Here is a 144,179-nt window from a genome sequence, read left to right as displayed (position 1 = left end):
TCGTCGGTTATTAGAACTATATCATCTGCAAATCGTAGGTGGTTCAGCCTTTAGCCATCGACATTTAAATCTCTGTTTTCCCATTCTAACATCTGGAATGCATGCTGCATTATGGCATTGAATAGTTTTGGTGACATGTTGCCTCCTTGTCTAACTCCCCTGTTTAGTTTTATTTGTTGAGTTTGGGTATGGAGGTTTATTGCTGTTGTGGCATTTGCATATATATGTTGAATAATGTTGGAATATCGGTAGTTGATTCTACAATCTCTCAAAGCTCTTAACTGTATTGACTGTGAGAGTCCATATATGGTAGGGGTGCATTTACAGGGTACAAGTTTCCTCTCCATGTGATTTTCTGACGTGCCCGAGTAACACGCAAAATCCCCGCTTGGGCTCCTCTACCATAGAGCTCAATTCCAAAATTTGATCAGAATGGATACACGTAGATAAAAATCGGGGTTAGGGCATAGTTTTAGCGCAGCACACTGTATTATATACATTTTATTGTATGCTCTAGATTTTTTTAAATTGCCGATTTGCTTTCATCGTATTTAGCTCTTTTTATGACATATTCGGTATTTAACCAGTCTTCAAAGCTTTAACATTCGATGTACAAATATAAAATATGCGAGCAAAAGATTAAAATATCGGCTTTATGTAGGTATTATAAAAAAAGTCCTAATGATTAAAAAGGTAGGTTTAAAAATCTTTTAATTAATTTTGGAAGTAATAATCATGCCACCGTGTAGTAAATAATGAAGCTTTTTAATTAATTTTAGAGGAGACGTTCGGACTCTCTTTTTAACTAGATTTGTAAAGATTACACTGCTTAAAAAAATTCACGACTCAGAAAGTATGTAAGATGAAAATTTCGCATATTCTAGTTATTTAGGTTAGTCTCTCTTTTTCTTCACCTCATATATGAATCGTCTATTTCACTTCTATTACTTGAAATATTGATATGGTGTTAACTTCATGTTGCTGATCTTTAGCTACGACGTTTTTGCTTTTACCTTGTAGAGATCCAAAAAATTTAATTTCTTTTAAAAATTCCACTTGGTTCAGGAGAAAATAATCTTTAGCTGCTTCATTCACAACGTAACAGTAGACATTTGTTTAAGTCACTTAATACCTACATACGCATGTTCCGCGCTTAACTATTCATTTGGTGTTGTTAACACTTAGTGTGTTAAGCGAAAATTACGAACATAACTCATAAAGGCACAAAACACCATCTTCGAAGTGCAGTAGAAAGAACGACATTACCGCGGGATTTAGGAGGAAGAGGATTTATGGATATGGGTGGGCAATTAGATAAACAGATTGCCAATTTAAGAACTTATTTTCAGATGCAGGCTGAGGCATCTATCCTACATCGTGGTATTTGCCCAGTAGATGACACAACACCGATCAAACTGAGGTAACCAGAGATGCGCATAAATCACCTTAAAAGAGGCTAAAAAATGCGCACCTGGATGGGTAAATCTCGGCATGGGCGGAATCCCAATGAGGTGAGCCAAGACAATACAGCGTCAAACTGTTGGTTGATATCAGGAAATATGTTCCCTGAAACGGAAGGTTCATTACTGACCGTTCAGGATCAGGTTATTCCAACCAAAAGTTGTTTAAAATATATCGTCAAAGATCCTCAAGTCCAAAATGACAAATGACGATATGGATGTCAAGCCGAAAAAACCATGTAACATCTTGCTGGGGGCTGCCAGGCATTTACTGCAACTGAGTATAAGGAACGACATGACTTAGTAGGAAAGATCATTTATTAAGAGATAGCCATTAAACTGGGAGTTCTAAAAACAAACCATCTCCTATACTATCAACACGTTCCGCACAGAGGCGGATACACTTGGATATCCTACGGATATCGTATTTAAAAATTTTCCTAAAATTTTTTGCAATACACCATTTTAAAGTAAAGAAAATAAGCTTTTTTATTCCACAATGTAAATACCTAAATCTACAAGAAAAAAGTCAGAATAAAAAATTTAAAAAATAATCATTAAAAATATCAAAAATCATTAAAAGTATTTAACCTTGAAAAAGCATAACTTGCTTAAAAAGAGCCTTATAACCTTATACGGTAGACCATTTTAAAGGTAATTGACTTCTCTTCCTACCAAATTTACCATTGCATATACCTAGAAATGCGTAGGAAATAGTTACAGAACAATGTTTGCGAAATAATGGGGAAAATTGCACAGAAATGCTTTGAGCGGCGAAATTTGAAATATCCTATTTCGGAAACTATAAATCTTAGAGAATTTTACCAAACTTCATTTTAAAGAGAAAGGATGGAAGTTATTTTTCGCTAAACAATGCCTATACCTTTATCCCTATGGAAAAAAGTTATGGGGCAAAAAACAAAATTGCTTTTTTCGTGTTTTTTTCTTGCTTTTCTTTTGCATATATTTTTGTAAAAAAAAACTATTTTTGACGTTAAAATATAATATTTAGATTATAAATTTAACCCGAAACAATTTTCCTGTAGACGTATTTGTACTAAAAGTGCATAGAACTCACCCTAATTCACCCTGTGCCTAGGGATTAATTCACCCCTTTCTCAAAAATGCACCCATTTAAATGGTAGCACTCCGCGTTTTTTTCTAATTTAGAGGTTTATTGACCATATGAGACAATAAAATCCCGTTCACGTTGTAGTTCCTTTTTGCTCTCTTATTTTGCTACATAATCCTTGCCTATACAGTTAAGTACTGGAAATAATATATTTTATTGTCATTATTAGTGGGTATAGTCCAGAAAGTCACTGCACATCCGCTAGGAAAAATATTCCGATTCGGATTTTTTGCACAATCTTATTCAAAAAGGACCCCTTTTAACAAATTTGTAGGTCCAAAAGTGGGTCAAAATTTTTTTAAACGTTTTTTTGTTTTTTTCCTAAAATAATTTTTTTTGCATCGAGCAAAGTTTTTTTAGGATTTTTGGACCATTTCAAACAGAAAAGGTCTTAAGTGACTTTTCTCTAAAGTTGATAGTTTTTGACATATAAGCGAATAAAAATTTAAAAATTGCGAAATCAGCCATTTTTAACCCTCAGAAACTATGTGAAAAACTGAAAATTTCGATGTTGCCAAGGTAAGAAGATATTCTTTAAACATCGATTGATGAAATCCCGAAGAGTTTTTTGCAATACATTATCGAAAACCCCTTTGTTTTTTAATTGCCAATCAAGCGGGCGCTTGATTGGCAACCGATGCATAATATGTAACATGAAATATATGTGCGGAAAAATATTTCGATTCAATTTTTTTTCACCATCTTGCTTGAAAATATTCTCTTAACAAATTTGTATGTTGCCAGGATCAAAAAGTCAAAAATTTTTTTAAACGTTTGTTTTTTGTTTTTTCCTAAAACTACTTCTTGTGCATCGGACAATTTTTTGTAGGTTTTTTGGATCATTCCAAATTGAAAATATCTTAAGTGACTTTTCTGTAAATGTGATAGTTTTCGAGATGTAAGCGATTGAAAATTAAAAATTGCAAAATCGGCCATTTTTAACCCTCAAAAACTATGTAAAACACCGAAAATTTCAACGATACCAAGGTACTTAGATATTCTACGAATATCGATTGATGAAATCCTGAAGAGCTTTTTGCAATACAATATCGAAAAACCCATTGTTTTTTAATTGCTAGTCAAGCGGTCGCTACACTATTTTCAACCGTTGCATGTACCTATATTTAAGTAATATGCGTAAATATATATGTGCGGAAAAATATTCTGATTCAACTTTTTTTTCACCATATTGCTTAAAAAGGTTCCCTATTTGCATGTTGCCAGGGTCACAAATGTGTCAAAAAAATTTTAAACAATTTTTTTAAACTTAAAATGTTCTCCGCTTACATACACATGCAACGCTTGAAAATAGTGTCGCTTCCGCTTGATTAGCAATTAAAAAACAAAGGGGTTTTCGATATTGTATTGCAAAAAGCTCTTCCGGATTTCATCAATCGATATTCTTAGAATATTTACGTACCTAGGTATCATTGAAATTTTTGATGTTTTACATAGTTTTTGGGGGTTAAAAATGGCCGATTTTGCAATTTTTAAAATTTCAATCGCTTATATCTCGAAAATTATCACATTTACAGAAAAGTCACTTAAGGTCTTTTCTATTTGGAATAATGCAAAACCCTAAAAAAATTTGTCTGATGCAAAAAATTAGTTTTAGGAAAAAACACAAAACAAAAAACAAACGTTTAAAACATTTTTTGATTTTTGACCCTGGCAACATACAAATTTGTTAAGAGGGGATATTTTCAATCAAAATGGTGAAAAAAAATTGAATCGAAATATTTTTCCGCACATATATTTACGCATGTTACATAATATACATGCAACGGTTGCCAATCAAGCGCCCGCTTGATTGGCAATTAAAAAACAAATGGGTTTTCGATATTGTATTGCAAAAAGCTCTTCGGGATTTCATCAATCGATGTTCAAAGAATATCTTCTTACCTTGGCAACTTCGAAACTTTCAGTTTTTTTCACACAGTTTCTGAGGGTTAAAAATGGCCGATTTCGCAATTTTTAAATTTTTAATCGCTTATACGGCAAAAACTATCAACTTTAGAGAAAAGTCACTAAAGACCTCTTCTGTTTGAAATGATCCAAAAATCCTAAAAAAACTTTGTTCGATGCAAAAAAAATCATTTTAGGAAAAAAACAAAAAAAAAAACGTTTAAAAAAATTTTGACCCACTTTTGGACCTGGCAACATGCAAATTTGTTAAAATGGGTCCTTTTTGAGAAAGATTGTGCAAAAAATCCGAATCGGAATATTTTTCCTAGCGGATGCGCAGTGGCTTTCTGGACTAGGAGTGATTCTTAGAGTAACGACATATTTATTTTTCCCAAATATATTGCCAAATTCTGTTTCGGATTAAGCGGATTTTTGGACTACCGAAGTTCCGATTAGCGGGACTCTACTGTGCAATAAAGATATTCCTTGTTAAGGTTGTTGCATATATTTTTATAGTAGGTACATCCAGTAATATATTATTTGTAAATAATTTATTTAGAACCTTATACTGCTTTGTAAAAGGTTATGCAAAAAATAAATATCTCACATTAATATTTCATATGATTTAGCTTTATTGATGTTGACACGGTAATCATAAAAAATGAATAAGACGTCGACACCCGTTACGTAACAAATTACATTAAATCACAGCTTGCGATGGCACAAATCGACCGCGCCATCCACACTATAAATCACGAATCTCAAACTCGAAGAAACAACTTAAGTGCGAATATGATTGATTTAGCTGCACACAGTTCAGGATTTCATGTCATCCCGCGGTCTCGTCTTCTCCATGGTCAAGCATTTCGTTTGATGTTATTCATTTTTCATGGAGGTTGTGCGCCACGGCTACGGCTACGTTTCGGCCGTTTGCGCTTTCGGTTCTTCCAAGTACCTACGATTTATCAACTTCTTGACCCCAATGCCGGATAATCGCTCTAACCGGATTGAGATCGCTTGACGATATATTTTTATTTGAACTCCGGTGGTTAATGTAACTCGGTGTTTGTTTATACTTCCACCTCGGTCACGTATTTTTCAAAAGGTCGAGAGTTATTCGTTCAAATAAAATATATTTCACGTGAATCAAAATAATTGCATAGCTGACTTGATTTTTTCTGTGTTATTGGAAACAAATATTTAAAGAAACTATACAAAGCCATCAAAAAATCCTAGTTAAATAAGGTTTTGAAATAATAAGACCCGTACTGAAAAACTACTCATCAAACGTGAAGTACGACAGGGTTGTGTTTTGTCACCCTGAAAAAATCTTTGGGAATACTTTGGACGACAGACAAGAGGGAGTAATACTAGTTGGGGAACTAATCAAAAATATCAGATACGCAGACGATACAGACATTTACAAGAAAGCAGAAAGCCGCTTGCAGAAAATTTACAAGATCTCCACACATTAGTAAATCTAGTAAATGAAGCAATAATTGATCAAAAAGGCGTTAACATTAACATTTAAAAGGCAAAGTAGATAGCAGTGTAAAAATTAATATAGATCAAGGTCTACTTTCTGTTGATGGAGAGAAGATAGAACCTGTAAACCATTTTAAATACCTTGGCAGCTAGTTAATAATATATTATGCAACGAGCGTTTAATGATGGTCATTATAAAGCGAGTATGAGGGATAGGAAACGAGCCGCCTAGCGGCGAGTTTCGTATAGAGTACGAGCTTCATAATGATAATTAAACGCAAGTAGTATACACGATTTTTTCTATGATAATTGACAACAAAAAATATATTCAAATTTATTAATTTTGTAACTCAAACAAATTTTGACAAAGTAGTTTGTCACTTTGTTTACATATTGAGAAATGCCAAAGCGTATGTATTTGACTCGGCATTGGTCACTGCACGTGCGCGACCTTTATCGCAAATGTCTTATCGCGATTCTATTGGTTAAAAATCTGTATCGTAATGAAAATCTGTATAATAATGAATTTCATTATGATACAGGTAGTGAAATCGTAATAATTGATATAAACTCACGTGCATAGAAATCGGCCCACTTAAAAATTTGGCCATTTTTGATGTCTCATATTTCCTAAACCTGTTAGCCGATTTAAGTAATTTTTTAAACATGTTATAGCCTGATTCTTTATCAACACCACTGTAATAATATTGTTGCTAAACAAATAAACTTTCATTGTATACCGGGTGTACCAATCAAACTGTGTTTTTTTCTCAAAGTTCGCATCATCCTGTGGAATATTCTAGCATTTATAAAATACTGAAATTAAAACCCAACTATAGCCTCAGGTTTTCCTAACATTTTGTTTTTTGATTCATTCGTTTATGTTGGATAATAAAAAAGTTAGGTACTTTAACAACTAGGCATGTTCTTCATCAATACACGGTGTTTTTAAATAAGTGCGACAAACTTTAAGAGGTAATTCTGCATGACAAAATAATGACAGTTTAATTTATAAACGTATGTCCGCAAATGTTTCGTTTCCGAAATACGGGATGTTGAATTTTTTCTTACAAACCGACGATTTATTTATTACTTTAAAACCAGTTGAGATATGCAAATGAAATTTGGTAGGTTTTCTTCTTCTCTTCTTCTTCAGGTGCCGTCCTCGTTCCGAAGTTTGGCTATCATCAAGGCTATGCGTATTTATGATACCGTAGATCTAAATAATTGGCAGCTGCTGTACTTGTACCAATCTCTTAAATTCTTCAACCATGAATGTTTTCTTCTGCCAATGGATCTTTTACCTATTATTTTTCCCTGAATAATTAATTGTAGTAGCTGGTACTTTTGTCCCCTCATTATATGTCCCAAGTATTGCAGTTTGCGCTTTTTAATAGTAAGCGCAAGTTATTTTTCTTTCTGCATCCTTCGCAACACTTCCATGTTTGTCACTCTATCTGTCCACGATATTCTCAGTATCCTGCGGTACATCCACATCTCGAATGCTTCTATTTTCCTTGTATCGATCTTTTTCAGTGTCCAAGCTTCCATTCCATAGAAAAGAACTGACAGCACGTAACATCTCATCAGGCGAATTTTAAGATTTAAACTTAGCTCTCTTCCGCATAAAACTGTTTTCATTTTGGTAAAAGTAGCTCTAGCTTTTTCTATTCTGATCTTGATTTCTTCAGAGTTGTCGTTGTTTTCATTAATCACAGTTCCCAGGTAATTATATTTTCTAACACGCTCAATTCTTTGATCATGTACGGTTATGTCAGAAAAATTTTGTGGAGATTTCGACACCATCATTATTTTTGTTTTTTTGATGTTAAGTGATAAACCGAACTTTTCGCTGCACTCTACTATTCTGTTTATCAGTGTTTGGAGATCTTCCGGGGTTTCTGCTATTAATACTGTGTCATCAGCGTATCTCAAATTGTTTATTAAAGTGCCATTTATTTTAACTCCTATATCTTGGTCAGCAAGGGCTCTGTTTATAATATCTTCTGAATATAAGTTAAACAAGGTTGGTGAAAGTATGCATCCCTGCCTTACGCCCTTTTTTGATCTCGAGTTCCTCGGTTGTTTCCCGTTCTACTCTAATATTCGCCTTCTGGTTATAGTAAATATTGAAAATAATTCTGAAGTCCCTTTTATCCAAGTTTTTCTCTACCAACAGTCTCATCAGGTGTTGGTGGCGAACTTTATCGAACGCCTTGTTGTAGTCAATAAAGCACATATATATATATATATATATATATATATATATATATATATATATATATATATATATATATATATATATCCTGGTTAACATCCAGGCATCTCTGGTAGGTTTTAAGAGATGGTTATTCCGGATTCTTTGACATAAAATTAAGAATTTTATATTCAACATTAGCGTGCATACGGGTAATATGATTGGTCATATTACACGTATGCGCGCTCATGGTAAATATTAAATTCTTAAATGTATGTCAAAAAATGTGCAATAACTACGTTTTAAAACCCACCTTTCATTGGAATATCTCAATCCGTTTTAAAGCAATAAAATAAATCATCAGTTTGTAAGAAAAAATTCAACATCCGTACCCGTATCTCGGAAACGAAACAATTGCAGACATACGTTTATAAAGCCAACTGTAATTATTTTTTCATGCAGAATTATCCCTTAAATTTTGTCGCACTTATTTAGAAACACCGTGTATTGATGAAGAACATGTCTAGTTGTTAAAGTACCAAACTTTTATATTATCCAACATAACCGAATGAATAAAAAACAAAATGTTAAAAACCTGAGGCTATACTTGGATTTTAATTTAAGTATTTTATAAATGCTAAAATATTCCACAGGGTGGTGCGAACTTTGAGAAAAAAAAATTTGATTGGTACACCCGGTATACAATTAAAATTTACCTATTTAACAATAATATTATTACAGTGGTATTGTTAAAGAATCAGGCTATAACATGTTTAAAAAATCACTTAAATCGGCCAACAGGTTTAGGAAATACAAGACATCAAATATAACCAAATTTTTAAGTGGGCCGATTTCTATGCACGTAAGTTTATTATAGTATGAGAATAGAAAAATGTAAATTATTACTCGGATGAAGAGATAATAACCAGGATCGCAACATCAAGTAAGGCTTTTATGACCTGGACACCAATTTTATGTAACACGCAGCTGTCGATGAATTTTCGCAAGAAGGTCCTAAAATATTATGTGATTAGTCAAACCTAAAGCAAGTTACTTAAATATCTGGAAAGCTAAGGACAGACTTTTTACATAAATTGATAATATTTTAGACAAGGCGAAAACGGCGGGTTCGAAGGGAAAAATATTCCCATTAGATTTTTTTTGCATAATCACATTCGTGAGACATTCCAGAATAAGGTTCAAGAAGTCGCCCATGTGAAAAGTGGGCCAATTTTTTTTTAACAATTTTTTTTAATCAAATTGCAAGAATAAATATTTTTGGCCTGAACAATTTTTTCTTTAATTTTTTGGACCATTCTGGACAAAAAAGGTCTCTTATAATTTTTCTCTAAAGTTGATCGTTTTCGACTTATAAGCAATTTAAAATTGAAAAAAACGAAAAACGGCGATTTTCAAGGCTTAATAACTCGGTTAAAAGTTATTAATATGAAAGTCAGTATATGACTAAATCAAAGTTTAAGGCCCCCCCTATAAGATCCTGAAGAAATTTTTGTCATTATTTTATTACTAAGCTGTTATTTTTAAGTAATACTAATAAGCGCCATGCGTGTGCAGGGCTGTAAATGCTGAGTGCGAGAGAGAAGCCATTCCAGCAGTCCAATTGTGCATCTTACTCGCACTCACATTTACAGCAGTGTCAATACGATCTAACCACTCATTGTTATTAATTAAAAATAACAGCTTAGTAGTAAATTAATGACACAGATTTCTTCAGGATCATGTAGCGGCGACTTTAAACTTTGATTTAGTCACTTTCTGACTTTCAAAATAATAATTTTTGACCGAGTTATTAAGTCTTAAAAATGTCCATTTTCGCGTTTTTTTCAAATTTTAACTTGCTTATGACTCAAAAAACATCAACTTTAGAGAAAAATTATAAGAGACCTTTTTTGTCCAGAATGATCCAAAAAATCTAAAAAAATTAGTCCCGGCCAAAAATATTGATTTTTGCAATTTGCATAAAAAAATGTTTAAAAAAAAAATTGGCCTTCTTTTCTCGTGGGCGACTTCTTGAAACTTATTCTAGGATGTCTCACGAATGTGATTATGCAAAAATATCTCATGGGAATATTTTTCCCAACGAACCCGCCGTTTCCGCCTTGTCTATTTTACGAAATATAATATCTTTTGTAATTCTGTATGCAAAAAGAAGATACGCATAATTATTTCTTTCGAAAACATAAATATTATTCCAATATCAGTCTGAATTTTTGGTGGGGTTCTTTTATACTTTTTTTGTTCCCTTCCAACGGTTGTTGATGGTTGTTGTTCTATTTAATGTGGATGATTTCTACCAATTATTTCTACTACATACTCTTAAAAATCTTCATATTTCTTGTTGTTGACCATAGAAGACTGACTTCAATTTTTTGTAAATGTTTCCTAATGCCCTTTTTGTCTTTTCTAATAATTCAATGTTTTTGGTTCTTACTAACTTGCGTTTATTTTAAGCTATTATTGTTTTTAATGTTATTTTCATTGACATTGTCCTTTAATATCCTTGGTGAACCAGATTTTGACTTCGTTGTGATATTTCTATTTCGAGTTTTAGTTTTGAATTCTTCGTCAGCTGCTTCTAGTATGTCTCATTTTAGCATTGCTCACTGTTTTAAAACTATGTAGAAAATTCAAGAAAATTTTAAGCGTTGTTCACACTTAGTAGTAAAATTATTTTCCATTCCTCACAGTAACAACCCTGTATCTAAAGATTCTGCAAAAGAGCCTTCATATTAAAACTTTATTAACAAGTTTGATCCCTTAGTAAGTGCGTGCTGGTCTTCGGTGTGTAGTTTTTCACTTATATCACGTAGCATAAAACTTTTGAATTGTTTGTTCGCTTGTTAAGCGCAATTATTTTGGATGCCATTACTAGATTTACTTAAGGTCGATCAATATCTGTGTGGAAGATAAGTTTCATAGTTGTTTTGTGATGTTTGCTAAGCGTGGAAAAGACGGATACGGATACAAAAGTCAATATCCTGTTATCTTTTATGAGGCTATGTTATGTTAAAAAGGCAATATCCTAAGTGTCTACTATATACTAGTTCATGTTGTTTTATTAGTATGCTTTGAAATGTAAATAACTTCAATAATTGTCATTAGATTGTCTAGTTTATAAATTCTTAAAATACATTTTAAATTCAAGATCCTGAACTTTATTTAACTTCTGCTGCGCACAATAGTATTATAAAATACTAATAATACTAATAGGTTATGGGCCGCTCCAGTTAGAAGAATATTTTGCAGCAAGAAAAAACTTAAAGATTTGTTTTTTGTACGATGGCTGAAAATGATCATTCGGGACTTGGAAGTGTTGAAAAACTCAGAGGCAGAGAAAATTACAGTACCTGGAAATTCCAAATGACTGCTCTCCTGAAGTATGATGGTTTATGGTATTGTGTTCAGCCAGAGATTCAGCCAGCTGGTAATAATACTAATGATGGTAATAATGTTGTTATTTTAGACAATCCAACAAAAAAGCGTCACGAGGAGAAAGCACTTTCAAAAATAATACTTTCTCTGGATAAGAGTACATATCCTCATGTAATGCAATGCAAAACAGCTATAGAGACATGGCTTGCACTTGAAAAAGGATTTGAGGATAAAGGTCTTCATCGTCGACTTCGTTTACTACGAAATTTATGTTCAGTTAAACTATCCAATTTTAGTACAATGGAAGATTATGTAAACGAAGCGATTGACTTATCTCAGCAACTATCTTCTATTGGAAAACCGATGGATGATGAATTTTTGGGTGCAGTCATGCTGCAGGGTCTCACAGAAGCATATGACCCAATGGTAATGGCTCTGGAAAATTCAAATGTTGACATTACAGCTGATTTTGTGAAAACTAAACTTTTGCAGGACAAAAAATGGCAAAAAGGTAAATGTGAAGAAGACAATGCACTCTCGGCGCAGAGATTTAAAAAAGTACCACATTGTTGGGGTTGCGGTTCTAAAGGACATTACAAAAATCAATGTACTAAGAAGAAAATGGACAAATCGCCAGAAAGAAGTAAATTTCAAAGCAAAAGTAACAAAAAAGGTGGTACAACATGTTTTGCTGCATTTGGTATCAACATGAAAGAAGATGTATGGTACGTTGACAGCGGTGCATCTTCACACATAACCGGAAAATACGAAATTTTAACAGATATTACCAACAAAAATTCTGGTCAAGAGATTGTGGTGGCAAACGACTCCAGGCTTACAGTAAAAGGAACTGGTAATGCTACAGTTACACTAAGAGAAAGTCGAGAAGAAAAATTGATACAAAACGTTAGGTATGTACCAAACCTATCGGTAAATCTCTTATCAGTGAACGCCTTAGTAAGCAATGGTTGGTCTGTTATATTTGACATCAACGGATGCAGACTTTTTCACAATCAAAAGATAGCAGTGAAGAAGAGACCTGAAGCCACAGCAACAAATCTCGATGGATTGTATAAACTTAATACAATGGCTAAGGAAAAAGTTAACATTGCTAAACCTCAAAATTCACAGATGTTATGGCATAAAAGATTGGGTCATTTAAAGCATTTTAGCATGGATCTATTAAAAAATGGTATGGCAACTGGTATACACTATGAAAAACAAGAAACACCTGAGCTTTGTGAAAGCTGTATTAAGGCAAAGCATGCCAGAAAACCATTTCCTAAAAATCCAAACAAAGAAGTTGCTAAAAATAAACTCGATTTGGTTCATTCAGATCTAGCTGGACCTATGGAGGTTCCATCATATACTGGTTCAAAATATTTGTTTACCCTTATCGATGACCATAGAAGAAAAGCATTTTGTTATTTTTTGAAGTCAAAGGACGAAGTTCCTGAGAAGTTTCAAGAATTTTGTGCAGAAGTCGAAACTAAAACTGAAAGAAAAATTAAAGTTTTAAGAAGCGCCAATGGTGGTGAGTACTGCAATGCTCGTATGAACAAGTTTTTAAAAAGCAAAGGCATCAAACATGAACTTACTGTGCCATATTGTCCTGAACAGAATGGTGTTGCCGAAAGGTTCAACCGCACTATTTTCGAAAAAGTACGTTCGATGCTGTTCGAGGTAAATGCTGAAAAACAAATGTGGGCGGAAGCTGCTAACACAGCAGTATATTTATTAAACAGATCACCAACCAAGAAACTGAAAGGTAAAACTCCAGAAGAAAAATGGTCTGGAAACAAAGTTGACCTTACAATTATACGTATCTTTGGATGTTATGCATATGCTCATGTTCCAAAAATAAAGCGGAAGAAACTCGACCAGAAAAGTAAAGAAAAAATCTTTGTTGGGTATTCAGAAACATCTGCCGGATACAGACTGCTAGATCCTGTTACACACAAAATTGAAATTGCACGAGATGTTGTATTTTTGGAAGAAAAAATGAATGACAAACCGTTTGAAGAAAGAAACATGTCATTTCCTCTTGAGCAGACTGACATTGAAGTTGCAATGGTTCCAAAGTTTTCTGAAGTTGAAACAGATGGACCTGCTGATCCTGAAACTGTTACAGTCCAAGAAAACAATCAAGTTTCAATTCGTCCAAGTACTAGTAAGAGTGTGAATGAGAATGATTGTGGCGAGAATGAAGCGAATGATTGTTTGGAAGTAAGTAATGTAGAGAGTTTCAATGATTTTGAGAAAGATATGACTGAAAGTGTGCATGAAACTATAAACGAAAATGATGTAAATACTAGAAAGTACGTTTCAGAGCAAAAGGTAGATGATACATGTAGTTCGCGATATCCGAAAAGAGATAGACGAATGCCAAAAATGTATGATGATTTTGCAGTTGATAATGAGAGAGTTAGTTATGCAATGCCTTGCCTTCCTATTGATGATTTAGAACCCACAACTGTTTCAGAAGCGTTATCAGGTTCGAGAAGTTTTGAATGGATTAAAGCTATCGAAAAAGAGATGAATGCGTTCAAAATTAACAACACTTGGGAACTAGTAGATAAGCCTTCTAACAAAAACATTGTAAAAAACAAATGGGTTTTTAAAATAAAAAGGGATCAGAATGGTGACATTTTAGCTTATAAAGCTCGTTTAGTAGCCAAAGGCTTTACTCAAAAACATGGCATAGATTATAACGAGACTTTTTCACCTGTTATTCGTTACAGTAATTTAAGGTTTTTACTTGCATTGACTGCTGAACTAAATCTAGAAGCAGATCACATGGATGTAGAAACAGCTTTCTTAAATGGTAACATTGATCAAGAAATTTATATGTCTCAACCTGAAGGTTTTGAAGTGCCCGGTTTTGAAAACAAAGTTTGCAAATTAAATAAAGCAATATATGGGTTAAAACAATCTTCTAGGCTTTGGTATGAAAAGGCAACACAAGTTCTTCAAAAATTAGGTTACAAACAATCTAAAATTGAACCTTGTATTTTTGTAAAAATTTCTGATAAAATGCTAGTTATCATAGCATTATATGTTGATAATTTTTTCATTTTTTACAATGATGTGAGTGAGGTAAAATTTCTAAAATCAGAATTAAAAATACATTTTCGTATGAAGGACTTAGGGCCAATTTCATATTGTTTGGGAATGAAAGTTGAACTAAATAGAAAGCAAAACGAGTTGAAACTTAGTCAAGATCAGTATGTTGTGAAATTGCTTGAAAATTTTCAAATGACTGATTGTAAGACTGTTAGTACACCCCTTGAACAAAATCAAAAACTTTCGTTTGAGGGAGAATATCATGAAGTACCTTTTCAGCAGTTAAAGATATTTTAACAAAAGCTTTAGGTACTCAAAAGCACAAGTTTATATATAATAAACTTAGTTTAAAAGTATAGGTGACCTTAGGTATTGAGGGAGAATGTTAAAAAGGCAATATCCTAAGTGTCTACTATATACTAGTTCATGTTGTTTTATTAGTATGCTTTGAAATGTAAATAACTTCAATAATTGTCATTAGATTGTCTAGTTTATAAATTCTTAAAATACATTTTAAATTCAAGATCCTGAACTTTATTTAACTTCTGCTGCGCACAGTAGTATTATAAAATACTAATAATACTAATATGTTAATGATGGCCGAAAAGGAATATAGTAAAGCCACTACCAGTTTATCTAAATATTAATAAAAAGAGCACTTTTAATAGAAATTTTTAAGAAAAATAAAGTATAATTACAATTGCACTATGAGTTAAATGTTAAAAAAGACTTTTTGTATAAAGGTATTATTATGCAAAAATTATTAAACTGATCCTAATGAAATTTAGATTATAGTTCTTGGGCTCACCATTAAAAAAATATTATATCCCTCATGAGTTTTTTTTTATTTAGTTATAGACCTGGATCCCGCGTACCAAAAAAAGTTGATTAATAGCAAGCTGAAAATTTGTTAATAGCTTAACAGTGTCTAGTCGGACAAACTTTGATGTATGGGAACACTGGAACAGGGAAAGTTTTAATTGTGGAACAGGTGAAAAATTTGGAACGTCAGACTACGAAAACGTTCCATGTATTTTGTCGAACAGAACTTCCAATTGATTTGTTACCATTTCATTAAACTCTCATGCAAAAATCAGACTGGTGTTTATCATCAACTGGGCATTTTAATGAGTTGAACACGAAGAACATGTCAAATGACAGGAACCGTGTTAATTAGTAATAGCAGTCTGATTTTTGCATGATAGTTTAATGAAAGGGTAACAAATTAATTGGATGTTCTGTCCGACAAAATACATGGGACGTTTTCGTAATCTGACGTTCCAAATTTTTAAATTGTTCCACAATTAAAAATTCCCCTGTTCCAGTGTTCCCGTAAATCAAAGTTTGTCCCACTAGACACCGTTAAGCTATTAACAAATTTTCAGCTTGTTATTACTAAACTTTTTTTTGGTACGCCGGATCCAGGCCTATTATTCATGTTGACTCAGACAACTTTTCTATTTTGGAAAAGTTTTCGGGAGAGAGAATGACACGTCTTTTCACGTGTGTACAAATGGTGACCATTGTTTCTTATTGTATGCTAATCTGCTTGCTTCTGCTATTGTTTTCCCTTCCTTTGAACGATTTTAGTGAATGCTGTATCTCAATCTTCTCTAGGTATTCCTCTATTTATTTTTTTTAATCCTAGCTTCCCATATTTTCTTCACCGGTATGTTGTCTTTCGTTCTTTTCATGTGTCCCCACAAACTTAGTTGTTTTTCTTGAATATACTTAAGTTCTGATTTCGACTTAAGGTCTGTCTTTATATCCGTGTTTCTTATTCTGTCGCTCATTGTCACTCCTCTAACTTTTCGTAGATACTTCAAATCTAAGGCTTGTATCTTACTCTTTAGTTTTCTAGTTAATATCCATGATTCACAACCGTATGTAAGTACTGATCTATAAAAATAGTTTTGAACCCAGTTAGTTTGGTTTTGCTTGTAATTTCTTGTTTGAAGTTTTTTTATGGCATGGAATATTTTTGATGTTTTACTAATTTCCTCTTCCATATCTTTGACCTGCCTTCCACTATTTTCAATTGTAACGCCCAAGTATAGGAAAAGGTTTATTTGTTCTATTTCCTCTCCATTAATTTGCATATTTTTACGAGTAGTTCTTGGGATATTACCATAGTCTTCATTTTATATGTATTATTATGCTCTGTATTTTCTCCTTGTTAGGAGATTGACATGCATCTTATTAATTAGATTAATTAATTAATTATTTTAATTGCTACTCATGAAACAAAACCAAAATTTAATAAAATTTTTTAATAAGAAACACATTCTCAGGGCTAATTGATTGTATGTACAGTGGAACCCCGTTAACTCGGATTAATCGGGACCGCGGCCGATCCGGGTTATCGAAAATCCGGGTTAGCCGGAGAAAATGGTAAAAATTAATAAAATATGGTATGCTTACAGATAAACTCCGTTATAATTGTCACACAGACACTGGTAAACCACATTCGAATTCCACACAAAACCACACAAACAAAGCGTCGTCAAGAGTCTCATTCTTAGCTTTATTAGCATTGCACCGATTGTCCAAACTGTCTTTTGTTATCATTTTGAAAAAAAAAATTCTTCGATTTTAGTTCTATTTTTCTTCCAATCCGATACTGTAGATATACCGACACCATATAATGCTGCAAGATTCATCTTTATCAATTCTACTTAATGCTTCTAGTTTCTTTTCTATTGTCACTACAACATTTTTACGTTTTGTTGCCCTTATAGACAAAAAACACAAAATCTGAATAGATTTACGAACGATTACAGATCTGAAGCGAACAATACGACTTTACTACACACAATACCGTCTCTGATGTTATGTTATTTAATAACAGTGATGACTAAGACCATTGTTAAAAAAATAATTTTAATAGTCTTTTCTAAACAATGCTAAGACAGTTTCAAATAAATAAAGGATACTACAGGTGCCTGTTGTTTTCGATAACACGACAATGAATGTGGTGTGCCATGAGTCATTTTTACTATGGTATATGTAGTTCAAATTACACAGCTACCCATTATCTCTCAAATATTATATTACCTAAATACATTTTTATTGTTGAAATGTTTGTCTGATAAAAATCGGTCCGGGTTAGCGGGAGTTCCGGGTTATCGGGGGCCGACTTATCGGGGTTCCACTGTATTACCTTTATTTTGTGGCTTCTAGTATTTCTCGTTGCTTGCTGTATCCAGGACAAAACAGGGAAAATAATTATACTCAAAAACTCGTATAAATTTTATAACTACTATTTATTTTTATACTATACCATAAATATAAAGAATTCGAATTTATGCTAAACTTTATTCTGTTGTAAAATTTCTTATCTAATCATAAAAAAAACTTTAATTCTATTATCTCTTTTGTGAACCTAATTCATTCAAATGAATCGGTAGACTGTTCTTATTAATATTATAAAATAAAAACAAATTTTAATTTCCACTTTTTAAATAGATTATTTATATCTTCTATGAATTTATGAATGAATATTTATGTTGTAATACTATTAAGTTTACGTGGCTTTCAATAAAAACAAATATGGTATGTGATACAAAACAACTCTCTCTTTTCACAAATAATCTGACTAACCTTTGCCGACGTCCTCATTTCTTCTGCTGGATGGTGTTGTCCTTAGTTCTCCCACAACGTGCTCCTCGGATTCTGCAAACTGTTTCAATCTGTTTCAAAAAAACAGTACTCGTTCGAATTCTCTCCTCAAATTAAAATCTCTGACTCGATAAAAACAATATCAATCTTTAGAATCCAAAGATTTTTTCTCACAGCTAGGTATCCTGGTGCAAAGTTTATATAATACTGCTACTCGTTACTGACAGAAACTGGAATCTTTTCGGACACAAGGAGTGTGTCCTTATCGACTTGACATCGTTTTCGTCTCACACGAATCTGCTTCCCCGGTCACCAAGTTAACACACTTTGCACAAATACACTACTTTTAAACTGGACTGACTGCTTTCTATGGTAATTACACAATGCCTTCCTTTTTCTCTCATCAATTTGAAACTCACCACCCTATTCTCACTCCATCGGTCTCCTAGCCAATTACAAGCATTCTCCACACATCATATCCCTACTTTCTTTTCTTAAGAACACATAGTATTGTATACAAAATTTCTTTCTTGTCAATTTCTAGGAGATAATAAAATTATTTTTATTTTCAATTTAAAAAACCCTCTATCCTAAACTAAACAAAAATGTTTACTATCGTTTCTTTCTGGGTAACCATTTAGACAGCACTGTCTATTGCTCAATCAACCGCGGTATACATTAACTTTCTAAACAACCGCTGTAGTCCGTTCTATAGAAATTTATAAAATGTTCGTAGAAACTTTACCACTAAAATTTTACTCTTCCGCGAAACACTTCTTACGGCTAAATTATTTTATTTACAAAATTTGACCATATACAGGGTCATGAAAATCTACGGTCTCGTGGTCTTTGACATAAAATTATTTTAAAATTCTCCCCATAAAAATTATTTAACAGTATTTATCTTCATACCATGTTTATACGACGCGTTATTCCACGTCTGCAGGTTAATTTGCAGGTCTTCTTCTTTTTCTGAAATCACAATTACGTGATCTGCAAATGCACATTCCGAAATGGTTACACTTTGGAGATTTCTGTACCCTTACTCTTTCATGACTTCGTTCATAAAAATATTGAAGAGGGTTGTGCTCATGACAACTCCCTCCTTGCCTTAGTCCTTCAATTGTTTCGAATTCTGTTGATTTCATGATTTTATGTATTATGTAGTTCCTATTTCTCTTATAAAGACTTTTGATGATTTCAACTAGTTTTCGTTAACACCTCAAGGTATCAAGCTGTCCGACACAGTATCTCGTTTAACCCTGTCGAATGCCTTTTCCAAACCATATAATATGCTTTGCTGTTAGACGGTAACGTTCACACAATTGAGGGAGTTAGAAGTAAAAGGGTTTAAGTGCACTTTTTTAAAATTTTACTTTAAGTACAGATTCGCATACTTAAATGGTATTAGAACTGGGTGGTAAAACGATTTAAGCATACTTCACCCTAAACTCGCCGTCTATCGCCATTACATTTAGTTCACTGAAAACAATTGCAGTTTGTTTTGGTAGTACAGAGGTTTAACCGTTCGCTTGAACCGTTTTACCACAAAACTATTTTTAGTATTCTGTAAAAAAATAGTAATAAACGAGTTTAAGTGCGCTTGAACCATTTTACGACAAAACTATTTTAAGTATTCTGTAATGTGTACACACATGTTAATACAGGATTAATTTCAAGTAAATAAATATTAGATTTGTGACCAATTTTGAAGACTAATTAAGTATTATGCAACGTGCCAGTTATACTTACACTGTGGATAACAGCTGGGACAAAAATGATTAAAACATGTAGTTAAAATCTGCACTTAAACCGTTTTACCAGTAACATTTATCAACACCATGTACCCATTCAAGTACATTTTTTTAATACAGTAGAGCGTCGATTATCCGAACTAATTGGGGGACAGTGGTGTTCGGAAAATCGACTTTTTCGGATAATCGAACTGTATTGATATAGCAATATTATTTATCCATATTTGAATGAAAGCCTTATTTACATATTTTTAGTGACCAATAGGATAGAAATTAAACAAAAAAGTGCTGTATTTGCAACGAAATTAAGATTTTTAAGCATTAAAAAATTTCATAGAAAGGGCAATACGCTTTCGTTTAGGCATTTTCAATCGAGTTTTTACACAAGTGGGAGTTCGGATAAGCGGTCGTTCGGTTGATCAACGTTCGGATAATCGACGTTCTACTGTAATTGAAAAAAAGGAAGGATGTAGTAAAAGTATTTATATACCCTTATATTTTTATCATTTTATAGTACATTGTACACTGGACATATTTTAGTTTATAGAATATAGAATATAGAATAGAATATACAGAATATTAATGACTCCTAGAATTTGAAGCTGATTATCTCAGAACTATCAAAACTGCACTTAAACCCTTTTATGTCTGGCCCCCTCAATTATTTGTTTTACCGTGAAAATATGATCTTGTATTCCACGTTCCTCTGTGCATTATTTAAAGCTTCTCTGTGCATTATTTAAAGTAGTTTCTGTAATGTTTCTGAGTACCTATGTCAGAAACTATTCTGAATATTTTCTGTAACGTTTCTTTTGTTCCAGTATTGTTTCATAGACTTTGAGTGAAGAGCAAAATAGTGTAATTCCTCGATAGTTTTTACAATCTTTGGGGCCACCTTTCTTATATATCGGCAATATTACTCCTATCTCCCAGATAGGGATGGGAAAAAACCTACCGGTTTAAACCTAAAACTGGTTTTTTACTTTGCAATAATCGGTTTTTATCGGTTGTTTTTTTGTCCCGGTTATAACCGGTTTTTTATTTTTAAAGTAAAAACCGGTTATTAGGTTTTTACGGTGATTAGGATTACGTTAGGTATTATTTTGGATCCCAATCATAATTATTATTCTCGAGTAATTATTCCAAACAAAACCATAATTCAAATTTTATTTTATTTTATAAAATACAGAAGCAAACTGAAAGTGCAATCTCACATCAGCCAGAAACAATTATTAAGTTTTATTATAATATTTCTTTGAAAAGGTATTTGTAATCATAATATTTACATAAGAAGTGATCTGGTTGAATTAGACGCAAACATCATCTATTTTCCACACTTAACTCTTGACATTGAAAGTGGGCGAATGACTTTTTCTGATTACCAAAAATATTGCTCTGACTATGAACATCGAATTACTGATTACGAATACGAATCTCCAAGAATTTCGCTACGTTTTCAAAACGATACACTCAAACAGGAAGTATTAAGTGAGTTAAAATGTACCTATTCTACAAATATACAAACGTGTTAAAAGTAATACATGTCCTTTCGATAGTACTAATTTTGATCATATTGATATCGAGTCGGATGGAGTATCGCAAACTAAATTGTATTGTAAATGTAACTTTGTAACCTATTGGATTAAAAAAACCGAAAAGCGGTTTTTCCAAAAACCGTTTTTTTGCCGGTTATAACCGCCAGGTTAAACCGTAAGCAAAAAAAAAACGGTATAACCGAAAACCGGTGTTTTGTCAAAAACCGCCATCCCTACTCCCAGACCTTCGGTATTGTTTCTTGTTCGCAAGCTTCATTGAATGACCCTTCATCGAATCTTTAAATATGACCCAATTGAAAACAAATCTCACCTAGACTAGATTTACTTGTAGTCATCAGTAAACAAAGAAGTCGGGAACTAAAATTCTCCACAGTACTTAATGAAATAATTATACACTTTGTTTATAATAAAAATATCAAGAATAACAATCACGCATTTGCATTTTACTTTACTACTCCGAATAAAATTAACAATTTACATTACGGTTTAATATTAAAGTAAAATATTTTTGTAGAGGAATTTAATCGAAATATTTTATTTAGCTTAACTGTCCGTGGATTGCAATTTAATAGTAAATTGTTTGTTATAATAATTACTACGTTCCATAATTCAACAACATTGCGCTTCCACCACATTTGGTTACGCAAACGGCATTTTAATGTTGACACAATTTAATATCGATTTAATGACATCCATTGAATAAACAGACACATCCCGACATATTCACTACGAGTAGGTACATAATATATTTCACGCATATACAGAGTTGGGATAAAGTATGGAACCAAGCAAATATCTTTGAAACGAAAAGAAGAATATTTATGAAACTTTGCATGCAAGTACAGTGAGGCAAAACACATCTGATGCCATATTTTTCGTTACTACTCCACTTCTGGTTTCACCGGAAATACCCTTAACTTATTTACTTTAAATGGGATACTCTGTATATTTTTGCAGATTTTAAAAGAACTTGTTATTTTTAATTCATGCATACCAAGTTTGGAAGAAAAAACTATTAAAACAAGAAATAAATCTCTTTACAGTTAAAAAATAGGTTAATTTATTTACGTTAGACCAATGATATTAAAAATAAAAAAAAATAATTTCAAATGTTGAAAATGTTTGCTGTTCACCTCCTGACAACGTGCAAGCCTATAAATAAATTCGTTAGTCACTTTTTGCAAGATTTCTCCACGTATTAGTTCACATTCATCAATTAATATTCTTTGTCTCAAATCCTGCAAGCATGTTGGTCGCCTAACGTAAACACGTAATTTTAGATAACCTAAAGAAAAAAATCTAACGGGTTGAGGTCCGGAGAACGAGCGGGCCACTCTATGAATCCTCTACGTCTAATCCATGGATTTGGAAAATTCACTTCCAATAAATGAAAATTCACCATAACCTATTATCATTAATATTTTAATACGATCTTTTCCACTTAAATGAACCATTTTTAATACAACTTATTTCTGTCAATTAGTTCAGTAACAGTTTTACCTACTATACTAAATTCAAATAAGTCATGCAGTGCATGTAAACAACAATTTTAGTCTACAGTATAGATGGTACTCGTTTATTTCCTATTACGTTGTATTAATACAAAAAAATATCTACAGACACTTTTTAACAAATTTTCTTTACCAAATTTGATATGTATGAATTAAAAATAACAAGCAAGTTCTTTTTAAATTAAATAAGTTAAGGGGATTTCCGGTGAAACAGGAAGTGGAATAGTAACAAAAAATATGGCAACAGATGCCTTTTGCGTCACTGTACTTGCATGCAAAGTTTCGTAAATATTGTTCTTTTCGTTTCAAAGATATTTGCTTGGTTCCATACTTTATCCCAACCCAGTACAGTCTAACCTCGATTATCCGTCAGGGCACCGGACCAAGGGTATGACGGATAGTCGAAAAGACGGTTAACAGAAAATTAAACAAAATTAAAAATTGATAGTACAACTCTCAAATTTTATTTACATATAGGCATGTTTTGTTTTACAAGATAAGGTTTACAAACGAATCAATTTGGTTTAAAATATCCTGAAATCTTTGTTTGTTTTACTGATTCTTCACATCTTACTTAATCAGCGTAAGATCATGCAATCTACTTTATTGGCTTCTTCTTGTCAAAAATAGCACTCGATGAATTGTTGCATGTGCGATGCAGCTTCTCTAGCTTCTTTACGCAAATCTCTGTCAGTTCAGTCTTAGTCAGTTGCAATAACATCATCGACATCGCCACCATCAAATTCCGAGTCTGTGTCAGCTTCTGAATCTGTATCGTCCGCCTCTTTTGCTACTTCAATGATTTTATCATCTGTCAGCAATCGATAGCCGTTTGCGTCCTTATCACAAAATAACGATTCGTTTATGTCATCCTTAGGTCAACAAATACAAAACAGTTGATTCAGCCATAACTTCATTTGTTACCGCACTGTACATTTTAGCGAATTTCGTTTGGTTTATCGCAATGCTCAAACAAAATGAATTTATAACCCAATTTTTGCTTATGTAGTCAATACAACTTACTTAAGGATCCTGACGGTTAACAGAGGTGATGGTTAATGGAGAGACGGATAATCGAGGTTCCACTGTATATGTATTGCTACAGCGAGCTAATTCTTTATTATTTTATATGATTTTCAGATCTTAGATAGATAAATGTTACTTGTTTTTTCTATGTAATTTCTCTTCATCGCGAGAATCCATATGATCGACTTTTGAGAATCAACTTTACATTGTCAACAAAGCCACGAGAAACAGTTTTGGTTTTATACAGGGTGTGTGGTAAAGAATGGGCCACAGCTTAACCTTATATTCCTGAGGTTAAATAAAATAGGTCGATTTAAGCTAACTTACCTTAGTACAAAACTTGATAATAAAGTAAATACAGGGTGTCAAAGTTAAGCTGGTATTGTACAATCCACTAAATGATGTTTAACAAACGTTTCTGGCTACTACCAGAGGCGTACGAGGGAGGAACATGAATGGTTGACCCTTCCCAAATTCTACGCCACTGGCGAAATTGCTATTTTAGTGCAATTTTTTTATTCTCCAATACTTTCTATGTAAAAAACATACTCTTCCTTCGTAACGATAAAGCCATTAGTTTTCGAGATATTTGAAGCTAAAAACGAAGGAGCATAATACATTAATCAAAATAAGTGTGCCTTTTTATTTTAACTTCAAATATTTCGAAAACTAATGACTTTATCGTTACGAATGAAGAGTATATTATTTGCATAGAAAGTATTAGAGAATCTAAAAATTATGCTAAAATAGCAGTTTCATCAGTGGCGTAGAATTTAGGAAGGATCAACCATTCACTTTCCCCTGTCGTACGCCTCTGGTAGTAGCCAGAAACGATTATCTAACATAACTTAGTAGGGTGTACAGTCTGTACAGTACCTACACTTTCTGCCAAGTATCATACGGATATGTCAAATTATGTCGAATGTTACGTTAATTGTTACGAGAAGCGCTCCTCGTAACATTCAACGTGTCTGGTTTGTTTATTTGTAGTGCATCTTTATTGTTATTGTAGTACCTATAGATTGTGGCAGGTACTACGTGGCAGATAACTACTTCAGGCAATTAATATTAACCTTTAACTACGCGCGCTCGCGTATTTTGTACGCCAGATATAAGAATTCTACTGCAAATATATTTAAATATTTAATTTTTGACCTTGTTTATCTCTCTAACCTATCAGTGGAATGTGCTTTACATTTGGTTTTAGTTTCGTTATAATCGGCGTTCTGGGAAGATCGTAATTTTCAGTTTATTATAATTTGTTGTTTCCGGTGGTGGACAATATACGCCACGATTATATTAATATAAGTACATATTTCAATTGTTTTTTAGTCATTATGGCACAAAATATATTTTTCTTTATAAACAATACTTTTTCTCCTGTAAAAAATCACATTTCGAAAAAATTTTTATTAGTAATTTTATTTATCATGGAATCCAGTTATTCCATGATTCCAGTTTTAAATCCCAATTAACTTACTGAGAAGGAACTCCAAGTATTCACTGATGCCGAATAAGGTTTATAACAAACAACTAAGTGTATTTAAAAAAAAATAAACTAATGCGCTGTTTTTAAGTGTATTTTCTTGAGGCGTACAAAGTACGCCACGCGTGTAGTTATGTTATAACTTGATGCGCGGGTAGTTAAAGGTTAATAACCTCAAAAGTTACTCTACAGGTGAACCTACGTATTGGCCAGCAGACAGAAGAAAAGTTTCAGCAGTGGGATTATAAACACTCGATACGAATCATATCCGCCATGTTTTACCGTAGGGAGTGATTACGAAACATCTTTCCCTACGTTGTCGATGCGAGTCAACTCGAAGGAACCGCTCTTTTGAACTCCATCTTTTGAACATTCAAAAAATATATTGTTTAAATCTCCCAGTGAGGTGTTATTACACTGACAGGAGCTCTCTAGTATTCTTATTTTAAAAAGATGTGAAGGAAAATCTTGTAATATTTGCAGAGTAAGATTTAATGGCGAAAAGGTCAGACTAGGAATGCTCTGAGGCAGAGTTAGATGAAGGGAATAGTTAGTAGGGACTATTATGAACTTTAGTAATATTTTTATATAACGTCTCCAATCTTTCTCTGGGCATTTAATCTTTAATAATGGCAAAAAATCATAATTATTGTCTCTATTATTGAGGTTAATGAGAGAAATTACTTGACATAAAACGTGCAAATCATTCCATTTGTTCGAAATATTATCTCGTAGTTTCAAAAATACGATGATTGCCGATTATTTTTTGACATTCTACACGAACCGAGTTCGTAATCACTTTTTGGCTTCGATCGCATACGTTTGCCTACGGTTCGTTTTGTCACTTCGCATCGAGTGGTCTTATTCTTCATTTTATGTAGAATATGTAGACATTACTCTGTAAGTTCCTGCCTACAATAAGTTCTCGTTTTATCGTTTTCGTGGTTTTCCCACTGGTCGTCTTCTCATTGGGAAACCGTCCCTCGTCTTCTTTACTATTCTATTTATTGTCACTCGGCTTATATGATCGTTCTATTATACTCTTCTATTTCTTACTTAGTCCTTGCTGTTCTTCAACTTACATCTCCGTTGTATATCTGTGCTTCAAGACCTGTACCATAGTGTATTACCACCGGTTTTCATCTCTGCTGTTTCTTTTCATTCTTTTCGTCGTCTTTGTGTCAGATCGTGTTTCTGCCGTATACAGGGTGTTTTATTGGGAAAGTAACATACGTTATCTGCAGAAAGAGGACACTTAGGCGGTCTCAAAAATACCACACTTAATGGGTCTTACTTCGTTAATAACAAATATACTGGGTGTTTTATCTATTTTGCCATTATAACTTTTTAACCACTCTGTATTTTTATTTTATATTTGGCACGCAAATATTATTTAAGGTGCACAATCAATTAATTTATTTAAAATTGTAAAAAAACCAGGTCGGGCCTAAAAAATATTGGAAAAATGTTCCGACCCAAAAATAACACCCTGTACATTAATATTTTTTTAATAGATTTTGCATTTGAAAAGAGGATGAAAAACTAAATTTAGTGGTATACTTTGAATTTTCGGCAAAATGATTTTGCTGGTCAAATTTTGAATTTGAATTCTGAAATTATGTGAATTGCGAAAGCTCGAAGTAGAAAAAAAATTGAAATACGACTTACAACTTGTTAACCACACTGTATATTTATTTTATATTTAACACCGAATATTTTTTAAGGTGTCCAATCATTTAATTTATTTACAATTATAAAAAATCCAGGGCTGAATAAAAAAAATTTTGGAAAAATGTTCCGACCCAAAAAACACCCTGTGCATAAATTTTTTTTTAAATGGATTTTGCATTTAAAATGAGAATGAGAAACTAAATTTAGTAGTATACTTTGAATTTTCGGCAAAATGATTTTTCGGGTAAAATTTTGAATTGGAATTCTGAAATTATGTGATTTGCGAGAGCTCGAAGTAAAAAAATTAAAATGTGACTGAATTTTAATTAATACCATTATTTAATTTAAATTGGTAAAATGTTTTAGTATATTTTATTATGGCGACAAATAATCCATAAGAAATATTCACCTTAATGAATAAATAATAAATAGTCTATAAAAAAATACATAACTTTAATCAACGAACTATCTTAAAAATTAAGAAAACAGAAAAAGAATGCTGAAAAATAACTTTTGGATATCTAAAATCCAAAGTTTATAACGAGGAAATAAATAGTAGGGACGAACTTCTTGACCGGGTTTATGACACCTTCCAAGAGATGAAGAATAACCCTGACGAGATTAGGAAGTCAGTCAATAATAAAAAAAGGGCAAGACTTTGTCTTCAAAAAGGTGGTGGCATTTTGAACAATTACTACAGTTTTAATAAGTTATTCTTAAGACAAAATTTTCTGTTTTTTTTAAGATTGTTCGTTGATTAAATTTATTTATTTTTTGTGGACTCCTCATTATGTATTCATTATTTAAAGGTGAATATTTGTTATAAATTATTTGTCGCCATAATAAAAAAAAACACTGACATGTTAACATTTTACCAATTTAGATTAAATAATGGTATTAATTGAAGTTAAGTCACATTTTAATTTTTTTTACTTCAAACTCTCGCAAGTCACATAATTTCAGAATTCAAATTCAAAATTTTACCAGAAAAGTCATTTTGCCGACAATTCAAAGTATACCACTAAATTAACTTTTTTATCCTCTTTTTAAATGCAAAATCCATTTTAAAAAAATTTAATGAACAGGGTGTTGTTTTTGGGTCGGAATATTTTTCCAATATTTTCTAGTCTTAACCTGGATTTTTTACAATTTTAAATAAATTAATTAATTGTACTCCTTGAACAATATTTGCGTGTTAAATATAAAATAAATATACAGTGTGGTTAAAAAGTTCTGAACCAAATAAGAAAATAACAAAATGGATAAAACACCCAGTATCTTTGTTATTAATGAAGTAAGACCCATTAAGTATGGTATTTTTGAGACCGCCTAAGTGTCCTCTTTCTAGAGTTAACGTATGTTACTTTCACAATGAAACACCCTGTATGTCATTATTGGTCTGATACATGTTCTATAAATTCTGAAAAAAAATAAAATCTCCTTTTTAAATAATTATAGGACATAAGGACATTCTGTATAGCTAAACTTAAGTCAAATGAGTTAAAAAAATGCATTCTTATTTTTATCTGTAAAACTGCAGCTCTATGATAAGAAATAATGTTCGATATAACACTCAATTTCGACAATGTGCCCCGAAAGCTATAATATCGCTATTCTTCAACCATCCTCTGTGATATTGCCATCCAGCAGCTCTCATCCCTTATGTTAGGTGAATTATGTGTGTCCCCTTTTGTTATGCCTTTCGTTTCCCGGGGAAACACAAAGAACGACGATCGCCTAATTATAGGATGCTGCTTGCAGTTTATTTAAATCTCACTTCTATCGCAAATTTTTATTCTCGTTGCCGGAGAGGCCTTTCATTTAGCCGAAAAGGTCGGGACTTTGTTCTGCCATTATTAACCAGACGATTTAGGACTGACCTCTTTATATATCTTTTGTGTTGGGAATGTACGGTATGGGCGGTTAATATCATTTTCATCAAATCAATTGAAGTGTAAAATACAGAGCTGGTATATACTTTTAGGTTTTATTTGACTACTGCACTACATATATGTTTTATGAGAGTTGATCAATAAAAAGTGTAAAAAAACACAATTTGTTTTATCAAAACTTTTCCAAAATTTTTATTTTTTTATTTTATTTTCCAATTACATACATAGTATTTAATTCAGCTTATCTACAGTAGGAAAAATGAAAGAATACCCAAGAACGAACATATAAAACACGCTGTATTTTCCTTTCACTGTGTCACCAAGAAAATTGTCCAGCGCAAGTACTGTAATAATTATTATTACATGTACTTGCGCTGGGCAATCTTCTTTGTGATACGGTGACAAAAAAATACAGCGAGTTTTATATGTTCGTTCATGGGTATTTTTTCATTTTTCCGACTGTATTTATTTTGGCTTTGTAGGTATATTATATTGTTTTTACTAGGCCCTACTAGTAGTGGGTTCTGCAGTGTACTAATTAGGGCGACTACGAACTCTTCCACGCTACCTACATTTTAATGGGTTCAGTTTTATAGTAGGATTAAAAGCGACTACGAACTGCCCCACGCTACCTATAGCCCAATAAATGACCGTTTTGGAGTGTAATTTCCAGGGGCAACTCCGAATTGCATGAAAATTTGGATTTAGGTTCTACTTACCCTCCAATTCAAAGTTGAATTTGTGCCGTTGGTTGCTTTTACTTGGGGGGTGACATTTACACCTTCTCGCGGGGTGAAAAACGCTTGTTTAAAATAAGGCCGGAAATGGATAAATTGACTTATTTTAAACACCTTTTGTTCTATAAAGTTTTTTACGTAAGTCAATACTTTTCGAGTTATTCGCGATTTAAAATGTTGATTTTTCGACAAAAAAACTACGTTTTCAGACATTTTTTCCCAAATAACTCAAAAAGTAAATATTTTATCGAAAAAAATATTTTTAGCAAAAGTGTAGCCTATAAAAAAACGAAAAAAATGGTGTACCAGTAAAGTCTACAAATTGAGTAGAAGCAAAGTTGTAACTCATGAAAAATACGTTTTTATTCGTCTAATTCCAAATCGAATAATTCAACGAGAAATCACCGAAGAAAGAAGCATTTTTCGGGAAAACCTTATTAACATTTTTAAAGTATCGAAAAAAACCTTATTATTTGTTTTTTTCAAAAGTTTACAGCCTCAAAAATAAACGAGTTACACTGAAAAAAAAGTTGGCCCCTTTTTTTTGGTAAAAAAAATCGTGAAAACCTCCCTCTATTTAGCACCCTTAGGGCCGGTTGTTCGAACGCTAATCAACAATGATCATTATTAAATATTTAATTACTGTGACCAAAACTGTCAATGTCAACTTTGTTTGGGTTGCTGAAAACATAATTAATTACAATTATGAGATTTATTATTAATTATGTTAATAATTATTGTTATATTAATTGATTACAGTCTCAGAATTGTAATTAATTATGTTTTAACAATTGACATTGACAGTAATTAATTATTTGATAATGATCATTGTTGATTAGCGTTCGAACAACCGGCCCTAAATGAAATTAATCGTTTGGCTTTACCATTTATTTTAACTGTATGTGTATTGTTTATATGATCTGTAAGTTTGATTGGTTTGAAGTGCTTATTTTTAAAAACATTTAGTTTTATAATTAAAAAAAAATTTCTAAAAATTTTTTAAAAATTTCATTTTTTTCAAAATAACTTAAAAAATATTAGTGATAAGAAAAATCTTAAGGAGTAAAAAAATGTATGTTTTGCTATTATAAATATGCTAGTTTATTTTGTTTTTCCTTAAGACAAAAATTGGTTAAGATATGGCTGTTCAAAATTTGCATACACAAAATACATCGTGATTAGTGACCCATTCAAGCTTTCTCAATTATAACCCTTTCAAAAATAAACACTTTAAACCGGTGAGACTGACAGATCATATAAAACATAGATAGGTAAGTAAATTGTTGGTAAAGCGGTAGCGATTAATTTCATTTGGGGAGCTAAACACGGCGAGATTTTCATGATTTTTTACAAAAAAAGAGAGGGCCAACTATATTTTGGTCGTAACTCGCTTATTTTTAATGCTAAAACTTTTGTTAACAATTAAATCCAAGCTTTTTATAAACACTTTAAAAAAGTTTAAATGGGTTTTTCCCGAAAAGTGCTTAATTTTTCAGTGATTTCACCTTGAAATATTCGACTTGGAATTAGACGAATAAGAACGTATTTTTCATGAGCTACAACTTTGTTTTTGTTTGATTGATAGACTTTACTGATACACCATTTTTTTGGGTTTTTGATAAGCTACAATTTTGCCAAAAATATTTTTTTCAATAAAATATTTACTTTTTGAGTTATTTGCGAAAAACCGTCTGAAAACGTAGTTTTTTTGTCGAAAAATCAATATTTTCAATGGCAAATAACTCGAAAAGTATTTACTTACTTAAAAAACTTTATTGAACAAAAGTTGCTTAAAATCAGTCAGTTTATCCATTTCCTGTCTTACCTTGAACGTATGTTTTTTCACCCCCGAGAAGGGGTGACTGTCACCCCCCAAGTAAAAGCAACCAACGGTACAATTTCAACTTTGAAGTGGAGGGTAAGTAGAACCTAAATCCAAATTTTCATGTAATTCGAAGTTGCCCCTGAAAATTACACGGTATCGCCGAATTTCCCGTTCATTTACTGGGCTACTAGGTACTTAGATAATATTTTTGTGAACATATATAGTTTTTATTTTATTTTATTGTATTCAAAAAGGAACCCAATTCCCAAAGCATGAGCGAAAATTTTAAATGATTAAATAATGAAACTATAACAATATAATCGAAAAAAATGTATTTATAAACCTACATTAACTTATATGCAATAACAAAAACTACAGTTAAACAATAACAATGCTTAATTCTAATGTCTGATTAGTGATTAAAATAAGTAAGGGTAAGAACAGAACAAGTGGGTTGCGGTGAAGGTGGAGGTGGAGGTCGTGGTCGATATCCATGTAAAACAAACACATTGTAGTGAATAGAAGAGAACAGAGCAGGTAAGTCGCGGTGGAGGTTTAGCGCGATGCCATCCAGGAGGTTTACATCGATGCTTTTGAAAATAAAATGAGTTTGTTTTACATGAATGTCTACTGCGCGGCCTACAAGGATGCTTCCCTGTGATTGGTCCGTTCGAAGCCAAGTGGTATCAACTCAGATAGCGAACCTGCGCTATCTGAGTTGATACCTTTTATATAATCCCTTTTTTGTATTCAGTTTATTTTTGAATTTCTGAAGTAATTAAATTCAGTAAATTTTTGAAATATGAAGGAGGATCTGATTATTTACAGCTGACATTTCATCATTATCATCACTTGACTGACACAACATCGCAAAAGCACAGTCTTTTTGTCATTCAAATTTCATTAAACTAATTCACTTGATAGTGGTTCTAGCTCGACTGACAGCGCAGGTGACCTCCTTGCTATGTGCTGTCGACATCGACCGCGACTTAACTAGTAGCATCCACCGCGACCTACACCTCCACCTCGACCCATTTGTTCTGTTCAATTTTGTGTTAAATGAAATTTGCCACAAAAAATACTAATGTCGGGCAACACTAACTTGGCTGAATTTTGAATTGCCATTTCAAAATCAGAAATTATTTACTTCGGTTTGAAATTTAAATTCAAATCTGTACATATTGTTATTAATGTATCAAAAGTACTTTTGTACGATTGCTGTGATTTATTTGGTAACAAACAAAATACTAGAGGAACATAAAAAACCATTTTTGTAGCCATGTATAGTAAACATCTGACAAAAATATTTAGAACAGTATTGAATAGTTCCATCTACATACAAAGAATCTACATTACACAAAAGTAAAGATTTGTGAAACAACTAAAAATTGCGGAATTATTTTTCGTAGATAATAAAAAGTTTTCACCTGAATTTGTTTTTAAATCTAAGTTCACTAACACTTGTAGAACTTCTTCCTGTGACTTGGGCAATGATGGTGTGGATGTTCGTCTTGCAGCATAGATATTTCTTCGAACGCAAGAAATGTCTTTCGTCGTCAGCGGTAAATTGCTAAAATTTTCCTTCCTCAATTCCTGTGGACAATCTTTAAAGGTCTTTTACATATTGTAGAATTACTAAAAATTTGCCGGTCAAGGTGGATATCTGGAGCATGATTATGCTCCACCGATACTTTTTCAAGAATAACGTAATTTTCACCACCTTCCTTTGTGTACACTTTTTGTTGACACCCTTTTTTGATGCATCGCCATCTAACTTTTCCATCTTTGGAGACATGGGCTGTTGAATATTTATATTCATTAATTATTAATAAAAGTTCTCCCCTTTGCCTAAACATAGTCGTTGGACCCGCCATTTAAAAGTCAAACAATAACAGACAAAACCGGACATTATACCGTAATACTTGCAACTGAAGTGAATAACTGAAAATATTTATATTATTACTTTCAACTGTAATCAAATTTGTCATTAAGACTTAATTCCCAACTTTCTCGGTGATGGGGCAGCAGACACTTGGGATTAATGGGCCCAGGTAGTTCGTGGGGCAGTTAGATAACGCCGCCTTATTAATATCAGGATAAACTAGTTTGGCCTAGGCCAAACTAGTTTATCCTAACGCGTTCAGGACAAACTGGTTTGGCCTAGGTAACAGATACACCATATTCATTGCTATCGGTGTCCTTTATTAAAAAAATAATAAAGCAAGCGGCTGCACTATTATATTTTAGTATACATTATTTATTTTTAACTAATTCTCTCATACAAAAATATTTCTATTCTCTTCTATACTAATGAAACACTCTATACAGGGTGTCCCAAACTAATTTACCCATGCTATATCTCTTAAACGAATAGAGATTTTCGAATGGGAGAAAAAGTGATCTATTCTACTTGTAATACACTTTAATATGGCTAGAAAAAAAATCATCCCCTAAATATTCATCCCTTAGTTACAACCCCTAACTTTAATTTTTTTAATAGCACCCTGTATATTTTTTTTATAGTTTTGGATGTGGTCTTCTATCGTCTATTCAACAGATTTATTAAAAATAAAATCGCTTTTGTAAATAATCAAGAAATCAATTAATTTTTTATTTTTGTTAATTAAGTGCCCCAGACTAATTTATTTAGGCTATATTTATGGACGGGATCGAGTTCGCTCCCAATGGTAAGAATTTTACCTGAACTAAAAAAGGTAGAGTCCGAATTGGCTCCCATAGACAAAATTTATTTTACCTAAACATGTCGAAAATATCACCCAGAGTTGTTACTTCTTTCAAATTTTCTCTTTTTGTTAGAAACAGGTACCTTCCTAGAAATATCTATGGGAAAGGAGGAAGACCTAACCCTTCGGTCCTAATTTAACTTTCGGGTATTAGAGTGTAGAGCGCAAACCGGCCGATTTCAGGTAAGAGCGCAAAACGGTCGAGCGCATACCGGCCGACACCGATAATTTGTGTTAAAATTGCCACATATGCCAATGTTGAACTAAAACAAACTCTAAAAGTATTTGTCTAAAAGTATAATTTTCCTATAAAAAGTCTATATCACTATGTAAATTTCCTAAGAAGTATAAATATTACACGATTTGGCAACAATGTCTAATGTTTCCGCGATTATATGAGAGCCTACCCGCATTCATGCGGGAGCCAATTCGTACCCTTCTAAAATATACCTGAACGAAGCGGAGCGAACTCGACTTCACCCATATTTATTAACAAAATAGAGATTTTTTAAAGGGACAAAAACTGGTCTATTCCATTTGTAATACACTTTAATATAGCGAAGAAAAAATTATCCCCTAAATATTCATCCCTTAGTTACAACCCCTAACTTAAATTTTTTAATAGCACCCTGTACATTTTTGTATAGTTTTGGATGTGGTCTTCTATCGTCTATTTAACCGATTTTTTTTAAATAAAGTGGGTTTGTAAGGTATCAAGGAAATATCAGTTTACTTTTTATTTTCGTTAAATTAATCAAGATAGCTTTAAAAAATAGAATAGAAAAGAAATATGCTTTATTGTCACTGAAATTAGATAAATCGTCAATATTACAAAATAAAAGAATGAAAGTAAAACAAAAACAACTAATTGCAAACTTTAAATAAATTGCAAATTGAACACACTACTCGTACAAATAAAATACAACCTTAGGAACAATAAAACTTAAAGAAACAATAAAAATAAATGCAATAAAAATTACATGAAAAAATAAATCAAAACACCTACTAACTAACTAATATTATTTACATTAAATGTTCGAATTGTAACCCACCTGCTGCAACACACATTTCGAATCGTTCCAGAAGATTTCTGGTACATGTGGCTCGAATCATTTCGGGAGTAATTTGGCGACATGCTTGTCTTATTTTTTCTTTTACTTCCTCTAAATTTTGCGGTTTTGATTGATAAACAATATCTTTTATTTCTACAATATCTACAATATCTCCCCAAAAGAAAGAGTCAAGAGGTGACAAATCACATGAACCTATAATTTGTGGAGAGTTGTTTGCTATCCAGTGGTTATCAAAACGGTTTTGTAAGTGATCGCTAACGATTCTCGCATTATGTGGAGGAGCTCCGTCTTGTTGCCACCACATTTCTTGACGCTCATGAAGAGGAATATCTTCTAGCAAATCGGGTAGAATGTTTTCTAAAAAGTCTAAATATCGAACACCTGTTAGAGTGCCGTTAAAAAAGTAAGGACCTATAACACGGCCATTAAATAAACTGCACCACACATTTATACCCCAAATATTCTGAAATATTGTTTCCATCATCCAATATGGGTTCACGGGAGACCAATAATTGAAATTGTGACGGTTGACAACACCATTATTGTGAAATCTAGCCTCATCACTCCACAATATTTTTGATAAAAAAAATGGATCATCACTGATTTTTAACATCATTTTTGCAACACACTCAAGACGTCTTTGGTCATCACCAGGCTGTAATCCTTGAACTAGGTGCACTTTAAAAGGATGGTACTTAAAAACTTTTAGAATTCTATGCACAGAACTTCTTGAAATGCCACATTCACTGGCGAGGGTTCTAACAGACACCTTGGGATTAAAATTAACATATTCTAGTACATTAATAAGGTTTTGGTTACATCTTACTGTGCGTTCAATTGTAGCTTTTTTATTATTAGGAAAATGTCCCTGTCTAAGTGAGCGTTCCAAATTCTTAAAGGTTTTTTCGCTTGGAATGTTTCGATTTGGAAACCTTTCTTGATATAATTGCCGGTAAATTCTCCTATTTTTTATGGTAGGGGAGCCCAAGCGGGGATTTTTGCAGTTACTCGAGCGCGTCAGATTATCATATGGGGAGAATCCTGGTACCCGACAGATGTACCTCTACCATATATTGGCTCTTAACACAGGGAAGTTCGTTAAGGGGACCCGAAAAAAAAATCTATGCTTAAAAAAACTCGAAATTGTCAGATTAAGATAAGGTAAGTTCTTCTTCTTCAGGTGCCATCTCCGCTACGGAGGTTGGCAATCATCATAGCTATTTTAATTTTTGAGGCAGTAGCTCTAAATAGTTGTTTCGAGCTGCATCCAAACCACTCTCTTAGGTTCTTCAACCATGAAATTCGTCTTCTTCCGATGCTTCTTCTGCCATCTATCTTTCCCTGCATTATGAGTCGTAGGATGCCATACTTCTCGCCCCGCATCACATGTCCGAGATACTGTAGCTTCTTTTCTTTAATTGTAAGTTCAACTTCCTTTTCTTTACCTATTCTTCTCAGTACTTCATTGTTTGTAACTCTATCTACCCAGGAAACCCTCATAATTTTTCTATAGGTCCACATTTCAAAGGCGTTAAGTCGTCTCATTGTCTCTACATTTAACGTCCATGATTCCACTCCATAGTATAGAACACTGTAGACGTAACATTTTGTTAGGCGGTAAGTTAAGTACATGCAAAAGAGTGTATATTTCAAAAATTTTATGATTTGAGCCGGGCCTAAGAAAATGGGTGAAACATAAAATTTCACAAGAAAAAAGCGAATATTTCGCGAAATGAATGACAGATCGAAAAACTAAAAAATATGTACTCAATATTTTTTAAAAATCTATCGAATGATACCAAACACGACTTTCCAGGGTGAGGTGTGGGGGGTAAATTTATTATTTGAAATACGAATCCCGCGGTATTTTGCGAAATGAACATCAGATCGAAAAACTGTAAAATACACTTATTCAATATTTTTGAAAAATCAATCGAATGGTACCAAACACGACCCCCCACGGGGGTGGGGCGAGGGGCTACTTTAAAATCTTAAATAGGAGCCCCCATTTTTTATTGCAGATTTGGATTTCTTACGTAAAAATAAGCAACTTTTATTCGAAACTTTTTTTCAAATTATGGATAGATGGCGTTATAATCCAAAAAAACCATTGTTGGAAATGGAAAATTAAATTAAAAAATGGCAAGCGCCCGCTAAAATGGAAAACTTTACTTAACTTTTTTTGGTTTTAGGACCTACTCTTCACAACCCAATAGGTCCCCATAACGCTCGAGTGACTGCACATTTAGCATACTTTGCTCCCCTACCATTAGGCATTCTCCATAAATCAAAATCATATCAACGCACTCGTCAGGCGAAAATAAATAAGGCACATTGAAATGTTATAGATACACAATTACAACAAATATAATTATTACTGGTCTAATACCAAACGTCAAAAATAATAATTGTTGATTTGACAGATCAAATCATGGCAACCTGAATTAAGGGTAATATACAAGACGTAAAATAACCGAAAAGTTTTTCAAATATTGTGACTTTATTATAAGAGATTTTTTTGTTAATTTTTGAACACTTAATTTTGCACACTGGAAGATAACGTATGCTCCTACAAAGACCAAATTTTGAAAAATAAAAAATAATGTTTAAATATAAAGAGTGTGTACAGTCCCTGCTCAATTTATTAGACTCACCCTAGAAATATCAGTTTTTTTAATTTGAAAGACCTTAAAAGTATGTTCAAAGTCATAAAGAACTGCTGAATGGGTTAAATAATAATTACTTAATAATCGTGCTACATAATTAAGTTAAAAATAGTGAAATTTTTGATTGAATTGTGAAAAATTGACAGATGGAAATATAATGTGCTAAAAATGTGTAACGACTTGACTTTTTTCAACTTTAGTTTTTTAGTTAAATTAGTGATTGGTGATCAATTTTCATAAAATTTGCCATGTTTGTTGCTCTATTTTAATGTTAGTTTTTAATTTGATTAATTTATTTTAAGATATTAATAGAAAGATGTTAATTTCTAAAAGATAAATATCTTTGATTTTAATTTTTTCATATGGGTGATTGTAAAGATCTTTCTCTTGAGCAAATATCTTCTGTTACTTCTCTATTAGAAAATATCGCATGTTGTCAAATAAAATAGCAAAAAAATGTGATGGATCTTTATCGTCAGTTCGAAGGTTGGGTCAAACACATAAAGAAAAAGAACCTGTTACATCGATTTGGAGGAGTCGATATGGCAGAAAGATTTTAGTCACCTCCAGAGGACAATGAATTTTAAATATTCAGTTGTAAAACACAGAAGAGTCACCCATAGCGATATAAGGAATAAATTGGAAGAAGCTGATTGTTTAGTATCGGAGTCCACTGTACGCCGAAATTGGTACAGTATGGGATTAATATGTCATAGACCAGTTAAGGAACCAAAACCATCACCACAGATGTTCCAAAACGCTTAGTTTCGGCCAATTTACATAAATATTATTTGACTAAAGAGTTTTTATGCAAATTGGCCCAAACTAAGCGGTTTTTGAGCATCTATGGTGATAGTTGATTGTTTAGTTGATTCCTGAACTGGCCTATGATGTTTGAATCCCATTTTGTACAGATTTCGGCGTACAGTGGACTCCGATACTGAACACTCTTATTCTTCCAATTTATTCCTTATATCGCTATGGGTGACTCTTCTGTGTTTTACAGCCAAATTCTTTAAAATTCGTTGCCCTCTGGAGGCTACTGAAATCTTTCTGCCATACCAACCCCTCCAAATCGATGTAACAGAATGTTTCTCTTTAGGTTTTTGACTCGACCTGCGAACTGATGATTAAGATACACCACATTTTTTGCTATTTCTCTTTGACATCATGTGATATTTTCTAATAGAGCAGTAACACAAGAGATTTGCTCAACATAAAGATCTTTACAATCACCCATATGAAAAAATATCCAATCGAAGATATTTGTCTTTTAGAAATTAACATATTTCTATTAATATCTTAAAATAAATTAAACAAATTTAAAATTAAACTTAAAATAGAGCAATAGTAACACTCACCACTGAAAATTTTAAGAAAATTTCACAACAATCTAAAATTGAAAAACGTGGAGTCATTGCGCTCTTTTACCCCATTCTATTGTCATCTGTCAATTTTTCACAATTCAATCAAAAAGTTTCACCATTTTTAACGTAATTATGTAGCAAGACTATTAAGTAATTGTTATTGAACCCATTCAGCAGTTCTGTATGACTTTGAACATACTTTTAAGGTGTTTCAAATTAAAAAACTGATATTTCTAGGGTGAGTCTAATAAATTGAGCAGGGACTGTACTTCGTACGCACGTAAGAAGTTATACTACGTAGTTAAAATAGTAAAATTTTCAGTGACAATAAAGCATAATATTTCTTTTCTATTCTATTTTTAAGGCTATCTTGATTAATTTAACAAAAATAAAAAATACACTGATATTTCCTTGATACCTTACAAACCCATTTTATTTTAAAAAAATCGATTTAATAGACGATAGAAGACCACATCCAAAACTATAAAAAAATGTACAGGGTGCTATTAAAAAATTTAAGTTAGGGGTTGTAACCCCTTCGTCATATTAAAGTGTATTACAAATGAAATAGACCAGTTTTTGTCCCTTTAAAAAATCTCTATTTTGTTAAGAAATATAGCCTGGATAATTTAGTCTGGGACACTTAAGTAACGAAAATAAAAAATAAATTGACTTCTTCATTATTTACAAACCGATTTTATTTTTAATAAATCTGTTGAATAGACGATAGAAGACCACATCCAAAACTATAAAAAAATATAGAGGGTGCTATTAAAAAAATTAAAGTTAGGGGTTGTAACTAAGGGATGAATATTTAGGGGATGATTTTCTTCTACGCCGTAAAGTGTATAATAAGTAGAATAGATCACTTTTTGTCCCATTCGAAAATCTATATTCGTTTAAGAGATATAGCGTGGGTAAATTGGTCTGGGACACCCTGTATATGCCGTTGTGTCATATTACTTTAGGATTAAAACATTACATACATGTTTTCTACTGTTTTATTTATAAATTTATAAAAAAAGTATTAGACGGCGCCGTCAGGCGAATAAATTTCACTTTTAGTTAAGTTAAAGTTACTCGACAAATTGACGTTGTTATAAAATTGATCATTCCCCCAATCAGTGGTGCCGCAACTTTCAATAACAATCAACGAAGTCGCCCGTTGAGAGCATTAAATCCAGACAAACAAATTTAACAAATCTCTTCTGATAGCGTTAAATACGGGAATAAATTCACGTCACTCCTATCCAATTATCTTTTGGTGCTCGTTCTCCCCAAAAGATTTATGGATATTCACTTACGTAGCAACGTCCAACGTTAAGAAAACATTGTGCGATGCACTGACAGAATATTTGGATACGAGTCTTTTATATTAAATGATTCCTAGATAAAAGTTTTGTGTGTGAATAAGTAAATAAAGAAGGTGGCGTATTAAATAGACTCAAATAAACAAGATGGCTATTACACTTAAGAAATTTCGAACATATTTATTTCAAACAGGTTATATAATATTAACATAACCTGAAGGACACTGCGCATATCTTATGGAAAATGTAATGTCACTTAAATCGAATAAAATTTACATGAATAGATTCCTCTTGAAATTACAATTATTTCATTTTTATTTAAGTTGTTACACAATTGTATTGATTGCAGTGATATATGATATTATTAGACCAAATTATATTTAATGTGGCACGAATAACTTCCAGGTCAACTATCGTGTTTACTTGTCCACGCGCGAGAACAAGCGTGTTACTAAAGTCACCGATTTATGTTATGTGCGATAACTATAACAAAATATGCAACCATTGTGATATTTTTCATGCTCAATTAATCATCTAGTTGATACCGCATTAGTTTTAGTCCATTCTTTCACGGTTTTTGCTCTAAATTTTAAAGAACCGCTTGGATTGACATGAAATTTGGCATACGTATAGCTTACATGTCCATGAAAAAAAGTGATATTGTACTAATGTGTGCTTTTGCCCTGGGAGTGACTTTCACCCCCTTTTGGGGGTGAAAAACTATATGTCCAAAATAAGTCCGGAAATGGATAAACTGACTAATTTTAAGTAACTTTTGTTCTATAGAGCTTTTTCGCCAAGTCGACACTTTTCGAGTTATTTGCGAGTGAATATGTTCATTTTTCAACAAAATAACCACATTTTTAGACGGTTTTTCGCAAATAACTCAAAAAGTAAGTATTTTGTCGAAAAAAACGTTCTTAGCAAAAATATAGCCTATAAAAAAGTAAACAAAATGGTGTACACGTTAGGTATGTGGATCTCGTAGAACCAGAGTTATAGCCAATGAAAAATAGATTAATATTCACCAAATTTCAAATAGAATATTTCGACGTGAAATATCCAAAAAATTTAGCACTTTTTGGGAAAAACCCATTATAAATTTTTTAAAGTGTTTAAAAAAAGCTTTATTTCTGCTTTTACAACAAGTTTCTAGCATTAAATTTAAGCAAGTTACGCTCAAAATAAAGTTGGTCCCTTTAAGACCACCCCCTAATTAGCAACTTAAATGAAATTAATCGTTAGCGCTCCACAAATTATTTTACTTATGTTGTGTTTATATGATCTGTAAGTTTTATCGATTTAAAGAGCTTATTTTTGAAAAAATTTGGTTTCAAAGTAAAATTTTTAAAAATTTAAATTTTGAAAAATACGCTTTTTTTCAAAATATCTTAAAAATTGTTAGAGATACCAAAAATCTCGAAAAACAACAAAAGTCAGATTTGCTTTTCTGAATATCATGTATTTTTTTGTTTTTCTGTTAGACAAAAATTGATTGAGATTTGGTGTTTCTAAATTTTCATACATTCGTGATCAGTGACTCGTTCAACCCCTTTTAACTACAGCCCTTTCAATAATCAGGACTTTGATCCGATCAAAATTACAGATCATATAAACAATATATACAGGAGTCAAGAAACTTGTGAAGTCGTAACGATTAAGTTCATTTAAGATAGGTACTAATTAGGGAGTGATTTTCTCGATTTTTTTACCAAAACCAAAAGGGTCTAACTTTATTTTGAGTGTAACTTGTTTAATTTTGATGCTAGAATTTTTTTTTATAAAACAAAAATTAAGCTTTTTTTAAACACTTTAAATAAGTTGAAATGAGTTTTTTCCGAAATGTGCTTCATTTTTGGTTATTTCACGTTTGGAAGTATCCCATTTGGAATTTGACGAATATGAACCTACTTTTGATTAGCTATAACTCTGCTTCTACTAAGTGTAGAGACGTGATATATACACCATTTTTTTTAAATAATATTATAGGCTATATTTTTCCTAAAAATGTTTTTTCGACAAAATACTTACTATTTGAGTTATTTGCAAAAAACCGTCTAAAAGCGTGGTTATTTTGTTGAAAAAATGAACATATTCACTGCCATTTGACTTGTTAGCTATGTGTATTCCAAATTTCATGTCAATCCAAGTGGTTCTTTAAAATTTAGAGGTTTTGCAATATTTTACCGTTAAAGAACGGACTATTTATGGAGTACCTTAAATTGTTAATTTTTTTTATTTAGTTTTCTTTATTTCTTATTAACATATTGATTTGTTTAATTAAATTGTTTTCACTCTTTATTTTCAACACACTGATTGTATACTAACTAAAAAATGTATTTCAAATTTTTACCCTAGAAATAGGAAACTGTTGGGTAATAAAGCTATTATTTATTTATTTATTTCATGCCATTACGCCTTTTTTTATTTGAAATTTTTAATAATTAGGCGTAATTTGATACAGTACGTAAATTGTTCAGCTGGACATAGGGAATATACATTGAGATAATTGTGGCAACTGCGCTCTCTCGATGACAAAATGGTTGTTAGCATGAAGGAGCATTAACCTCAAAATTGAAATTCATTTCGGCTGACGATAGATATAATAATACGTAGATTAGGCAATGTACGAAAAATAGCGTAACGCGGAGCAGTTCAGGTCGTTGGTCTATCTATCTCTCTCTCTACCGGCGCTTAGCTTTCTCTCTCTAGCATATGATGGCCGCTGCCGCTGTGTCTGTGTCGTTCCATTACTCCCGTCTCTTGGTAGATACGCTAACACTCGTACGACAGACAAAGAAAGCTAGACCACTGCACTTGATATTGGCGTTACACCTCGATGCATAAGGCTTTTCATCGATTGTCACTTTTGTTTCGAGCTTCTGTCATGTGTCGTCTTATATTAATATATCTACGTCATACGTTATTGGTATATACCAATGATACAAACCAAAGACGTATGACGTAGATATACGATTTACTTCAACAAAAAATTTTCCCCGGAAAATGCGGGTTTTTCAAACAAAATCCTTAATTTTCCACTAAAATTTTAGATAAGTAATTGTTTATCAATAATTAAATAACTTGGTAATATAAAAGCTCTTTTCGTATAGATTATAATTCCAGAAGCCGATGGAATTTGAATGAAGAATTTAGCAACAATTGAATTGTTAATTAAAAATTTACGGTCGCTCTAATAACCACAATAATTAGGATACATAAGAATAACTAGGATTTTTGTATAAAAAGACACAGTACCTATCTAATTTACCTTACAGAATTGAAATTGGACTATTTAAGCGGCCTCAGGAATATTTTAAAACTATAAACAATTTTTTGGCTCAAAAACAAATAGAATATCTCGGGAAATATTAAATTAAGTTAAATCATTAAAACGGTATTGTAAAAAAATTGGCAGGACGCTTCTTCTAAAAAACGTTTAACTGTGATGAGTGTTTCCTGAGATACAACCGGTCAAAGTTGACTGGCATTTACGGCAAATATATAAACAATAGGATCATAATTTTCGAACCATCACCTTTTTATTTCGATCCTCTTTCTCCACACCAATTTTCATATCTTTAAAATACTCATAAAATATATTATTATAAGTAATAAAACCTATTGATATTACGAGTGAAAATTGACAAAAATAGCAAAATTTCAATCAAAATTTGGTTGGAGAAAATGTAATCTCAAAGTTTAAAATCAGTATACGTTAAAAAATGCATTTTCTCGGCTTCCCATGTAGCAATTTTCTTCATTCTTTTTTTGTTCCCAAGTAACTCGAGTAGAGCTATCTAACTGACGCATTAATAAATGTCAAAGTTGCTTTTGTTTTGTTATAATAAATTAATTAATTTATTATAACAAAATTTTTAAATTTGTTTAAATAAAATTTGTTTAAATAATCATACAGCTTTCAAATGAGAACATTTGTGTTTTTAACGTTAAAAGGTACACTTGTAGTAAGTTTATCTAAAAAAAGTGTACAACTGGAAAAATATATAGTTTTCTTCTCTTATAAATAAATTAATCTATTATAACAAAACAAAAGCAAGTTTGACATTTAGTGATGCATTAGTTAGATGGCTCTACTCGAGTTACTTAAGAACAAAAAAAAATGAAGAAAATTGCTCCATGGGAAGCCGAGAAAATGGATTTTTTTAACGTATACCCATTTTGAACTTTGAGATTACATTTGCTCCATCCTAATTTTTTACTCGTAATATCGATCGTTTTTATTATAATAATATATGTTATGAGTATTTTAAAGATATGGAAATTGGTGTGGAGAAAGAGGACAAAATTGAAAATGTGATGGTTCGAAAATTATGATCCTATTGTTTATATCTTTTGCGTAAATGCCGGTCAACTTTGACCGGTTGTATCTCAGGAACCACTCATCACAATTAAACGTTTTTTTTAGAAGAAGAGTCCTGATGTTTTTTTTCCAATACCGTTTTCATGATTTAATTCCATCTTGAGTTATCTTCATACCCAGGTATTTGTATTCATCACAGTGTTTAATTTCTATCCCATCGTTGAATGTAATGGACTGCTTTGTCCCATCAACACACATCGCTTTAATTTTCTTAATGTTGACTTCGAGACCCCATTTGTTATATTCTTCTATTAGCTTCCGCGTCATTGAACTCAAGTCGTCATGATCCTGAGAAATTAGTATTTTATCATCAGCGAAACTTAAAGCGTATAGTGTTGTTTCGTCATTGAGAGGGATTCCCATACCATTACATTCTTTTCCACATCTTGAGTGCTTGTTCCAGATAAATTTTGAAAAGGGTAGGCGAAATGCAGCAACCCTGCTTCAATCCATTCGTGAATGTGTGAATTTGATGGCCTTGGCCGAGCAAATTAGCCAGACTTTTGTTATTTTAAAAACAAACAATTTTTTTTTCAATCGTAGGAATTATTTTTGTATTTCCAACTCTAAATACATAACAAACTAACATATTACAATCATTATCAGTAGTAATTGCACAAGAGCTCTAAAATTATCGAATTTTTCCCAAGTGACACTTTGACAGTTTCAATTTCACGACCCGAAGGGGAGTGAAATTATGTCAAACTGTCACGAGGGCAACAACTCGATAATAATTTTAGAGATCGAGTGCAATTTGCTGCGATTATTTCATGAATAAAACTGTTCAAAACCAAAATTGTATTGTAATTTATTTATGTAAGTACAAGTTAGTACAATTAAACACACAGTTGTTATAAATATTTGACGGTTGAGAGTCGTCACTTTTATAACTTTTAAAACATTAATTGTCATTAATGTCACTGAATGTATTTTTTCGTAGCAACCAAGGGCATCTGACGTAATATACTTGACGACGGGATATTATCAAAAATTATCACTTTAATTTTTATTTCTGTAGCTTTCTATTGGTCAGAATTAATGAAATAATCTGAATAATACACTGTTTTGGTTGTAAATATTTTTTTGCAAATATTTATTTTTTGTATATTTTTATTATATTTTTAATTTCTTTTTTTATTATTTTTTTGTTTTTTTTTTACTACGCTACGACATAAACCCGATTCAACATCTCGGAGGTTTATATCTTCTTAGTTTTTTTTTCTCTTTTTTTTTCTCTTTTTTTTTACTTTTTTTTTCCTTGTTCTTTTGTTTTTTAAATTATAATATACAGCAATTACTTAAATCTACAGGGTTTAAAAAATAACAACAAAACAAACATGCTTGTTTTGTTTTAACAAACATGCTTGCTTTGTTTTAATAAAATTACTTAAAATACAGGGTAAATTTTATTGCTACAATTTATACTTACAATTTTTGATATGTTCGTAAATTGTTTTAATGTATTAATATCTTCAGAAAAAAATCAAATTGTTCAGGTAGACGGGAAGTGGAATTTTTAATATATTAAGATTTTTATAAAATTTGTTAATATTTACTGATTAATGTGAACATTCGAGGAGAATATGTAGTAGATCACCTAGACTGCTTTGATAAGACCATGTTTAATGTTGGTTTGCTGTAGAGTTGACCATGACCATAGTTTGCTGAGAGGCATACTGTTGTATGCTTTTTGTAAGTCTACGAAGACCAGGTGAACTTCTTTATTGATAGCTGTTTTTTCTCAGTAACTTCCGTAATAGAGTACATGTGGTCTACAGTAGACCACAGTAAATTATTACTTCCACAAAATGCTAATCAGTAGTATACAGGGTGTTTCATTAATAATTGTCCATATAGTAACTGGAGAAACCTTAGCACAAAATACGAAGATTTAACCTGAAACACTTAAATAAAATGTTGTTCCTTACTGAGTTACAGGGTGTTTTATCTAAAAATTTAAAAACTATTTTTGCTCAGCATTTTAAAACTATTCGAAGTATCCTATTCATACTTGGCAGAAAGTGCGACTCATAAACACCCTACTAAATTATGATAAACAAACGTTTCTAGCTACTACCAGAGGCGTACGACAGGGTTTGATGAATGGTTGACCTTTCTCAAATTCTACGCCACTGGAGGAATTACTATTTTAGTGCCATTTTTAGATTATACAATACTTTATACGTAAATAATATACAATTCATTGGTAACGATAAAGTCATTCCTTTTCGAGATATTTGAAGTTAAATATGAAACGGCACAGTTATTTTGATTAATTTATGATATGATTCATATGATTAAAATTTAAAAATTATTTGTACCCAGTACTTTAAAGCTATTTGGCGTTCCTTATCATACTTGGCAGACAGTGTTTGTAATGTACACCCTACTAAATTAAGATAAATAAACGTTTATAGCTACTACCAGAGACGTACGACAGGGGATAGTGACTGGTTGACCATTCCCAAATTCTACGCCACTGACGAAATTGCTATTTTAGTGTAATTTTTTGATTTTGCAATACTGTTTATGTAAATAATATACTCTTTATTCGTAACGATAAAATGATTAGTTTTCGAGATACTTGAAATTAAAAATGAAGCGACACAATACACTGATCAAAATAACCGTGTCGTTTCATTTTTAACTTCAAATATCTCGAAAACTAATGACTTTATCGTTACGAATAAAGAGTATATTATTCGCATAGAAAGTATTGAAGAATTCACAAATTGAACTAAAATAGCAATTTCGCCAGTGGCGTAGAATTTGGAAAGGGTCAACCATTCACTTTCCCCCGTCCTACGCCTCTGGTAATAACCATAAGCGTTTGTTTAACATAGTTTAGTAGTTTGTATAGTACCTAAACTGTCTGCCAAGTATGAAAAGGATACGTCCAATAGTTTTAAAATGCTGAGCAAAAATAGTTTTTAAATTTTTAGATAAAACACCCTGTAACTCGGTAAGGAACCACATTTGATTTAAGTGTTTTTGGTTAAATCTTCGTATTTTGTGGTAAGGTTTCTCCAGTTACTATATGGACAATTATTAATGAAACACCCTGTATATGTTGCCGTTAAAACCCGAATTTACTAGGAAAAACTAATTTTAACTATGCGCTTTAGACAATTCTAGTTTTAACTAGTCAAAACTACATTTGATTGCTAAATTCAGTTAAAACTAGAAATCCTGAATAAATTGCATTTAGAGTAGTTTATATTAATTCAAACTAGTTTTTACTGGAATTACTAGGGAATATCAGTTAAAATAGTTGCGATAAGAGACAAAAATACCATTTGGCTTTTTCGGGGTAGGGTTAGTGACGAAGGCGGCCGGTCGTTAACGAACTAGTGTGTGAAACTGTTGATTTTTCTGCATCGTTTTTATTGGTTGTATTACACTACATTGTATTATTGACCATGAGTGATAATGTCGAAGATCAGGTTGAGAGCAGAGATATAAGAACGTGGAAAGAACGTTTTTTGGAAAAGATCTTACAAAAGGAACATAGCGAGAAGAAAGTTACTACAATGTTGTGACCAAAAGCATGTAGAATAAATAATTCGCAGAAAACACTAAAACGATTTAGAATTGTTGAAGTTGGCGAAATAAAAAAGTTGGCTTCTAGAATTGAACCCATCAAATATGATGTACCTGCTGAAGACATTTTTGACATAAATGAAGCAGCCCACGTTGCTATTGGTCATGGAAGCTGGGATAGGTTGAAGACTGAAACCGCCAGAAAATACGCAAATATAAAAATTGATATGTTCAATAATTTTATTTCAATTTATGAAACTTGCCAACGGAACAAGAGTAAAACAAAAAAGGGTCTTGTGTCGAAACCTATATTGCATTCAGAAATTAATAGTCGCTGTTAGGTAGATTTGATCGATATGCACTCAAAAGAGGATCACGGCTACAAGTTTATTATGGTTTATCTAGACCTAGACCATTCAACAAATTTGGTTTGTTGAGACCATTACAAAGTAAGGGGGCGGAAGAAGTTGCTTAGCAATAATTAAGGGATATATTCTTGACTTTTTACATTCATGTATTTTACTTTCCGATAATGGCCGAGAGGTCGGTAATACAGTTATAAATACGATAATTTCATACTGGCCTAAGGCGAAATTAGTTCATGGAAAATCAAGGCACAACCAGAGTCAAGATTCAGTAGAGCGAGCTAACCAAGACATCGAGAAAATGTTAGCAGCCTGAATGCAAGACAATAACACAAAAACGTGGTCAAAGGACTTGCGTTTTTTACGTTTACGATCTTGTCCAGTATTTTACATTTTAGAGATTATTTGCAAACAACCGGGGTAGAAAGTTATTTGCCGAGTTTTAGTTGAATCTAGAAATTACTGAAAAGTTTAGTAAAAACTAGTTTTGACTAAAATATGTTTAGTCTGAACTAGAATTAACTGAAACTATTTGATAGTTCTAGTTTTCACTAGTTAAAACTAGAATTGTCTAAAGCACATAGTTAAAACTAGTTTTTCCTAGTAAATTCGAGTTTTAACTAAAATCGGGTTTTTACGGTAACATACCGATTCATCGCAATGATTAGAAAACCGATCTTACAAAAACACTTTTGTTTTAAATTTGTTGGTTATCCATTTTATTTTTTTTTTAAACCCACTTGATAGATACTTTATATATTTCTCTGTAGTATTATTAAAATTCTCAACGCATTCATCTCCTTTAATACGGAAAAAAGAATTTGTAGATAATGGAAAAAGTTAAGAGCTCGTAAATCTTCAGACTGATTAAGTTGACTATAGAAGTCGCAATACAAGGAGGATCAAATCTACTGGCAAAAAATCTAAGAAACTGTTTCTATTGTGTGACATTAAGATAAAAGAATAAAAGTGATAACAGTGGCGTCCCAAAAAAAAATAAATTGTATAATATTTTATACTAATTCAGAATCAGTTAATCAGTATCTTCGGCATTAAACAGCCTCTGATTTGGTTCACAGTTGGGCATAGGACTCCTCAAGGGATTTTCATTTATTGATATCTTGTGTTAACGCAATCCATTTTGTCGCGTTTCTCTTCTGTCATCTGACCAGTGGATGGAAGTTCAACCTTGGCTGCGATTATCGTTACTTAGGCTCCAATAGTTAGAATATGGGAAGCAGAAGAAACGCCCGAGGATTGGAAAGAGGGCAGAATTATACCAATATTTAAGAAAGGAGAAGTAACAAACTGTAACGACTATAGAGGAATATCTCTACTGAGTACAACATATAAAATTATAACAGCCCTCATCAAACAAAAACACACTCAATTCACAGAGAAAAAAATTGGGGACTACCAGCAAGGATTCAGAGGAGGCAGACCCACTACAGATGCAATCCACATAGTTACACAAACAATCGAAAAATGCCACGAACACAACATACAACTCCACATCCTCTTCGTAGACTTCAGATAAGCCTTTGACTGTATTGGAAGAAACAAATTATTTATTGAAATGAAAAATCAAAATATACCAGCAAAATTAATCAGATTAACAAAAATGACCATGGGTGGATCTCGAGTTAAAGTAACAATAGAAGCAGGTAGCACAAAATCAATTGCAATAGAAACAGGAGTGCAACAAGGCGATTCCCTGTCAACCAGATTATTCAATATGGCAGTAGAAGGAACAGCCAAGGCCAGCAAAATTAAAGGAACTATAGCCCACTAGTGATGAGCAAAACAAGAACAAGACCAAGACCAGGCTAGTCTTGGTCTTGGTCTTGTTCTTGCAAGCTTGGTCTTGGTCTTGGTGTTGCAGCTAAAAGGCAGTCTTGGTCTTGGTCTTGGTCTTGTACTAGCCGGTCTTGTTCTTGGTCTTGGTCTTGCTGCAAGAGTCTTGCTGGTCTTGCTTTTTTGGTAGTAATAATTTGAACCAAACAATTTCGAATAAAATGTACATTGAAATAAATAAAGATGTGAAGAATGAAACTATATTTTTTGCTTTAAAATTTTAACAGAATGTAGAATGTAGTTTCAAACGGATACCAATTTTAACATTGTACATTCACCTAATGACCTAATTATTTCTCTCTATATAAAGAGATTAGAGTATATTTTTATAATGGTAATGCTTATCAGTAGGAAAAACCTGCATTTACAACCCTTGTTGCAATTGCCGGCCTTCGGTTGTGTCACGTTGTGTTTTGCATGCTGTCGATACCTGCCGCCTGCCTTCAGACCACGTCTTGAGTCTGGAATATTGTTTATTGCCCCTGTATTTTAATAAAATATTAAAGAAAAAGAGCTTCTTAAAGGTGCCACAAATGGTCGGGGACCTTCAATTCACGGATTTTACGAAAAGGGATAAACGGTTCATAGTTGTTAACAGAAAATGATCTGCTCCTTTCACTCGAATACTGTAGTATTTATCCTACGAGGGTCAAATTTAAGAACATAAATTAAATTTTTTTAAGAGAACACAAAAATCAAATATTTTTTATTCTATTTAATCATTATTTAATATAATTAACTTTTTTTATAAACTAACTAAAACATACTTTTTAGTAAATACGTACATATTTACCATACCTATTTATAGACCTAATACTATAACATAATAACTAAACCTAATGAGGAGTTCTAAACGCTTATTTCTGTAATCTGTTATCTTGCAGTTCTTTAATTTTATTTAAACTACATTGCTCTCGTAACACGAGTTATTCGCACTTTTTATTTTCACATATTTTTGGATTGAATACCCATTATGACATTTAAAAAGTTGAAAATATTCGGATGTGGGTAGTAAAAACTAGAATTTAAAACACACTGAAATGATGCGCATGCATTTCAAGTGTGGCACATACTATTTGTACTACTGGCCCTTTCTGGGGAAGACCTAGATTCTTCCAAATAATTTTCAACTATGAAATCAGTAAAATTCTTTACACGTTTGTCATCCGGGATTTTCACAAATAATTCAACTTCCAACTTTCGTTGATTGTAAAAAATTAATCCAAAAAATTATTTTAAAATTTCCCAGTATCGGAATTTTTGTCATTATATTCAGAAACTGAACCTAAGCTTTGGATTTTGCGATACGAAGCTTGACAGATTACAATCGACAACCAGTTATTTTTTATTCAGGCAACAATGCTTTCACAGCATTGTGAATCCCTTTTCAAAATCTATTATGATATTTTTTGTATTCATTTTAAATTTAACGACATACATTTTTCCTCGATTATGCGAAAAGAATTGAAATAAGTGTCAGTATATTTATTAGACAAAAAAGCGAAAACTACTGGTACATAAAAACCGTTTTCAATTGCATTTTTTTTTTAAATGGATTACCCTATCTATAATTATTTTTTTTGGTCTTACAAGTAATTTCAATTGTCCTTCAACTGTCGCCGTTTTGAAAACTTGCCTTCTGGACACTTTGAAGGTTGAGAAAATGCAAACCGTTTGACTTAATCAAAACGACTTAAAAATATAACCAAAATATTATGTATTTTAAAAATTCGATATTGTTTAAGGTTTCTTACAATGTCAGTATATATTATTGAACTAAAAAAATAAAGTTAAATAATAAAAACAAATTTTTCTCAAAAAAGTGCAAGAGTCTTGCAGGTTGGTCTTGGTCTTGCGTGGTCTTGCAAGGTTCGGTCTTGGTCTTGGTCTTGTTTTTGCAAGCTTGGTTTTGGTCTTGGTCTTGCAACCAAAAGGCGGTCTTGGTCTTGCTGCAAGACCAAGACCAAGACCGCAAGACCAAGATCAGTCTCGCTCATCACTATAGCCCACTCCTCAACACAAATAGTTGAATATGCAGATGATTTAGTTCTTATGGGAAGAGACAAGGAAAGATTAAAAGAAGCAGTGAAAATCCTGACAAAAGAAGCACGGAAAAGAGGTCTAGAAATTAACGAAGGAAAAACAAAATATCTACTCTGCTCTAGAAGAGAAGATAACAGGACGAGATAAATCAAAATAGAACACTAAACTTTTGAAAGGTTCCAACAATTTAAATATTTGGGAGTAATAGTGAATGGCCAAAACAAAAGAAGTGAAGAACTAACGGAACGAATACTAGCAGGCAACAAAACATACTGGAGATATCATAGGCTTATGAAGGACAAGAACTTATCCAGAAATACAAAACTGAAAATATACAGAGTTGCAATCAGACCAGTAGTTACGTACTCAGCTGAGACAATGTGCCTTACGGAAAAAGATGAAGAAAAATTGAGAATATTCGAAAAGAAAATCCTTAGACGGATTATGGGCCCGATAAGAACGGACAACGGAGAAATGAGAAAAGCACAGAAGGAGAAACATACAGAAACAAGGATATCAAACAAGATTTCAAGCAGCACCTGCTTTCTCCTGAATAAATAATAAAGAAGAAAAAAGAAGTTAAATATCTGTCTTTTTCTTCTTCTTCCTTCTTGTATGTAGGCTTTAAAGCCTGTTTCTTCTTTAATATTAGCCTCCTAAATAATTTAAGTTATCGCACCATCTTTTTCTTGGTCGGCCAATACTTCCTCGTCCATTTGATGACTTATCTCGTGCTATTCGTACTATCCTATCCTCTGCCATTCTACTAATGTGTTCGTTCCTCTCCTGTTTCCGTTTTGTCACCTATCCATTTATGTCTTCTACATTGCATGATCTTATGTTTTCGCTTCTCTCCTTATCCAACAGAATTTTCCCTGATATTCGTCGGAGTATTTTCATCTCTGTTGTTTCTAGTAGCTATCTCGTTTTAGATGTGTCAGGTCTTGTCTCCGCCGTGTATGTCAATATAGGTCTAATTGCTGCTTTATAGATTCTTGCTTTTGTGTCTTGTCTTAGGTGTTTGTTCTTCCAGATTGTGTCATTAAGAGATCTCACCGCTTTATTTGCTTTTAAGCTTTGTTGTCGTACTTCCTCTTCAACATCGGATAATACGATAATAAGAAAAACTATTAAAAATATGGTATGAACTTTATAAATAAAAGGTTCATACAATATTTTTAATAGTTTTTTTTACCCTTAATTTTATTACCCTAAAATCAGTACTTTATCCGAGACACCACTGTTTAATCGAAACTATCACAACTATCCAAGAAACCAAACGATTTGAATGCAACTGTAGTTTCAGCAGTATACTCCCGATACTTCTTTTTATGCAAGGATTTCCAGAGTTTTAGGTAAATCCACGTCTTCTGTTTGAACAAAATAGTGTCGTGGTTTTATATTTTTATCTCATTTTGGTTATACACTTGGAAAACTTTGCGCTTTACTTCCAAGAATTCAATTCTTGGTCGTGATAAAAATAAACGTATATTATAAACTTATTTGCAACTCCAGGTAAAAGGTGAACTTGACGTAAGATTATATTTGCTTTTAAATTATAGATTTACCTTACAAAATGACATTGAAAACTATGATTGTTGTATAATGTATTTGTTAATACTGGACAGCAATTTGGTCTCTTGCATAGTTTAAGCAAGGAATTTATTTGATCTCTGGGCCGTGGGCATATCGGTCTTTGTAATCCAGCAAAATACATTTACAAAAAATTGAGTAAAATAAGAGAGATCTTGTATGGCAATACCGGGATGAGATTTTGCATATACATAATAGTCAACCGATAAGGCTAAGATATTTCGTTCGTTTTGCATTAAATTTCAGCTACCTGGAGATACGTGTACATTTTTTATTTTTCACCGGCAACGCAAATAAATACCACATTATTCTCAAGATAATGAATATCAGAGTTTGTTTTTTTTTCATATATTTTTCCATTAGCTGACTATTAGCGCACGATCTATGGATTGTAAGTTTCCTTATAAACTATCACAAATTGATAAGATAAGTAAGATACGATGAGCCGGTGAACTCACAACTGATAAGAACATGGTACTCATCATTTGCTGCTGTCGTTTCCTGATCTGGGGCCCCAGTCGCTTCTGCTATCTTCCATGCACACCAAAATAGCAACTTTCGATAACTTGTGAATCACACCGATTCGATGGTTGATATTTGTCTAAATTTTTGATTACTTCGCGGACGGTATGATGTGCCTTTTCGCCATTTGCGAAATGCTAGTACTATCTCTTGACGCATACGTGCAATAACGGTTTTTTCGCACCCTGCTCGTACAAATTACAGCTTTGTGTTTTTGAAAGATAATTTAAACATTTAGCCGCAAAAGTGGTGATCATGAACTGCATTTGTTGATAGCCTAACTTGTACAGGGTTGGGCATAATAAGTCAGCTGACGTCCTCGGAAAAAACGCATTGGCTTATATTAACTTTTGTTTTTATTAAAAGAGTTTTACTGCCAGGATTGCGATTACGAAGCTGTATTACACTAAACCAAAATTTTTCTGAATAGACCGGTAGAAGTGGAAACCGTAGCCTCCAAGGCAGCCAGACATTACTCCTATGGATTTCTCAATTTATCGGTTTTTGCGTGAAGATCTCAAACATCAGATAACAATGGAGTTAAATATCATAACTGAAGATTTCGAAATGCTTGCTCGCATTAACAATTCAATAGAAAAACGTTATTTGAAGTGTACTGATATGAATGATGAACACTTTGAACACTTATTGTAAATATATAATTCTGTTTTACGAATTTGTCAGCTGACTTATGCCTCTTCCTGTATAAACCCAAACTGATTATCGGATATGTAGTGATTAATAATAACCAAATTATTTCTTTCTTTAATAGCTCTAGTTTCTGAATGGTATTGTGTTATATTTGAAATTATGAAAGGTAAATAAATGTTAAGCAACAGACGTATCGGTCTGGATCCCTCTTACCAAAAAAAAAGTTTATTAATAGCAACTGAAAATCTGTTAATAGCTTAACGGTGTCTAGTCGGACAAACTTTGATGTATGGGAACACTGGAACAGGGAAGTTTTAATTGTGGAACGCGATTTTAATTATGGAACGTGTCATCCTGATAAGTTATAATGTGCAAACTAGCAGGTTATTTTTAAGTTTATTCAATAGCAAACTTTATATAATACATACAACAAAGTTTGTCCGACAAATATGTTGAGCATTTTAATAAGTCCGACACGTAGAACATATCAAATAACAGGAATTATATTGGTGGTAAATACCAGTCTGATTTTTGCACGAGAGTTTAATGAAAGGGTAACAAATCAATTGGAAGTTCTCGTAGTCTTACATTCGAAACCTGTAACCTGTTCCACAAATAAAACTTCCCCTGTTTCAGTGTTCCCCTACATCAATGTTTGTCCGACTAGACACCGTTAACCTATTAACAAATTTTCAGCTTGCTATTAATAAACTTTTTTTTGATACGCGGGATCCAGGCCTAGTATACATTCAGAAATAAACATCGGAATTTGGTGTGTCTCGTAATTGGTGGTATATCGTGAAACCACGTGAAAACATTTTGCAGTAACTATAAATTACTCATGTGAAATTCTTAATAAGGTATAGATTTCACAGCACACCATGTAATTAAAAAAGTTTCCCAAAGTTTTTATCTGTGGTCAGTACAACTAAATTATATTCCAGAATTGTTGCGTGTGACTGAAAATCATGCAAAATACTTGTGGTTTACTTTGCTATACACGAATATGTCGGTATATCAATATAAATACTTTGACTTGCTTTCTTGAATTCCTGACATTTCTTTAATTTTACCTTATTTAACGAAGTTTTTCTAAATTATGTTATTTTTTCCACTTAATTAACAGATTAAAAAATGTTTGCTCTAAAAAATAATTTAATTTGTGAAATTTTGTTCAAAATATTGTATATTATAGAATAAAATAGAGTATAGAAATATGCTTTATTGTCACTGAAAATTTTACAATTTTATAGACAAAGCTCACATACAGCCAAAAAATAGCAATAACAAATACAATTTTCTAAAATTAGATAAATCGACAATTTAACAAAAAATACAAGTTAATAAAGTAAAGCAAAAACAAAACCAATATATTGCAAAATTAATATAAAATGCAAATGGAACATACAAAAAATAAAATACAAACATAGGAACTAATAAGTTTAAGTTGCTGCATGTGACAGCCAAATATAGATAAATATACTTTAGTTACTTATACATTATGGTAATTTCTTAGTCATTAAGAAACTCTTATACTGAATAATATGGTCGATAGATAGTTTTCGATAGATAAACTTTTGTCAATTTACGGAACTTGGGGAAAGATGTTGCAGATTTAAGTTGTAAAGGGAGATGGTTGTATATATTATAGGCTATTGATTATGTTTAAAATAAGAGAGCTAAAAGGAACTACAACGTTAACGGGATTTTATTGTCTCATATGGTCAATGGACCTCTAAATTTGAAAAAACCGCGGAGTACTACCATTTAAATGGGTGCGTTTTTAAGAAAGGGGTGACTTAGTCCCTAGGCACAGGGTGAAATAGGGTGAGTTCTATGCACTTTTGGTACAAACAGGTCTACCGGAAAATTGTTCCAGGTTAAATTTACTATCGAAATATCACATTTTAAAGTTAAAAGTATTTTTTTTAGAAAAATATATTCAAAAGAAAAGCAAGAAAAAAAACACGAAAGAAGGTAATTTTGTTTTTTGCCTCATAACTTTTTTAGTCCTTCCCCTTTAAAATATAGTTTGATAAAAGTCTCTAGGGTTTATAGTTTCCGAAATAGGAGTTTTCAAAATTTGCCATGCACAGCATTTTTGGGCCATTTTCACAAGTGTTTCGCATTCGAAAATACTTAACATTAATATTGGTTATTAATAAGAAACTTAAACAATAGGAAATAACTTCAACATTTCAAAAACCTTCAAAACAACAAACACGTTGAAATCTATTCTATCTAAAACTAAACCTTACAGTGAACAAGAAAGAACAAAAAATTGGATTTATCAAATACCTTGTGAATGCGAACAATTTTATTTAGGTGAAAGACCATTAAACGTTAGACTAAGTGAACATCAGTCTTATACTAAAAATAGAGAATTTGATAGATCTCCAATATGTCAACACGCATGGGTTATTGAATATAGAATTCAGTGGAGAGATTCAAGTATAGACCTGAAAGAAACAGATAATGAAAAGAGAAAAATCAAAGAAGAGGCTCTATTTATGCTAAATGATACCAATTGTGTCGCAAATTCCTCGGTAGAATGCAGTAGGATGTGGTTACCCATACTGAAAGAGGAAGTCAATAGAAAGAAAATACCACGATTAGTAAGTCAGTAACATATCGAGTTGGTACATATTTTATATTTTAGTATTATGTATGTATATAATATCTATGTAGTATTGATATTATTTATAATTTAAAATAGCATAGGTATATATATTAAAGCCGGAATTTGGTATTAGATTTTAGAGTAAACTAAATGTAAGCCCAAATACTTACGACGCTGACGTCGGGATAGTATCACGAGGTTTTTCCTGGTTTTCCCGCGTGATTTACTATGGAGTCTCTAACGCGAGAATTTTAATGTCACCGTTGCATGTGGTTGTCTTTTTAAAGACAGATCACATGCTATGATTTTTGTGGCGGATATTCTTGAGTTGGCTTGATTTCATGTAATCAAATGAACTATATTTTAGTAAAGTCGCCCCAGGAACGCAACTCATCAATACATTGCAATATCATTATAAAATATTCTACTTTAAAATGTATAATACATGTCTGAATTGCCGATATGAATGAGTCAGATTAAATAAATTATTAGAAGAAATTTTTATTAAGCAACAAGATTTTTGTTTAATTTAGTAATATTTTGTATTTTGACAACGACACCCGACTTTGGCGTCGAAACGTTATTAAAATCATTTTTTTTTTGGTAAAATTGTGGCTTATTTCCCATTGAAAATAGTTGATTATAAAAATGCCACAAGGAAATAGCTTCAGAATAATATAAAATTGGGTCTTAAGTGGCGTATCTGTTATTAGGTTATGAAACATTTTAAATCCAAGCAGTCTCACATATTGCACGGTATCGATTAAGGGTTAAAAATGAATTATTTTCTATACGTTATTTTTCATTCTTCTTATTACAGCTTTTTTAGCTTCCATGCAAACTTCAAGATATAACAGAAGTGCTAATAAAACCACTGAAAACCACTGGAATATTTAAGATTACTTTTATTTAAGTGTAAAGATAAGCTTAACTATCAATATCGTCGTACAGATAAAAAAAAAGACATTAAACCAAAACTAATTCCTGCTCCTCTACTAAAGTAAGTCGTAAAACAGGGCAGTAAAACGCGAATATCATCTAAGAGGATCATCGGCAGACAAGTGTGGCTTATTCACAACTAAAACAGTAAATTACAATGGTTCCTTTAGAGCCTTTTTTGCCAACAGATCTGCTCGTTCAATCCCATGCACCCCTTCACGAACATTCATCATATTATTAGAGGCACTTTACTGTCTTTTGCCAAGATGTTGGGAAGATCTTTGTAGTTCTTCACCAATTCTGATTTAGTGAGTGGGTTCTTTACTGTCAGAGTAGCAGTTTGGCTATCTGTGTAAATGTTGATTATCGTTGCTTTGGAGTCAATACAGGGCACCAAAGCAAAAACTTCAGCCTGGAACACAGCTATACAGGGTGTTTGGTAAAGAATGGGCCATAGCTTAACTTTAGATTCCTCAGGTTAAAATAGGTCGATTGAAGCTAACTTACCTTAGTACAAAAGTTGATAATAACCGAGATACAGGGTGTCAAAGTTAAACTTTTATTTTATTTATTTTTTAATATTTCCTGACACGCAACGGACAACAACACGAAATTTGGTAAGTGGTACTGGTATTGTACACCCTACTAAATTATGTTAAACAATCGTTTCTGGCTACTACCAGACGCGTACGACGGGGGAACGTGAATGGTTGACCCTTCCCAAGTTTTACGGCACTGGTGGAATTGCTATTTTAGTGCAATTTTTTGATTCTCCAATACTTTCTATATAAATAACATACTCTTTATTCGTAACGATAAAGTCATTAGTTTTCGAGATATTTGAAGCTAAAAACGAAGGAGCGTAATACATTAATCAAAATAAGTGTGCTTTTTCATTTTTAACTTTAAATATCTCGAAAACTAATAACTTCATCGTTGCGAATGAAGAGTATATTATTTACGTAGAAAGTATTGGAGAATCTAAAAATTATGCTAAAATAGCAGTTTCATCAGTGGCGTAGAATTTGGGAAGGGTCAACCTTTCACTTTCCTCTGTCGTACGCCCCTGGTAGTAGTCAGAAACGATTATTTAACGTAATTTAGTAGGGTGCACAGTGCCTACACTTTATGCCAATTATGACACGGATATGTCAAATTATTATAAAGTATTCTTTTTTTTATAATTTATTCCATATTTGTGCCCGGTACTATAAAACTATTTGACATATCTTTATGATACTTGACAGAAAGTGTAGGTAATGTACAGATGTACACCCTACTAAATTATGTTAAATAATCATTTCTGGTTAATACCAGAGGTGTACGACAGGGGAAAGTGAATGGTTAACCCTTCCCACATTCTATGCCAATGATGTACCTGCTATTTTAGCGTAATTTTTAGGTTCTCGAAAACTTGTTATGCAAATAATATACTCTTCATTTGTAATGATAAAGTTATTAGTTTTCGAGATATTTGAAGTTAAAAATGAAAAGGCACACTTATTTTGATTAATGCTGATTTGGTTAATGCTCCTTAATTTTTAGCTTCAAATATCTCGAAAACTAATGGCTTTATCGTTACGAATGAAGAGTATGTTATTTACATATAAAGTATCGGAGAACTAAAAAATTGCACCAAATTAGAAATTTCGCCAATGGCGTAGAATTTGGGAAGGGTTAATCATTCACGTTCCTCCGTCGTACATTCACGTTCCTCCGTCGTACGCCTCTGGTAATAACCAAAAACGTTTGTGTAACATAATTTAGTAGGGTGTACAATACCAGCACCACTTACCAAATTTCGTATTGTTGTCACATGCCTGTCAGGAAATATTCAAAAGTAAATAAAATAAAAGTTTAATTCTGACACCCTGTATTTCGATTAATATCAACTTTTGTACTAAGGTAAGTTACCTTAAATCGACCTATTCTAACCTCAGGAATCTAAGGTTAAACTATGGCCCATTCTTCACCAAACACCCTGTATATTGACGTACGCTGTAAGATTTATTATAATTGAATTTTTTCCCAAGTATTCCTGATCCAGTAGGTACCCTGGGTAGTTTTAGATGCTACACCTAAAACTGGATACTAGGTAGTAGGACTTGAGCCAGGTGATCAAGAGACAACAGAGTTTTTCTTGATTGGATTAAATCTTTGACAATTTACGGTTATGCCTTTTGGTTTATGTAATGCTCCAGCTACACTTCAGAGGCTAATGAAAACAATTTTTAAGGGGGTGATATCGCAAACATATTAGGTTTATGTGGATTGTGTAATTGTGGTTATATAATTCTAAGAGCATTTCAAGAATCTTAGGAAAATGTTCCAATGATTACGTACAGCTAATTTAAGACTCATTGTAACAATATATGACATGTTTCTACACGAGAAATTAGATGCTTAGGCCAAATTGTATCCAGAAACAGTCTTACAACCGATCTTAAGAAACCTGAAGCAATTCGAGAATGGCCAGCATCAAAATATAAACCTTAAATTAAAAGTTTCGTTGGTTTGTCCACATATCGCCATAACGTACATGGTTTGTAGATCCAGTCAAGTCGACAATTTAAAATATTAACACAAATGGAATCGTGCAGTCTCACATACTTAATTGAAACTAAATATATATGTAATTTAAAAATGCGTGACGAAATCATTGTAAATATCAGGTAATAGGTAGGTACACCATCGCATGAGGAATAAAGTCGAGCATATATAGTCGATAAGTATTATGGATACGTAGGTTATGACAGATTTTAAATCTAAGCAATCTCACGTATTTCACGGTATCGATTAAGGGTTAAAAATGAATTACTTCCAATAAATTACTTCCCATACTTGTTATTATCGGCTTTTTAGCCCAGACCATCCATGCAAACTTCAAGATATAACAGAAGTGCTAATAAAACCACTGTAATATTTAAGATTACTTTTATTTAAGTGTAAAGATAAGCTTAACTATCAATATCGTCGTACAAATAAAAAAAAGACATTAAACCAAAACTAATTCCTGCTCCTCTACTAAAGTAAGTCGTAAAACAGGGCAGTAAAACGCGAATAAGACTTAAGAGGATGATCGGCAGAGAAGTGGGTATGAGAAATCGATTCAATTGTAGAACAATGACTTCCTATGAATAAGAAACGTGTTCTATTACTTTTATGGAACGTCTTGATTAAATTGTAAATGAGCACCGAGTCAATCTTTGCTGATAGGTGAAGTGAATCTGAAAACAAGTTCACTGTTTAGTAGAAAGGTTTGTTCTAGTAGTAATTTACATCTTTGACAAAGGGAATGCCGCTTTAGATATTTGGCACTAATTGTATGAAAAGGGTACCCCCCGTTAAGATAGGCAAAATACCCTCACCCTCAGAATTCAATTTTTTTCATTTTTTTACGTTCTGTGCAATTAAAAAATGAGATAACGCAGATTTTTAGCTCGCCACCCCCCTTCCCCCTCCCCCCACAGCCGAAAAACGTAGATTTTTAGATTTAATTTTTTTTAGTTGGGTTGCAATTGATTTAAAAATTTAAAAAAATTCACACGTGTAGCTGAGGCTTTTACAAAACACGTCTATTTTTTATGGACCCTTAGGTCGAGTGTAAATAACCTCAAATTTTTTTTTAACTTTTTTAAAACCTATAACTTTTTTTTGAGGGGGCTGCAGGTCCAATTTTTTTTTGGATTTTGTGTATTTTATCAAAAGCTATCTCTTTGATTTTTTTCAGATTTTTCCGTCAGGTGCGCCATCTTGAAAAATCCAGAAAACAGTTTTTTTAGGGGGTTTTTAGGGTTTTTCTCCATTTTATAGACTGCAACATAGATCAACTCAAGGTTTTGTTAATCGATTATGTATAATTTGAAATAAATGAGTATTTTAGGATTATCAAAAATTGGGCAAAACACCTTTAATCCTCCCAAAAACCATGTTTTTTTTTTAAGTTGTGTAAGGGTTTTTGCGGGCTTAATGATACAGCCTGAATATTTTTTTTTTCATTTTTTTGCGTTATATGTGATTAAAAAATAAGACTAATCACCACCACCCCCTCCCCCTACAAAACGTCAACTTTTCTATTTTTTTTTGTTTAAAGTTGCAATTAATTTAAAATTTTTATGAGGCTTCTACAAAACATATTCATTTTTATAAACCCGTGTAGGTCGACTGTACAATACATATAACCTCAAAATTCCTTTTTTATTTTTTTAAAACGTATTTTTGACTTCCAATCGATATTTTTTTAAAACGTTTAATGAATGTATTGTACATCTCTCTCTCGCGGACGGCCGCTTCAATACATGCGTAGCGCTCATTTTTAATTATTAAAAATAATAGTTAGTAATAAAATAATGACAAAAATTTCTTTAGGCTATTCCAGGGGGGCTTTAAACTTTGAGTTGGTAACTATGCCTTTCATAATAATAATTTTTAATCGAGTTATTAAGCCTTGAAAATGGCCATTTTCGAGTTTTTCAAATTTGAAATTGCATGTAACTCGACAACAGTCAATTTTATAAAAAAATCACAAGATAACTTTTTTGCTCAGCTTGATCCAGGGAATCTAAAACAAATTTGTCCGAAGTGAAAAAATTGATGTTTTGAATTCGTTTAAAAAAATGTTTAAACAATTTTCCGACCGCGATACTGCCTGGCACCTTGTGGAATTGTTATAAGGACCTGTTTTTGAGTAAGTTTGTGCAAAAAAATTAATCGGAATAATTTACCTAACGAGACAAGCATACAGCGTGGACAATTTGCATTATGAGCCAAACGTAGATGGTTTGTAAAATACACAAAACACAAAAAAAAATTAGCAGCCATCGCCAAAAAAGTTATACGTACCTACTTATTAAAATACAAAAAAAAAATGAGGTTATAATATGTACACTCGACCTTCGGATCCATAAAAATAGATGTTCTGTAAAAGCCTCAGCTGTGCGTGTGCATTTTTTGTAATTTATAATTTAATAATTACTAACTATTCTAAATGCGAAATAAGCCACAATTTAACTAAAAATTGATTTTATTAACGTTTCGACTTCCACCACGGACGTCGTTGTCAAAATCCAAAATATTAATAAATTAAACAAAAATGTTGCTTGGTAAAAAAATCTTCTAATAATTTAATTTAATCTGACTTATTTATATATAGATAGTCCCAAACCATTTTTTCAGTGCGTCACAGATTGTGGAATTCTCTCTATTGCATTACAGATGGAAAATAAAATCATTTTTTAGTTAAATTGTGGCTTATTTCCCATTTAGAATAGTTAATTACAAAAATGCCACAAAGAAATAGCTTCAGAACAACATTTATAATTTAATTGCAAACCAACTTAAAAAAAAATAAAATCGAAAAATTTACATTTTTGGCTGTGGGGGAGGGGAATAGGGAAAGTGGGCTAAAATTGCGGTGAGTCCTAATTTTTTAAAATCATATAGAACGTAAAAAAATTAAAGAAAATATTCAGGCTGTATCGACCTCAAAAAATATAATTAGACCCGCAAAAATTCTTACAAAACTTTGAACAAACATGGTTTTTGGTGGGTTTAAAAGTGTTTCGCCCAATTTTTGAATATTCTAATACACTCAGTTATTTCAAATTATACATAATCTATTAAGAAAACCTTGAGTTGATCTATGTTTCAGTTTATAAAATGGAGAAAATCCCCAAAACTGCCCTAAAAAAAAAGTTTTCCGGATTTTAAAGATGGCGCACCTGACGGAAAAATCTGAAAAAATTCAGAGAGATAGGTTTTGATAAAAAACACAAAATGCAAAAAAAATTGGACCTGCAGCCCCCTCCAAAAAAAGTTAGAGGTTTTAAAAAAGTTAAAAATTTTTGAGGTTATGTACACTCGACCTAAGGGTCCATAAAAAATGGACATGTTTTGTAAAAGCCTCAGCTACACGTGTGAAATTTTTGAAATATTTAAATCAATTGCAACCCAACTAAAAAAAATTAAATCTAAAAATGTACGTTTTTGGCTGTAGGGGGAGGGGTAAGGGGGGTGACGAGCTAAAAATCCGCGTTATCTCATTTTTTAATTGCACAGAACGTAAAAAAATTAAAAAATTTAATTCTGAGAGTGAGGGCATTTTGCCTATCTTAACGGGGGGTACCCTTTCAAGTTATATCAATATCAAACTTATTCCTACTGCAAGTAGGAAGTATGCGCATATAACTTTGAATAAAGAGAATGGTTTTGCGTCCGACTATCGCTATAATGCAGAGTTTCTCGGAAAAGAATACGTTCCTTAATGGTATGGGCTGAATGGACCATTTAAAATAAGAAAGTCTGATAATTTTTTTGTGTAAAGTTTTCGGGTATAATATTACAAGAGAGTGAGAATAAATTGAAAATAATGCGACAGTTTTTTGAAAATTTGTTGTCTGGCAATAGACACGAGAGCCAAGGGCGCCCATATAAAAATTTTTAGGGGGGGGCCAAACGTGAAGATGTTACACATTACATTTTGTATATTTCGGATGACAATATATACACTAGACTCTCTCTATAACGAACACGGATATAACGAGGTTTCGCTTATAACGAGGTACATTAGGTGTCCCATGAAATTCCTATTGAACTATAAAGCTTTATAACGAGGCATATTTGGTTACAACGAGGAAAATTGAAATCGAAGAATACGTGTCTTTACCTGTTTTTAGCGTTGTAATGGTCATTAATAAATAAATGCCCCAACTGCCTGTACATAGAAATGCCCAACATCTGTCTTATTATCGAGGCCAGTGCTGTAATAAACTCGGCCACCTGTAATAAACTTCTGCCTGTTTATCGACCGATATTGAATATTATAGGAAATTTACAATTTAAGACGGCGAAGTCTCATTGTTCACTGTTCAGGTTGACCATCGACACCTAATAAACTACGTAAGAGGCATCAAAACATTTCCAATATTATTGTTGTTTGATATAACGAGATCCGCTTATAACGAGATAATTAGTCCACCATTTCAGTTCTCATTATAGAGGGAGTCTACTGTAGTTTAAACCACCTAAAAAACTAGTTTGAACCCTGCTGTGAGAAATTATTCATACATTTAAATACTAGACCAAGTTTTTAAATGGAAATGTCATGGGTACCACAAAAGTTGCGCCTCTCTTTAAAACCCGTTTGAAAAGAATACAATGTTTGCAAAGCCCTGCCTTCAACTTTGGCGAGTAGACTAACCATGAGTATGTGTCGAACCAAGTTTTTACTTTAAAATCTTAAAAAGGAGCCCCCTTTATTTTTGCAGATTTAGAATCCTTATAAAAAATAAGTCACATATATTCCAAACATTTTTAGAATCGTTGATAGATGGCGCAAATAAATCGCATTTTCCGATTATAGCGCCATCCTTCAACAATTCTAAAAAAAGTTTCGAATAAATGTTACTTATTTTTTGAGGAGGAAACTCAATCTGCAATAAAAAACGGGTCCTATTTAAGATTTTAAAGTTAACTCTCACCCCACCTCCAGACTGTGGAATGAAAAATCCTGTTTGGTGTCATTCTATAGATTTTTGAAAAATATTAAACACGTGTTTTTTAGTTTTTCATTTGGAAGTATATTTCTCGAGATATTAGACCGTTTCTATAATTTTTCTATGGTATCACGAAATATCGTTTTTTCCGATTATAGCGCTATATACCCACAATTTGCAAAATGGCTCGAATAAAATTTGTTTATTTTTACAAGGAAAATCCAAATCTGCAACAAAAATTAGGGATTCCATTTAAGATTTTAAATTTACTCCCCGCTCCACACACAGGGGTTGAAGTGGTGGACTTGTTTAGTGTCATCGCATAGATTTTTGAGAAATATTTAACACATATTTTTCAGTTTTTCGATCCGATTTTTATTTCGCGAATTATTCGACCTTTCCGCTACTTTTGGTATATAACACTCATTCGTCATGAAAGATCACCTGGTTTTCATTTAACCCTTAAATGCCCAATCGGGGTCACTATGGGACCCCAGACATACATTTTTGGCTATAATATCTTTATTTGAAACATTTGGCAACCGCGCAATCAGGTATTTGTGTGGACGTGTCTCCTACGTTTTCTGTTAGTATACCACGAACATTCGTGAGGTGCAGTGGTCTGTAAGAGAGATTTAGATAAGTGGGGTCTCGCTGTGACCCCGATTGGGCATTTAGAGGCACCAGAATATTTTTATTATTTTTAACATTTTTCGTCAGTTTACATTGAAAAATGGACCGTAAGAGAATGAAAATGACAATAAGCGACCAAGAACATGAAAAAATTATCCGAAATATAGAAGAAGGGATATCAGACTCCGATTTCGACTATGAGATTACCGACGAATCAGATAGCGAAGAGCAAGATGTTTTTGAGGAAAATGTTTCGGAAACTGAGGACAATTTAGAAGTCAACAGTGACGAGGAATCAGATGCAGAACCTACCGAAGTGGACGATAATATTAGTGAGGTTAGTGGTCCAACATATACATCCAAATCTGGAATGCAGTGGAATAGCCTACCTTTCGTGAGATCCAAGAGGCAACAAAAAAATATTATAAATGTACATCCAGGCTTAACAAACTATAGTAAAAATTCCAACACGTTTTTAGACTATTTCAATTTATTTTTGACCGAAGAGATGAAGAATGTCATATGCCTTCATACTAATGAAGAAGCAGTTAGGCGTTATCAAGAGTGGAACGAAAAACATCAACGATAGCTTTTTAGGAGCACTTATCAAAGCTGGTGCTTTAAGGTGTGGGAAAGAATCGACACGAGAGATATGGTCTACAGACACCTCAATACGCCGGTCATTTTTTACAGCCGCATTAGCTAGGAACCGATTTGAAGAATTATCGAGTTTCTTGAGGTTTGATGACAAAGTGACCAGGGTGGAGCGGAAGGAACAGGATAAGTTAGCGGCGATACGAGTAATTTGGGACATGTTCGTCTCTAACTGTGACAAAGCCTTTGAACCATACGAACATATAACCGTTGACGAACAGTTAGTGAGTTTTAGAGGAAAGTGTCCTTTTAGACAATATATAAAATCAAAACCTTGCCGCTATGGGATAAAAATTTGGGCTGCCGCGGATGTTAAAACATCTTATTTATCAAAACTTCAGGTGTACCTTGGAAAACTACCAGGTGGTACAATAGAGAAAAATCAGGGATTTCGTGTTGTGAAAGATCTGGTGGAACCATATCATGGCAGTTGGAGAGGAATTACAACTGACAACTTTTTTACCAGTGTTCCTCTTGCTCAATATCTTTTAACTAGAAACCTTACTTTACTTGGGACCGTCCGCAAAAATAAACCTGATACACCACCACAACTAAGTTTGACAAAAAGACCTGCGGAGTCGTCAATATTTGCTTTTACTAAAGAATTAGATATGGTTTCGTACATACCTAAAATACACAGGATGGTACATCTTCTTTCAAGTCAACACGATAGTGATATAATTTGTCAAGACTCTCAAAACAAACCCTTGATGATTTTAGACTATAATAATACCAAGGGTGGTGTTGATAATGCCGACAAACTGATTAGGGAATATTCCTGTAAAAGAAGAACTGCTCGTTGGCCATTCAGGCTCTTTATGAATATTATAGACATATGTGCACTAAATGCCTATATTTTATACATTGAAAAAAATCCTGATTGGAAGAAAAATAATTTTTCACGAAGACGTATTTTCCTGTTACAATTAGGGGCTGAGCTTGCTCGAAACAACATGGAAAAAAGAGCGAAATATATAAAACATAAAGCCTATGTAAAATCTGCTCTAAAAGATTGTGGCATACCAATGGTAAACCCAACTACCGAAGTTGCAACTCAATCCGTCCATTCAGCTAAGAAACGTGCTCGTTGTTACCAGTGTCCGCGAAACTGTGACAGAAAAGTGAATACCGTTTGCTCTTTTTGCAAAAAATTTATATGCCAGGTGCACAGAAAAGAAGAAAAAACTATTGTATGTAAAAATTGCAACTAAAAGTTATATGCTTATATTATTATTTAATTTTAATTTTGTTCGAATTGAAAATAATTTGTTTCTAGAAAAGCCGTTAATTTTGTATGAAAAATAAATAAAAATTATTCAAATATGCTTAAAATTATTTTTAACCGTGTTTTCCTTTTAGTCAGTGCTAAATGACGTTACTAAATTGAAAATTTTAGTGGGGTCCCTAGGAGACCCCACATGGGCATTTATGGTTATTTTCATATCACGGGCATTTAAGGGTTAAATAAAATTGTTCTGTTCGTCATAATGTACACTTTAAAAATAATCTACTACTTACTAAAAAAATACTTTTGCAAACAAAAATTTGACTATGTTCAATAAATTTTAAAAATTATTTTTCAATATGAATTTATTTCTGCTTATGAAAATGGTTCTATTCGGTGTACACAAAACTTAATATAGAAAACAAATTCACAGATTTTACACTTTATCTTTATAGTGCCACTTCTCAAAGACAAAAATGGCTCATTAGTGATTATCGGTCAGAGATCGGATTTCTTGCTGATATCAGTTTCTTTGCAGTATTATAAATGATTCATTTAATTTGTAATTTTGGGTGTCCATTACAGTATATATTATGTTCTCACTTCCCACGTTTCTAATCTCTTTCAATGTTTTCGTTAATAGCACACCGTGACTGTGCAAAATGTGTATTATGCACATTCCATATAGACCGCTGTCGCAGACACACAGACATACAGATTTTCTGTTAAACTATGTATTAATTACCCAATATGTGAATTTTTTTATTAATAAATATGTTGTTTCCAATTTATCTCTTACAATTATCCAATAATTTTTTGACAAAAATACGTTTATGTAATATAAATTTAATTTTTGTTCTTTCCCGAAAAGCTAGGGGGGGAGCCACGGCCCCCCCTGCCCGTGTGTATGGGCGCCTATGACGAGAGCCCGCAGGGCTCGAGTTGCTATTGCCCAATGACAACAAATTTGAGTAAAAATTAAGCATTATTTTCTTATTTATTCGTACTGTCGTGTGATATTCGTAAGATTATTTTTTAATACGTATATTATGTATATTTTCTTAAATGTGACAGTTGTTAAAACTAGGAAACTGGTTGCCATTAAACAGAAACAATGTATGCACTTAAAAAAATTCTACCGGTAATTTTCTACAGTAGATAATTCTCAGTATAATTTTAATTTGATTGGACAGAATTAAACACGTGATCAAATATCTTACTATACGATTGAAAGTTAAAATCATCAAAAAATAATCAAAAAAAAATTACAATCCATTTCATTATTTTCCACATAAAAGAAAATACAGCCGGCAACGTTGCGCTCCTTATTTATACTACGTTAAAATTACTGTGAATTAACTATCATAAATCAGCGACCGTTAGGCATAATATTAATATTGATACTGATAACAGTGATAGAGAAAATGCATTTGTTTTTATTAAATTTTTAATTATTAAAGTTTGTATACTGTTTTAACTTATATAGGGTGTCCCAAAAGTAGCGGAACGGTCGAATATTTCGCGAAATAAACATCGGATTGATAAACTGAAAAATAAGTATTTAATAATTTTCAAAAATCTATCCAATGACACCAAACACCAACCCCCACTACACGCCCTGGAGGTGGGGTGGGGGTAAATTTAAAATCTCAAATGGAAACCCCCAGTTTTTCTTGCAGATTTTAATTCGTTACGTAAAAGTAAGCAACTTTTATTCAAGACATTTTTTCGAACTGTGGATAGATGGCGCTATAATTGGGAAAACCATTTATCCTGATACCATAGGTAAATTATAGAAACGGTCTAATATCTCGAGAAATACACTTCCAAATGAGAAACCAAATTATAGGTTTTTAATATTTTTCGAAAACCTATCGATAAACACCAAACATGACTCTTCAACCCACCCCTGGATGTTGGGTGGGGGTAAATTTAAAATCTTAAATAGCAACCCCCTCCTTGTTATTGCAGATTCGAATTCGTCATGAAAAATTAAGCAAATTTATTCGAAACATTTTTTAAAATTGCCGATAGATGGCGCTAATACATCTTATTTTTCCAATTAAAGCATCATCTATCTAAATCCTAAAAAATGTTTCAAATAAATATTGCTTAATTTTTCATGACGAATCCGAATCTGTAGTAAAAAGTGGGGGTTGCTATTTAAGATTTTAAAGTTACCCCCCACCCCACCTCCACGGGGTAAGTTGGAAGGTCATGTTTGGTGTTATTCGATAGGTTTTCGAAAAGTATTAAAAACCATTTTTTTGGTTTCTCATTTGGAAGTGAATTTCTTGAGATATTAGACCGTTTCTATATATGGTATCAGGATAAATGGTTTTTCTCAATTATAGCGCCATCTATCCACAGTTCGAAAAATGTCTTGAATAAAAGTTGCTTACTTTTACGTAACGAATCCAAATCTGCAAGAAAAACTAGGGGTTTACATTTGAGATTTTAAAGTTACCCCCCACCCCACCTCCAGGGGGTGTAGTGGGGATTGGTGTTTGGTGTCAGTGGATAGATTTTTAAAAATGATTGAACACGTATTTTTCAGTTTTTCGATCCGATGTTTAGTTCGCGAAATATTCGACCGTTCCGCTACTTTTGGGACACCTTGTATAAGAAATTATTATCTATTACAGTAAATGTTCGAAGCGACCGCCATTTGCACGGATACATTCATTTATTTGACGAATCTAATTATTCTTAATATCATAATATGTATGTAAATTTTGTCAGATTATTTCAGCAGCATCAAAAATTCGTTGTCGAAATTGATCTTCTGCTTCAATTTCTGTTTCAATAAAGTTAGAAAATTTAACTACCTAGGACACATAGTGAGAAACGAAAAGTACCACCTCACAATTAAAGAGAAACGGGATCTCAGTAGGCGCCATATTTCATCGCTTTAAAAGTACCAGAGACTAGACTGGCCTTGATTTAGCATCTTCGTTTAGAGCCGCATTGCACAGAGATATTTGCCAGTATAGTCGCTAACCATCAGTAAAGGCGACAGCACCAGAAGAAGAAGAAAGCTTTTATTCCTAAAGAATTCTTCCCAAATATATAATTATTTGTTTCTTATTATGAATGATTATGATGACCATGTTTCTCATTATGAAAAAATCCAAGAAATTTTATGTGCGGCATATAGCATTTATGTTATATTGGTCCATTCATGTTTATTACTAACAAGTTTACAAAAGAAGAACCATGTATGTATATTGATTAATACTGTTGAAAGAAAGTTGTTTACAACTTCTGAAACTTTTTTTATTGAGAGTTCTTAGTACCTATCTACATCTCAATGATAAACGTATTAAATGTTATAAACATCTATTATATCGAAACTTCCCTGTATGAAAATAAAAACACAAAAAATAACGAAACCAGACATTCTCGTCGTGATCCCTACCAATTAGTTTTTTCATTCGAAATGAACTGTGCCAACTGTTACATACATACGGCAGGAGCGGGAGCAGGAATATGTATAATCAGATGGTGCGTGTTCCCTTAACATGCTTAATTAGGGTTCAACTTACCTGCGACTGTCATCGGCGCAGACATGATTTGGGTGTGGAACAGAGGCGCGTCAGCAGACACTTCGCATTGAAATAAACCCGAAATGTTGCGTCCCACCGACATTAGAGTCACGTTGTGGGCGTCAGACACACTCACCTGAAACAACGGAATAACATAATTGACTTAATTGGCTTGTACTGACGATAACTTGTCAACTTTGAAGGCCACTTTGCCTAAGCCGAAGACTAAGGGTTTTAATTAAAGTGGATCTAAACTCTAAACGTTGCTTTATCTATCACAATATTCATATTCTCAATATATAGAGCGCAGACAAATTATGAAACAAATTAACTAGTTTGCAGTTTATTTTAGAAAACATCCCGAAAAAGGACAATTTTAATTTTTAAATGTTAATCTTTTTAAATCGTGGGAATATCACCAGTTTTGACACAGTACAGTGGCGTAATCGTTGGTTTTTTAAAATTGAAATATGGGTTTTTTAAAATTCGACCGAAATATCTGAAACCGACAAGGTCAGACCGATCGAAAACTATGGTTAAGCGACGTTGTCAGATTGAACAATATTTTAACTTAAATATTCAGATAATTCTAAAATACTTTTAAAATACTAAATAAACAGATCATCAATGTTTACCACGAATGTGGGGCACACGCATTTTGATGACACCGTGACTTCTGCTGAGTAAGCAGTAAACATATTATTACAGTGGAACCTCGATAAGTCGGATTAATCGGGACCGCGGCCGATCCGGGTTACCGAAAATCCGGGTTAGCCGGAGAATATGGTAAAAATTATTAAAATACGGTACTCTTACAGATAAACTTAATTACAATTGCCAAAAAAATGAAATACTTATGTCCAGTACATCTAAATTACGTACAGTTGTATACATTATTGTTTATTTCTTGGTAAAAAAACTCAGTCAAACTGAAAACATTTTTATTTTATCTGATGAAAATCGATCCGGGTTAGCCGGACTTCCGGGTTATCGGAGGCCGACTTATCGGGGTTCCACTGTATATCATTTACACAAACTTGACATAGAAATAAAAGTGAAAATGTATATATAAGCATTTCGATCTAATAAATAGATACACGCGAAAGAATACGGGTATCATTATTAGTTAGATTTGGGTTGGGGTTGCCTGCCGCCTAGAGCAATAGATTATGAGTGTGTAATGATATGATTCCACAGCGGACAATGGGCCGGTTGACCGTAAACGATCGAAGGATTATCCGTGTTGACGCATCCCCTCTTCATACCCCACTAGACGAAACCGAAGGAGAAGTGGCACGGAGAGCGTATTTAAGACGAGGATGAGAATCATAGGATCAGTTATTTTTAACGTATTAAATTAGGAATAGCTCACTGGCAGAGATGCACCGTGTTGAAGTGGTACTATGCACCAAGTTTGGCTGCAATCTCCAGTGTTGAAAATGTCTTCTAAGGGTAACGAGGTCATTTGTTAATATTTGCTTAGTAGTCTCCAATTATTTAGGGCTCGTAGCAAGCGGCTAGCTGCCTACATAATCGCACTTTTTAATGCTCTTTCTGGCATATCTGCTACATAAAGACTACAGAGTAGGGGACCAACACCGATCCTTGCGGAAGGCCATTGTTCAGTTTCATTTGGGTATTAGTCTTTTCGCCCATTATGAACTGAAAACTTCTGTTTCATAGCATAGCATTAATGATATCAGTGATCTTTCTGCATGGAATCGCTCTCATTAATTTATATGTTACCCCTTGTCACCACACAGTATCGTACGCTTCTAATTAATCAATGAAAACATTAATAGTTTTAGCTGTTTTTGAAAGCCTTTTTCTATATTTAATTAGTGTTGTTCTGAAGCTATTTCTTTGTAGCATTTTTATAATCAACTATTTTCAATGGGTAATAAGCACAATTTTAACAAAAAAATGATTTTATTAACGTTTCGAGGCCCAAGTCGGGTGTCGTCAAAATACAAAATAATACTAATATTATTAATACTAGTATTATTTTGTATTTTGACAACGACACACGACTTGGGCGTCGAAACGTTAATAAAATCATTTTTTTGGTAAAATTGTGGCTTATTTCCCATTGAAAATAGTTAATTAGTTAGTTATTGTTAGGACTTTCTCTGTGCAGCTGCGGTTTGGTCAAAATCCTGCTTGTTCCACAGGTATACGTTGGAGTCTTGTTTGGGTAATTCTATTGTACAGCATTCTTTCAAAAATTCTGTAGGTCAGTGCAATTGGACTGTAATTTTTTGGTAACTCGTTAGTTTTCCCTGGTTTTAAAAAAATGACGACATAAACGAAATTCTGTGTAAAGAATGCCACTGAGTTTATATTGGGCAAACAAGTCAGCACCTTCATTCTAGACCAAATTCACATAAATAAATGTTTCGTAATGATTATGATGGATCTGATGAATCATCGTTCAAAGTTTCCACAATTTCATCGAAAACTGACATACAGAAACTGCTAAACTCGTCACAAGAAGCTTTTTAGTAGTATTAGATTTTTGAGGACGTTTTATTTTCTTGTGGCTTGAGTTTCTTTTGTACCGCTAAAATAACAAATATCATTCTAAATACCGTTATTTTGTTACTAATCAATACCATTTTGGATTTTGCATCGAAAAATTCAGATTTTCTCATTTTTTGACTAAGAACATCCGCTATAAAATAATATTTTTTATATATTTTTTTTATTTAATTTAAAAGTATTTTGCAATCTGTTGAGTGTCAAAAATAAACAAAAGTAATGACATTCACTAAGGACAAGAAAGATTTTACCCACTGGTAAAATCAAAGTACAGTTTTTATAAAGTTTTGTAGAAAATAATTACATTTTATAACTACTAACTAATTTGTTTAAAAGTTTACTCTAAATGGTAAGTCCAGTGGTTTGAACCTCTTTAACCTACGCTGTTCTTGGGAATTGTCTAAGAGGTTAAGTGCAAACTGGTTTTCATGATCCTCCAACTTGGAAATGTATGCAGCGCTACGTTTTGTGATGACTTCTTGTATCATATCCATTTTAAGGTTTCGATGAATAATTTTGTTGTTGATGTACCAAGGTGCATTAGTGATGGTGCTGAGGGTTTTTGGTTGGAAGCGTTGGATGATTTCGATGTTTGAGTGACTGGCTGTTCCCCATAGTTCCAACCCATATGTCCAGCTTGGCATAAGTGTTGCCTTATAGAACAGCAATTTATTATCCAGAGATAATTTTGATGAACGGCCCATTAACCAATACATATTTCTGAATTGGAGACCTAGTTGCTTTCTCTTGGTCCAGATATGTTTCCTCCATGTGAGACTTCTGTCCAAATGAATACTAAGATATTTTACCTCGTTGGCTGATGGTAATTGGTGATTGCTTAAAGTTACAGGAGGACAAGTTCCTCTTCGTGTTGTAAATGTAACATGAATAGATTTCCCTTCATTGACTTTAATTTTCCATTCCAAAAACCAATCCTGTATTCTGTCTAGATACGCTTGAAGGAGATGCGAGGCATAAATAGGGTCAGTGTGTGAGGCTAGGATTGCAGTATCGTCGGCAAATGTTCCTAGCATCATTTCTTCTGTAGGTGGTCTCTCGTCTAGTGGTTCCTCAAGAGTTGGAGGTATATCTGCGGTAAACAAGAGATACAAGGTAGGTCCCAGCACGCTACCCTGTGGTGTGCCAGCTTTCATAGAATACAGTTTGGAAATTGCGTCTTGGTATTTAATAAAATAATACCTACCTGACAAATATGACTTAAGAAGAATGTAAAAGCTGTGCGGCAATGTCCTTTTTAGCTTGTATAGGAGTCCTTCATGCCATACCTTGTCAAATGCCTGCCTAACGTCAAGAAATGCCACTGAACAGTACCTTTTGGCCTCAAAATCAGCATTTATATGTTTTACCACTCTGTGAACTTGTTGGATTGTTGAGTGATGAAGCCGATTCTTTTATATGACATATTTATATCATCACTTTTTGATTATTTTTTTCCTGTTGACGTCATTTAAAAACATATTTGTTTGATTTTCATATAAATCCGAATACAAATAATCAATTTATATAATGAGACGTCCTTCCTAAGTAAACGAACGTGATGGCTTATAAATTTTCAAAACTCATCCATAAGAAGGATGCGGCATTGTGATGCTCCTTACGTCTAACCGCATAACGGATATTTGTATGCGGACTTGTAAGCTCATTAACATGAAGACGAACGTAACATATGTCTCCTTAGTTAGGGGTGTCTGTGTCTACTACCTGGCTTAAATTTAATCAAGTAAATAGCTATTTGCTCTCTACTGGTCGTAATAAACAAAACTAACCTGATTAAACCACATGTAATAGGTAAGCTTTAGATGCTGAACGTATTGTCCCTAAGGAACGAATGTGTAAGTTCTAGAGTTACATATCAAAGCAAGAGATTCGAATAACAAACTCTAAATATTTGTTAGTCTTAATTGCATATTATGTACAGGGTTTATTGGGAAGATTAGTTAAGGGTTCTTGTGAACTATAATAGCACAGAATACCCAGAATATGTACTTAAAATACTTTTGGCCATTTTTTAGCCGTTTTGTATGTACAGGGTGTTTGGTAAAGAATAGGCCATAGCTTAACCTCAGGTTCCTGAGGTTAAAATAGGCCGATTTAAACTAACTTACCTTCGTACAAAGTTTATAATAACCGAGATACAGGGTTTTTCATTTTAATTTTAATGTCAAAGTTAAACTTTTTTTTTATTTACTATTGAATATTTCCTGACAGGTATGAGATAACAAAATGAAATTTGGTATGTGGGGGTTTTTTGGGTCGAAAAAACTAAATTCCCTACCAAAAATTATGTATTGCCCAGAGGGCGCCACATACGACTTTCAGCATCCATTTATTACGTTCAATTTTTTTATCCCTCACTCTGTATAATTTTGACATTAAAATTTTATTCTCCTATTAGTTTTACTTAAAAAAAGGTATACCTCTTTCATCTCCCTAAACTCAACAGTTTTCGAGATAAACGCATTTTAAATCTGCGATACACCATCATTTTTAGCATAATATCATTGTAGTTACACCCGAAAAATAACTTAAAACCATAAAATTATCCAAAAATGTATCGCAAATTTTTTCAAATGGAATTTGCGATGCAATGACATAAATTTGAGAACTGGCACAATTATTATGATTTAAAGTTATTTTTCGGGTGTAACTACAATGATATTATGCTAAAAATGATGGTGTATCGCAGATTTAAAATGCGTTTATCTCGAAAACGGTTGAGTTTAGGGAGATGAAAGAAGTATACCTTTTTTAAGTAAAACTAATAGGAGAATAAAAATTTTAATGTCAAAATTATACGGAGTGGGGATAAAAAAATTGAACGTAATAAATGAGTGCTGAAAGGCGTACGTGGCGCCCTCTGAGCAATACATAATTTTTGGTAGGGAATTTAGTTTTTTCGACCCAAAAAACCCCCCCATACCAAATTTCATGTTGTTATCTCATACCTGTCAGGAAATATTCAATAATAAATAAAAAAAAAGTTTAACTTTGACACCCTGTATCTCGGTTATTATAAACTTTGTACTGAAGTAAGTTAGCTTAAATCGGCCTATTTTAACCTCAGAAACCTGAGGTTAAGCTATGGCCCATTCTTTACCAAACACCCTGTATATTTTGTTAAATTTTCAAGGTAATGGCGACATAAAATTACACAATCTATTCTACTATCTATCTAATCAGCCTTAACCTTCGGATGACCAAGCGGGGGAAATTGTTACCCCAGCGTATGTTTTTCTTTAATAAATTCAAAAGTATTTCCAATTTTTAACTCACTATTTTTTTATTTGACTTTAATATCATTCTAGATATCCTCATATTATGAAATAAAAAAAATTCCCTATATTTTACGAATACAAAATATATTCTGAAGTTGATGTTTAGTAAAATAGCGTCTAATATGTATAATTCCAAGTAGTTTTACGCTAATGACGTCGACTTTACAAAGTAACAAGACACTTACTCAACCACACTACACAAGACACTAATACTCATGTTGTGACTGGCTGAATGACATAAAGACCATGCCATAAAATAAATTGAAAAAAAACTTAATTTTTTGGTTAAATGTCATTTTTGACATTTTTGACCTGGGGTTATTTTTCCCCCCTTGGTCATCCGTGTAATAAAAAAAGGTTGGTCATCGGAAGGTTAACATAATTGATTAACTAGTTTCATAATTGTAATCAATAATTATGTTTTCAGCAACCCAATCAAAAATGACATTGAGAGTAGGTGACAGTAATTAAATATTTGATAATGATCATTTTCGATTAGCGTTCGAACAACCGGCCCTTAGTGATTTGACAACCGATTTTGAAAAACTTTATATCGCTAGATAAGTGAATGATATTTCTTTCAATTTACAAAAAATATACTGGGTGTACCATTAAAAAAAGTCAATAACGTTTTTTTCAAAAATCCACCATTTTTTTTCATATTTGAAAGCGATATAAAAAATTAAATTCATTCAGACAAAACTTTTACTAAAATAAAACATTTCAGCGAAAACCGCATATTTTTATCTTGAGCCTTTTAGAAGTTATAGGCAGTTAAAATGGGGGAAAATATAAGTGGACACCCGGTATTGAGGGTACTTTTTATTTTTTAGAATATAATATGATAGTTACCAAATGATGCCAATGCCAATCTATTTCTTTTTTTATTTATTCTGTTTGATTGTACCTGTCCAGATTTATTATATGTCCCTTTAAAAACAAAATATTTGACTGATACAGATCAGTGTTGCTAAAACTCTCAAGCACGTGCTGCTAGTAGACTGCCGATATATGACTCAGTCTAATCAGACAATGTGGCATCGGCGCGCTTCTATCGTCCATAAAAAATACGTAGTCCTATCTACGCAACGTTCCATTCTTAATGTGAAATGTTCTATAGGAGTACACAACATACAGGGTTTTCTACGAATATTAGTTGAAGGATCTCGGGAATCATAATACATAGCATATAATAGTTTAAACGATTTTTGGTATTTTGAAAGTTACTCTGTATATACATTTAATCTTTCCTCTTCTTCTGTTAGGTGTAGAGGGAGATACGTCGAGCCAACCAGGACAGGCCCCCTTCGTGCAATTTCGGATTGTAATGAACGAAATGGCAGGGATGCCCTAGCGGCAACTGCTAGCAAAAGACTAAGTTTTCAATCTAATAGCACATAAAATAATATTAAACATATTACTCTACATCCCACCAGATTAAAAACAATGCGAACCTTCTCTGGTTGCACCTCCGAGGCTTCTAAAATTTGCAAGCCATAACGGATGCTGAGACTAAAGGAGATGAGGGAATTTTACAATTTATAATTCACGTTCCCTTCTGCTCAGCGCGGTAAAGTACCAACGAGTATGGTTCCCTTCGTACTCTAATCAGAGTAAACATGTAAATCAAAAATGAATAACCATTTTCAATTTCGTTTCAACACGAAACTACAGCCGCATTATATTCTAGTTCAATCAGAGAGTGCAGCAAGCACGTCTACCGGTTTCGAAACTTATTAGTCTCTCATCAGGAGGCACATATGCTGCTCTCTCTGACCCAACCAGGACAGACCCCGGCGTTCAGTTACGGAGTGCAACGAACGAAATGGCCGGGATGCCCTAGCGGCAACTGCTAGCAAAAGACTAAGTTTTCAATCTAATAGTACATTAAATATTATTAAAAATATTACTCTACATCCCACCAGATTGAAAACAATGGGAACCTTCTCTGGTTACACTTCCGAGGCTTCTAAAATTTGCAAGCCATAACGGATGCTGAGACTAAAGAAGATGAGGGAATTTTACAATTTATAATTCACGTTCCCTTCTGCCCAGCGCGGTAAAGTACCAACGAGTATGGTTCCCTTCGTAGTCTAATCAGATGTAAATCAAAAATGAATAACTATTTTCAATTTCGTTGCAACACGAAACTACAGACGCATTATATTCTAGTTCAATCAGAGAGTATAGCAAGCACCTCTACCGGTTCATCTGGCATCTATGTCATTTCGTTCGTTGCAATCCGTAACTGCACGCCGGGTCTGTCCTGGTTGGGTCAGAGAGAGCAGCACATGTGCCTCCTGATGAGAGACTAATAGTTTCGAAACCGGTAGAGGTGCTTGCTGGACCCTCTAATTGAACTAGAATATAATGCGGCTGTAGTTTCGTGTTGAAACGAAATTGAAAATGGTAACACTGTTATGGTAACATAACAGTGTTACACTGGTATGGGTTCCAGGTCATTGAGACAGATACGGCAACGAAAGAGTTGATTTACTTGCTAGAAGAGCATCAGTCACAAAATACTTGGGTCTAGAGCCGGCCGAGGGAGTACCAAAAGCAACGTTCTCAAACGGAAAAAAGCCTGGATCTGAAACCAACACAGCTCACATTGGAAGGGTGTGTACCCAGTCAAATTCATAACAAGATCTATATCGGACATGTGCTAATACTGCTGAATTACTGCTAAAAACAAGCAGGAATCTATCAGCTCACAGTAATGCTTTAGTTAAGGGGCACCTAGATACAATGGGGCTGTTACAAGGAAACTTGAGCTACAAACTCTGTACTAGAGAACCTGAAACAATAAACCATATCTTGTATGACTGAGGGGCATTGGATTATAGACAGCAAACACTTTTTGGAGACAACGAAGTAATTCAAAATATATATGGCAACCACCCACTAGACTTGTATGAGCTAGTCCAATGTTCCAGAATTCTGGAATGGGTTTCATAAAATAATGGAAGATGCACAAGGAGACCACTAAGTGGCTCTAGTATAGCTGGCTCACAATAGATGGCTTTCATGGAAAAAATATACATATGTTGAGAGTGTAATATATTTTTTAAATCAGATTTTCACAAATTTTCAAAACATATTTCACTGACCCCTTTTGCTATTAAAAAAAATTGACGGTATGGGTGTCATCTGCTGGGAGATTGATATCATTGTTTAATCGTTAAAATACGAGGATCTATAGCATTCACAAGAAATAACACGAGGAAAATATCAATATCATATAAAAGCACTATCCGAGAAACTTAAAACAATAGGAAATAAATTCAACATTTCAACAACATTCAAAACAACAAACACGTTGAGATCTATTCTATCTAAAACTAAACCTAACAGTAAAAACCAGAAAGCACAAAGAATTGTATTTATAAAATACCTTGTGAATGCGAACAATTCTATTTAGGTGAAACATCAAGACCATTAAACGTTAGAATAAGTGAACATCAGTCTTATATTAAAAATAGAGAATTTGATAGATCTCAAATATGTCAACACGCATGGGATAATGAACATATAGTTCAGTTTAGAGATTCAAATTTAGTCCTGAAAGAAACAGATAGTAAAAAAAATTAAAGAAGCGGCTTTAATTATGCTAAATGAAACCAATTCTGCCGCAAATTCCTCGGTAGAATGCAGTAGGATATGGTTACCCATATTAAAAGAGGAAGTCAATAGAAAGAAAATACCAGGATTAGTAAGTCAATAACATATCGAGTTAGTATATATTTTATATTTTAGTATTGTTTTTATATCTATGTATTATTAATATTATTTATAATTTAAAATAACATATGTACTGATGTGATCTTGATTATTGATATGAGATAATATTCTTATATGTCATTTAATTTAATCAATGCATTAATAATAATCTAATTAATTTACCAGATCACATATCAATATGTTTTCAATCTCAGGGCGAATTATAAAATTAATTACTTACTTACGTGGCTTCTAAGTATTTCTCAATGGTTCCTAATCGGGATAGGAAAGAAAAGAGTAAAATAATACACACATATGGGTTACAATTATAATCAAAATATTGTTTATTTTATTTAAATGGCAATCACTGCTTAATATTTGCTATATCTTATTATTCTTAAACATAACATTTACACATGGGAATCTTATTTCCTTTTGGTTTCCAATTGAAAGTTTTTATTAACATTTAACTATTAGGATTTATTAGCAACAATTCTATTTAAGTTTGATGAAGCTTTTCTGATATTATTGATTATGTTCTTCAATTTTAAATGTGGTATTTAATACGAAAAACCCATACATTCATGTCCAAACAAATAAGACTGACCTTTTTCTGGTGAACTGAGAATGTCTTCACACAAGACCCGTTTCCTGCTATCCTTGGCTGCGATCCAAAACCTCGTCCTGGCTTTCAGTAATGTTCTCCTTTGAAAACTAGCTCGTATAGCTCTCGTTCCTGCTTCTGTCGTGATGCCGTGTTCTACCTTTTTCGAAACTTCAATCAGCTACCGGGACACTCTTGGCTCAAGGAGGTTCTTTACTCTCGACCTGGCCTACCTCTCGTTCCACGATAGATACTCCACACTCACGGAACTACAACGGCTTTCTCACTCTCCGTACACTACCGTCTACTACTGGACTTCACCTCTCGACAGCTCAAAACATTCTGCTCTCTATTTTTCATTCATTCCCCTACTTTCTAAATGTCCCTTCCAGATTCACAAATCAACCTTCCACCACCAACTCTCATTCGCAGTATTCCTCAAAACCAATTTTTAATCTTTCTAAATATGCTTAATGGATTTCAAAAAAAAAAATAGTTAATTCCCATTCTAAAATTACTTTCTACTATTTACAAAATTTAATGACCAATTATCTACTTCAACTGAGTCTTATTTCTTCTTCTTAAGGTGCCGAGACCGCTTGTCGATCGTTGGCTCTCATGTTGTGCAGCATATTAACAATCATTGTCTTATTTACAGCCGCACGAAATAGTTCAGTGCTAGTTTTCCCAAACCATTGGCGTAGGTTTTTAAGCCAAGAAGTTGTACGGCGGCCCACACTTCTTTTTCCCATTATTTTACCTTGCATGACAAGGTGAAGTATGTCATATTTTTCTGGGTGACGCATTATATGACCAAAGTATTCCAATTTGCGCCTTTTAACCGTGTTCACTACTTCGCAACTTTTATTCAAACGTTGCAAAACCCTTTCGTTTGTGACTCTTTCTACCCAACTGATCTTCAGAATACGGCGGTAGACCCACATTTCAAATGCTTCTAGGTTTTTTAAAAGCGATTCTGTCAGTGTCCATGCTTCAACCCCGTAAAGTAGTACTGGGAATATATAACATCGGACCATTCTTATGCGAAGTTCCAAATTTAGATCATGACTGCACAGGATTTTCTTAAATTTCATAAAACTTGTTCTTGCTTTGGCAATTCTACTTTTTATTTCTGTACTAGGGTTCCAGCTTTCATTAATATGAGTACCCAGATATACAAGATTACTTACTCGTTCAATTGAGTCATTACCGATTGTTACGTTATAGTTATTATTATTTACGGCTGCCTGTTTACTAATAACCATAAACTTTGTTTTTCTTGCGTTGAGTTTGAGTCCATATATCGCGCAGAATGCCACCATTCGATTCAATAACGCTTGAAGATGTTCAATTGATCCAGTCAGCAACAAGGTGTCATCTGCGTATCTGATATTGTTCATAAGCATACCATTAATGAGTATTCCCTCTTTTGCGTTTTCCAAGACTTCATTTAAGATTGTTTCAGCGTAAAGATTAAACAACATTGGTGACAATATACAGCCTTGTCGAACTCCGCGCTTGATTTTTACTTCTTCAGAGCACTGATTCGCAACCCTAATACATGCAGCCTGGCCCCAATACAAATTTGCGATTATTCTAATGTCCCTACCGTCCAGACCGGTAGTTTTGAGAATATGTAGCATTTTTTCATGGCGAACTTTATCAAAGGCCTTTTCAAAATCAATCGCGCACATGAAAACGTCATGATTTACATCTCTGCATCTCTGAATTAAAACTTGGGTTGCGAATAGTGCATCACGCGTTCCAAGGCCACAGCGAAAACCGAATTGAGTACTTGAGATTCTTTCCTCAATTTTTCTATATGTTCTTTGATGAATGATTCTAAGAAACGTTTTCAATACATGACTCATTAGGCTGATGGTGCGATAGTCGCTGCATTTTGTGGCTCTGTGTTTTTTTGGTAGTACAACAAATGAGGATTTAAGCCAATCTTTAGGAATTTTTCCGCTTTCATAGATTAAGTTGAACAATTTCGTAAGTATCTTAATGCCCTCGACACCTAAAAGCTTTAGTGTTTCTACGTAAATCCCATCTGGTCCGATCGCCTTCCCGTTTTTTGCGTTCTTTATAGCGTATTGCACTTCTTCCTTAGATATTGGAGGATAGATATTGGAGTCTTATTTAGCATAGGCTAATGATCGAACCTTCCGCGAACAACGATAATGACCTATTATCTATTTCAACTGAGTCTTATTTAGCATAGGCTAATGATCGAACCTTCCGCGAACAACGATAATGGTACGCGCCATTCACTTTGTTTATTCTCGGCGCATTGTCCCGAGTTTCGTATGCTTCTTCTAATCACTTCTTAAAATTAAATATAACAATTTGTTGTATACAGGTTGTTCTAAATTTATATGCCAGTGGTTGAGAAAATTGAAAATATTTTATATTAAATTGAATTCTGTTTATAATTATCAAAATTTAATTTTCATATCAAATAGAAATATAACAGTACATATTAAGGTCAGAATTTGGTATTAGTTTTGAGAGTAAACTAAAGTAAGACCTAATATCGTCGGTTCGCTAAACTCAGACACAACTGGCTAGTGATTTTAGTACGTAATTTTACCAATTTGGTAAAATTAACAATAAAATAATTACTAAATAGTTAATAATTACTAAATAGTTAACAATTTTACCAATTTTAGCAAAATTGGCTAGAAACCAAAAAATTACCTAGTAAAATCACTAGCCAGTTGTGTCTGAGTTCAGCGAAGCGACTATACTTACAATGTCGGGATAATATCACGAGGTTTTTTCCTGGTTTTCCCTCGTGATTTACTATGGAATCTCTAGCGCGAGAATTTTACTGTCACCATCGCATGTGGTTGTCTTTTTAAAGACAGATCACATGTTATGATTTTTTTGTGACGGATATTCTTGAGTTGGGGTTGATTTCATGTAATCGAATGAACTATCTTTTAATAGTTTTGATGTGACAGTTGAGTGACTATGGCGCCGAATTTGCTCTGCGGAAAATGTGATAAAACGATATCAAAAAGTATTTTTAAAATACAGTGTGGAACTTGCAGCAAGTATTTTCACCTACCCTGTGTAGAAATGGAAGAAATCGACGCCAAAGTGTTGCACCGGCAAAAGAAAAGCTGGATTTGTGATGTGTGTGATCCTGATAAGGTTATGTTTGCAGGGTCTGGGTCAGCAGCGTTGCCAGGTGACAAGGACAAACCCAAAAACGAGGCTAATGGAAAAACAAACACGGAAAAGGCCAAAATGCCAGTACCAAAAAAAGAAGACGCTGAACAACCTAACCTTATAATCGAATTAAAAACATTGGTGATGGATCTCCGAAAAGACGTATCTGAAATGAAAAATTCATTAAACTATCTTAACGAACTACTTGAGACAGAAAGAGTACGAGGCCAGGTACTATCTGAAACTGTTAAGGAATTAAAAAACGAAAACTGTTTCTTGAAAAAAGAACTAGGCTATGCATCATCTTTTATTAACACTATGGAATACCAAAAGATAAAAGACAACCTAGTTATATCAGGAGTCTCAAATCTCATTACAGAGAACCCAAACCAGGCAAAAGAGGTAGCTTTCTCTGTATTAAAAAATGTTGATCTGAGCCTTACGCAACAAAATATTAGGGCTGTTAGAAATCACAAAACTAAAAATGGGAAAAACTTACTAATAGCCACCGTGGATACTGAAAATAAGGTAAAAATTTTAAAGAATAAGGTTTCCGCTGGTCCACTAACCGGTCAGAGATGTAACTTACTTTGTGATACTAGGATCTATGTGAATGAAGAACTCACCGTTCACACCCTTAACCTGCTAAGGGAGGCAAATAAACTCAAGGAGAATGGATATCGCTTTGTATGGAGTAAGAATGGTAATGTATATGCACGAGTAAAAGAGGGGGATCCCTCTATAAAAATACATAGCTCCTACCATGTGCAGGCAATCATGCAAACTGAAGGAAAATAAGTATCCACTCCCCATTTACGTAACCCGTACCTGAAGTAAGTACTGATATCTTTAAAACCTTTTATGGAACCAAACACTATCTGTGATGAAGTACAAATATATGAGACGGAAACTCTGGATAATCTAAATAATATAAATTACTTTGATTACTGTGATCGAGATTTAAACATAATTCACCTTAACATAAGAAGCTTGCCTAAAAACTTTGACAACCTGATCTCATACCTTCAGTATCTTAATAAAAGTTTCGACGTTATTGCATTGTCAGAGACAAATAAAGTTGTAAACAAAATACAAAATCTTAACATACCAGGATATCAGCTGTGTTACAATGAAAGTGTAATAAACAAATGTGACGGCTTTATTTTTTATGTCAAATGTGAACTCTTAAAATCATTGGAAGTGATTGAAATTGAAAATTGTAAATTTCTTAGAATAGTTTTAAGTAAAAATGGGTATTCAGTGGGTATTACTGGTTATTATAGATGTCATAATGTAGATCAATTTAATCTAATTAGTGGCCTTGAACTAATCCACACTCGTTATAGTAAAAAATGCCAGATTGAGGTCTTCTGTGGTGACACAAATGTAGATATTTCCCCAACAAAAAATGTTAATAATCCCAGGTCTAAAGAGCTTATTTGTAGGTATCTAAATGTATTTTCTGTGGAAGGGTATAAGAGTAAAATTAATTGTTCTACAAGAATTGATGGTAACTCGAGATCCTGTTTAGATCACTTTTTTGTGCGGTCAGTAAATAAGTGCAATGCTGTAGTCTTAAGAGGTAGTCACTCGGACCACTATCCCATACTCTTGAATATAACTCTAAATAATGAATTTAATAATAATAACAAAAAAGGAAGATATGGTAAAGTGTTAGATAAAAATAGATTGCTAACATTATTTCAAACTGAGAGTTGGGATGATGTTATGAGGGAGCAGGATCCGAATCTTGCCACCAATAGTTTAATAAGGATAATTACACAGTTTATTAATATAGCAACACAGGTAAAATATATTAAATGCAAAAATAGAGTGAAACAACCCTGGGTTACGCAGGGGCTGTTGAACTCTATTCGGCAACGAGACAATCTAAATAAACTTTGTGCTAAAAACCCATTTAATGAAAATTTCAAAAAAGAATATATAGTATATAGAAATATTTTAAGCAAAACTTTAGGTAGGGCAAAAGAAAACTATTTTAAAAATCTATTTGATAAAAACTCTAAGAATTCTAAGGAAATCTGGAAAACTATAAAATATGCCACAAATGAAAACTGCAATAGACCTAGTATTTCTAATATAGTAAGTAAGGATGGGAGTTTGATTGAGGATGACAGGAAAATAGCAGAAAAATTCAATAGCTACTTTAGTTATGTGGGAGAGACGTTAGCCTCAAAAATAAAAAAACCACCATATCACATTGTAAATTCTTTAATAGAGCAAGGAAATATAAATAATAGCCTGTTTTTAAAACCTTTTTCGAGTGGTGAAATGGAAAAAATTATAAACACATTAAAAAACAGTGATTCAAACATAGGTAATGGTATCTCAAATAATATAATTAAGTACTACAGTAAATTTCTCATTAAACCTTTATTATACTTAGTAAATCTTATCTTTGAGCAAGGCATCTTTCCGGACGCACTGAAAGAAACAATAGTTGTCCCTATTCACAAAAGTGGTCCAAAAGATATAGTTAGCAATTATCGTCCAATTGCCCTCACAAACAACATAAGTAAAATCATAGAAAAATGCATTAAGTTAAGATTATGTAATTACCTGGAGAAGCATAGTTTATTATCATCAAACCAATATGGCTTTAAAGAAAACTATGGCACAGAAGATGCCTTAATTAAACTTTCAGATCAAATTATTAATAGTTTCAACAATAAAAAGAAATGTATGGTCATTTTTATTGATCTGGCCAAGGCCTTCGACACTGTGTCACACCGTATATTGCTGGAGCGACTTAAGAAAAAGGGAATAAGAGGTCTTCCTTATAATTTGTTCAAATCTTATTTGGAAAATCGCTCCCAGAAGGTCAAAATAAATGAAACTTTAAGTGAATCAGCTCCAGTAACGTACGGTGTGCCACAGGGGACGGTTTTGGGTCCAGTGCTTTTTGTGTTATACATGGACTTTTTATTTTCAGTTCTCAAAGAGGCTAATATTATATGCTATGCAGATGACACAGCCATTGTTGTTTGTGAGAGCACTTGGGAAAAAACTCTTACCATAGCAGAGGAAATCATGGCAAAAATTAAAAGTTGGTTTGATGTCAGTCTGCTTTCAATGAATATCGAGAAGTCCCACTTTATGTGCTTCACAATGAATGAAGCCACGTCACCAGAAATTTTAGCTCTTAAAGTACATAAATACACATGTAAGGATCACAAAAAATGTGATTGTCAAACTATTAAAGTTGTTGATAAAATTAAATACTTAGGAGTATTTTTTGACAAACACATGAAGTGGGAACCTCACATTGAATATATTTTTGGTAAATTAAGAAAAATTATGTACAAATTTTACATTTTAAGAAAATGTTTAACAAAGGATACTATCATAAATATATATAAAGCCCTAGTCGAATCTATCCTAACATATGGAATATGTACCTGGGGTGCAGGTTATTCTAACGTTCTATCCCCCTTAATAATAACACAAAAAACAATTTTAAAAATCATTTTATTTAAAAAGAAATGTTTTTCTTCAGAAGATTTGTTTATAGAAGCAAATGTAATGCAGATTTTTCAACTTTATATTAAAACCATTGTCAGACTCTATTGTAATAATAAGTTACCAAAACCCAGCTCAAACCATCAATTTCTAACTAGATTTACTACTAATAATATGTTAACGACTACTACACCAATATATTACACGGCTGTTCAAAAAAGCTTACTCTTCACAGCTCCAAAAATATTTAACTCTTTACCTCAAGAATTTAAAAATAAAAAATTTATTAAGATAAAGAAATCACTTTCTAGCTGGATAAAAAATATAAAAATAAATAACATATTCTAGTATAATGTAAAACTTTATAGAACATAGACATAGTCTTTTGTAAATCTTTATTAGGTTAAGTGAATTTTCTTTTGTTTTCTTAATAATCAGTTACCTCCATTAGATTAATTTTATTGATTATAATAAATAGAATAAGTACACACACAAACAATATGTTCATCGTGTACTTAGCATCTAAGTTATTGCATGTAAACTGATTTTTTCTTGAAATAAAATTATTTTTTATTTATTTTATTTTTATAAAGTTGTCCCAGGAACGCAATAGCCATATTGACAGTCTTCTACTTTAAAATGTATAATATATTATTATGTCTGAATTGCTGATGTAAATGAGTCAGATTAAATAAATTATCAGAAGAATTTTTTTACTAAGCAACAACATTTTTGTTTAATTCATTAATATTTTTTGTATTTTGACAACGACACCCGATTTGGGCGTCGAAACGTTAATAAAATCATTTTTTTTAGTAAAACTGTCTTATTTCCCATCAAAACTAGTTAATTAAAATAAACAGGTTGACAAGGGAAAGTAAGACTGTATCCTCTCACTGTATAAATATAATATGGTCCTTCGTACAAATGATGCGTTAATTTTAAGTTTACATAAAATTGTTGTTTCTATAAGATTCGTTCCGGTTAAACTTTTTTCTGAAAATTGGGTAAATGGCGGTTCCTAAAGTGTTAAGATTTATGTTTGTCAGTGGCAGCTTTTGGGGGTAGGCAGGATAGGCCGGGCCTACCCAATAATTTTAAGAGCTTTGAAATAGGAAAAGACATAATATTCAAAAATTATGTTAAAGCATGTAAATAACTTTTAAATGTACTAAATCACTCAATACATTAGCGTCCGTTAAGACAACTTTGTAATTACCACATTCACAGAAAGCATCGAATCGTATTTTAAATATCATAGGCCCGCTCGGAGCTGGCCGACTCCGCTCACATAAGATCTCCGTACAAAAAGCGTTCGAAGTGAAGTAGCTTGCCGGACAACGATTTTTATATTGTCGTGTTATGCCTGGTGTATAGGCCCGATTCAAACTGGCCTTCGCTCACTTCACACTTCGCCGGGCTTCGTTGCCGATAACAGAATTATCGAATTGTAACTGACAAATTTGCACAAAGCAAAGAGAGAAGAATAAACCTGCTCTATAAATAAAAAAAATATGTAAACTATTTGTATATTTTAGTTCATAATTTGATTTAGTTTTTAAAATATAATTAAATGTAAATCTATTACAGTTACCTTCTAAGTATTTTTATAGTGTGGGAAATAGAGGTTGAACCTCGCAAAATGGACACAAGTCCGGTTTTATTTTATTTCTGGTATATCAAGGGGAGCTTATTGTGAGGCTAACTTTTTCTTAAAAAATTTCGCCGCGGAACCCCCATTTCATCCCTTTAAAGTTGGGGTATTTGCGAAACGTAGCCCTTCCTGTACGTTTTGCAAAAAATTTACTTTATAGTAAAATTGCCTGACTAAGAGATAATACAATAATGAGTTAAGCAAAGCTAAATATACAAATGAATGAAATAGATTGAAGTTACGATAAATACCTAAACAAACGACTTGAATTGCCCGAAAAAAATGAAGTAAAGCGAATAGACAACAAAATATCTGGGAACAAGCAATTAATATTACAAAATAAATATCAAACCAATAATAAATTTCCTACCATTTATTTCCCGACAGCATATGTCTATCACCCACCGTTTAGCGGGGGTGGCGCCCCAAAGTTGACAAATTTTTAAAAAAGATATTTAAAAAAATTATGTTTCCCTAACTGTAATGAAAATTAAGAAGAAACCCTAGGGAAATTAATCACAAGTAAGTGGCTGATTTTTTGGTATAGGTTTCATTTAAGGGGAATTGCCCATTTTTTAATTACGGGGTGTTACATTTTAAAAAACCCCTTTTTCTCATTACCTATGCATTTTTTTAAAACAAGCTTATACAGAATTAAGGAATACTATTTTCTCAACAAATAAGGTCCTATGCATTTTTTTCGTATCAGCAACCGTTACGGCACAGCAAATGGCGCCGCAAACCTCAGAAATGCTTTGGCGTTCTCCAGTTTTTGTTTTTTTTTGTCACCTATTCATTTTATGGATAACGTACTTATGGAAAATAAAAGAACACACTGTCTGATACACATTATGACTTATGCATATTTTATTTTCTTTGCACCCTAAAACCACAGTGGTGGCCCAAAGTCAATTTTTTATTATTTTCTTAATTAATTCTCCTTTTTTTGGGTGGTTCCGGGGAAAATATGAGGGTGCATTATACAAATTTGTAAATAACACTAGTACGTGGATAATCGCTGAAAGTTTTTTTTACTCTAGCATAGGCAGTTCAAATGGTATAAAAAGTGGTTTTTTAAAATGTAACATCCTGTAATTAAAAAATTTGCAATTGCCCTTAAATGAAACCTATATTAAAAAATTAGCCACTTATTTGTGATTAATTGCCGCAGGGTTTCTTCTTAATTTTCATTACAGTTAGGGAAAAATATTTTTTCAAAACATCTTTTTTAAAAATTTGTCAACGTTGGGGTGCCACCCCCGCTAAACGGTGGGTGATAGACATATGCTGTCGGAAAATAAATAGTAGGAAATATAGTCCTCTTCATTTTACTATTAAGTCATTTTTTTTCAAAACGTACAGGAAGGGCTACGTTTCGCAAAAACCACAAATTACCCCCTTTAAAGGGATGAAAAGGGGGGTTCCGGGGCGAAATTGTTTAAGAAAAAATTAGTTGCATAACGACACCCCTTGATATACCAGAAAAAAAACCGGACTTGTGTCCATTTTGCGAGGCTCAACCACTGTTTCCTACACCTACACTATTATACATAAAAATAAATTTATATTTGCATATTATGTATTATTATTCATAGCTATATGTAATTTGCTGGCTTGGCCTACCCAAAATTTTACCCCACCAGCCGCCACTGATGTTTGTTTAACTTTATAATTCTCTTGCCACTTGTACATAAAATAATTTGATTAATTACACAGAGTTCTCTCATCTTTGTTTATCTTAAGCTAGTGCACATTTTCACCAAATTTACCTTGTCTGCCACTACCCTAAAAAGTAATTTGCTAACGTGGCATCAAAGTTGTAAAAAGTTTATTTTTCAAGTATTCTGCTACGCTCAGCATCAGCTAAGGATTTATCACTGAAGTGTTCATAACTCCGCTTTTGATGTGGATGTGGGTGATTTCCAGCCGAAGTTCTTTCGATATTGGAATTCTTTCGTGGGATGTTTGGACCGTGTTGGTTATTCATAGGTGGGTAATTGCATTGCCGAATGCAGTTTCCATTAAATTTCAATTAAGCTTTGCTTGCTCCAATTTGTTCTGTATGTAGGTATCGATCAGACAGCAAAGGCAGATTAATGGATCGATTTTCGTGGTTTACATCCAACATCTCCAATTACTTATTTAATTTACAAGCTCTCAAACATAATTTTTATTTTGTGTAAGTCTAGAAAGCTTTGTTCGTATCTTTTATCAAGTTGGAATTTATTTACAGTGAACTGAAAAAAATTATACTATATTAAAATATTACTAGAAGAAACTGTTCGCGCTATTCCGAATCGTAAACTCATCATAATTTTAGGAGATTTTAACTCCAAAGTGGGGTCATCTAATGAAAATATTGAAGGAGTGCTGGGCAAAAATGGACTGGGACAGTGAAATGAGAATGGCGACCGTCTAGTGGAGTTCTGTTTAGAACAACATCTTTCAATTCCAAACACGTTATATCAACATCATCCACGGAGATTATACACATGACGCAGCCCAGATGGGCGAACAAGAAATCAAATAAACTACATCCTAATAAGATCAAGATGGAAGTCGTCGGCCATCAACTGTAAAACAAATCCTGGCGCAGATTGTCGAAGCGATCATCAACTCCTGGTATTGAACGTTCGACTTTGTTTTAAAGTTCCCAAAAGAAGACCCCAGAGAAAAGTCATGTCTCTAAATCCATCAAAAATCAGTGACTTCCAACAAAACCTAGAAGAAGCTCTTTCTTTAGATCAAGTAGATAGTGACCCTGAGAGCACTTGGATATATCTCAAAGATAAGGTAATCGAGGCTGCAAAAGGCTGTGAGGCAGCGGATTCCACTGGCGGTAAGCCATGGATATCCGATAATACGTGGACTGTAATTCAACGCAGAAAAGAACATAAAACTAGATACGGAACAAACGGTGAATACAGAGCTTTATCGAAAGAAATCAGAAAACAGTGCCGCAAAGACAAAGCTGATTACATCTCTCAAATACGCAGAGAGATATAGCAACATGGCTGTCGAAATGAACCGAGGGATTTATTCCAGAAGATCAAACTCCTTACCAGAGAATTTAAACCTCAAACGTGGTCTGTAATAGATAAGGAAGGTAATCTCAAGACCGATACTGACGAAATATTGGAAACATGGCGAAACTACTGTGGCGAGCTATATAAAAAAACCGAGGTATAAGCAAAAAATCAGTGGCTCTCTGACTACCCCAGAGAACCTACGGTCTTTACTCGCTGAAGTCAAAGATGCCATTAAATCACTAAAGAGAAATAGATCCCCAGGCATTGATTCAATACCATGTGAAATACTACAGTTACTAGGTGACAAAGGATTACATTTCATCCATTCTATCTGTGCACCTCAATCTATATCCCGCTACACAAAAAAGGAACTACTACCAGATGTGAAAACTACCGCACTGTCACTAATAACACATGTTAGTAAAATCTTATTAAATATCATGAAAAACAGATTAAAAACCTATCTACATTACCAAATACCTCAGGAAAAAGCGGGGTTTGTAAAGGGTAAAAGTACAAGGAGACAAATCCTAAACCTTAGACAACTCATTGAAAAGTCTAGAGAAATTCAAGTACCTTTGATTATATGCTTCGTTGACTACCAAAAGGCATTTGATTGTGTAAGCTGGATAAATCTGTGGTCAATTTTAATAGAAATGGGCGCCCCAATGCACCTGGTGACACTTAGTAAAATTTTGAACCAGTCCAATGTAGCGACAGTACGACTAGATCATAAGTTCTCAAACCAATTCAAGACCGAGAGAGGTGTTAGACAAGGATGCGTATTGTCATGCTGACTTATTTAACATTTATGGTGAACATGTCATGAGGATGGTTTTAGAAGGATGGGCCAGTGGAGTAAAAGTAGCTGGTAGGAAAATAGGAAAATCTCCAATTTAAGATTTGCTGATGACACTAATAGCAGCAAACGAGCAAGAAATGTTTGATCTCCTGCGAAGAGTTGAGTACGAAAGTAATAAAGTTGGTCCAAAAATCAATAAAGCTAAGACAAAAATAATGGTGGTCGACAAATTCGACACTATTCAACTGACTAACAGGTTACAAGAATACCAGATAGTAAACACCTTTGTCTATCTCGGGTCTAGTATAACTAAAGATGGTAACTGTGAAGCAGAAGTTCGAAGACGTATTGGTATGGCAAAAAATGCAATGAGTCGCCTAACTAAAGTTTGGAAAGACAGATATATCTCAAAATATCAAGATAAGACTGGTGAATGCCCTTGTATTCTCAATATTTCTATACGGAGCAGAGACTTGGAATCTTCGCGCATGCGAGCGCCAAAAAATTGATGCCTTTGAGGTGTGGTGCTAGAGAAGAATGCTGCGCATACCTTGGGCAGCTCATAGGACAAACATTTCCATTCTAAACCAACTCAACATTAAAAAAAGGCTGTCCACAACATATCTGCAATGAATACTCCAATTTTTTGGTCACGTGGTTCGCAGAGGTGACGACAGTTTGAAGAGATTAATTGGTTCTGGAAACGTTCCGGGGAGAAGATCAAGAGGACGATCACTAATTAGATGGTCCGACCAAATAAAGAATTCAGCTGGAAACTCATTCTGCGAAGCTCTTAGAACAGGTGAAGATAGAGACCAATGGAGAAACATTGTTATAAATATTGGAATAAATCACGATCCTCAATAATGTGGAAACGAAAAGAGAGAGAGAGAAACAAATTATATCGTTGAATGATATATTTCACATGTTGACATATTTCAGATATTCCAACTCCATGGGAAATTTAATAGATTTTAAAAGAATTCGCTACAAAACGAAATTAAGAGACGTTTTCTATTTCAGTTACTTGTTTCACTCTCATTAGAGCTTATATTTAATAACATCATAGAATAACACAGAACCATAAATTTGAAACTATATCTACGTTTAGCTACTTGGGAGTAACAATAAGGAAAACCGGAAAAGAGAGAACAGAGGAAAGAATTATTCTGAAAGGCAAAAAACATATGGAATGAATAAAAATCTGCTGAGAAGCAAGACCCTGAGAAGTAAGAAAACCAAGGTGAACATACATACAGAAGACCTTGATAAGATCTGTTGTTACGTATGGGATGGAAACAACAACGACTAACAAGAAAGAGGAAGATAGCCTTCTGAAATTAAAAAAAAAAAATAATGAGAACAATACTGCGCCACAATGTAACAAGAGAGGGAGAAATACGAATGAAAACAAATGCCGAAATTGAAGAAGAATTAAAGAGAGAAAATATATTCAGATACATAAAATGGCTTCGCTTAGAATGGATAGGACCTATGTAGAGACGCCCACAATCAGATATGTTGAGAAGGATAATTAACTGAACACCACTATTCAAAAACAAAAACTTCATCTACCATAATTGATTATACTGTCTCAGATTTTTCACCCCTTGATGTCCACTCTACAATTATTAATGCTGGACTATCTGATCATGAAGCAGTTTATACGAAGTTTAATATCTTGAGCAAACCCTCCTCGAAAACCCGACGTATAGGCAGGATTTTTTCCACCCGGAACTTTCGTAATTTTCAATATTTATGCTTAACCTCTGAGTGGCGCTTTCCTGCTATGGACGTGGATAATAATTTCAGTGTTTTTTGGATAAGCTTGTCTGTATCTTCAATAAAGCATTTCCTTTAATTGCAATTAAGCCAAAACATCGCAAACTCTGGACTACTAAAGGTATCCGAATATCTTCCAAGAATATGCGTTCTCTTCTCTATATCAGGAAATTTACTACCAACGTCTCTATCACTGAATATATCACTAAGTACAGGACAACCTATCTTAAACTTATAAAATCAGCTAAAAAAGACTACTACCATAACCGTTTGGGAAGCTCAAAAAGTGTTGCAAAAGAAACTTGGTCCATAATAAACGATCTTCGAAATAAAACCCACACTGCTAAAACAATTTCCCTTCCAGACCCTGAAAATCTAAATGAATACTTTGTTAATGTGAGTAAAAATATTACATCAACTATTTTGCCACAACAAGATCCCATTGCTTATCTCCCTAATTCAAGAAAGGTCTCGAATTCATTCTTTATAAAACCAGTCGATAAATCTGAACTGATGCAAACAATCAATAGTATCAAAAGCAAATCCTCCTGTAGTACTGATGGTCTATCGATAAAAATTTTTTCTAATCTCCCAGAAAATGTGTTAGAAGTCCTCATCTCACTAATTAATGATTCCTTTGAGAAAGGTAAATTTCCAGAGTGCCTGAAGACAGCCATCATTATTCCTCTTCATAAGGGCGGTGAAATATCTAATACCTGCAATTATAGACCTATTGCACTACTACCGGTACTCTCCAAAATTACTGAGAGACTCATAAAAGCCCGACTTATGTCCTTTCTAGTTGAAAACAACATTTTATCACAAAATCAGTTCGGCTTTTTAAATAATAAATGCAGCACTGATGCCATCTTTTCTGTACTACATGAGGTTTATCAAGCACTGAACAATAATCTTCACACTGCCACCGTTTTTTGTGACTACGCCAAAGCTTTTGATTGTGTAAATCATAAAATTTTGATAAGAAAACTAAATTTCTACGGAATTTCTTTAGATTGGTTCCAATCTTACTTGGATGATAGGAAACAACTGGTTAGAGCAAATGATACAGACTCTAGTCTCAAAAACATTGTATGTGGGGTACCTCAAGGTCCAGTATTGGGTCCTCTACTTTTCCTTATCTTTATTAATGACATCACTAGTTTAAAAATCGATGGAAAAGTCTTTCTTTTTGCTGATGATACCAGTATTACTTGGAGGAACTCAAATATTGCAACTCTTCATGCTACTATAACTTCTGATCTACTTACAATAAAAACCTGGTCTGACTCTAATTTACTCTCGTTTAACGTAGATAAAACAGTAGCATTGTCTTATAAAGGAGTCCTTCAACCCTTACCTCTTAATAACAGCCAGATCAGTACCGTTGATTCTGTAAAATTTCTTGGTATTTTTTTAGACAGCAACCTTAAATGGTCCCACCATATCGATTTGTTAAGGAAGAAACTATCCTCAGCTTGCTATGCTATAAGATCTGTTTCGAATGAACTCAATTTAGCATCTTCCAAAATAACATATTTTTCTTTGTTCGAGTCACATCTTCGTTATGGTCTTCCTTTTTGGGGTTCTGGTACAGCTGCCCAATTCGATGTTATTTTCAAATTACAAAAAAGAGCAATTAGATATCTGTTTGGCCTCAGAAGAACCACACATTGCAGAAGTTACTTCAAAGATCACAGAATTTTAACCCTTCCATCTTTGTATATTTTAGAAACTGTTTGCTTAATTCGTAAACATCTACATGTCTTTCCACCAAGACCTAATCATGACTACTTCACGAGAAATTCTACGTTTGACGTCTATATGCCGACCCTGTCCTCTGAGTTAGTAAAGAAATCTATATTATATTCCGCAAAAAAACTTTACAATCATCTCCCTCTACAACTTAAATCTGCAGCATCTTTCCCCAAATTCCGTAAACTGACAAAAGCCTACCTATCTGAAAGACCATATTATTCAGTAGAAGATTTTCTTAATCAATAACTAAGAAATTACAGTACCCTTTGCACAAGTAGTATTTTTATTATCATTTTTTTGTCTATATTTGGGTGTCATATGCAGCAGCTTAACTTTTAAACTTATTAATTACTAGGTAGACTATGCATTTGCAATTTACTTAAATTTTGCAATTGATTACTTCTGTTTAAGTTCATTATTATTGTTATTATTGTAAATATATTGACGATTTATGTAATTTTAGTAAATTGAATTGTTATTGTTTTGTTTTCTTGACTTTTTATAAGGTTTGTCGATAAAATTGTACAATTTTTCATGACAATAAAGCATATTTCTAATCTAATCTAATCTAATCTAATCTATTGCCCAGGTGCAGGGGAAGACCCATAAGAAGATGGCTGGATGATGTAGAAGAAGACATAAGAGCAATGAATTTTAAAGACTTTAAAGTTCAGTGCAAGGACAAAAAGAAATGAAAAATAATCACGATAGCAGCAAAGACACACAGCATGCTATAAATGACGGAGGAGTAATTAACCTCACCCAAAAATAGAATTTTAAACGCCATGACGACAGCTATAATCCCTAGGGATTGTAATGCTTAATGAATAAATGAATCAATAATATGAACGACGACCTATCAAAGAATGACAGAAGTGAACAAAAATATGTTATACAAAAAGCGCAAGAACTAAGAAAGGACGAGAGAAAAGTAAAAGTAGGGTAAGTAAATTCTTAAACACTGAAAAAGAAGGAGGCTTATTTTTATTTCTTGTAATTAATTAAAACTTGTATCTGCACTCTGTATAAATATACCTATATTTTTTAATACGAATTAAAGTCTTAAGACCCTATTGTGTTACCGATTAGTAACTCCGAAAAAAGGACCAAATAAAAAATTAATAATTAAGACAAAAAGCAAATGAAATTCTGTTGGAAACCCCCGATTTATTTGGAGTGCCAAAGAGAATTGTGATTAATAATGAATTCTCTAAAGGAGCAGCAGCGTCAATGTCTTTTCGTCTTTTTGCTTTAATTTTCTTTTGTTTTCTGTTCCGAATGCCTTTCGCCATGCCAAGGAGGACACCTCTGCGACAAGAAAGAACCGAATAAGATTTAATGATTAATTTTGGTCGGAGCAGAACCGACGACATGACTACATAACTTCCAAGGTCAATAAATTATTAGACAGAGGCTATAAATTTTGATTAGTTTGTAGTTTGAAAGAAAATTAGTGGACAACTCCTAACATATTCGTTACCACAAAAGAATTACACCAACTGCACGTACAGGAAATGGAATAGATTTAAAAAATTTTCTTTTCAAAATATGTGTCGCCCACTACATCGATTTTACTATTGGGGGTAATTACACATGTGCATCAAATAGGCTATTGCTTATGTACTATAGAAAGGAACTACAACGTTAACGGGGTTTTATTACTTCATTTGGTCAATGAATCTCTATATATGAAAAAACCGCGGAGTGCTACCATTTAAAGGGGTGCGTTTTTGAGAAATGGGTGAATTAGTTCCTGGGCACAGGTTACATTAGGGTGAGTTCTATGCACTTTTGGTACAAACACGTCTACATAAAAATTGTACCTGGTTAAATTTCCTATCTAAATATAACTTTTTAAAGTCAAAGATACTTTTTTTTACAAAAATATATTCAAAAGAAAAAGCCCAAAGAAACTCAAAAGAAAGAAATTTTGTTTTTTGTCCCATAACTTTTGTCCACGGGGATATAGGTATAGACATTGCTTCACAGAAAAAAAACTTACATATTTTCTCTTTAAAATGGTGCTTAGTAGAGGTCGTTAGGATTTACAGTTTTCACAATATGATTTTTCAAAGTTCGCCACTCACAGCAATTTTGGGCAATTTTCCTTGTTATTTCGCAAATATTTTTCTGTAACTTTTTTCTTACTTTCTGTAAGAGGAATAGAAATCAATTACCTTTAAAATGTTCTACTGTATAATGTTGTACGACTTCTTTTAAAGAGGTTATCTTTTTCAAGATTTTATACTTTTAACAAGTTTTTATATTTTTTACGATTATTTTTTAAATTTCCCATTATAACTTTTTTCTTCTACATTTAGGTATATATTATATAATAAAAAAGAAAGCTTATTCTGTTTAATTTAAAATGGTGTATTATAAAAAATTCTAGGATTATTTTTGAATAAGATATGCTTTTTCAAAATGTAATAAGTACTTGCAACGATTTTTGATTTTAGGATTATTTTTTAAATTTCTCCTTATAACTTTTTTATGTGATTGTGTGTTATGATTGAATCTTATTTTTTATAGGTAATACTTTGGATCCACTTGACTCGGCCGGGCAAACTTCAAAATATGGATTAATTCCAATATTTACTGTCAAAGCTCCTGCACCACAAGCTTTGCTTGAAAAAATAGCATGTAAATGTACCAAAGGATGTACAAAAAACTGCGGTTGTAGGAAGATAGGAATTAGTTTTTCAATATTCTGCAAAGGGTGCATGTGCATGGGTACTAATTGTGGGACTCTAAGATAACTGACGTGTCAGAAGAAGATATTGAAGCTAATGCTAACGAAGAGATGGACTTTGATTTTGAAATTTTTTAAATGTCAACGTTTAAATAATTTTAACTAAAGTGTGGTTTTGTAAGACTAATGTTTATGTAATTTTTGTAAAAGAAATAATTTTAAATAATACAGGTAAAAAAATATCAAAGAATCACTCGGTTTCCATTATTTAAATATAGATGATACACCATTTTAAAGAACAGAAAGTAAGCCCTCTTTATTCAGCTATATACAGTATATTCATGTACAAGAAAAAAAAGTTATAATGAGAAATTTAAAAAATAATCCTAAAATCAAAAATCGTTGCAAGTACTTATTACATTTTGAAAAACAATATCTTATTCAAAAATAATCCTCGAATTTTTTGTAATACAAAATTTTAAAGTAAACAAAATAAGCTTTTTTTATTATATAATATAATATATACCTAAATGTAGAAGAAAAAAAGTTATAATGAGAAATTTCAAAAATAATCGTAAAAAATGTAAAAAATGATATTTTGTTTATATTAGATATTATATATTATATAATATAATATTATATTATATATACCATATATAATATAATATTATATAATACACAATATATCATATAATAATATAATTTTATTTTTATATTATATTATAAAAAATCGTTAAAAGTATAAAACATTGAAAAACCATAATCTCTTTAAAAAAAAGTCGTACAACGTTAGACAGTAGACCATTTTAAAGCTAATTGATTTCTATTTCTATTACGTGTACCATTTCATATACCTAAAGTTACGTGGAAAAAAGTTACAGAACAATATTTGCGAAATTACAAGGAAAATTGCTTAAAATTGCTGTGAGTGGCGAAATTTGAAAAATCATATTTCGAAAATTATAAATCATAATTACCTCTACTACACAACATTTTAAAGAAGAAATATGTAGGTTTTTTTTTCTGTAAAGCAATGTCTATACCTATATCCTCGTGGACAAAAGTTATGGGACAAAAAACAAAATTTCTTTCTTTTGGGTTTCTTTGTGCTTTTTCTTTTGAATATATTTTTGTAAAAGAAAGTATCATTGACTTTAAAAAGCGATATTTAGATAGGAAATTTAACCAGGAACAATTTTTATGTAGGTATGTTTATACCAAAAGTGCATAGAACTCACCCTAATGTAACATGTGCCCAGGGACTAATTCACCCATTTCTCAAAAACGCACCCCTTTAAATGGTAGCACTCCGCGGTTTTTCATATATAGATGTCCGTTGACCATATGAAATAATAAAACCCCGTTAACGTTGTAGTTCCTTTTAGCTATCTTATTTTGAATATAATCAATAGCCTAAAAATCATCGATAATTTTGCTTAAAAGCGTATTGCCTAAAAACTGTTGTGAGCTCATTTTAGGGATGTAGGTTTTTGACAAAACACCGGTTTTCGGTTATACCGGTTTTTTTGCTTAAGGTTTAACCTGGCGGTTATAACCGGCCAAAAAAAAACCGGTTTTTGAAAAAACCGGTTTTCGGTTTGTTTAATCCAATAGGTTACAAAGTTACATTTGCAATACACTTTAGTTTGCGATACTCCATTCGACTCGATATCAATATGATCAAAATTAGTACTATCGAAACAAGGCCGTAACTACGATGTTGGGGGCCCCGGGGCAAACATGATCTGGGGCCCTCTACCGGGAGGTCTGAGGAATATACCCTCAGCGGGAGGTGGGGTACGAATAACCAAGCGAACGTAAATGCACCTTAAGGTGCATTAAGCAACTGCAGTGTGAGCCAAAGACACTCTGTGAAGGTGGTCAGTGTACTGGTGGGACTGATCCAAATGTGCTGATTCTATCTTATCCTTATCTTTCTTTTCAATATGTGGTATCATGAGGCCAAAATAACTAATTTCCTCAGTAACAATTTATATCTTTACGAAAGGTCTCAGGGTATACCCTCCTCCAATGGTATTTTAGGTTTTATTACGCCGAAATAACTAATTTCCTAAGTAATAATTTAAATTTGTATGTTAAGGTATCGGGGGCCCCAGCTTAGCTCAGGCCTCAGGGGCCCCTGTTCTATTCCAATTGCATTTTAGTCGAAAAGACTAATTTCCCCAGTGAAAAATTAAAACTTTATGTGGCGTTATTTTTAAAAGATATTTTCAAAATTTTGTCATTTGAAAATATTTTGTTGGGATCGGTTTTCAAAATATATATTTTTATTTTCCTCGTTAAAATCGATGTCAATCTCTGTCAATCAATGTAATATCTCGGCCAACCAAAGGGGACTCCTGCGGGGACCACTGCCTTGGTTGGCCCAATAGTAGTTACGGCCCTGTATCGAAAGAACATGTACTAATTTTAACACGTTTGTATATTTGTAGAATAGGTACATTTTAACTCATTTAATACTTCCTGTATGAGTGTATCATTTTGAAAACGTATCGAAATTCTTGGAGATTCGTATTCGTAATCAGTAATTCGATATTCATAGTCAGAGTATTATTTTTGGTAATCAGAAAAAGTCATTCACCCACTTTTAATGTCAAGAGTTAAGTGTGAAAAATAGATGATGTTTGCGTCTAACTCAACCAGATTACTTCTTATGTAAATATTATGATTACAAATACCTTTTCAAGGACATATTATAATAAAACTTAAAATTATTGTTTCTGGCTGATGTGAGATTGCACTTTAAGTTTGCTTCTGTATTTTATAAAATAAAATAAAATTTGAATTATGGTTTTGTTTGGAATAATTACTTGAGAATAATAATTACACCGTAAAAACTTAATAACCGTAGCAACAAACTAACTTTTAACTTTCAAAAATCGGCATTTTGAAGGTTTTTCAATGTTCTAAAAAACTAAATTTTGTAATTTTATGCCAACTATTTAGCTTTTGAATTGGGTGCAAAAAATCGAAAAAATCGTGATTTTTGCACTAAATTGGAAATAATTAAAAAAACGGACGCGAACTCTAGGCAGGAAACAGGTAGGTTTTCTTCCTATAGGTCTACAATATCTAAAAAATAGTCAGCTACCTGGATCTTTGAGTGTCCCGAGAAAATCCTTATTACCCTGGACTACTACTCTATAAGTAGTTTTAATATGAAAATACCCTTCAACGAATACATAATTTTCGAAGTTCTATGTATAATAATCACAGATGTACGTTTTTTTCTGTCACTTCGAGCTGAATGCGTTAGAGCAACTTCGACAAACTATGACGCACTGAAAAAAGGATTTGGGATCATCTGTACTCATTTTATTGAATCACATAAATTTGCGTCTTGTATTTTAATAATGTAATAGTTGTGGTGACTATTACTTTATAATTGTTATTGATTTATGCGTCTTGCTATGGATATATCATCATCAAATAATGCTGACATTACTAATCCTATTTCATTCTAGTTATATTCTAAGTAAGAAATCTACAGAGAGAGTCTGTAAAGTGGAATAAATTCAATATCTCAAATACTAATTGTTTTTTTGGAAAATGCTCAGACCCGTCGATTAGTATTTCAAATTGTCCTTTTTGACATTCAATAAAAATATATACAGGGTGTCCCAATTTAGATATATGACGTCATCGTCGATTTTCTTAAATAGCAACACTGTCATTTTGATAGCTAATTTGATAGGGTTTGTAAAGTTATACATAACTGCAAAATATCAAATTTTTATTCTCTACCATTTACAAGATAATAGAAAATAACAAAGTTATATCTGTAATTTGGAATATATTCAATAATTAAAATACTAACTGTTTTTTTGAAAAATGCTCAGACCCGTCGATTAGTATATCAAATTGTCCTTTTTGACATATAATAATAATGTATACAGGGTGTCCCAATTTAGAGATATGACGTCATCGTTGATTTTCTTAAATGGCAACACTGTCATTTTGATAGCTATTTTGATAGGGTGTGTAAAGTTATACACAACTGCAAAATTTCAAATTTGTATTCTCTACCATTTAGATGATAATAAAAAATAACAAAGTTATGAAAAAGAAGTAATCAACTAATAATTGAATTTAATTATTTCAATAAATTAAGCAAAAACTCATAATGTTGCCCTCAATTATTGTCAAATTGTCAATGGGCAACGTTATGAGCATTTGCTTAATTGAAATAAATAAATTCAATTATTATTTGATTACTTCTTGTTCTTCATAACTTTGTTATTTTTTATTATCTTGTAAATGGTAGGGAATAAAATTTTGAAATTTTTCAGATGTGTATAACTTTACACACGCTATCAAAATAGCTATCAAAATGATAGTGTTGCCATTTAAGAAAATCAACGATGACGTCATATCTCTAAATTGGGACACCCTGTATACATTATTATTATATGTCAAAAATGACAATTTGATATACTAATCGACGGGTCTGAGCATTTTTCAAAAAAACAGTTAGTATTTTAATTATTGAATATATTCCAAATTACAGATATAACTTTGTTATTTTCTATTATCTTGTAAATGGTAGAGAATAAAAATTTGATATTTTGCAGTTATGTATAACTTTACAAACCCTATCAAATTAGCTATCAAAATGACAGTGTTGCCATTTAAGAAAATCGACGATGACGTCATATCTCTAAATTGGGACACCCTGTATACATTATTATTGAATGTCAAAAAGGACAATTTGAAATACTAATCGACGGGTCTGAGCATTTTCCAAAAAAACAATTAGTATTTGAGATATTGAATTTATTCCACTTTACAGACTCTCTCTGTATATTTAAATATACATAAAGGCAAGTCACAAAAAATAAAATATATAAAATATACACGTATAAAAAATGTACGAAAATAGAGGACAAATTTATAAGTACATCCTTGTGCAGAAATTCCTCTACGGCAGTGTTTCCCCCAAAGTACGAGTCGCGGCGCCCTGGGAGGCCACGTTAAAGAGCTAAGGGATAGCGGAATTATTTGCAAAAAAATAAACTTTTTTTACAAGGTTGTTTATTTCACAGCTTAAATAAAGATACGTCAAATAAAAATATTTATCGTAGTATTTTCTGTCGTTTATTTAGGAACATGCACTTAATTATCTCGTAAAACATATACCGGGTGTGTCAAAAGAACAAAAGGGGCGAGACGGTCGAATATTAAGTGCAATTTATACTGGATAAAAAAAATTATTGAATGACCGCAAACATAACCCCCTTACATAATAGTGCAACCCCTGCCATCAGGGGGTAAAGATGAAGAGTTGTGGAGCAAAAAACACCTGTATTTTGTTTTAGATTCAGAATTAATTTCTTGATATAACGAGCGATCCACAATTATTGGGATCAAAGCTAGCCGTACAAAAAATAACGTATGTGTTGTTTTAATCTGAATTTATATCATTGGTTTATCAATTAATTTTGATTAACATTATAAAACATAAAAAATCAGTCAAAACCTTTAACACAGATCTTTAATCAAAAATAAGAATTAACAAAATTATAAGTAACAATAATAAATAAAATCAAACAAGATGCTGTATATAGGCTATTGATTATATTCAAAATAAGATAGCTAAAAGGAACTACAACGTTAACGGGGTTTTATTATTTCATATAGTCAATGAACATCTATATATGAAAAAACCGCGGAGTGCTACCATTTAAAGTGGTGCGTTTTTGAGAAATGGGTGAATTAGTCTCTGGGCACAGGTTACATTAGGGTGAGTTCTATGCACTTTTGGTACAAACATATCTACATAAAAATTGTTCCTGGTTAAATTTCGTATCTAAATATCACTATTTAAAGTCAATGATCTTTTTTTTACAAAAATATATTCAAAAGAAAAAGCACAAAATAACCCAAAAGAAAGAAATTTTGTTTTTTGTCCCATAACTTTTGTCCACGAGGATATAGGTATAGACATTGCTTTACAGAAAAAAAATCTACATATTTTTTCTTTAAAATGTTGTTTAGTAGAGGTAATTAGGATTTATAGTTTTCGAGATATGATTTTTCAAATTTCGCCACTCACAGCAATTTTGGGCAATTTTCCTTGTTATTTCGCAAATATTGTTTTGAAACTTTTTTCTACGTAACTTTAGGTATATGCAATGTACACGTAATAGGAATAGAAATCAATTACCTTTAAGATGGTCTACTGTATAATGTTGTACGACTTTTTTTTAAAGAGATTATGGTTTTTAAATGTTTTATACTTTTAACGATTTTTTATAATATAATATAAAAATAAAATAATATTATTACATAATATATTATATATTATATAATATTATATTATATATTATATATTATATATTATATATTATATATTATATATTATATATTATATATTATATATTATATATTATATATTATATATTATATATTATATTATAATACCTAATATAAAAACATATCTATTATTTTTTACGATTATTTTTGAAATTTCTTATAACTTTTTTCTTCTACATTTAGGTATATATTATATTATATAAAAAAAAAGCTTATTTTGTTTATTTTAAAATGGTGTATTACAAAAAATTCTAGGATTATTTTTGAATAAGATAATATTTTTCAAAATGTATTAAGTACTTGCAACGATTTTTGATTTTAGGTTTATTTTTTAAATTTCTCATTACAGTCAAACCCGCTTATTAGAATACCTCTTAAAGGAATATCCCGGTTTAAGGAATAAAAATTTAAGGTCCCGAAACGTTTCTAATAGCAACCAGTGATCGGTTATTAGAATATCCCGGTTATAAGAATACTTTTGGTTGACAAGAAGGCTATTCCAATAAGCGGGTTCGACTGTATACCTTTTTTTTCTTGTACATGAATATACTATATATTGCTCAATAAAGATGGCTTTCTTTCTGTTCTTTAAAATGGTGTATCATCTATATTTAAATAATGGAAACCGAGTGATTCGTTGGTATTTTTTACCTGTATTATTTAAAATTATTTCATTTACAAAAATTACAAAAACATTAGTCTTAGAAAACATCACTTTAGTTAAAATTATTTAAACGTTGACATTTAAAAATTTTTTAGAATCAAAGTCCATCTCTTCGTTAGCATTAGATTCAATATCTTCCTCTGACACCTCAGTTATCTTAGAGTTCCCACAATTAGTACCCATGCACATGTACCCTTTGCAGAATATTGAACAACTAATTCCTATCTTCCTACAACCGCAGTTTTTTGTACATTCTTTGGTACATTTACATGCTATTTTTTCAAGCAAAGCTTGTGGTGCAGGAGCTTCAAGTCAAGTCATGTCCGAGTCAAGTGGATCCAAAGTATTACCTATAAAAAATAAGATTCAATCATAACACACAATCACATAAAAAAATTACAATGAGAAATTTAAAAAATAATCCTAAAATCAAAAATCGTTGCAAGTACTTATTACATTTTGAAAAAGCATATCTTATTCAAAAATAATCCTAGAATTTTTTATAGTACACCATTTTAAAGAAACCAAAATAAGCTTTCTTTTTATTATATAATATATACCTAAATGTAGAAAAAAAAGTTATAATGGAAAATTTAAAAAATAATCGTAAAAAATATAAAAACTCGTTAAAAGTATAAAATCTTGAAAAAGATAACCTCTTTAAAAGAAGTCGTACAACATTATACAGTAGAACATTTTAAAGGTAATTGATTTCTATTCCTCTTACGTGGACCATTGAATATGCCTAAAGTTACGTATAAAAAAGTTACAGAACAATATTTGCGAAATAACAAGGAAAATTGCCCAAAATTGCTGTGAGTGGCGAAATTTGAAAAATCATATTTCGAAAACTGTAAATCCTAATGACCTCTACCAAACATCATTTTAAAGAGAAAATATGTAAGTTTTTTTTCTGTGAAGCAATGTCTATACCTATATACCCGTGGACAAAAGTTATGGAACAAGAAACAAAATTTCTTTCTTTTGGGTTTCTTTGTGCTTTTTCTTTTGAATATATTTTTGTAAAAAAAAGTATCTTTGACTTTAAAAAGTTATATTTAGATAGGAAATTTAACCAGGAACAATTTTTATGTAGACGTGTTTGTACCAAAAGTGCATAGAACTCACCCTAATGTAACCTGTGCCCAGGGACTAATTCACCCATTTCTCAAAAACGCACCCCTTTAAATGGTAGCACTCCGCGGTTTTTTCATATATAGAGATTCATTGACCATATGAAATAATAAAACCCCGTTAACATTGTAGTTCCTTTCTATAGTACATAATCAATAGCCTAATATGTCGACCACCAACATCTCTATATAACCTAACTTTTATTGTTAAGTTGACATACACTGCCAAGTTGATGTAAACTGGAAAGTATATCTGAATTAAGAATAGACATTCACTGTACAGCTATCTCTATCGTTCAGAGCCACATATGGTGACAATAATTTTGGATCACACGTTATTAGACTAGACAGTTTCCACAATTTCCTAGGTGCTTAGTTCGACAAATTGTTTCGACTGAAAGTTACTTATTTTTCATGATGAATTCAAACTTGCAATATAAAATGGGGTTTCCCATTTAAGATCTTAAAGTTGAACCCTGTGTAACTCACAGAGGGTGGAGTTGAGGGTCGTGTTTGGTATCTTTTGATCTTTTTTCAAAAATATTAAACTTTTTCCTAGGCAAATCCTGAGGCTTCCTGGGCTTGACATCCATACCGGCATTTGTCCTTTTGGACCTGACCTGAGGGTTCTTGACGGTAGATTTCAGGTAATTTTTGGTTGGTATATCCTGATTCCGAACGACGAGTAATGAATCTTCTCTTTCAGGGAATATCTTTTCTGCTGCCAATCAATAGTTCGACACTATATTGTCGACATGGTCTTGATCTTGAATGACTTCATTGGGATGTCACCTGTACAGAGGTTTTCCCATTGATGTGCGCATTTTTTTGTTCCTAGAGAGGTGGTTTATTGGCATTTCTGGCATGAAAATTAGTTATTAAATTAGCGACCTGTTTTTATAATTACTCTCTTAAATCCAGAGGTCCACTTCCTCATAAATATTACGGTTTATGAGGATTTCATAGGTTATTATTAAAGAATAACAGATATTAAAGAATAACATATTATGTTATTCTTTCAACTGCACTGCGAGGATGGGGTTTTTGTGCTTTTGTGAAGTGTGTTCGTATTTTTCGCTGGAGATGTTCTATATCCATTTTAGTCTACTAAACAATACCAAATGAATAGCTCAGCGCGAAACATGCGTAGGTGTTTACTGCCTTAAAACAAAATTTTAATGTTAGGATGTGAATGAAGCAGCTATTTCACTCTTCCATGAACAACCTCTTTATCTCAGTTTTCATTTGCTTACAGTTAATTTTCCGCGCTTGTTTTACTGCGAGATATTTACACATATCGTTTTCACCTATGGCCTCGATGTTCTAGCCATTTTGCTTAACGAATCTATAACTATAACTCATTAAAACACAGCACTTGTCTAGACTGAACTGCATACTAATATCATTACAGAATTTTTCTACAGTTTTTAGCATCTGTTATAGGTGGTGTCGAATAGAAGCAATTAATTTTAAATCATCCATATACAACACATGATTAAGCTTAGCCCGTACAGTATTGTTATTTTTGACCCTAAAACCAAAAATTTGAATCAGGGGAGTTTAGTAGCTGGGATACGGAGTTCATCACTAGACTGAACCACAGTGTACTTAACTAGTCTCCTTGAAGTAGGCTTTGGTAGATTGCGATATTTTCCGTCTCGGATTTGGTTTTTACCAGGTACTTGAAGGTGAATTAAGTTTTCCAGTCCGTCATTATTATGTTTTAAAAAAGTCACTTTAGCATTGGCTTTATGCATTTTTAATATATCAATAAATCATTCATGCGACTCTGAGTCAAAGGCTTTTTTGTAGCCAATAAAGGCCGCAAGAGGTTCTTTTCTTTTGGCATATGCCTGGTTAGAAATGACTGAGTCGATGATAAGTTGTTATTTGCAACCCATGGAACCCTTAACGCATCCTATCTGTTGAGGCTTTATGATATTGTTTAGAGCACAGTGTTGGTAGATCCGGTGGGCTACACATGATGTGACTAATTTTAGGGAGTTGGAAGTCAAGTATTTGGGAGGTACTTGGTTATATCTTGGATATTATTGTGATCTTTAGGTATTAAATAAGCGGTTCCTTGAGGTAGAAATGATGGTATTTCCTGTGGATTAGAAATAACATGATTATTTGTCTTGATCCGTAGAAGAGAGCCATAGGAGAGAGCCATAGGAGAGAGTCATATGAGAGAGAATTAGTGTTGATAAGCATTCATGAACATTCCATAACTTCTTAAGCCAGAAGTTTTAAACTCTGTTTGGTCCAGGAGATTTCCAGTTATGAAACTCTTTGCTGATGTTTGAGACTTCTTCATAGGTGAATTTAATTCAGTTTATTGCTGGTTATTATTATTATTATTGTAACGATTATTATAAAACTAGTGATTTTGCTCGTCAGATTTTGCGAATTAAGTTGATTGTTGGTTATTATTACTATTATAACGATTATTATAACACTAGTGATTTTGCCCGTCGTCATGAGACGGGGAATACAATAAATTGCCTTCTAGAGTTACTGCACCCAATTTTTTGTAATATCCTCCTGTTTGATCGTATCTCCTTCCAATTTTTTCAGATTTTCTCAATTTTTTCTGACACCCTCCAATTTTATCTGACACTTTCCATTTTTTTCTGACTCATTTTTTTATATTATTTTATTTTATTTTATTGCCAAGAGCATGGATTTCACGAAATACATAAAAAAGTTAATAGACCTGAAGTTAGCCGCAGTTTTAGGGACGTAAATCTAAAGAAGTATAATATAACTGTGTGTATATACTGACAATAACGTTGTTAGTTTTAGTGTTTTCTTTACAATTTTATCACATTCTCTCACATCTTAAACCTTCCTTGAACTTCTCTAAATCTTTTAAAATCAAAATTAGCTAACTCGTTTCAGTCATTCTGGAGCTGTTATAAAAAATATATAACAAAATAAAATGACGTTGATTAAACGTCAATGTTTGCGTATCGAAACAGAACCGGACAGACTGCCTGACTTGTCGCATTAGGATTTAATAAGATTTGATTATCAAAATATCTCCAGACGTTTCTGATGTATGCAATTTTACATATACAGGGTGTAACAAAAATACAGGTCATAAATTAAATCACATATTCTGGGACCAAAAATAGTTCGAATGAACCTAACTTACCTTAGTACAAATATGCACAGAAAAAAAGTTATAGCCCTTTGAAGTTACAAAATGAAAATCGATTTTTTCGAATATATCAAAAACTATTGGAGATTTTTTATTGAATATAGATATGTGGCATTCTTATGACAGGTGCATCTTACAGAAAAATTATAGTGAAATTTGTGCTCCCCATAAAAATTTTATGGGGGTTTTGTTCCCTTAAACCCCCCCAAACTTTTCTGTACGTTCCAATTAAATTATTATTGTGATACCATTAGTTAAATTCAATATTTTTAAAACTTTTTTGGCTCTTAATATTTTTTCTGTAAGGCAGTTTTTATCGAGTTGCGGCTTCTTTTTTAATATGTTTACATAAAAATTTTATGGGGATTTTGTTCCTTTAAACCCCCCAAATGTTTGTGTATGCTCCAATTAAACTATCACTGCGATACCACTAGTTAAACAAAATGTTTTTAAAACTGTTTTGGCTCTTTGTATTTTTTCGAGAAGGCACCTTTTATCGAGATATGGCTTCTTTTTTAATACCGTTCAAAATATACCTAAAAATGTAAATCATACATAAATTTTCATATTATTACCAAGTCTCCATAATCGTACTTAACCATATACAAATATGTGATGGATTTGAAAAATATTCAAAATATCTCGATAAAAACTGACTTTTCGAAAAAGTACTAAGAGCCAAAAAAGTTTTATAAATATTGTGTTTAAGTAATGGTACTACAATAATAATTTAATTGGAACGTACACAAAAGTTTGGGGGGGTTTAAAGGAACTAAACCCCCATAAAATTTTTATAGGTTGTCCAAATTTCACTATAATTTTTTCTTAAGATGCTACTGTCATAAGAATGCCATATGTCCATTTTCAATAAAAAAATCTTTAATAGTTTTCGATTTATTGAAAAAAATCGATTTTCATTTTGTAACTTCAAAGGGTTGTAACTTTTTTTATATGCACATTTGTACTAAGGTAAGTTAGGTTCAATCCAACTATTTTTGGTCCCAGAATATGTGATTAAATTTATGACCTGTATTTTCGTTACACTCTGTATATGCCATACTAATGTGACGAATTTTTAAAATTCTTTACTGTTAATCGTATACGCACTTTATTGTACTTTTTACTTATTTCTTAGCAATATGATTTATTATTTTACAGATTTAGCCTTTCATGGAAACTTCTTACATCCCAAAATGAAAAATTTCGTTGACGTCATCTCAGCAGTAAATAACCGTCAATAAATCAAGTCAACCTGAAGTCTGAATATATTGGTATTCACAAATCGGAACCTTTTAATAATTTTACTTTACTTCGGAAATTAAATTCAACTGATTTATTTCTTTTGGGATTCTGTTTTGTGCAATGTGTTTTTCTTTTACGAAAAATGAAAAAATGTATTTCACTAAATCTTGTTTTCAATAACATGAACTCTATACACAATAAATATTAATTTTTGGCGGTTCCTTAACAGATAATGTGAACTTTGGATTCGTGTTTAAAGGCGGGTTGACATTACTAGTGAATAACGAACGTGGCTCACGCTTACGTATTTTCACCGTGCTATTGTCAGATATTTTATTATCTATTTTCAAACTCGAGCAGTACATTTGTATCTATTCATTGCATAAATACAAATGTACTGCTCGAGTTTGAAAACAGATAATAAAATATCTAACAATAGCACGAGCAAAATACGTAAGCGTGAGCCACTTTCGTTATTCACTAGTAATGTCAACCCGCCTTAATGATGTGTTTACGTTTTTGTTATAAAGACAATTAGTGGCCGGTCTTTTAGTTTCGGTCGAAAAATGGATCTTAGCCGAGAATATTTTCGAGCAATAATTTTTTACAAATTTCGGAGAGGATTATCCCAACAGAGATGTCACGCTGAAACGGTTTCTGTGTTTGGCAATGGAGCATCATACCAGTCAACTATTTGTCGCTGGTGTTGCGAATTTCAACATGGTCGCTCCAGTCTCAGCGACGAATCCAGGACAGGTCCACCCAAAACATCAGTCACACAGCAAAACATTGATGCTGATCGTCAGCTAATTAAGGATGACCGCCTTGTAGCATACCGGGAGATAGAGCCATCTTTGGACATTTCAAAGACCTCGATCCAAAAGATCCTACATGAAGAACTGGGTGTTAGGAAGTGGGTTTGCCGTTTGAACGCTATGTTCGAACGGTTCAACAAAGAAAGCTCAAAAAGGTTTATAGTATTGGTAGTGTGTCAAAGTCTGGTCATGTGGCAACAATTGTATCGAAAAACACGGTTACTTCTGATTGGTATATAATCGTTTGCTTATGTTCAGTGGTGGCGGTTAAGTTGCGTGTAATAACCTTATTGCCCACGGAAACAATTAAATGAAATTAAAATAAATGTAAAAACAACAAACTGTCTGTCAATAATATATTTTATTTCAATCGGTAAAAAGAACGTGAAAATGTCTCGAAAGAGGGTTTGTTATTTTATCGAGGGTGTGACCGCACGGGGTGCCCGCTGTGACTCTACTGAACTGGACCACAAACACTAATGTGTCATTATGTGGTTCTACCATATGGCCAGACAGGCGACAATTTATTATATTTGGTGTATTAAAAACTGCAAAGGCATTTTACCTGAATACGGATATATTTCGTTTCTTAAAACTTAACAGGCCCTTCTATGCATATGGTTTGTGAATTTTAAATGGGACGTATTATTTCATTTTGAAAAAGTTATTAAAATTTAAAAATTAAAATTAGCATTTAAAAAGTAGTAATTGAAACGTGTCGCCAAATTACAAAGCAACACACAACGGCGAATCATCCTACATCGTGACAATGCAAGTGCTCACACTGCCCAAAAGACAATAGAGATTTTGGAGCTTCAAAACATCGAATTGCTAAATCATCCATCGTATAGGCCCGACCTAAGTCCCAACGGCTTCTTCACGTTCCCAAAGATCAATAATTCAATGTGTGGGCGGTGATTCCAGTCGCCAGAAGAAGCCATCGATGACTTTAAAACAGCGATTTCGCTGGTGTCAAATGAAGACTGGAATAACTGTTTTACCAATTGGTTTGAACGTATGCAAAAGTGTATCGATCTTGGTGGGACATATTTTGAAAAGCAATAAAGTATTTTATTTCTATATATTTTTTGTTTTTATGGTTATATAAAAAAACTAATAAGCCAACGTTTAAAAGAGCATTCAAAAGCCCTTTTGGCAATTTTGTAACAATCTTTGTTAGCTCTTTTTCAAGCCTCTACCATAGTTTTTATTTTAATATTACAATCATTAAAATTTGTCACCTTGTTTTTCTTTCTTTTCTTTTGTTTTGAATCTTCTTGTTATTTTAGTCTATTGTACATGGTAAAAATCAATTTGAAATTTAGTCTATTCCCTTTTGGCTGGAAGAAATATGCAGATTCGACGAAAATGTACGCGATGGCATTATCTCATAGAGTCGGCCCTTAGGGACGGCACTCTGATGACTGTATTCAGGATAACTTGGCGGCGGTAATTCGACGGAATAAGAGGTAACAGTAGTCCAAATCAATATTGGTTAGTGCAAACGGCGGCGGCGATAGTCAACCTGCGGTGATAGAACACGTCGATATGAATTAGAGATATATACCTGGTTTAATAACAATATTTTTGATGTTGGGTTGTTCCGAGAAAATTTCATATATGTATGTAAATTAGCTCTACAAGCCATGTGAGCTCCCTGATTGCTGTTGTCATAGTGAGGAAGGGGTCTTTGAACCTCGATAATAATTCTTCTTCTGTAATTATGTGCTTAATTAGATCATTAGTTTGTAATAGGAATAGGCCATGTCTAAGTGGCTCATCGCAATATCTGATAATGTGGAATCCACAGATATTTTCGATTAAACCTCAGCGTGTATTATTTTCCGAATATTTTCATTGTCCCTTTAATTCCCTTATTCGTTCTTCTTTATTTTATTTTTGAAGTTATACTTCTTTAGACGCGTTGGGAGTAAATTTATATGTGCGCGAATTTATCAAAAGTCTTGGTCTTGGGCGCAGCTGAAACGTTATACGTGCTCTGATTGGGTAATTACAATGACCTGTCAACAATTGTTCAATATGTCGGTTATTTTATTAATACGTCACTGGTTATGGGTAAACAAATTGTGTGTAGGTATATTAGTTTTTATTGTTGTGAGGACAGAGACAAAAAGCAAGTTTATAATTGCAGTGACTTTTTAAATAGTTTTTAAAAGTAACAGGTACTTACCTAATTGTAAATGTTTCAGTATTGTAATAAAAAATCACATACCTATTTGGAAAATGTACCTAGCTAGTAGGTAATGCTTTGATTTACATAATTTGATTACCATCAAAATTTCTACCAATCTTCATCTAATATGTTGCTTTTGTAGTCTATATTTTGTTATATTTTAATATTTTAATTCCACAAGAATCAAACTTATTTAATTAAGCTAAGAGAATATGCAACTGTCAAAAAAGTTTAAAACTCGTTGTTATATCTTCCCACATCATTCATATGTCTGGATTGCTAAATTCTGCGTGTGGTGAGTTCAAAATCTAACAACCTGATAGACGCAGGTTCAATCCCCAATGCAAATTTTTATTTTTTTTATACATTTTATGATTGTAACTATATTTATTATGTTTTTTTTTCTCAGAAAATACGTATTTAGTTAAAATTTTTGTCAACAATGATTGTTCAGAAATCATTTCTTTGTTTCATTTTTCAATGTGTTTGCGTGTGTTTTATTCTTTTATTTTTTAATTTTTGGTAATGTTTTAATAAAACTTTTTGGAAAGCAGTAAGTATTAAAATTAGTTTAATATTTAAATAAAATATAAATAATCTGTTTAAAGTATATTGATTTCGTTGAAATCATATAATAGAAGTGTAACTTCTTACGTGCGTACAAAGTACACACACATTCTTCTTTTCCAGTTTATCATATCCATTCTTTTTAAATCTTCCACCATCTCAGATTTCCAGTTCATCCTCAGTCGATTCCTTGTTCTCTTTTCTCCTATTGAAATAGTTATAATTTATCATGTATATTGTAATGATATATTATTTTTGATATTTATAATGGGTATTATTGTGAAATAGGGTTTTTGTCGCGGTTCTGAAAGAATTAGTTTGTTAAATAGTTTTTTAAATGTTTTTATTATAATATAAATTTAACATAAAATTGAATATTTAAATGTGATAACAAAAAAATAGAAATCTAAATTTGAAAAACAAAAATTTTAACTTGAAAAACTTCCTACAGTTAAATAAAACAAATTCCAGTACCTTCTAATTTCTGTCACTGAATGCCTTCTTATTAATATTTTATAAAATTTGAATTGTTGGATGGCTGAAAAATTATTGGATGTAAGACCAGGTCAATTGTCACTGTCAAAACTGTCAAATAAAATATTTCTTTTCTTTCTTCTCAATATTTTAATTCAACTTTCAACTCCAGGATCAGGAACCAGGATACTATTATTAATGATTAATTATTTATATGGGAAATAAGCCACAATTAAAATGAAAAAAATAATTTTATTAACGTTTCGACGCCCAAATCGGGTGCCGTTGTCAAAATACAAAATATTACTAAATAAACAAAAATGTTGTTGCTAAGCAAAAAAATTCTTCTAATAATTTATTTAATCTGACTCATTTATATTGGCAATTTAGACATATATTATACATTTTAAAGTAGAAGACTTTAAAATGATATTGCTAATATTTATGAGTTGCGTTCCTGGGACGACTTACTGAAAGATAGTTCATTTGATTACATGAAATCAACCCCAACTCAAGAATATCCGTCACAAAAAAATTATAGCATGTGATCTGTCTTTAAAAAGACAACCAAATGCAACGACAGTAAAATTCTCGCGTTAGAGACTTCATAGTAAATTATTTATTATTATTTCAGATTAAATAAATTATTAGAAGAATTTTTTTGCTTAGCAACAACATTTTTGTTTATTTAGTAATATTTTGTATTTTGACAACGGCACCCGATTTGGGCGTCGAAACGTTAATAAAATTATTTTTTTCATTTTAATTGTGGCTTATTTCCCATATAAATAATTAATCATAAAAATGCCACAAGAAAATAGCTTCAGAACAACTATTATTAATATATTATTTCAAAAATTATAAATATTTACAATTATGGATACTTCACAAATTCTTCTTTATATTTCTAATAAACTATCCACACTATGCTGGTTCAAATTCAAGATACATAGTATTTTTATATATTAAAGGATACTTTACCAAATTATAAGTAAGTTTTCTTCAAATATTTATCTAATTTCTTTTCGATTATACCAAGTTTATCATGTTTATGCTAAATTATTGTATTTTCTGTTATTTTCAAATCTTTTTCTCTATCAAATTTATAGCTTCATTTCTAATTTCTCGACTGCCTTCTTTTGTCATTGTGACACCTCTTTTTATCCAATTTTTATTCCAGAACATTCCAAACGAAAAACAAAACATTATGACAAATAGAAAACTTCGATTCCTTCTTTTTTTAATATACTATGTCAAATTAGTATGTCATCCACCATCCTATAGAGTTCTTTTTGTTTTATTATTTATTTTAATTGATTTTAAGGCATTTCAGATCAGAATTATTACTTCTGTATAAAACTAACATCTTAAATGTTAAATATTATTATTTTAACCTATAATTATTGTTTGAAATGTCCATTTATCTATTTACATTATCTCAATTATTAAAAAAAACAAATATAAGTCCCTACATAAGGTTTTAATAAATTTCTTATGCTAATTTTGAATGTCCTCATATAAATGATATGATCTTTAATACATTTTATACTATTCTATGGTATATTTTCTATAAATTACATCTATAATCGCCATTTCAGTCCATTTTGGTTTCTAAACACTTTAATCGGATACTACGTTCTCTGATCGATCTTCGACATACTCTGTTTTAGGGCATAGTCATATCGTTACAATATGTATATATCTTAATGATGTGTATCTAACAAATGGCGAACAATGGGAAACGTGTAAACAATATTAAAGAAGCAGAATATAATTTTTTAAGACTAAACCGACAATCATCCATCACGTAATGAATGGTTAAATGTGAGGACATTACCTGAAGAAATAATGATGCGTAATGCATAATATATTACAATTCAAGTTGATTATCGAGTTGAAGTTGACTATTCCTATAATTCGATATCTACACCAGTCCCTGACAAGTCCAATTGTTTATTTCATTTGTTTATCGTAGTAATCCTATTCTACCGTCTTAAATAGCTACAAAGAATATTAGGAGACTTTTCAAATAAGGTGCCCCGTGACTTCGGTTTGTACTAAGTATGTATATTCTCATTTTAAACATTTATTGACTTACACCGATTATTGCTCAGTTTCACATTATAAGAATTTAAACGTGCGAGAGTTAGAACGCACACCGACATTTCAATGGTGGCTCATGTAATCATAATGGAGCCTTTCTCACCCCAGGCAACCAAACGACGTTTTTTTAACGTAGATAATACGCCATAAACATGACCAATTGACGTGTTTTTATGACGTAGTACCGACGTTGAAAATCACGTGTATTTGTCTCATCGATTTGACATCAAAAAGGTGACGACTTTTATACGTCGGTAAAATCACGTCTTTAATACTTTCAAAAAGTGACCTCTTTCAGATGTTTCAAAATAGGTAGTATAAAAAATAGGTAACATGAAACCCGTTCTACGTCCCATGTGTCGAAGCTATTATACTAAAATTTGTTTAAGATCATTTGTGCATTAGAAGCAACCTAACATTGATTGTACCAGCCCTTGCATTATAGAATTTTCACTATTTGTATAAGTATACCTACCTACTTACTGTGTCAAAACTGAAACAATATATATAAACTAATAAATAATTTATTAACAAATTATCCAGCATAATTAATGCCTAAATTTAACGCTATCCATTAAATCAAAAAGAATCATGAACAACTCATTTTGGAATACATGTATACCTACAGTAGTATCTGTAGTATCTATTTAATTAAACTCGATAACACATAATTAGTTCATTTACAGAAAATAAACATAACCTCAAACAGTTGTCAAGAATCATATTGCATTCAACTAACTCACTGAGCAAAAACGAATACAAATCTCTTAATTAACACGTTTCTTCAACTAAATATCTAAATGAAAAGTCTTATTTTATTACACAAGACACAAACCACGTACACAATAAATGAGAAATTTCTTATGAACATTATTTAACGAAATTGTTTGGAGTAGATAATACAAACAAGCTCCTCCCAATCTTGTGACGTCAGACTTAAACTGTCTGAAATAAAAACGTTTTTTAAACGTATTTTAAACGTCATTAAACTTACGTATTAAAAATCACTTACAAAAGACGTCTATATGACGTAATTTTTAAACACGTGTATATATTCAACCAAAACTGACGTTACCTCGACGTTATATGACGTCACTTGGTTGCCTGGGACTAGACGGTGGTTGGAACGTTCGGTGAAGTCGCCGTCCCTCGCTTACAACAACAGACGGCAGCCGTGCCGTCTTTACGCACCCAGTAGCATAGGGGACTTAATGCATCCTTTCATATGATACTGTCGTTCAGTCGCACGAAGGTAATTTTCTTGGTTGTTTGGCACATTATTTTCATTTACGCTTTGTGGTTGTTTGAAGTAGGTGCATATATTTTATATTATGATATCTGAGATTGACAGTGAAATATTAATAACGTTAATTGAAGCGAGACCTGTTCTTTGGGACAGAACAATAGAAATATATAAAGATAGAAACTTAACGAGAAATGGTTGGAATGGTGTATGCCGTGCACTTAACAATGAATTTGACGAATTAGGTGATAAAGAAAAAACCACATTTGATAATAGTCCATGTGGTGAGACCGCTCTCGTCTGAAAAAAATTTCTGATTCGGTTTCTTTGTGGATTCCTATTCAAAATTGTCCCCTTTAAACAAATCTGAAGGGTGCCGGACGAAATTTTTGGGCAGAAATTGTTTAAACAATTTTTTTAAACAAATACAAAAGATTACGGTTTTTGCTCTGGAACATAAATTTTTTAGGTTTGTTGGGTCATTTTAGACGAGAAAGGTATCTTGTAATTTTTCTTAAAAATTGATAGTTTTCGAGTTATAGGCGATTTAAAATCTGAAAAATGCGAAAATACGCATTTTCGAGGCCTAAAAACTCATATTTGAATGAGTATTTTTGAGGTTTCCAGATACTTAAATTGAAGATTAAACATTCAGCCTCAAGATTCTGAAGAGTGGTTACGTCTAACCTTAATTCATACCGTTGTTTTTTAATTGTTAAATATGCGTGTTTATCCGATTTTTTTGCCGGTGCGGCGAGCTCTATTTCAAAAATCTCCTATTTTACTCCAAAAAATATTTTCTCTAGATTTTTTGGAATATTCTAAATAAAATAAGTTTCTTGACATTTTTCTCAAAAATTAATAGTTTTAAAGTTATAAGCGATTTAAAATCCGAAAAATTCCAAAAAACGCATTTTTGGATTTTAAATCGCTTATAACTTTAAAAATGTTAACTTTTGAGAAAAATATCAAGAAACTTATTTTATTTAGAATATTCCAAAAAAAAACTAGAAAAAATATTTTTCGGGGGAAAATAGGAGATTTTTGAAATAGGGCTCGCCGCACCGGCAAAAAAATCGGATAAACACGCATATATAACAATTAAAAAACAACGGTATAAGTTAAGGTTAGACGCAATCACTCTTCAGAATCTTGAAGCTGAATGTCTAAACTTCAATTCAAGTATCTGGCAACCTCAAAAATACTAATTTAAATATGAGTTTTTAGATTAGATTTAAATATGAATTTTTGAGAAAATTTACAAGATACCTTTATTGTTTAGAATTACCCACAAAATTTAAAAATACATGTTCCGGAGCAAAAAAAGTGATCTTTTGTATTTGTTTAAAAAATTGTTTAAACAATTTCTGCCCAAAAATTCGGCCCGGCACCCTTCAGATTTGTTTAAAGGGGACATTTTTGAATAGGAATCCACAAAGTAACCGAATCAGAAATTTTTCCAGACGGGAGCGGTCTCACCACATCAACTATAAGTACAGCAAAATTATTTATATGTTACTGATAACAACAATAATTAAAACTGCTAAGTATATTATAATAAACTTTATTTTACATAGTTGCAATTAACGTTGAGTATAGAGGGTGTTCTATCAATATGAGTGAATATAAAAATATATAAACCGTATATTTTTGCGTTAACAGGATGGACCGAATGAATTATTTGAGATAAAGTAACCAGAACGCTATAATTTGATTTCGCTCCATATAACTATACCTTTTATTCTACGAAATTATATTTAGTTTTATAGGGTAAACGACTCGGTGAAGACTGGAGTAGGGCGGCGGTCATGTCTTGTGTGAAATTATCTAAAAACAACATTTAAAACTAGGGGAACAACATTTAAAAACGAGTGGATGGCAGAGGGTCTTTTAAATTCTGTACATGAAAAACATAGATTGTAATGCTGTTCTGAAGCTATTTCCTTGTGGCATTTTTGTAATAAACTATTCTAAACGTGACATAAGCCACAATTTAACTAAAAAAATTTTTATTACCGTTTCGATGCCCAAATCGGATGTCGAAACGTTAATTACATAAGACTAAGTTTTCACTCTAATGGCATATAACATATCCCACCAGAATGAAAACAATGGGAACCTTCTCTGGTTACACCTCCGAGGCTTCTACAATTTGCAAGCCATACGGATGCTGAGACTAAGGAAGATGAGGGAATTCTACAATTTACAATTCACGTCACATCTGCTCAGCGCGGTAAAGTTCCAACGAGACTGGTTCCCTTCATACTCCACACAGAGTAAAAATGGTTATTCATTTTTGTTAATTACATAATTTTTTAAGTTAAATTGTGGCTTATTTTCCATTTAGAATAGTTTATTACATAAATTGTATTAGCTAATTCAAGATCCCACAAATAACTTAGTAGAACAACGATTAAAAAAACAAATTAAGACTTTTAATTAAAAACATACGAAATAATAATTGACGAATAGAAATTGCAAATGAATTAATGACGAATACAGTACATTAGGACAAAAGTAAGGACAAAAAATACCCATTTTAATGATACATCGTAATGATACATATCAGACATCGTATCATGTACCTACCTCAGCCACAAAGTGTAAATAAAAATAATATACCAAACAACACAGCAAAATATCTTCGTGCGACTCAATTCTTATTGTGTGAAAAGGATAGGTGCGTCAAAACTACCGCACGAGACAACCCTCGCACGTTCAAAATTTTTATAATGTGAAACTGAGCAATAATCGGTGTAAGTCAATAAATCTTTAAAATGAGAAAAGAAGATTAATGTACATACTTAGTACAAAGCGAAATCACGGGGCACCTCATTTGAAAGGCTTCTAAGGCATCGACTTAAAAAATCGATTACGTCATTAAGCCAACATTGATGACGTAATGTTGTCCAGCACATATGTAGAAATTTATGGTTAATCAGAAATAAAAGTTGACGTGTTTCTGTTTCTCTTCTGTTTCTGTTTCTGAAATAATGAATTTATTCCATAGAGGCAATGGCGGATCCAGGGAGGGGGCTCCGAGAATTTAAAAAAATATAAATTTAAATATTTGCAGTTCAAATGTTTTTAATTTCAAACACATGTACAAAACAGGGTTTAAATATGTTTTCTGGACTAGAATTGAACAAAGACAGTAACAGAAGCTTCAAGAATGACATAGGATGTTTTATAAATCAAAATGTTGATAATTTTACAAAGTGCCAATTGTTAGAACGACCTTGACAGCCATCAAAATCGTATCAATTTCCATATTCTATACACACAAAGAATAAAAAGAAATGAACCGTTACTTGGGTCACTAGCACTTAGAACAAAAGATTTGGTTAGTATTTTCGCACATTCAACAGGAATTGTTTTACAAGTATTTTGCATTTTATTTTTCTAATGAAAAATATGGTCACATTAAAGGGATGACAGCCCAAAGCCTTGTCATGAAACCTTTAACATCTTTCAGCAAACTCATGACCAAAGACGAAGCCATACAAACCCATGAAAAAACATCAGACCACAAGGACTGCGTTCAGCTTGAGCTGGATTTTCTACAGTTTCTAAGTTATCGCAACTTTTAAAAGTCTGTCATTAACCGGATATACTCTCAGAGGTCTAAACAGACACAAAAAAAAATAAAGAAAGCTACGACCAATAGTAGGGTCTATAGTGTTCTTATCTTAGGTCGGCAAAATATTCCTCTAAGAGACCATCGTGATGATGACATTCTGCTTCTGGACGAAGATACTGGAACTAGCAATGTGGGGAATTGTTAAGGTTTAAAATCGCATCAGGAGATAAGACTCTTAAATAACACCTATCCACAGCATCTTTCTGAGCAACATACATTAGTAGCACCAGTTAAAATTAATTAATAACATGTTGTGGTGAAGAAATAATTGAACAAATATTGAATCGGGTTCAAAGTGCAAATTATTAGATACTCTGCCTGTCATATTTGACGAAACGACCGACGTATCCCACGTGGAACAGCTTTCTCTACATTTGAGATACATACACAATAACAACATTCGTGAAGACTTTGTCAAGTTCATTGACGCTTATGAGAACCTAAAAATAATTAGTTAAAATTAAGAAAGAGGGAAAGAACAATGCCTGACAGGAGAAGCATTGGGAAAAATAGTATTAAACTTGTTAAAAGAACTGCACTTGGATCCGAAGAAATGTGTAGGAATCGGTACTACAGCATGAATGGTGAATTTTAAGGTACCTTTTACACACGGTAAAAGTCTGAAAAGTGCCTTAAAACTCACCATTGTAAGCCTAATTTTAAAAAATTACCCCCAGTACCTCCGGTACCTCTCCCTAAAAAAAGTTCATGGCCCCTCCCGAAAATCGGTCCTGGATCCGCCCTTATAGAGCTTTGCATCATACTCATACTGCATATCGAAGTTACAGAGACGAAAAAAGTAGGTATTTAAATAAATTATTGAAAAATATAAGACCGCAAACTAAATTCAGGTAATGATAGACACGAAAAACAACATAACATCAATGTATTATATTACATTTATACGTCTAATAAATGAATCGACTTGTACCAATAGGATAACATCAGAACGTTCAGTGGATCGAACAGCAACTTTTATTAATTCTAAAGTTTGTTCGGACCACGCAAGAAAATATATTAGAAATTTTACCTCATTTGAACGAGGGTAAAGGTCAGAGTATCCTCCAATATGAGAAGCATCTGTGTTAATTGAATTCGACAGTAAAAGAGAATATTGATTCTCTTTCGTGCCCTTCGTCAGCTCTGGTGACAACTAAATTGCTATTCTGCCAAAAAACTTTTTTCGTTTTTGTTTTTACATTATAAAAAGTCTAACTACTTCCTGGATAATATTAAACTACAGTCCGTCTAATTTACTTACCGTTGCACGTCATTATCTACGTTAGAGGTCTAAGTTGACATTGTTGCCCAATTACAAAAAATTCTTGAATTCATTTTACATCAAATACATCACCTAATTTTTGAGATAGTGGATTATACAGCAAAACAAATTAATATTCAATGTAAATAAATAAAAACTTTAGAAATAGAAAACAAGAAATAACTTAAAATCTTACGTTAAAATACATAATGAAAACAGTAAATATAATAAAACAAATACTTATAGTACAGAATAAAAACAAATATGAAGTGTAATCAACGCAACTGTCAAATAAATGTTACCAATTTATGCCAAAATATCACCTTCGTTCGATTACAGTTACAGTGTGTTCCGAACAAATGTGCTTTATAAAATCGCTTTATAATCCATTTATACAAATTAAACGAAAGATATTATTGTGTATTTCTTTAAGTTAACATTAATAGAAATCTGTAAATATTATTTCTACGCGTACACAATAAAATATTTCTAGTTGCTGTAAGTGCACGTGCAACGGTAAGTAAATTTGACGGAGTATAACTATTTATTATAATAAGGCAGTCAATGAGGGTATTTGCCTCCGAATTCCATCCTAATACATCGATTTACTTGATATTGTCACAGTAAGTAGTGAATAGCTCAAGAAACAAAGTCTACACTATACTGATGTGCGCTTTTATCTTGGGGTGAATTTCCACCACCCCTTCTAGGTGGAAATTTTTTTTTTGTAATAGCCACGAAAGCGGATAGAGAACCTAATTCTAAGCAATAACTATTCTGTATTTTTTTTTTCGAAAACTCAATACTTTTTGAGTTACGGTTGGTTAGAAATTGGCCATTTTCATTGAAAAATGACACCTTTGCGGAAGGTTTTTTGCGAATAACTTAAAAACTATGCATTTAACGAAAAAAACTATATAAAATATTGTTGTAACTTATAAAAAAACAAAGAGATTCGTTCCTTCATAAATCTTCTAGTTATAATACAAAAAGAGATATGGTAGGTGAGAAAAGTTTGTTTTTTTTTATGCATGCTTAAATCAGTGTATTCAACATAAAATAACAGAGAACATCGTTTTCCTTCTGCAATAGTTTTTATTATAGGGTTATTTCTATCTTCAAAAAGTTGGACAAGTTTAAAATGAATGGTTTTAAAAAAAATAAGATCAAATTATAGAGAGCATTTTTAAATTTTCTTAAAAATCTTCTTTTTCTCCATGTAACTCGAAAATGATACCGAAAAAGAGATACAAAAAAAGATACCGCACAAAAAAGTAGGGGTTTTTAGATAAAAAATTTGTTTTTATTTTTTTATTACTATCTCTTACCATTTTCAAGTTACAGGGAGAAAAAGAAGATTTTTTAGAAAATTTAAAAATGACCTATATAATTTAATCTTGTTTTTTTCTAAAAATAATTTATTTTAAACCCGTGCAACATTTTGGGCATAAAAATAATACTATAATAAAGGGTGTTGTAGAAGGAAAACGATGCATTTTAGTTCTGGTGGATGGGAGTTAAATATACTTCTCATTTTGTCTTAAAATACATTAGTTATAAATGTTTTTTTGCAGCATATCTCGGTTAGTTTGAATGTAATCGACCGTTAATATTTCTCATTTTAAAGGCTTTTTTTAAGCACTAAAAAAGTTATTGATAGCATTATACACCTAAAATCGACCATTTCGCTGTTATTGCAAGTTGAATACGCCAATTTCAGCATGCACCAAAAAACAATTTTTTTTCATCTACCATATCTCTTTTTGTATTATAACTAAAAGATTTATGAAGGAACTAGTCTCTTTGTTTTTTTTTTATAAGCTACAAAAATGTTTTTTATAGTTTTTTCAGTTAGATGCATAGTTTTTACGATTCGCAAAAAACCGTTCGAAACAGTTGTTATGTTTCAATGAAAATGGCTAATTTTCAACCACAAATAACTCAAAAAGTAGTGAGGTTTCAAAAAAAAATATGCAACAGTTTTTGCGTAGAATTAGGTCCTCTAGCCACTTCCGTGGTCATTTTAACCAAAAAATGTTCAACCCCCGAGAAGGGTTGGGAACCACCCCAAGACAAAAGCACACACCGGCATACGGTAGACTTTGAATTAGAAGATAATTAGAAGCTATTCGAAAAATTTCATTAAAATCCCTGCATTATACTGCATCAATTTCATCACCAGGATTTTTGAATTAAAGTGCGTAAGGAAATCGGCGAGTTACAAAATTTCACAAAAAAAGCGAATATTTCGCGAAATGAACGTGAAATCGAAAAACTAAAAAACACACGTGTTTAATATTTTTAAAAAATCTATCAAATGATATCAAACACGACCTCTTACGTAGGTTTGGTAACTTTAAAATCTTAAATAGGAGCCCCCAATTTTTATTGCAGATTCGGATTCTTTACGTAAAATAAACAACTTTTATTCGAGACATTTTTACGAATTATGGATAGATGGCGCTACAATCGGAAAAAACAATTATTGCTGGAAATGAAAAATTAAATTAAAAATGAAAAGTCCCCCACTTTATGGAAAACTTAACTAAACATTTTTTGGACCTACTCTTCACAATCCCATAGGTCCCCATAACGCCCGATTAACTGCAAATTTAGCATATTTTCCTCCCCCACTATAATATGTAAATACGAAATAAAGGTTTTCTATAGTGAACTTTTTAATGAAAATACTTTTAAACATGTACTATTTCCGGTTATACCGGTTACAGCGGAAATAGTCTCCAACTTCAGTATATGATTTACATTGCATTTTTCAATTTCTCGTTAAATAGTTTGTATTTCACTTTCTTGTTGGATTCTAGGGGTACTTTGTTGAGAATAAATTCGATCTAGGTGTTACCATTTTGGTGTTATTGACTTTTTTGAAAAAAATAATACGTGATTTTGTACTCTTGAGAAATTCAAAATATCTGAAAATAGGTAAAGCTAAAAACTTCAGTGTGTACGCTTTCATGGTATCATTGACCGAAATTTTTGAATTTGAGGTATGTAATTGGCAGTTTATTTATCTAGAAGAAAAATAATTAACAACGAGAGCATTAGAGAAATATTGATAATCAAACGAGTAATGACAGATTAGCAAAATACTATGTTTTTGATGGTGTTGAACCACACGACTGAATAGTAATTAGCTAGCAAAAACTCGCCTAGCGAAATAACGAATTTTTAACAACAAAAGGCAGGGTCGGCCTGAGAAAAATGTTTTGGACTATAATTATATTTAACAAAATAACTTTTGATATTTGAATATTTTAAATATAATGTCACAACCAACATTTACAAATCAATCTTCATCCACCAACACTCACCCGGATAATAATGATAGCTCCAATTTAAATAATATGAATACCTACAACGCATCTTATGCAAGCACTGTCTCAAAAAATATCTACAAGTATCCTAACAAGGACCAGGCACTTGTCTTCGGCTCTATTCAGGGAGAAAAACTTCAAGATTATCTTCTTCAATTGGGACCTCTGGTAAAACCAATAAACATCATTTTCTGTAGCAGAATTTCACACAACAGAATATGTGTTTATCTAACCAATAAATCACTGGTTGTGAGTTTTTAACTAATCATAGTCAAATTGTTGTCAATAATCAAGTCATCAGAGCAAGACGTCTAATTTCACCAGCGGACAGACTAGTATTATCGAATGTAATCCCAACGATCCCACATAAATCTCTTGTAACCTTACTGGAAAATATTGGATTAAAATTAGTTTCTCCAATAAACTTTCTTAGAATAGGTGCATCAAATGCAGAATACCAACACATACTCAGCTTCGGAAGACAGGTGTATATCGCTCCTTCCCCAGATATTACCATACCCGAATTCTTAGAAATAACACATGAGAATCTATCATATCATATCGTTTTAGCCCTAGACAGTCAACGCTGCTTCACCTGCAAACTATCTGGTCATGTTGCATCCCACTGCCCTTCGGGCAATATTTATCCACATACCCAACAATCATCACAACCCACACATAATGTTCAAATCCACATAAATTTCCACACAATAAATAATATTCTACCCGAAAGTTCCTCAGGAGTAGAAAATTGTGCAAAAGTCCCCAATACTGCTTTAATCACATCCAATCTGGTAACAAATCCAGATCACACTGCTCAATCTGGAAATATTTCAACCTCGGAAAAAACTACTAATTCAACAACTTCATCCGCAACAAAACGAACAGCTGAAGATATGTCTCCAGCTACTCCAGAAGAACAAATGCCACTCAATACTTCTACCTTCTATCTTCCCCAAACAGTCGTTCAGAAAAACAAAAAAATCCAAATCTAATACATCAGATCAGGAAATAGAACTTACTGAATCCATTATAAACTATATCGACTCCCATTCTCCTCCCTTCATAATCAACAGCCATCGGCTTAAACAGCTCCTAGAAAATAAATACGGATCGAAGGATGTTCTTAGCATTGCTGAAGACTTCACAGAAGATATTCCAAAGCTAATAGATATGTTAGAAGAACTTCATCCCCACGCAAACATTAAGAAGCTAAAAACTCGTATCACAAGGCTAAAAAACAAATTACTAAAGCAATCCCAAGATTTAAGTGATACCCAATCCGATATCTCAAATCCATCTCAAGATACCCAATAAATACATTCGAGTCGTTACTCCAGTGGAACTTAAATGGGTACTATACCGGTTTAAATATGCTACAGCATATCATAGCCCTCCATTCTCTGGACATATTGTGTTTACAAGAAACTCACTTCCGAGAGGAAAATGTCCACAAAATGAGGGGATAAAATGAATTCGTGAAAAACCGAAATGTACAAGTTGCGAGTGGCGGCGTAGCCATTTACGTCTCAAAGAATCTACAAGCAACACAACTTAGAATAAATACAAACCTAGAAGCGGCAGCCGTAAAAATTAAAGCACAACTAAATTACACCATCTGCAACATATACATTTCTCCTGACTTTGAACTCCTTACATTCTTCCATGAGATTTTAATGCCCACAATTACTCCTGGGGTTCTCAGAAAACAGACAGAATGGAACGAATTCTATCAAACATATTCAACACCATGAACATAAGTCTACTGAATGATGGCAGCGATACTAGATTCAATATAGCTACTGGCAATTCATCTAGCATCGATCTTTCATTATGTAGCCCAACTATTAGTCCTTACCTAGAATGGAGAGTTATGGATGACTTACTAGGCAGTGACCACTTTCCCATAAAACTAACGAATTCAAGTATAAAAGACAAAATATCAAACGGAGATAGTATCCATCACAAATGGAAAATAAAGAAAGCCGACTGGAGCTCCTTCTCAAAAATCATTGAGAATAACATATACAAAATTAATGAGTTGAAGGACGCAAATACAGCAGTAACTAAACTTAACGAAATAATTATAATAGCCGCTGAGTTTTCAATAGGAAAAACAAAGCATATCAAGAAATTTAAACCGGTGCCTTGGTGGAATGATGAACGTGTCGAAGCAATACAAAACAGCAAATCTGCTCTAAATAGATGTAGGAGGGAGAAAACTGCAACAAGTATAATTGAATACAAAAAACATAGGGAAAAAGAAAGATATATTACTAACAAAAGTAAAAAAGAGTCTTGGAAGAAGTTCGTCGGAAGCATAAACAGAAACAGAAACACTACAATATCATCGGCATGGAGGAAGATACAAGGTATTTATGGAAACAAAGCTTACCATAATGTCATTAAAGCATTAGATTATGACGGCAAATGAATAAACCAAACAAAAAAATAGGTGAAGCATTCGCACACTATTATCATAAGCTTTCCATAAACAGAAATATAACCAATGATAACATTGCTCTCCCTACGGAATTCAAAGAGCTTGGAAATCTTGATTCTCTAAACAAGCCACTGACAAAAGAAGAAATGGAGGAATCTCTCTCATCACTAAAAGACAGTTCTTCTGGTCCCGATGACATCCCTCTTATTTTTTTAAAAAATCTCCCAGAAACGGCGAAAAAAATCCTGCTGAACATCTTTAATCCCATGTGGAATAATATTGATTACCCCTTAATTTGGAAGAAAGCAACAATCATTCCCATACTTAAATCTAACAAATCTTCACTCTTGCCTGAATCTTACAGGCCAATCTCCCTAACCTGCTCCATAAGTAAATTGATAGAAATCATCATCATTCTTTTTGCCTTTTCCCTCGACTTCCCTAATTGCATTTCTCCACACAACTCTATCTTGGGTCATAGCAATGTTAATCCCCTTTACCAACATGTCCTGCCTTATCGTCTCCCCCCAGGTCTTCTTTGGTCTTCCTCTCCTACTCCTTCCAGGAATCTGTACTTCAGCTATTCTTCGTGTTGGGTGATTAACGTCTTGACGACGTTGAACATGACCAAACCATCTTAACCTATGCTCTCTCATTTTGGCATCAATTGTTGCCACACCTAGACTTCCCCTAATATACTCATTTCTAATTTTATTCTTCTTTGTCACTCCACTCATCCATCTAAGCATTCTCATTTCCGCCACATGCATTCGTTGTTCCTCTTTCTTTTTCACTGCCCAACATTCAGTTCCGTGCATCATAGCGGGTCTTATGGCTGTTTTATATAATTTTCCCTTCAACTTCATTGGAATTTTTCTGTCACACAACACACCATTCGCTTCTTTCCACTTCATCCATCCAGCCCTAATTCTACTGCATGCATCTACATCTATTTCTCAATTACTCTGTAATACCGATCCTAGGTACTTAAAACTATTGCTTTTCACAATCATTTCACCATCCAAAGCTACCATTTTATTTGTAGTAACTCCATCTTTAAATGAACATTCCAAATACTCTGTTTTTTCCTACTAAGTTTTAAACTTTTTTCCTCCAGAGCTTGTCTCCACTGTTCCAGTTTTTGTTCTCTTTCACTATTTCCTATTAACACTACATCATCAGCATACATTAGGCACTATGGAATACTACCCTGTAGTTTCGCTGTTATCTGGTCCAAAACTAATGAGAATAAATAAGGACTAAGCACCGAGCCTTGGTGCAATCCTACTTTCACCTGAAATTTATCAGTCTCTCCCACACCTATCCTAACACTAGTCGTTACTCCCTCATACATATCTCTCACAATCTTTACATATTCGCCAGGGACTCCTTTCTTATTGACGGCCCACCACAGAATCTCTCGAGGAACTCTATTATATGCTTTCTCAAGATCAGTGAATACCATATGAGCGTTGGTCTTTTTATTCCTGTATTTTTCCATCAGTTGCCTTACAATGAAAATTGCATCTGTTGTTGATCTGCCCTGCATAAAGCCAAATTGATTATCGGATATTTCGGTTTCTTCACGTATCCGTCTATCAATTACTCTCTCCCATATTTTCATGGTGTTGTATTAAATAGTGTGTTGTTATGCCTTCTGGTCCCAATTAATTAAAACTCAGGTTTTCCGATAACATTATATTTAATTCGAAGTCGATGATTCACTACATAAGTTGTTTACAATATTAACTTGACCTATCCTATACGTGAATACCTTCCAACTACATCGATAATCATAATACTCTTTCTCGACCGAGTTAATGTTTATATACACATTTAAATAATAACAAAACATGACAATTCAATGTTACTTGCGGTTATTGATACAATAACAGATACTACATGGATTAATGACTTTGAATGAGTTTTAAACATCTTTTGTACAGGGTGATATTATAATACCATAGTGTGGCTAAGTAGTTTTATAGCCCTGTAGTTTGTGCATTGTTGTATGTCTCCCTTGTTTTTGTAGACAGGTACTAATATACTGCTTCTCCATTCGTCTGGCATTTGTCCAACTTCCATAATTCTATTAAATAGACCTGCTAGCCAACTTATTCCTGTCTCTCCCAATGCTCTCCATACTTCCCCAGGAATATCATCTGGTCCGACTGCTTTTCCTTTCTTTGTTTTTTGAAGCGCTTGAGCCACTTCCTCGTTTGTTATTCTGGTAACCATTGCTGTTACTGTCTCCGGTAACTCCACAGGCTGTCTGTCAAATTATTCATTTAATAAACTGTCAAAATACTTTCTCCATCTCTTTTGGCATCCTTTTCGTGAATTAGTATTTTATTATTTTCATCTCGGATACATCTAATCGGATTAAAATCTCTTGCTTTCTTTGCTCTCTGTTTGGCTATTATATATATATATATATATATATATATATATATATATATATATATATATATATATATATATATATTTGCTTCGCCTTCCCTGGTATCAAGTTGATTGTATAGGTTTGAATACGCTTCTGCTTTAGCTTTTGCTACTGCTACTTTCGCTTCCTTTTTGGCGACCATATAGTTTTGAACATCTATGTCCGATCTGGTTTCTTGTCACTTTTTATTTTAGTAAATTGTTAGAGTAAATTGCTAGCAAAAATTATTAATAAGAGAATAATATGGTTTTTGGAAACTCACAAATTATTTATTCCCGAACAATCCGGATTTCGACCATCTAGAAGCACACTTAATAACATCATTGACCTAGAAAGTCATATTCACGAAGCATTTGCTACTAAAGATAAATGTCTAGCAATTTATTTTGACATTAATAAAGCCTTTAATTCTACATGCCATAAAATCATCCTAAATAAACTACATCACTGGGGATTGAAAGGCAATATGATAAATTTCATACGCAATTTTTTATCTCGAATAGAATTTTAAGTCCGAATTTCTGGAACAATATCATCAACCAAGAAACAATTAAACGGCACACCACAAGGATCAATTCTCAGCCCAACTTTATTTTTAATTGCTATGAATGATGTCTTAAAAGGCTTAAAGAAACCAGTTGTAGCCAGACTTTACGTAGATGACATGATCGTGTTTATCAAGGAAAGATGTCTTAGCACCATGGCTCAAAGCCTTCAGCAATGCATAACATCCTTCGAACGTTGGTCTATAATGTCTGGGTACAATTTTTCCCAAAACAAAACAAATTGCATATTATTCTCAAAAAGAAACATAACAGAGCAGTAACGATCATCAATATTCCTATACAACCAGAAATTAAGCTATACTCCACACATAAATTTTCTGGGCATGATATTCGACGAACGTCTGTCGTGGAAAAATTACATTAAAACACTAACCTTTTCTTGCCAAAAGGGCTTAAATTTATTGAGATGCTTAGCAAACAAGTCTTGGGGATCTGATGGTCTAATGCTGCTAAAAATATACAGAAGCCTTATTCGATCGAAAATTGATTATAGATGTATTGCATACACATCTGCTCGCCCTTCAATATTAAAATGCTTAGATACTATACACAACACAGCATTAAGAATAATTTTAGGGGCTTACAGGACAAGGCCTGTAGAAAGCCTATACTGCGAACTGGGCGAACCAGCTCTATCTTTCAAAATCGGGAAAATCTACGCACGTGGTTCAACACAACCACTACAAATCTTTTTAGAGCAGCAGTGTTCAAAGTACAGATTTCCATGATGGTCGCCAACATCCGAAGCGGATAGGCACTACAAGAAGAAGAAGCCTTTACATGATAAGGTAGTCAATTAAGATGAAATGAAACAAATATTATCAAAGCAATTGACACTTGTATGGACATTAATAAAGGTACTGACATCAAGGGTAATTTCAAGAGAGATAAAATATATGTGTGTAAAATCTCAATGACACTAATTATAACAGTTCTAACTAATTATTAATAACAAGAACTGTTGCTGACCCTGGGTGTTAACATAAGAGAAAAAGAGCTGAATATACACAACCAAACTTACATGGAATCACTATGTATTTCAAACCAATATTTATTTCTTTTGCAAATAGGGTCAAGTGGGGCAATTACGAGACATTATTTAATAGTTCTGTCGCCAGGGGGGGTACAACGGCCTCCTTTATTCAGGTGGACTTACCCATGTTTTTTTTTTATGTATTTTGACCAGTAGAACACAATTTTTTGGGTAACAGTTGATCCGGATATCGATAAGATTGGTATAAACAAAGAACTTGAGGAATTACATAACAGCGATTTCTCGCAAAACAAAACATTTTTTTTGTATTTTTTGGATCATTATAAGGAAAAAATGTTCTTACAAGTTTTTTCGTAAGATGCATAGTTTTCGAGATAAACGCGGTTGAACTTTCAAAAAATCGAAAAATTGCAATTTTTGAACCCGAATAACTTTTGATTAAAAATAAAATAGTAATTTTGCTTACCGCATTTGAAAGTTCAAGTCAAATTATATCGGTTTTGATTATTTGCATAGCGCTTGAATGATGTTTTCAATGATCTCCCATTTAAAATCGAACGAGTATGTAGAGCACGATGTAGAAGGTACAGGTGCAAGCGAGGCTATTTCTACGTAGAATGCATTAAAACGCATGTATTCAGAAGTATTCAGAAAAGAGTTTTCAAAAAAAACATACAACAGTGTTTGCTTAGAATTAGGTTCTCTTGCTACTTCCGTGTTTATTTTGACCAACAAATTTTCCACCCCCGAGAAGGAATGGGATCCACCCCCAAGATAAAACCGGCATAGGATATTTTAAACTTAGGATATAGGACATAGGATATAGGTAAACTTTGTTTCTTAAGCTATTCCCTACTTACAGTAAAAATATTAAATAAATTGATAGATGAGTATAATACCTATCTGAGTTGTATCAGTTTAGATGTTACCAAAGGATGCCGGTGACCAGGTTTCTTTTTTAACTTTTCTACTTCAAAATATATAGTTAAATATTTACTAAAAATAAACTACTTACATCAACATGGAGTCCCGGCTGGGGAAATACTCTAGTGGGCGGTTCTTCCTTGGGCACATATCTATAGAACTCACCGCTGTCCCGGTACCACTTTACTGAATAGAGGGGGGAGCCCTCCAAGTCGTACTCACAACCAAGAGTCACCGAATGGCCCACGCGTACTGCCCGTGGTACGTTAAGACGCATTCCTTTCAGACTTTTGCTACTATTTATCCCTGCAATAAAATAATATCTATTTATTATGAGGATTATTAGGAGATTTTCTAAGAAATTTTCACATTTTTGCATAATAATTGATAGTTGATTTTCCTAAGATATAAACTTATTAACACAATAGAAAATGTTTTATATTATTGTCAAACCCCGAAGCTCCGGCGCTCCTAGGTTTGACTAGTCATCTAGTAAGCCCTTAGATCTTAGTAAAAGGCCAAATAAAGGACGTTTTTCGGTCTTTCACTCAAGAATTTTCTTCCAACCTAGTAGGCCAGGAACCGAAGCTTTTCACCTTGCAATTTTTCCAGAATGGATCGATTTGCTTTAAAATTTGAGAATAAGTAATAGATAGTCCAAGAATCAAAATCTATATGATTCTGAAAGGCGCTTTTACCATGGGGGTGGTTGCGACCTCATCTCCAGGGTGGAAATTTTTTATTATATTTTGACCGCAAAAGTTGACGATAACATTAAATGTTTTTTATTCTAAGTAAAACATGTTCTATACATTCATCGTCCCAAACTGGAAATATACGCAACATCAGAAAGGAAAGAAAGGAAAGAATCAACACATTAATAATACCTCTAGTCACTCCATTGAAATTTCTTCGCCAAACCAAGATGGAGAAAATCGCGATGTACATACAATTAAACACTATGAAATATACGAACCAAATGAATTCCAAACAGTAGAATCGTATAAAGGAAAACGGAAAAGAATAAACAATAGTCCAACGAACAAAGTAAAGGCAAAATCACGCATCGAAGAAAATAATACTGTCAAAATAAATAATCATTTTGAAGTATTAAATGAAATCCACGATGAACAAGAAGAAAAAGAAAAAGTCGTTCCTGTTAAAAAGGAAAAAATTGCACCATTTATTTTATACGGAGTTACCAAAGAAGTCCAAAAACTTTTAGGCTTAATAAAATCAGCAACAGTGGATTTTACTTACAAATTACTAACGGACAATAATATAAAATATTACCAAACACAGTTGAGAGTTACAAATTAATTAAAGAAACCCTGGATTCTAACAAAATAGTACGGCATACCTACAAATTACCGGAGGAAAAACTATACAGAGTTGTGCTAAGGAATCTTCATCATAGTTCTCCGCAAGAGGATATAATAGATGTCTTAAAAACGATCTCTCAATAAAATAAATGTCTTAAAAAACAATGTCTCATATTTCCTAAACCTGTTGACCAATTTAAGTGATTTTTTAAACATGCTAGAGCCTGATTCTTTAACAATACCACTGTAATAATATTGTTGCTATAATATGTTGCAATAATATTACCACAGGTAAATTTTCATTGTATACCGGGTGTACCAAACAAACTGTGTTTTTTTCTCAAAGTTCGCATCACCCTGTGTAATATTCTAGCATTTACAAAATACTGAAATTAAAATCCAACTATAGCCTTAAGTTTTCTTAATATTCTGTTTTTGGTTCATTCGTTTATGTTGGATAGTAAAAAAGGTAGGTACTTTAACAACTAGACATGTTCTTCATCAATATACGGTGTTTCTAAATAAGTGCGACAAATTTTAAGGTGATACAGTAGCGATCAACAGGAAGCAAAAACGGGTTCCAAGATTGCGGCTGTAATTTTGAATATTTTTTCGAGATATTTGGCACACGTATTCGTAATATAATAAAGAATGGCGGTATAGAGCCCAATTTGAAAAATATATAAATATGTGGATATAACTCTGTAATTAAGTACAATATTAAAAAAACGAGCCAATACCGCCATTAAGAAGAACAAAAAAATACACTTTCATCAAATAAACTTTTTTATACGATACCTAGATTTTGTGTCATTTTGGAACTAATAAAATTTTTTATTTCATTAGTAGCTCCAAAATGACACAAAATCTAGGCATCGGATAAAAAAGTTTATTTGAAGAAAGTGTATTTTTTTGTTCTTCTTAATGGCGGTACAGGTTCGTTTTTTAATATTGTATTTAATTAAAAAGTAATTTCCACATATTAATATATTTTTCAAATTAGGCTCTGTAACGCCATTCTTTATTATATTACGAATAAGTGTGCCAAATATCTCGAAAAATATTCAAAATTACAGCCGCAATCTTAGAACGCGTTTTCGCTACCTGTTGATCGCTACTGTTTCCTCTTATGGGGTTAATTTTGCATGAAAAAATAATGACTTTGACTTTATAAAAGTATGTCCGCAAATGTTTCGTTTCCAAGATACGGGATTTTGAAGTTTTTCTTACAAACTGACGATTTATTTATTCCTTTAAAACCAGTTGAGATATGCAAATGAAATTTGGTAGGTTTTAAGAGATAGTTATTGCGGATTTTTTGACATAAAATTAAGAATTTTATATTCACCATTAGCGTGCATACGGGAAATATGATTGGTCATATTGAATCGGCTAATGGTGAATATTAAATTCTTAATTGTATGTCAAAAAATGTGCAATAACTACGTCTTAAAACCCACCAAATTCATTGGCATAACTCAACTGTATTTAAAGCAATAAAATAAATCGTCAGTTTGTAAGAAAAAATTCCCGTATCTTCGTACCCCGTATCTCGAAAACGACAATACTGTCATTACTTTTCATGCAAAATTACTTCTTAAAGTTTGCCGCACTTATTTAGAAACACCGTGTATTAATGAAGAACATGTCTAGTTGTTAAAGTACCTAACTCTTTTATTATCCAACATAAACGAATGAATCAAAAAACAGAATGTTAAGAAAACCTGAGGCTATAGTTGGGTTTTAATTTAAGTATTTTATTATGCTAGAATATTCCACAGGGTGATGCGAACTTTGAGAAAAAAACACAGCTTGATTGGTACACCCGGTATACAGTTAAAATTTACCTGTTTAGCAACAATATAATTACAGTTGTAATGTCAAATAATCAGGTTTTAAGATGTTTAAAAAATCACTTAAATCGGCCAACAGGTTTAGGAAATATGAGACATCAAAAATGACCAAATTTTTAAGTGCGCCGATTTCTATGCACGTAAATTTAGAACAAAATGATATCCTTTCATATGGGTAATCTGCGATACATTGTTGAAATATTTTACTAGCGTCGCCCGTTTGGTACTTAGTACCTGTATTAACAGGTTACTTGATTCGTTGTCGACATTCATTTCACTCATCTCATAGTTGCCCGTTAGAGGTCAGTGTAACCATATTCCGGTGTAAATATTTGAATATTTATAATATCTTCTCGGCGTTTTGATTCAAATCAGTCTTATTGCGAAGCCCCCTTGATAAAGGGTAGACGTCGAAACACGGTGTCGATTTCAATCAAAACGAAACCGATTATTTTTATTTTTTCTAATTATAATATTACTTTTTCTGCCTTATCGCGCTTTTCGGCATCTTAATTATTTTCCAATGCTTTCAAACGATAACACGTAAGTATGAAATGCTTTATTGATATACATATTACAATATTATAAAATAATAAAGATCAATATATTAATTTCTAGACAAATTAAATAACTTTTGTTAATGTAAGCCGATACTATTGAAATACTTTGTCTCCCCATTATGTTATCTTTTACGACAGCCCAAAAGAAAACAAGTAAAAAAATGTAACATCGACATCTAGATACGACAAAAAGCGTAATTATCTACCGAGACAAACAGATTAATGAAAATGTTCATCGTCAGATGTTCCCTCCCATCTCGCCAAAGCAAAATTAACTTTTCATAAGAAAAGTTTATATAGCCATAGCTGCGATCAATATAGATAATAAGATTATTAGTGAGATTAGGATTGTGTCTGCGTAGAATGTGGGTATCATTATGTTTAACGGGGGGATTAAATTTGCCTTGCAGTTGTTTGGGAAAGAACTTGGTGGTTTTATTTAGGAGTAAAAGGGACGTTCAACTGTGACTCAGACCTTTGTAGTTTAGATGGCCGTAATAAAGCAGTAGCACGAGAAGAAATGTTTTCAGTTGGTTTACTATAAAGTAGAATTTTTGGCCTTTAAAGAATATTAACTTTGTAGTAATTAAAAAAATGCAGTCTAATAATATCATATCAGGGTGTTTAATATGAAATGGAAGGAAGTACGTAGTAAGACAAGATGTCATATTGAAGTGTTGTTTGTTTAAAAATTTTTCTTTAGCAAATGAGGAACGCAGACAAAAAGATACTGTGCGTAAATTACGGATCTATGAATCAACTATGTCTCGTATAGTAAAGCGGTAAAAAAAATTAGAAACACAAAAGGCACTCTGATCAAGGGCAAAAAATAAATACAGCACGAGCAATTTGAATATTCAGACCTTACGAAATCGTAAGCTTACAAAAAGACGCTGGTTTAAATCCAAAACTTGCTACTAAAATAATAGGTCAAAACGGCAAACAGGTGTATGTTTTCAAAAAACTTTTGATAGTGTGTAAAAAATATATTTTATATCAGCTAAGTACTTTCAACACATAACGTGCCATCATCAGAGCTTCCTAAAAGGACATATTTAAGATAAGATTTTTTTATATAAAAAATGAGTGAAAAACTTACGTCCTCTTAAAATACCTTCATAGAAGAGCAATTGCTTAACAACACAACAAAAAACATGAATACTGGGCAAAAGCCACAGATATAGGGTAATAACCCTTTACAGTGAATATTACTTTTGAACATTACTTTTAGGTATTCTTGAGTTTTCGTTAATTTTTTACATATTTTTAAACAAATAAATATTTGTTATTTGTCTGAATTAACCAATACGGTTTTAAAAAATTTTTTTTTAAATAACAGGTTTCGAACTCTGAGCTTGTCAAATGATATTTCTCCTAGGTTTGATTTCATCTAACTTCTTCTACACTTGGTCGAACTATAACAGTTTTGTTTTTGGGAGAATTTTGATAACTTATAATATACACGTTAACATTTCACTTCAATAGTAATAATAGTAATCTTTTGAAAATTTAACTTTAAAATTTAGTATCTTAACTTTAAATTCATTTAACCTATACATGGCTTTTTAGCCATTTTAAATTTTTTAATTAATATTTATGAATATAGAAGTCGCATAAGATTGTAGTTCCTTCTTTACCATTTTAATAAATGACAGTCTTCCTCAGCTGATCTCTGCCCTACTTTAACAAAACATAGTAACTCGAGTTACTAGGTTTTAAAAAATTACATGATTTTTGAAATCCCTGCTAAAAATTACGTATTATATATTTTTTTTTACATTTTACCTTCTACAGGCTAACCCAATAAAAGGACTTCAGATAATGGAATTGCCAAAACCAAAGACGACAGGGGGCTTATTGCTCGGTCCAATTTAAACGACCAAAAAGTGGAACATGAATAACTTATAATAAATCATATAAATTGCTTCAATCCAGTCGTATCTCACTATAACTTTAAACATGCACCTAATCGAAGATACTTGCCTTCAGAACTGACGATATCTTTTTTGTGGAAAGATTTTTGTACCAATCATAAAATTGGATATGATCTTTATAGAAGCGTTTTTAAGAAACAAAATATTGGTTTCTGTAGGCCATCCCAAGATGAATCCGAGGTTTGCACAATCCACGAGGCTCATTCCAATGATGCGAATAATTTGAAATGCAACTGTAAATATTGTGTATATTATCAGGAACATAAAGAATACTACACAGAGGCCAGACAGGCGTACCAAGCAGATCAGGAGGAAAAGCTGGATTAGGACGAAAGAATGTTTAGTGTTGACATGCAGAAAGTGTTAGTTTTGCCAACAATGTCAACCAAGAACTCGTTATTTATATCAAGGTAAGATTTTTTAAGGATTATAATTTTTTGTTCGTTTTTCACTTTGCATGAAATTTACATTCAAACTGCTAATTATTATTTAGATATAGTACTAGAAAATATACTTACAAAATTATAAATATGCTCACATAAAAAAGGAATTCATCTGAACGTCAAATTATCCTAAATTGCATTTTGTTAGATTACATAAATATTTCAGATATCTGATACATTGAAAAACGCTTCAATACTTGATACCACCTTATTTATTTATTTATTTATCAAAATTACGGAACACCCCATTTTTACAAAATAGATTTAAATTATAGTTTTATTATAGTACTTATTTTTTTTATTTGTGTATTTTCAGGCTTGTCGTGTTCAACGAAACATTTGCCTCATTAGGGAATGGCGAAAATATTTGTGTTATGTGGCACGAGTCCATCAGAGGCAGAAGTGCAGCTGACGTGACTTCAGCATATTATAATATCATGAAAAACCTAAGTTCTAAAGTATCAAAGCTTACATTTTGGGCGGATAATTGCTCCGCCCAAAACAAAAATTGGACATTATATTCATCTATAATTTGTTTTGTAAACTCGGAATGGGGGCCAAATGAGATAACATTCAAATATTTTGAGCCTGGCCATTCTTTCATGGCGGCCGACTCAGTACACGGTCGAATTAGTTCACAAATGAAGAAGCATCCCAATATATACGATTTTCAACAGCTTCTAAATATAATCGAGCAATCCTCAAAGAAAACTAAATGTTTAACTCTCAATATCTCGGATTTTTTTCCTTTTACAGAGGGTTGTAAGAAACTTAAAAACAACAATATTCCATTACTTGATAAAATTAAACAACTTCAGTTTCGTAAAGGTTCCAAAAACCGTTTTGATAAGAATAAAATGTCCAATGAGGTATATATCGAATCAGATTTTCTAAAAACAAAATTTGAACCAAATATGCCATCCGCTCCACGTTCGGAATGTATAGGGATAAACACGGATAAAAAAGAGATTTTAAAAACGCTCTGCCCACTGTTTAGTGATGAAAGAAAAAAATTATTCTGGACATATTTACCATCAAACAATAATTCTCGTGATTTATGTACACTATCCGA

General features: G+C 32.6%; 1 protein-coding gene across 1 annotated transcript; it reads right to left on the bottom strand.

The window, feature by feature from the left end:
* Positions 1-23,775: 23,775 nt before the first annotated feature.
* On the bottom strand, positions 23,776-140,452 carry LOC114334066 (uncharacterized). The gene is made up of 4 exons (XM_028284078.1): positions 140,422-140,452; positions 137,087-137,301; positions 72,933-73,068; positions 23,776-23,885 (listed from the first exon to the last, which is right to left on the bottom strand). Exons 1-4 carry the CDS (start codon positions 140,450-140,452, stop codon positions 23,776-23,778), a joined length of 492 nt encoding a protein of 163 aa, XP_028139879.1.
* Between the last annotated feature and the right edge of the window lie 3,727 nt (positions 140,453-144,179).

This window comes from Diabrotica virgifera, chromosome 4 (assembly GCF_917563875.1).
Source record: "Diabrotica virgifera virgifera chromosome 4, PGI_DIABVI_V3a".
Taxonomy (NCBI): domain Eukaryota; kingdom Metazoa; phylum Arthropoda; class Insecta; order Coleoptera; family Chrysomelidae; genus Diabrotica; species Diabrotica virgifera.
The sequence above is the reverse complement of the archived record's forward strand: the minus strand, read 5'-3'. Positions and strand labels throughout refer to the sequence as shown.

Excerpts from the sequence above, each read along its gene's own strand:
- LOC114334066 (XM_028284078.1), bottom strand. The coding sequence starts at position 140,452 with ATGAGTGAAATGAATGTCGACAACGAATCAA. Across the intron at positions 137,302-140,421 it reads GAATGTCGACAACGAATCAA|GGATAAATAGTAGCAAAAGT; the intron begins GTAACCTGTTAA and ends ATTTTATTGCAG. Across the intron at positions 73,069-137,086 it reads AGCCGGGACTCCATGTTGAT|GTGAGTGTGTCTGACGCCCA; the intron begins GTAAGTAGTTTA and ends CCGTTGTTTCAG.